We start from the raw sequence: 142,949 nt of genomic DNA, 5'->3' as shown, positions 1-142,949 counted from the left end.
CAAAGACATAACAAAAGAACTAAGGTCAGAACGTGACAAGAGAGCTGTAGTACGTGCAAAGAAAATGTGGTTTGGGATATTGAAACAAAACCACTCACTCAAATTAAATGAATTATGAATAATTTAATTTAAGACTGAATATGTTTTAGTCCTCTTCTGATTGATTCTATGTGTATTGTACTCTGTAAACGACATTGTTGTAAACAGACTTTCATATCACAAAACCGAACAGAATACAGTCATTCAGTTTCAGATTCCATACCATGTCAAAATCTACTCCTTGCATAATGAATTCATCATTGTTTCAGAGAGAAAGAGTGATGCAAGCAATTCAGACACATTTTTCATCACGTCATAAGTGGCTCTGGGAGAGAGTGGCATATAATAGCCTAGATACACTTCACTTACCTTTCTCCCTTCTCCTGGCTGAGACTATGCAAGTGTAGCGGATGGCTCTACCGCATTATCCTACTTTCAAAAAAGTGATAAGCACAATAATGAGTAATGAACCTCTCTCCTTGTGTCTCAGCAAACCTTACGTGTATCTAAAAAGTAAAGTAACTGTCCAGTGTTTCCAGATTTCCATGAAATGTGACCTATGATTAATTACAGTATGTGACTCGTTTCAGGAAACTAGGCACATGTCGCAGGTCACTACTTCACAGGAGAGCCATTTAAGCATAAACTTCTTTGTTTATCAAAATGCATTTTTTTGCAGAAATGCCTTCTGGAACATGTGAACTTTCATGTGCCTTAATAACAAACTTGTATACCATCTGTAATATGAATACAATTGTTAAATTACAAGCCTAGTTGGTTTAGCCACAGAACAAGACAGCAACCTTCCCTCTAGCCATGATTGGCTGAGATAATGAGTGGGCTGGACATGCCGAGAAATTAGTTCGGATTGGTCTGCCATGTAGCATGCTTCTGTCTATTTGAGCTGGTCAGTATGTGTAGGTAATCCTGTCGAACTCATCTTATATATATATATATTGTGTCGTAGAACTGCATAAGTGTTGCCCTCCACTTTCTGTAGTTCTGAAATCAGTGGAATTAAAGTTAACTAAGGAGATGGAACAAGAAACACGAGCATTCCGCTACACTCGCAATAACTGCTAACCACGTGTATGAGACCAATCAATTTTGATTTGATTTTATCTTCAAATTAGGGAAACCATGGCATCCATGACAGAGAGAAGCGTCCATTCATGATGTATAAGATAGTCTAGCTAGCTACATTTTCAGATATTACACATTTCTAATTTTGACAGAAAGTCAATTTCATTTCAAGTTAAAGTGTACTGTTAGCTAGCTAGCTAATGTTATCTGGCTGGCTTGCTAGCAAAAGTTACGTGTATGATCTTATTATTTGTATTTCAGAGCCATTTGCTTTGCTAGTTATAGCTTAATGTTAGCTAGATAACATTGAACCTGGTTGATAAGCTACATGCAGATTCATGCAGGGTAGTAACGTCATGAGTTGGGATTATGGTTACATTTTTTTGCTAGCTAGCTACATGTCTTAACAAAAGACTCCACTATGCATGTATTCATTTCAATAGGGCAAGTAAAATGGACAGTGAGCTGTTCTCTCATTTGTGTATGGAAGTAGCTAGCAAGCTATCCAACGTTAGCCAGTTAGCTTGCTGCTTGACTGCTGTTGTTGGGTCAGCTAGCTAACGTTACATGTATGATCTGTGTAGTAATATTATTTGTTTCTCAGAGCCATTTGCTTTGCTAGTTATAGCCTAATGTTAGCTAGCAAACATTGAACCTGGTTGGTTAGCTACAGTTGAAGTCAGAAGTTTACATACACTTAGGTTGGGGTCATTAAAACTCGTATTTCAACCACTCCACAAATTTCTTGTTAACAAACTATAATTCTGGTAAGTCAGTTAGTACATCTACTTTGTACATGACACACGTAATGTTCCTAATAATTGTTTACAGACATATAATTTCAATTAAAATATATATAATGTATACAATTTCAGTGAGTCCAAGTTTTGCATGCATTAAGTTGACTGTGCCTATAAATAGCTTGAAAAATTCCAGAAAATGATGTCATGGCTTAAGAAGCTTCTGATAGGCTAATTGACATCATTTGAGTCAATTGGAGGTGTACGTGTGGATGTATTTCAAGGCCTACCTTCAAACTCAATGCCTCTTTGCTTGACACCATGGGAAAACATATTAAAATCAGCCAAGACCTCAGAAAATAAATTGTAGACCTCCATAAGTCTGGTTCATCCTTGGGAGCAACTTCCAAACGCCTGAAGGTACCACGTTCATCTGTACAAACAATAGTACGCAAGTGTAAACACCATGGGACCACGCAGCCGCCATACCACTCAGGAAGGAGACGCGTTCTGTCTCCTAGAGATTAACGTACTTTGGTGCGAAAAGTGCCAATCAATCCCAGAACAACAGCAAAGGACCTTGTGAAGATGCTGGAGGAAACAGGTACAAAAGTATCTATATCCACAGTAAAAGGAGTCCTATATCGACATAACCTGAAGGCCGCTCAGCAAGTAAGAAGTCACTGTTCCAAAACCGCCATAGAAAACGCCAGCCTACGTTTTGCAACTGCACATGGGGACAAAGATCATATTTTTTTGAGAAATGTCCTCTGGTCTGATGAAACAAAAATAGAACTGTTTGGCCATAATGACCATCGTTATGTTTGGAGGGAAAAGGGGGATGTTTGCAAGCCGAAGAATACCGGGGGTGCACGTGGCGGTGCTTTGCTGCAGGAGAGACTGGTGCACTTCACAAAATAGATGACTTCATGAGGAATGGAAAATGATGTGGATATATTGAAGCAACATCTCAAGACATCAGTCAGGAAGTTAAAGCTTGGTCGCAAATGGGTCTTCCAAATGGACAATGACTCCAAGCATACTTCCAAAGTTGTGGCAAAATGACTTAAGGACAACAAAGTCAAGGTATTGGAGAGGCCATCACAAAGCCCTGACCTCAATCCTATAGAAAATGTGTGGGCAGAACTGAAAAAGCATGTGCGAGCAAGTAGGCCTACAAACCTGACTCAGTTACACCAGCTCTGTCAGGAGGAATGGGCCAAACATCTCCCAACTTATTGTGGGAAGCTTGTGGAAGGCTACCCGAAACATTTGACCCAAGTTATGTGATAAAATAAATAAAAGCTGAAATAAATCTTTCTCTCTACTATTATTCTGGCATTTACCATTCTTTTAAAAAAGTGGTGATCCAAACTAACCTAAGACAGAGAATTTTTACTAGGATTAAATGTCAGGGATTGTGAAAAAACTATTTGGCCCAGCTGTATGTAAACTTCCAACTTCAACTGTACCTGCAGATTCATGCAGGGTAGTAACATATTGAGTTGGGATGATGGCTCATTGTTTACCTAGCTACCATTTCAATAGAATGTCACTGCGACAACTGTTGATAGCTCTGGCTATCTATTCCGATTTCAGAGTACTCTCATCTGAGTGTGCCAGAGCGTAGAATAGGTGACGAATTTACAGTTGCAGCACAGTTGCAATCACCAACGCTGTGGATAACATAAAACAGCCTAACTAGCTCTGCTATGGGGAGTAGTAAAATGGTCAGTTAGCTGTTCTCTCATTTGTGTCTGGAAGTAGCTAGCAAGCTAACCAGCCAGTTAGCTTGGGTGCTTGACTGCTGTTGTTAGGACAGAATGCTAGCATCAACCTTTAGAGACGGGTGGGGCTAAAGCTTAAGAGGGTGTGAACAATGCTGAATGGGTGGAGACAAAGAAGAGCTGTCCAGTAGGTACCAAAACATTCAAAGGCCATTATCTCAAAAGTGAGGTTACAAGTTTATCAACTTTCAAAGCAGAATTACTTTCCCATTGTTCCTCAAATGCAGTGTATGATATACCATTCTGTAGCTCTGTGTCTCTGCTTTTATCTATTGTAAAAAACACTATTTCAAATGTTGTTACACAAGAGAGAATGAAGGCGGTCGGTCACTTGTGAGTGAAATCGTTTTCCTTCCAAAAAACGGTAATTAAACATGTTAAAAAGCTCCTTTTCTGCATTGGAATAGTGTGGGTGTATACTGGTCATAAAAAATATTCATGAGAGTAGACCGCTGATTGGCCAGCTCATTCTCCTCAGGAGTATGAGACCATATTCTACGAGGAAAGAGCAAGCATTTTTTTGCACATGTAACGGATGTGAAACGGCTAGCTTAGTTAGCGGTACGCGCTAAATAGCGTTTGAATCTGTGACGTCACTTGCTCTGAGACCTTGAAGTAGTGGTTCCCCTTGCTCTGCAAGGGCCGCGGCTTTTGTGGAGCGATGGGTAACGATGCTTCATGGGTGACTGTTGTTGATGTGTGTAGAGGGTCCCTGGTTTGCGCCCTGGTATGGGGGCGAGGGGGCGGTCTAAAGTTATACTGTTACACACAGTCTGTTTGAGATACAAGTTTGAGGTGTGTTTTCTCTCATTTAAGTGTTTTTTTCTATCAAATTTATGCTTTGGCCACCAATAGGAGTATAGGATGAGTCAACAACATTATTTGGGCATGACTTAACAAACTATTAACTTTTAAAAGGGAGATTTTCAGTGGACCGTTACTTTGAACAATACAAGAATATCCATATAATCAGTCTGTGGGCTATAGAATATGTTTCTGCTGGCTACACTGACTGATGTATTGCTTTTTTTACACAACTCATGATTAGTATAGAAGAACTGTAGCAACTTCTTGCCAGAATTGATCTTAGTACAGCTACTGCAGCAACTTGTACTTCTTGCCAGAATTGATCTTAGTACAGCTACTGCAGCAACTTCTACTTCTTGCCAGAATTGGTCTCCCCATTGGTTGTTGACATGTTCTGCCAAGGACCGACCATCTTTATTGCCAAGAGAGAGAAACACAAAATACCTCAACACAAATCCCTACAGGCTCCTGCTGGAAGATCTATTTCCTCCTTGTTTGTCACCTGGGACTTGGCAGTTGCCACTCTAAACCAAACTGAAAAAGATGAAAAATAACACAAGAAGCCCATGAGTATACAATATAAAACTTACAGCTGAAACAGTACAACTTTATCTGTTTACATCTGCTAACTAAGTATGAAATCAATGTTGGTGGTCAGGTCATTCAGAACACACAATATTGTTCAAATACAATTCTCCCATTTGGAGTTTTATTACAGAATCATATTTCATTTTAAATCCACACATTTTGAGATTTGAAACAATCCAGTAGTGTCCATCCTAGTCATATTGAAGAACTGACCAACCATTTTCTGCCATCTCCCACACCTGTAACACAACATATATTGATGTCATCAACATGCGCCACTCTCTGAGGGCGGTCTCCGTCTTAGCAGAAATACATCATCATGCTCCAAGACGTATGAAGGCATTTCACACATACAGTAATAACATTTTCAAATACAAAAACAATTCATGAAAAAAGAGGTTGGAGATAACCTCTGGTTAAGCATTAAGGATACACACAATAGCTTCCATATGAGGACCAAGAGAGCAACACCATAAAATCCCAAAGAACAAAAAGGCAAAATAATAGTAAAGAGACATGAAAGTTTAAGGCTGCATGAATTACTTGAGGACCAACATCATTAGGTATGTAAATTCCTTCTTTGAGTAGCCTTCTTGACTTGAGATGAGACAAATCTTTATCAAGGTGAGAACTAATAAGCTGCATTGCAAAAACAGTGACAGCGGAGAGAAAGAAAGAGGATAAATTAACTAGCATTGGTCCTCCAGGTCAACCCTCATCTTTAGCTGTATTGTCCTCCAGATCCTCATCGCTGTCTACATCACTGTAGACTGTCTTCTTGACCTTCATCTTTCTGCTCCGCTCTTCTTTCTTCATCCTCTGTTTCACCTGCTTTGTCACCGTTTTCACTGAAAAGAGAGGATTGAGAAAGGAACAACATATCGTATATCCTTTTTATAATGACAACCATATAATAGTTTGTTCTGTCATTGATCTTTGAGAAAATAAATCCTTTCAAGCTATTCAAAAAATCTAAATAATTATAATGCTTGATAAGACTCACAATGGTTTGGGTGTGTAAAAGTGAAAATGATCTTCTCATTGTTAACTGAACTGCATCATCTTGATCTTACTATTGGGGTTTTAAAAGAATGTGTCATTCAAACAGTTTATTTTGAGATCACAAAGGCCGGGTCTCTCACCTTCTGATGAACCAAACTGATTGTCTCGACCTCCATCGTCACAGATGGCAGTGCTGTCCTTTTTCTCCTCATCGTCAATGACGATCCTCTGTCGTGCACTCTCAAAAACAGACTTGAGAACGATTGAGTCCTCAAATATCTAAAGCAAACACACACATATAACATAACATGAACCAAATTAGCCACCGAATTAGCCTCTCACAATCAAGAGCTGGGGGCATCATGGCATGTGGATTTCATGTAGAAACGGTAGGCAGTGGTGTGAACTCCAGCAGGCCTAGATCACATCCCTGAGGCAAACCTGAGATCCCTCCAAGTTGAAGGTCTGGGCATTGTGACACAGCAGTATGATGTCCTTCTCCAGATCTCCCACACTCCGGTACTTGTGATTGCGCACACGCTCCTACAAAAAAACACACATGGACAGAAAACATGTACTCTCACATAAATACAATGCACATTATACTGAACAAAAATATAAATGCAACATGCAACAATTTCAAAGATGTTACTGTTCGTATAAGGAAATCAGTCAATTGAAATAAATGCATTAGGCCATAATCTACGGATTTCATATGACTGGGAATACAGATATGCATCTGTTAGTTACAGATACCTTTTATTTTTAAAGGTAGGGGCGTGGATCAGAATACCAGTCAGTATCTGGTGTGACCACCATTTGCATCATGCAGCGCAACATCTCCTTCACATAGAGTTGATCTGGCTGTTGATTGTGGCCTGTGGAATGGTGTCCCTCTCTTCTTCAGTGGCTGTGCGATGCTGCTGGATATTGTCGTACACGTCGATCCAGAGCGTCCCAAACATGCTCAGTGAGTGACATGTCTGGTGAGTATGCAGGCCATTTTCAGCTTCAAGGAATTGTGTACAGATACTTGCAACATGGGGGCCGTACATTATCATGCTGAAACATGAGGTGATGGTGGCGGATGAATGGCACGACAACGGGCCTCAGAATCTCGTCATGGTATCTCTTGCATTCAATTTGTCATTGATAACATGCAATTGTGTTCATTGTCTGTAGCTTATTCCTGCACATACCATAACCCCACCGCCACCATGGGGCACTCTGTTCACAACGTTGACATCAGCAAACCACTCGCCCACACAACTCTATACACTGGTCTACAGTAGTGAGGCCGGTTGGACGTACTACAAAATTCTCTAAAACGAGGTTGGAGGCAGCTTATGGTAGAGAAATGAACATGAAATTCTCTGGCAACAGCTCTGGTGGACATTCCTGCAGTTATTATGCCAATTGCATGCGGCATTGTGTACATTTTATAGTGGCCTTTTATAGTCTCAAGCACAAGGTGCACCTTCATAGTGATCGTGCTGTTTAATCAGCTTCTTGATATGCCACTCCTGTCTGATTATCTTGGAAAATGAGAACTGTTCACTAATAAGGAAATAAACACATTTGTGCACCACATTTGAGAGAAATAAGCTTTTTGTGAGTATGGAACATTTTTGGGATATTTTATATCAGCTCATGAAACATGGGACCAACACTTTACATGTTGCATTTATATTTTTGTTCAGTATAGTACCTGAACATCAACAGAAAGGTTTGCTCGGATGATGCTGGGAAATGCTGTATATTAATTTGTTAATGACAACCACAGGGTTGTGGAAGGACAGTTAGACAGATGAAAGGTTAGCGCTTTCATCTATGACTGCGTTAACAGGCCTTGGTCCAGTTGGTATGTGGGAAGATTTGGGGGAAGAGCAGATCAGTTGGTGGGTTAGTGGTGAGTCACCAGTAGGCTGAAAGGCTGAGAGTTGGTGCTGTGGGAAGATTTGGGTGGGTTGGTGCTGTGCCTATAGATGCAGTGTAGATGGTCCGCAGGGCCTACCCTGATCCTCCTGAAGTCCACAGGCTTGCGGATCAACTCGTAGTACTCTGGCACCTCCTTCCTAGAAGGCAGCTGGACAAAGCCTTTGCTAATCTGACGGCCCAACCTGGAATTAGTATGCACAGGCACTGTTACCAACCAACAATAGTATTTGTTTTATTTCAAATGCTTTGAGCGTTTGATTGAGACTCCCTGGAGAGGCAGATTGGCCAGATTTAGTTCCATTGTTCCAGGCAAGTCTAATCAAGTGCAACTAAAGAATTTGAAAGAAAACATGCTATTTTTGAAGTCAGGGCTGGTCCTCTCTGTCTCATCATTTCTGCAACACAATGCTCACACTGTGAAATAGAGGCACAAAATATAAGTCATTCATGTCTAACCATTCCCTACATGGTCTGACATCAAACACCATTGCCCTTCATATCTACACATCGCTAATAAGTAGTTAATTAATATTGTGTGGATATAATTGCATTACCCATTAATACATAATTACCACAGCGCCCCCAATTCTCCCTGGTAATCTCACCCGTCTTTGTAGTTGATAACCATGTCCACCAGTGTGTTAAGCTGCTTGGTGAGCTCGGGAGGGTTGGGGGGCAGTTTCTTTGCCGGAGGTCTACCTCTGCGTTTCTTGACCTTTTCACCTCCAGCCTCCTGGCCGGAGTCTCGGGACTCAGAGTCTTTGTCGCCATGGTGATCACCTTTTCGTTTCTTTAGGCTGATGTCCTCCTCCATGTCCTCCAAGGCCCCGTTCTCCTCCACATGGGGGGAGGTCAAGGAGGAGGAAGAAAAGAAGGGGAGAGGATTTGTTTGTTTATTTGGATCTCAATTAGCTGTTACTTAAGGAACATCTACACTTCCTGGGAACCACAGAAAACAAAGGATGGATATAGGAATGCACAAGCTGCTGGAAGTGGGTAAGGGGATACCTAGAAAGTTGCACAACTGAATGCATTTAACTGAAATGTTATTCCACATTTAACCCAAGCCGACTGAATCAAACCGGTGCAGTGTGTAGCCTTGATCGATGTCATTGGTGCCCGGGGAGCTGCTGTTGTTGGGGGTTAATTGCCTTGCTCGAGGGCAGAACAGCAGATTTCTCCACATTGCCGGCACAGGGATTTGAACCAATCAACCTTCCGGTTACTGGCCCAACGCTCTTAAGCGCTAGGCTACCTGCCGCCCGGAATATACCGATTAACAAATATTTGAGTGGAGAGAGAATTTACACACATTAATCAGAGTTGTGTACAAGTTATCTTCTTATTCAAGAGGAGAAAGATTGGCCCAATAAAATGTAAATGCAATAGGACCAAATTTGGATTTGGAAATAAGTTTGGGGATGGGATAAGAAACAACTGTGCTCTTGACAGTGATTTGACCCCTGTAACTCCTGTCAGCTACACTCCTGACAGTTTAGTGGTTCTTAAATAGCTGTTCAATTGATCTCCTCTCTGAAGAAAGTCTAGCAGTTAGATGACTTAACGATTTAGACAGTTTGACCTTGAAAAACAATTCAACAGCCTCTTCCAAAAACTATTTCAAAGAATGAACTAAATGTGCATAGATTATTGATTTCACTATTACATTATTCATTAACCTAGAGTTGATGTCTGCACCCCACAGAAATCACATTAGCATAATTGAAAAATCCCCATAGAACTCAATCTGTTTACGCTAGAGATATGTTTTTTTGCATGTGCTCTTCCCCTTCCGCATTTGCTGTGTTTATTATACCAGGAGACATCCCAAAAATCGGTCTTCTCGGAAATGTCTGCAGCCTCTGAACGGTTTGGCCTACAAACTAATATGACCCCTCTGGAAAGATAGGACCCTTACAAGTCATTACCGAAGATCTGCTCATTTCTGTCTGTAGCGTCCGAACAGTTTGGTCTATACACTAATATGACCCCACCATGGAAAGGTGGGACTCAAACGAACATGTACATGTTTTGCTCTAGGACACCCACAAGCCTCACAAGACTTGAAGGCAGCCTGGCACCAGTTTTAAAAAATGAATGTACGCATATATGGAAGTACTTTAGTGCCTAAAAAAAAGGGTTAAATACAGGTCAGTTTCTTTGTGAGAAGGTGTTAACTGTGGAAGGTGTAAACCCATGTTCGCAGTTAGCCAATGTTATGTAAATGCTGTTATGTAAATGCTGCCTTGGTCCCAAGTCAAAGCAGGTCCACTGAGGCTATGGCCCAGGAACCAGGCCGTGGAGGTGGAAACACTAAAGTCTGAGGCAAAACAATGGAGATGGAGATTCACCATGGTGGTGTCTATCTTATTTTAATCTCTCATAGCTGCAAATGTCTGCAGTAAGCAACTGCTGTATTTTACACAAAGGCAATTAAAGTAGACGTATGCATGCAGCATTACTTGTCCAGGCTGGCAGGGAGGGAGGGAGGGAGAGAAAGAGAGAGAGGAGAGAGAAAGAGAGAGAGAAGGAGGGAGAGAGGGAGAGGGAGGGAGGGAGAGAGGGAGAGAGGGAGGGAGAGAGGGAGAGAGGGAGGGAGAGAGGGAGGGGGAGAGAGGGTGTGAATATGTGTTCACATTCAGCAGAGACTGAGGAATGCACTCCAATCTGAACGGAATATTGATGTATGAACCATACAGAAATGCAGCCAAAATAGTGCACACCCACGTCATATTATATTGTATTAGAATGTGAAAATCTACAAGGAAACAGAGATGAAAGTGCATGCAACTGTATATTTAAATTAATATGTAATCTGTGCTTATGAATGCATATACGATCAGTCAACCCCCTCCCTCTCACCATAAACACAGACACACACAGACAAACACACCCTGGGGGACCATATCGAAAGTGGCCTAATGACCATCATCAATGACGAAGGATCTGTATGACATTACCAACGGTGGAATATGCATGTGCACTTCCACACACGTACACTTATAAACACTTGCGCACACACACACACACACACACACACAGTGAAAGCGAGAAAAGCATGAACAAAAGAGAATGCTCGAGCGCAAAAAGAACAGTAAAAAGGACAACAAAAGACATCATGCGGATAATCGGTCAGGTTATCATTTAAGGTTATCATTATAAAGCCTTCTCTACAGGGCTACAGTGGAATGCAATGGGATACAGAGTAATCCTAAAAGATGGATAAAACAGCTAAACACCCTGTGTGTGTGTGTGTGTGTGTGTGTGTGTGTGTGTGTGTGTGTGTGTGTGTGTGTGTGTGTGTGTGTGTGTGTGTGTGTGTGTGTGTGTGTGTGTGTGTGTGTGTGTGTGTGTGTGTGTGTGTGTGTGCGTGCGTGCATGTGTTGCTCTATGCTTGTACCATCATCACCAAACAAGCCTGCCTCTTCCTTCCCCTCCTCGACTGGCAGACGATACCCCCTCATCTGTTACAGCTCACACCTACACACTCACTTCCTCTCCCGCTCACACAGACACTGCAGACACTTACACAGACAGACAGACACTCACACACACGCTCTCTCTCTCTCTCCTGTCTCCCTCTCTCCCTCTGTGCCGGTCTGTGCGATGCAGCCTGGCTGAATCCTATCCTCAGAATAAATAGAGGAAGCGAGGGCGAATGAAGGAAGACAATGAAAGAAGGAAGGACAAATATTTACCTGGCTGCAGTCTGCAGTCTGACTCTGTGGATCAGAATGGGTTGTAGCTGGATGGGCTGCGGCTGCAGCTGGAGGGGAGAGAATTAGCAAGCCAGCATAGCGGCGAGCTGCTAGCCTCTTCATCAGCTGATCACTCGAAAAGCAGAAACCCAGAAGGGGGGCAAGCATGCAGGAGTAAAAGAAAAGCGCTAGGTTTTCATACACAAATCAACGGGTAGCTGAGCGGGGGAAAATAACGTGATAATAGTAGTAGTCATCTGTCTCTGACTCTGTGTGGCAGGCAGGCTGCAGTAGGCAGCTCTCCCTCTCCTCTCCCCTCTGCTGCAGTCTCATTCCTCTCAGTAAGGCCCCAAGCTCGTCTGCCTCTGCATGTTTTAATATCGACTGTTGCCAGACGCTTTTTTCCCCCCGATCCTGTTAAAGTTATCGGGTCCATTTTTTTTTCATGAACGATTTTTGCATTACGTTTCAGCATGTGGGGATTAGACTATATGTGGAGGCTGAGTGTGTGGTCGGGGGAGGGGTGGTCTATAATGTGCATGTTACACACACATGGCTCAGTCTGAACACAAATTATTCAAGCTCAGTGCTGCCACGATGATGTCATGCTGGTGGTAATTCAAGGTTTTAGGTCATGTAGTGTGTGTGTGTGTGTGTGTGTGTGTGTGTGTGTAGACACAATTCATTCCAGACATTCTGAAGCTCTGATTCAGGGACTCCACTAGGAAACCTGATGCCAACCAGAGATGGGCAGTATTCATGTTACATGTATTTGAATATGTATTTCAACTACTTCTGAGTATTTTGTAATTTGTAGTGCACTGGGCTGAACTACACTCCAATGTAGTTTCTAACAAGATACATTCGAGAGCTGTAATTTGTATTTTCAAAATACAAATTACTTTTCTAAAAAATATATATATTTTTTTATTTTAGAATATATATATATTTTGTGTGTTTCAGAATTTTGTGGCCCCTTTTCACCCTTTATTGGTATCAAAAGTCTACGGTGTGACACTATGGTGTGATAAGAGCATCTGCTTAATAAAATAATATAAATGTAAACTCAGCAAAAAAAGAAACGTCCGTTGTTCAGGACCCTGTCTTTTAAAGATAATTTGTAAAAATCCAAAAAACTTCACAGATCTTCATTGTAAAGGGTTTAAACACTGTTTCACATGCTTGTTCAATAAACCATAAACAATTAATGAACATGCACCTGTGGAACGGTCATTAAGACACTAACAGCTTACAGACGACAGGCAATTAAGGTCACAGTTATGAAAACTTAGGACATTAAAGAGGCCTTTCTACTGACTCTGAAAAAACCCAAAAGAAAGATGCCCAGGGTCTCTGCTCATCTGTGTGAACGTGCCTTAGGCATGCTGCAAGGAGGCATGAAGACTGCAGATGTGGCCAGGGCAATAAATTACAATGTCCGTACTGTGAGACGCCTAAGACCGCGCTACAGGGAGACAAGACAGACAGCTGATCGTCCTCGCAGTGGCACACCACTTGAAACAACACCTGCACAGGATCAGTACATCCGAACATTACACCTGTGGGACAGGTACAGGATGGCATCAACAACTTCCCGTGGTTACACCAGAAACGCACAATCGCTCCATCTGTTATGCTCGTTGATGGAAGTATCGGACCAAGGTGCAGCGTGGTAGGCATACATCTTAATTTTATTCAATGAACACCGAAAAAACAACAATTACAAACTAAACGTAAAGATTAGTAGGGCTAAACAGCACAGTACCAAACCAAGATCTCACAAACAACAGGTGGGAAAAGGCTGCCTAAATATGATCCCCAATCAGAGACAACGATAGACAGCTGCCTCTGATTGGGAACCATACCAGGCCAACATAGAAATACAAAAAACTAGAGTACCCACCCTAGTCACACCCTGACATAACCAAAATAGAGAATAAAAAGGCTCTCTAGCTCAGGGCGTGACACCATCAGTGCTCAGACTATCCACAATAGGCTGAGAGAGGCTGGACTGAGGGCCTCACCAGACATCACCGGCAACAACGTCACCTATGGGCACAAACCCACCGTCGCTGGATCAGACAGGACTGGCAAAAAGTGATCTTCACTGACGAGTCTCGGTTTTGTTTCACCTGGGGTGATGTTCGGATTCACGCTTTTTTGACGAAGGAATGAGCGTTACACCGAGGCCTGTACTCTGGAGCGGGATCAATTTAGAGGCGGAGGGTCCGTCATGGTCTGGGGCGGTGTGTCACAGCATCATCGGAATGAGCTTGTTGTAATTGCTGGCAATCTCAACGCTGTGCATTACTGTGAAGACATCCTCCTCCCTCATGTGGTACCCTTCCTGCAGGCTCATCCTGACATGACCCTCCAGCATGACAATGTCACCAGCCATACTGCTCGTTCTGTGCATGATTTCCTGCAAGACAGGAATGTTAGTGTTCTGCCATGGCCAGCGAAGAGCCTGGATCTCAATCCCATTGAGCACGTCTGGGACCTGTTGGATTGGAGGGTGAGGGCGAGGGCCATTCCCCCCAGAAATTTCCAGGAACTTGCAGGTGCCTTGGTGGAAGAGTGGAGTAACATCTCACAACAAGAACTGGCAAATCTGGTGCAGTCCATGAGGAGGAGATGCACTGCAGTACTTAATGCAGCTGGTGGCCACACCAGATACTGACTGTTACTTTTTATTTTGACACCCTTTTGTTCAGGGACTCATTATTCAATTTCTGTTAGTCACATGTCTGTGGAACTTGTTCAGTTTATGTCTCTGTTGTTGAATCTTATGTTCATACAAATATTTACACATGTTAAGTTTGCTGAAAATAATCACAGTTTACATTAGCTGAGTTTATAATTAAAAATGTACAGTTGCAAAGCATTCTGTGTATTATTGTAATGAGCTCTACCCCGTAACACGGCCAATTATAATACCCAGTGTGCTTTGTGGTTCATTTTGGTATGTTCACTTTCACATTTCGGTCATTTAGCAGACACTCTTATCCAGAATGACTTAGCTAAACAACAACATATCACAGTAATAACAAGTAAGAAGTTTTTGTAACCGTTGGTGAGAATGTTGTTTTTGTTCGGGCAGACTACTTGCAAATTCATTTCTGTATTTTAAAATGCAAGTACATGCATTTTGAAATGTATTTCATTAAAATAAAATGATTTTGTAGTTTATTTTTTAAACATTGATCTTTATGGTATTATTATATTGTAGGTTGTAATTTCAACAACCAAAAACAAAAACAAAAAAACTGGGGTTGGTGAACCATTTACATAAAACTGAAATTACCTTGCTCTCAAGGTAGTAGTTGATCAGAGGCTGTCCGAACAGAGGCTATGAAGCATTCTGAAAGACCTTGACCAGGGACCTGTTGATATGAATTCAGCAAAGTATGTCAGACATGTTCTAATGGAAATATTAATATTTGAATTGGACTTGTTTGATTACATTTGTACTTAAATTTTTCTGCATGATCTTCATCCTAGTCATTGTCCTCGAGTCTCCTGTCCCAGGAATTATCTGCTATTCCAGCCATGTTCAGGCATACTGTCTGTGTCTGTCCTGCATAGAACATGACATCATTCGGCCAATACGCCACTTCAGGCTAATGTTCTTATTATTGCTCCATCTTGAAATTACATTTTTTTGTGGTAATAATCCCTCATGGTCCTGCCCTCACCATGGCAACAGGGGCGATTAAATAGGAAAAAGAAAAACCTCTTGGTTGGACCTTTGATGTTAGCGAGACGATCGATATCAAATCAATGTTGTGAAGAGTTGATTTTATTTGTAAATATTGATTTGGATTTATGAGTAACAGTGTCTAGACATGTTCATTCCATTGAGACAGAAATATAATTTTATTTTCATCTCCCCCAAGAACGCTACTTGCTCAAAACATAATTTCTGCTGCTGCTTGTTACCATAGCAACAGCACATTTTGATGGTGGACCTCAGAGGCAGTTATGCTTCTGTATTCCATCACTGACTTGGGGAATCAGACAAAAAATCTAATCATCAAATCTAATTATATTTGTCACATGCGCCAAATACAACGGGTATAGACTTTACTGCTTGCTTACAAACCATTCCCAACGATGCAGAGTTTTTTTTTTTTTAAATCTAGTAAAAATAGCAACATGAGAGGAATAAAATACATAAGAATGGAGTTATATCCCAGTTGGCATACGATGTGATAAAGACGTATTTTACTGGTTGATATCTGGTCAGAACATTTTACAACCAGATTGTGGATTAAAGGATTAAAGATGGTGCCGGAGGGGATGGCTGCCATCTTATCGGCTTTTAACCAACTGTGCTATTTTGTTTGTTTTTTAGCATTGTTTGTAACTTGTTTTATACATAATGTTGCTGCTACTGTCTCTAATGACCGAAAACAGCTTCTGGGCATCAGAACTGCGATTGCTCACCTCAGATTAAACAAAAAGTTTTTCTTCAATGACTTGGACGAGAGGGATATACTACAGACACCCGACCAGACCCAGATCCCCGTCATTCGATGGAGAAGGAAACTGAGATTTCGCGGAAAAATGACAGGGTGCCTTGTTAGGATCAGGTGACGAGTGGCTAATCTGCCTTTGCCTTCCGTCCTGCTAGCTAACGTTCAATCGCTGTAAAATAAATGGGTCAAACTGAAAGCACCTATATCCTAACTACGGGACATTAAAAACTGTAAAATCTTAAGTTTAACCGAGTCGTGGCTGAATGATGACCCTAAGAACATCCAGCTGGCGGGTAATGCACTCTATTGGCAGGATAGAACAGCAGCCTCAGGTAAGACACAGGGCGGGGGCCTATGCATATATGTAAACAACAGCTGGTGCATGATATCTAGGAAGTCTTGAGGTTTTGCTCGCCTGAGTATCTCATGATAAGCTGTAGACCACACTATCTACCTAGAGAGTTTTCATCTGTATTTTTCGTAACTGTCTACATACCACCAAGGACCAATGCTGGCACTAAAACCACACTCAATGAGCTGTATACTGCCATAAGCAAACAGGAAAACACTCATCCAGAGGTGGCACTCCATGTGGCTGGGACTTTAATGCAAGGAAAGTTTAATCAGTTTTCCTAATTTCAATCAGAATGTTAATGTGCAACCAGAGGGAAAACAATTCTAGACCACCTTTACTCCACACACAGAAATATGTACAAAGCTCTTCCTCGCCCTCCATTTGGCAAATCTGACCATAATTCTATCCTTCTGATTCCTGCTTACATGCAAATATTAAAGCAGGAAGCACCAGTGACTCGGTCTATAAAAGATGGTCAGATGAATCTAATGCTAAACTATAGGACTGTTTTGCTAGTACAGACTGGATCTGAACTTCCGGCGCCGACAGAGATGGCCGCCTCGCTTCGCGTTCCTAGGAAACTATGCAGTTTTTTGTTTTTTTACGTGTTATTTCTTACATTAGTACCCCAGGTCATCTTAGGTTTCATCACATACAGTCGAGAAGAACTACTGAATATAAGAGCAGCGTCAACTCACCATCAGTACGACCAAGAATACGCTTTTCGCGACGCGGATCCTGTGCTCTGCCTTACAAACAGGACAACGGAGTGGATCCCATGCAGCGACCCAAAAAAACGACTCCGAAAAAGAGGGAAACGAGGCGGTCTTCTGGTCAGACTCCGGAGACGGGCACATCGTGCACCATTCCCTAGCATTCTTCTTGCCAATGTCCAGTCTCTTGACAACAAGGTTGATGAAATCCGAGCAAGGGTAGCATTCCAGAGGGACATCAGAGACTGTAACGTTCTTTGCTTCACGGAAACGTGGCTTACTGGAGAGACGCTATCCGAAGCGGTGCAGCCAACAGGTTTCTCCACGCATCGCGCAGACAGGAAAAAACATCTTTCTGGTAAAAAGAGGGGCGGGGGCGTATGCCTTATGACTAACGTGACATGGTGTGATGAAAGAAACATACAGGAACTCAAATCCTTCTGTTCACCTGATTTAGAATTCCTCACAATCAAATGTAGACCGCATTATCTACCAAGAGAATTCTCTTCGATTATAATCGCAGCCGTATATATCCCCCCCCAAGCAGACACATCGTTGGCTCTGAATGAACTTTATTTGACTCTTTGCAAACTGGAAACCATTTATCCGGAGGCTGCATTCATTGTAGCTGGGGATTTTAACAAGGCTAATCTGAAAACAAGACTCCCCAAATTTTATCAGCATATCGATTGCGCAACCAGGGGTGGAAAGACCTTGGATCATTGTTACTCTAACTTCCGCGACGCATATAAGGCCCTGCCCCGCCCCCCTTTCGGAAAAGCTGACCACGACTCCATTTTGTTGATCCCTGCCTACAGACAGAAACTAAAACAAGAGGCTCCCACGCTGAGGTCTGTCCAACGCTGGTCCGACCAAGCTGACTCCACACTCCAAGACTGCTTCCATCACGTGGACTGGGACATGTTTCTTATTGCGTCAGACAACAACATTGACGAATACGCTGATTCGGTGTGCGAGTTCATTAGAACGTGCGTTGAAGATGTCGTTCCCATAGCAACGATTAAAACATTCCCTAACCAGAAACCGTGGATTGATGGCAGCATTCGTGTGGAACTGAAAGCGCGAACCACTGCTTTTAATCAGGGCAAGGTGTCTGGTAACATGACCGAATACAAACAGTGCAGCTATTCCCTCCGCAAGGCTATCAAACAAGCTAAGCGTCAGTACAGAGACAAAGTAGAATCTCAATTTAACGGCTCAGACACAAGAGGCATGTGGCAGGGTCTACAGTCAATCACGGACTACAGGAAGAAATCCAGCCCAGTCACGGACCAGGATGTCCTGCTCCCAGGCAGACTAAATAACTTTTTTGCCCGCTTTGAGGACAATACAGTGCCACTGACACGGCCTGCAACGAGGGTCCTTCACTGCAGCCGAGGTGAGTAAGACATTTAAACGTGTTAACCCTCGCAAGGCTGCAGGCCCAGACGGCATCCCCAGCCGCGCCCTCAGAGCATGCGCAGACCAGCTGGCCGGTGTGTTTACGGACATATTCAATCAATCCCTATACCAGTCTGCTGTTCCCACATGCTTCAAGAGGGCCACCATTGTTCCTGTTCCCAAGAAAGCTAAGGTAACTGAGCTAAACGACTACCGCCCCGTAGCACTCACTTCCGTCATCATGAAGTGCTTTGAGAGACTAGTCAAGGACCATATCACCTCCACCCTACCTGACACCCTAGACCCACTCCAATTTGCTTACCGCCCAAATAGGTCCACAGACGATGCAATCTCAACCACACTGCACACTGCCCTAACCCATCTGGACAAGAGGAATACCTATGTGAGAATGCTGTTCATTGACTACAGCTCGGCATTCAACACCATAGTACCCTCCAAGCTCGTCATCAAGCTCGAGACCCTGGGTCTCGACCCCGCCCTGTGCAACTGGGTACTGGACTTCCTGACGGGCCGCCCCCAGGTGGTGAGGGTAGGCAACAACATCTCCTCCCCGCTGATCCTCAACACTGGGGCCCCACAAGGGTGCGTTCTGAGCCCTCTCCTGTACTCCCTGTTCACCCACGACTGCGTGGCCACGCACGCCTCCAACTCAATCATCAAGTTTGCGGACGACACAACAGTGGTAGGCTTGATTACCAACAACGACGAGACGGCCTACAGGGAGGAGGTGAGGGCCCTCGGAGTGTGGTGTCAGGAAAATAACCTCACACTCAACGTCAACAAAACTAAGGAGATGATTGTGGACTTCAGGAAACAGCAGAGGGAACACCCCCCTATCCACATCGATGGAACAGTAGTGGAGAGGGTAGCAAGTTTTAAGTTCCTCGGCATACACATCACAGACAAACTGAATTGGTCCACTCACACAGACAGCATTGTGAAGAAGGCGCAGCAGCGCCTCTTCAACCTCAGGAGGCTGAAGAAATTCGGCTTGTCACCAAAAGCACTCACAAACTTCTACAGATGCACAATCGAGAGCATCCTGGCGGGCTGTATCACCGCCTGGTACGGCAACTGCTCCGCCCTCAACCGTAAGGCTCTCCAGAGGGTAGTGAGGTCTGCACAACGCATCACCGGGGGCAAACTACCTGCCCTCCAGGACACCTACACCACCCGATGTCACAGGAAGGCCATAAAGATCATCAAGGACATCAACCACCCGAGCCACTGCCTGTTCACCCCGCTATCATCCAGAAGGCGAGGTCAGTACAGGTGCATCAAAGCTGGGACCGAGAGACTGAAAAACAGCTTCTATCTCAAGGCTATCAGACTGTTAAACAGCCACCACTAACATTGAGTGGCTGCTGCCAACACACTGACACTGACTCAACTCCAGCCACTTTAATAATGGGAATTGATGGGAAATGATGTAAATATATCACTAGCCACTTTAAACAATGCTACCTTATATAATGTTACTTACCCTACATTATTCATCTCATAGGCATACGTATATACTGTACTCTATATCATCGACTGTATCCTTATGTAATACATGTATCACTAGCCACTTTAACTATGCCACTTTGTTTACATACTCATCTCATATGTATATACTGTACTCGATACAATCTACTGTATCTGCCTATGCTGCTCTGTACCATCACTCATTCATATATCCTTATGTACATATTCTTTATCCCCTCACACTGTGTACAAGACAGTAGTTTTGGATTTGTTAGTTAGATTACTTGTTGGTTATTACTGCATTGTCGGAACTAGAAGCACAAGCATTTCGCTACACTCGCATTAACATCTGCTAACCATGTGTATGTGACAAATAAAATTTGATTTGATTTGATTTGATTTTGAATATGTTCTTCCGATGGCATTGAGGAGAACACCACATCAGTCACTGGCTTTATCAATAAGTGCATTGAGGGCTTCGTCCCCACAGTGACTGTACATACATACCCCAACCAGAAGCCATGGATTACAGGCAACATTCACACTGAGCTAAAGAGTAGAGCTGCCGCTTTCAAGGTGCGGGACTCTAACCCGGAAGCTTAAAAAAATCCTGCTATGCCCTCCGACGAACCATCAAACAGGTAAAGCGTCAATACAGAACTAAGATCGAATCGTACTACACCGGTTCCGATGTGGCAGGGCTTACAAACCATTACAGACTATAAAGGGAAGCACAGCCGAGAGCTGCCCATTGACACGAGCCTACCAGACAAGCTAGATAACTTCTATGCTCGCTTTGAGGCAAATAACACTGAAACATGCATGAGAGCATCAGCTGTTCCGGACGAATGCGTGATCACGCCCTCTGCAGCCGATGTCAAATCGAATCAAATCAAATGTATTTATATAGCCCTTCGTACATCAGCTGATATCTCAAAGTGCTGTACAGAAACCCAGCCTAAAACCCCAAACAGCAAGCAATGCAGGTGTAGAAGCACGGTGGCTAGGAAAAACTCCCTAGAAAGGCCAAAACCTAGGAAGAAACCTAGAGAGGAACCAGGCTATGTGGGGTGGCCAGTCCTCTTCTGGCTGTGCCAGGTGGAGATTATAACAGAACATGGCCAAGATGTTCAAATGTTCATAAATGACCAGCATGGTCAAATAATAATAATCACAGGCAGAGCAGTTGAAACTGGAGGTGGACTGGGGACAGCAAGGAGGCATCATGTCAGGTAGTCCTGAGGCATGGTCCTAGGGCTCAGGTCCTCCGAGAGAGAGAAAGAAAGAGAGAAAGAGAGAATTAGAGAGAGCATACTTAAATTCACACAGGACACCGGATAGGACAGGAGAAGTACTCCAGATATAACAAACTGACCCTAGCCCCCCGACACATAAACTACTGCAGCATAAATACTGGAGGCTGAGACAGGAGGGGTCAGGAGACACTGTGGCCCCATCCGATGACACCCCGGACAGGGCCAAACAGGATGGATGTGAGTAACACCTTTAAACAGGTCAACATTCACAAGGCCGCAGAGCCAGATGGATTATTAGGATGTGTACTCCGAGCATGCGCTGACCAACTGGCAAGTGTCTTCACTGACATTTTCAACCTCTTCCTGTCTGAGTCTGTAATACCAACATGTTTCAAGCAGACCACCATAGTCCCTGTGCCCAAGAAAGTGAAGGTAACCTGCCGAAATGACTACCGACCCATAGCACTCACATCTGTAGCCATGAAATGCTTTGAAAGGCTGGTCATGGATCACATCAATATCATTATCCCAGAAACCCTAGACCCACTCCAATTTGCATACCACACCAACAGATCCACATCTGTGGATCACAGATGATGCAGTCTCTATTGCACTCCACACTGCCCTTTCACAGCTGGACAAAAGGAACACCTATGTGAGAATGCTATTCATTGATTACAGTTCAGCGTTCAACACCATAGTGCCCTAAAAGCTCATCACTAAGCTAAGGACCCTGGGACTAAACACCTCCCTCTGCAGCTGTATCCTGGACTTCCTGACGGACCGCCCCCAGGTAGTAAGGCTAGGTAACAGCACATCCGCCACGCTGATCCTCAACACGGGGGGCCCTCAGGGGTGCGTGCTCAGTCCCCTCCTGTACTCGCTGTTCCCTCATGACTGCACGGCCAGGCACGACTCCAACACCATGATTAAGTTTGCTGATGGCACAATAGTGGTAGGCCTGATCACCGACAACGATGAAACAGCCTATAGGGAGGAGATCAGAGACCAGACCGTGTGGTGCAAGGACAACAACCTCTCCCTTAACGTGATCAAGACAAAGGAGATGATTGTGGAGTACAGGAAAAGGAGGACCGAGCACGCCCCCATTCTCATCGACGGGGCTGTAGTGGAGCAGGTTGAGCGCTTCAAGTTCCTTGGCGTCCACATCACCAACAAACTAACATGGTCCAAGCACACCAAGACAGTCATGAAGAGGGCATGACAAAACCTATTCCCCCTCAAGAGACTGAAAAGATTTGGCATGGGTCTTTAGATCCTCAAAAGGTTTTACAACTGCACCATCGAGAGCATCCTGGCGGGTTGCATCACTGCCTGGTGTGGTAACTGCTCGGCCTCCGACCGCAAGGCTCTACAGAGGGTAGTGCGTACGGCCCAGTACATCACTGGGTCCAAGCTTCCTGCCATTCAGGACCTCTATACCAGGTGGTGTCAGAGGAAGGCCCTAAAAATTGTCAACTCCAGCCACCCTAGTCATAGACTATTCTCTCTGCTACCGCATGGCAAGCGGTACCAGAGCGTCAAGTCTAGGTCCAAGAGGCTTCTAAACAGCGTCTACCCCCAAGCCATAAGACTCCTGAACATCTAATTAAATGGCTACACAGACTATTTGCAAAGCCCCCCCCCCCCCCCCCCTTCTACGCTGCTGCTACTCTCTGTTATTATCTATGCATATTTTCATTGCATGATGGCGTAGCAGTCGGACGTGTGTTTTCTCTCTTGTCTCGTCCTGTAAATATCGATTTCTTCCTTGTTTTTTAGTATATATTTTGTATATATTTTAATCTCACTTTCCATCTACGGACTGAATATACTCTCTCCTGCAACCCGCCTCACCCAATGTGGTACGGATCTGCTATTTTCATACTTTAGAACCAGAACCCCCATCAGAAGCTAGCCAGCAAACTAGCTACTAGCTAGTAGTCAGTTAACCACTGCTAGCGGTCTTCACCATTAACTCGGACACCAGCAAGCCTCAGCTCAGTCAATACCTGCCAGTCTGCACAGCGCGATATCAACCCAGAGCATATCGGACTGCTTTTTCTCTTCCACATCTCTGGATTCCTAACGCAACCTCTGAACCTTTACACCGGATCATCACAGCTAGCTAGCTGCAATCCGAGTGGCTACTCCTGGCTAATGTCTCTGTCCAGAAGAAAGCATTAGTTAGCCTTGAGCTAGCCTCGAGCTAGGCCCATCTCCCGGCTAGCCGAAGAGGTCCACCAGCCAATTATTGGGCTACAATACCTCTTTTGCCAATTGGCCTGAACCCTTTACTGCAGACACGGAGCCCCGCCGCTCCATCACGACTGGTCTGTCGACGTAATCGTCCGAGGTGGTTTCAACAGGCTCTTCCGTTGCGACGTTCCCAGAGGCCCATCTGCTAGCACCAGCCCGCTAGCTGTTTGAATCGCCGTGTCTCCAGCTCGCCTAGTGTAGTAGTGACTACTGAATCGGCTCCCTGACTCATCTATTGCTACTCATTGGACCCTATGATCACTCGGCTACACATGCCTCTTCCTAATGTCAATATGCCTTGTCTATTGCTGTTTTGGTTAGTGATCATTGTCTTATCTCACTGTCGAGCCCCCAGCCCTGCCCAATATGCCTTAGATAGCCCTTTTGTTCCACCACCCACACATGCGCTGACCTCACCTGGCTTAAACTGGTGCCTCTAGAGACAAAACCTCTCTCATCGTCACTCAATGCCTAGGTTTACCTCCACTGTACTCACATCCTACCATACACTTGTCTGTACATTATGCCTTGAATCTATTCTTCCAAGCCCAGAAATCTGATCCTTTTACTCTCTGTTCCGAATGCAATAGACAACCAGTTCTTATAACCTTTAGCCGTACCCTTATCCTACTCATCCTCTGTTCCTCTGGTGATGTATAGGTTAACCCCTGCAGCCCCAGCACCACTCCCATTCCCCAGCCACTCTCATTTGTTGACTTCTGTAACCGTAAAAGCCTTGGTTTCATGCATGTTAACATTAGAAGCCTCCTCCCTAAGTGTGTTTTATTCACTGCATTAGCACACTCTGCCAACCCGGATGTCTTAGCCGTGTATGAATCCTATTTTAGGAAGGCCACCAAAAATCAAGAAATTTTCATCCCCAGCTGCAACATTTTCCGACAAGATAGAACTGCCAAAGGGGTTGGAGTTGCAATCTACTGCAGAGATAGCATGCAGAGTTCTGTCATACTATCCAGGTTTGTGCCCAAACAATTTGAGCTTCTACTTTTAATAATCAACCTTTCCAGAAACAAGTATCTCACCGTTGCAGCTTGTTATAGTCCCCCCTCAGCCCCTGTTAGGTTGACCTACACTGGGTTATGCTTAATTAACACACCGCCGTTCTACAATCTAAACTAGATGCCCTCAATCTCACACAAATTATCAAGGAATCTACCAGGTACAACCCTAAATCAGTAACCTTGGGCTGACCAACTTGCCCTCTAAATACACATCTGCTGTATTCAACCAGGATTTCAGCGATCACTGCCTCATTGCCTGCGTCTGTAATGGGTCCGTGGTCAAACAACCACCCCTCATCACTGTCAAACGCTCCCTAAAACACTTTAGCAAGCAGGCCAATCTAATCAACCTGGCCCGGGTATCCTGGAAGGATATTGACCTTTTACCGTCAGTAGAGGATGCCTGGTTGCTGTTTAAAAGTGCTTTCCTCACCATCTTAAATAAGCATGCCTCATTCAAAAATGTTAGAACTAAGAACAGATATAGCCCTTGGTTCACCCCAGACTTGACTACCCTTGAACAGCACAAAAACATCCTGTGGCGTTCTGCATTAGCATGGAATAGCCCCGCGATATGCAACTTCTCAGGGAAGTCAGGAACCAATAGACACAGTCAGTTAGGAAAGCTAAAAATAGCTTTTTCAAACAGAAATTTGCATCCTGTAGCACTAATTCCAAAACGTTTTGGGACACTAAAGTCCATGGAGAATAAGAGCACCTCCTCCCAGCTGCCCACTGAGGCTAGGAAATACTGTCACCACCAGTAAATAAATCTATGATAATCAATAATTTCAATAAGCATTTTTTTTACGGCTGGCCATGCCTTCCACCTGGCTACCTCTACCCAAGCCAACACCTCTGCACCCCCTGCAGCAACTTGCCCAAGCCCCCCCCCCCCCCCCCCCCCCCCCCCCCCCCGCTTCTCCTTCACCCAAATCCAGACAGCTGATGTTCTGAAAGAGCTGCAAAATCTGGATCCCTACAAATCAGCTGGGCTAGACAATCTGGACCCTCTCTTTCTAAAATTATCCACTGAAATTGTTGCAACCCCTATTACTAGCCTGTTCAACCTCTCTTTCGTATCGTCTGAGATCCCCAAAGATTGGAAAGCTGCCGCAGTCATCCCCCTCTTCAAAGGGGGAGACACTCTAGACCCAAACTGTTATAGACCTCTATCCATCCTGCCCTGCCTAATCTAAAATCTTCGATAGCCAAGTTAACAGATCACCAACCATTTCGAATCACACCGTTCCTTCTCCACTATGCAATCTGGTTTCCGAGCTGGTTATGGGTGCACCTCAGCCACGCTCAAGGTCCTAAACGATATCATAACCGCCATCGATAAAAGACAATACTGTGCAGCCGTATTCATCAACCTGGCCAAGGCTTTCGACTCTGTCAATCACCGCATTCTTATCGGCAGACTAAATAGCCTTGGCTTCTCAAATGACTGCCTCGCCTGGTTCATCAACGACTTCTCAGATAGAGTTCAGTGTGTCAAATCGGAGGGCCTGTTGTCTGGACCTCTGGCAGTCTCTATGAGGGTTCAATTCTCGGGCCGACACTTTTCTCTGTATATATCAATGATGTCGCTCTTGCTGCTGGTGATTCTCCGATCCACCTCTATGCAGACGACACCATTCTGTATACATCTGGCACTTCTTTGGACACTGTGTTAACAAACCTCCAAACGAGCTTCAATGCCATACAAAACTCCTTCCGTGGCCTCCAACTGCTTTTAAATGCTAGTAAAACTAAATGCATGCTCTTGCTGCCCACACCCGCCAGTATATGTAGACAACTACAAATACCTAGGTGTCTGGTTAGACTGTAAACTCTCCTTCCAGACTCACATTAAGCATCTCCAATCCAAAATTAAATCTAGAATCTGCTTCCTATTTCGCAACAAAGCCTCCTTCACTCATGCTGCCAAACATACCCTCGTAAAACTGACTATCCTACCGATCCTTGACTTCGGAGATGCCATTTACAAAATAGCCTCCAACACTCTACTCAGAAAATTGGATGTAGTCTATCACAGTGCCATCCTTTTTGTCACCAAAGCCCCATATACTACCCACCACTGCAACCTGTATGCTCTCATTTGCTGGCCCTTGCTACAGATTCGTCGCCAAACCCACTGGCTCCAGGTCATCTATAAGTCTTTGCTAGGTAAAGCCCCACCTTATCTCAGCTCACTGGTCACCATAGCAGCACCCACCCGTAGCATGCTCCAGCAGGTATATTTCACTGGTCATCCCCAAAGCCAACACTCCCTTTGGCCACATTTCCTTCCAGTTCTCTGCTTCCAATGACTGGAACGGATTGCAAAAATCACTCAAGCTGGAGTCTCTAACTTTAAGCATCAGCTGTCAGAGCAGTTTACTGTACCTGTACACAGCCAATCTGTAAACAGCACACCCAACTACCTCATCCCCAAATTGTTATTTATTTTATTGCTCTTTTGCACCCCGGTATCTCTACTTGCACATCATCATCTGCAAATCTATCACTAGAGTGTTAATGATAAATTGTAATTATTTCACCTCTTTGGCCTATTTATTGCTTTACCTCCCTACTCTTCTACATTTGCCCAGACTGTACATAGATTTTTTTATATTGTGTTAATGACTGTACGTTTATTTACGTGTAACTCTGTGTTTTTGTTTTTGTCGCACTGCTTTGCTTTATCTTGGCCAGGTCGCAGTTGTAAATGAGAACTTGTTCTCAACTGGCTTACCTGGTTAAATAAAGGTGAAGCAAATAAAAATACAAATAGTCACTTTAATAACTCTACCTACATGTACCTCAATTACCTCGACACCGGTGCCCCCGCACATTGACTCGGTACAGGTACCCCCTGTATATAGCCTCCACATTGGCTCTGTACCATAACACCCTGTATATAGCCTCCACATTGACTCTGTACCGTAACACCCTGTATATATAGCCTCCACATTGACTCTGTACCGGTACCCCCTGTATATAGACTCCACATTGACTCTGTACCGGTACCCCCTGTATATAGCCTCAACATTGACTCAGTACCGTAACACCCTGTATATAGCCTCCACATTGACTCAGTACCGTAACATCCTGTATATAGCCTCCACATTGACTCAGTACCGTAACACCCTGTATATAGCCCCGCTATTGTTTTTTTTATGCTGCTCTTTAATTATTTGTTATTCTTATCCCTTGCTTTAAAAAAAAAATAAACTGCATTGTTGGTTAAGGGCTTGTTAGTAAGAATTTCACTGTAAGGTCTACACCTGTCTACACATGTAGTAGGCACATGTGACAATTTGATTTGTACAATTTGATTTGAATAAAATACTTATTTTTCATGAAGTATTTTGGGTTGACATCTAGTTTTTGGTTTAAATCTGATTGAACTACTGACCAGTTATCGAAATGCTACTCAATTAATAAACATAAATCTATATAAACATGCGCATAGTGTTTGTGGGCATCATTACAGTTATTCAAATTGGAGTAATATTATTTTTTCATCAGGTTTTGCCTGGTTCAGCTTAGCACTCTTGGCAAACAACAGCTGGCAGAGTGCACCAAAGCGGCTTTGGGTCTCGTGGCATACTGTACCCAGTCAACACGCTGGGCTCGGGCCTATTCCGTTTGAGACTCGGGGGACTCAGCATGGACTCGGACTCAGAGTAGCTTAATGCCGGCCGAGCTCTTCCCAAGTCCGGCAGATCATATTACTATGGGCTATGGCTAATGGTACTCGGGCTGAGTCAACTTCAGCTTATCTATCCCGATTAAAATTTTCAGGAGTAGGGTCATTTGAGGTTTTTATTCGGCAGGTGATGTAATACCAAAGAAATTTGATATATTTCACTTCCTAGTCATCAAATTTGCTAGATCATTAAAAGCAAAAATGTGTGACAGTCTCTGCAGTCCTATAGCTATCAAAGATGGTCCCTAATTTAGAGAATCTCTGATGCTATAAATGCTTTCACTTTTACTACATCTTGCTGTGTGTGTTGGCTGCACATTTTGTATGTTGCACTGAATGTTGTTTCGATGTTTGATTATGACCAACTCAATTATGACTAACTAAATAACACGTAGGCCTGTCTTTCATTTCAAAATCATACTATAATCCACCAGGATTTACAAAACCCAATTTTTATCGCATTTATTTCCATCAATAATATGTCCAAAATTATAGCACCTGAATTTGATCCTGAAAATATGACTATTATATTTTCCTTTAAAGATTTTAAGCAATTAACATAAAGTGTGCAGTAATCTAATTTTAATTTCAGTATCTAAATAAGGAGGTAGGCATATCAGTTCCAGATAAAACTAGGATTTGAATATGTGCTTCACACTCAGCAATAGATCTCTGTGCACAGGCAGTCTGCTTGCTCGAGCGCATCAGTCAACAGTCCATACTGCAGTTGGGACAGAGCGGTCAACAGTCCATACTGCAGTTGGGACAGAGCAGTCAACACTCCATACTGCAGTTGGGACAGAGCGGTCAACACTCCATACTGCAGTTGGGACAGAGCAGTCAACACTCTATACTGCGGTTGGGACAGAGCACTGGGGATGCTACCCAAAAACAGAGCTGGAAAATGTCAGTTTCTCAAAATTTACACAAAACATTTGAAAAGATTTGACTGCTAAGTGGTAGTCAGTGTTCTCCTGCACTGTTTTACTTTTGTAAGTAAAGCAGTGGTTTGTTCGGTAGAAGAATGTCAAGGAAATATTTGCTAGCTAGCTAATGTTAGCTCTATGGCTAATCCTCCATGGACATTGTAAATTCTCATTTTTACCTGTTGTAGCCATTGGTTTTAGCTAGGTAGCTAACGTTTTGACATTTTGATATCTGTTTAATTAATGACAGTAAATGTGTGTGAGAGAGAGAGATGATACCTTTAGAAAACATTGTAATGTCAACATTGTCATGCTAGCTGTATGTGTGCATTCTGTGTGAGAGAGAGAGGGGGGAGAAATTATCAATCATTTATAGGAAGATTGTCATCATGTCAACATGCTAGCTGTGTGTGTGTGAGAGAGAGAGAAAGAGATTGAGAGAGAGATGGTTGATAAATACACATATAGGAAACATTAATATTGTTTGTGCGTGTGTGTGTGTAAGAGAGACATTGTGAGCTAGCCTAATTCTTGAAATGTGGAACCCCCCCCAACATGGGTGTGAATTTGTTCCTGATTCATCAGGGATCGTTGTATTTTTGTGTATCTTGTATTTGACAGTACAACACATTTTGTCTGTCCCTGCTCCCCCTCAACACTAATTCTAACGTTACAACTCTCAACTGCCTTACTCAATTCTTGATTCTCTTCTTTTGCAGGAATCTTCTAACTTGGATGGAAGGAAGGAGGATGGAACAAAAGGGAAGGAGAAGTTATCCAGCCTGCTGACTAAGAAATGGAAATAGGCTCTCTATCTTTCTGTCTATGTTTTGCTATCTCTCTCTGTATGTCTGCAGAGTCAACATAGTCAATGACAAGTTTTTCATATTCTAGAGAAAACAGACCATTTCCAATGCGTTTCGTTTTGTGGATTGGCACGTATTTCAGACATACACAGAGTGAACAAAACATTAAGAACACCTGCTCTTTCCATGACAAAGACAGACCAGGTGAGAGCGATGATCCCTTATTGATGTCACTTGTTAAATCCACACTCCATGCCCCGACGAATTCAGGCTGTTCAGATGTTTGGTATACTCAGTGTATATGATATTGGATTACTCCGAATATCACACATGGACATTTCCTATGGCCGGATATGGACTCATTCGATATCCTAAGACATCCTATTTTCTCTCTTCATGTTGACAAATACTGACTGTTTACAACATCGCATATCTGTGTTTTCTCAGTATTCAATATGTTAAGCTATATTAATTCCAGATAGGCCTATGTTGTCTTGGCTGAGGTCCATATCAGGATCTTGATATACTTTTTGATATGGTGAAAATAAGGACGATATCAGATGCATTTGAGTTTTCCGCACATGATCAATAACTCGACAAATATGAAATACATATTTATTTGATGTAAAAATCTTTCCCTCAGGATATCATACATGATATGGCCGGATATTGACTCATTAGATATCCTGAGATAGGCCTATGTGGACATCTTATTTTCTCTATGATGAAAAATACAGTTGGCCTATATAGTGTATTTTCTCAGCACATACAATTCATATGCTCTTGCCTGAGGTCCATATCAGGATCTTGATTTGCTTTTTGATATGCTAAATAAGGACAGTTTCTGATGCTTATTGAGGACATGCTCAATAATTTGACAAATATTAAATCCATGTCATTCTTTCATACACTAGCTATAATTTTTGTATTCACTCTGCATAAAGGTGCACACAAACTAAAATCACTGTAACTGGTAGCCTAGCAACAATAATCAAGTATTTTCTGCGGTTGAGTTCCATCAGTCATTTTTTAATTTGGGGCGCCACAATGAGTGTGTAAATGGTGTGTGATCAAACTGACAACTGGAGTAACAAAGTGTGAAGCTGTTCAAAAACTACCTGAAGGAAGTTTATAGTAAGTAGCTATAACATTTGAGATGTTATATTTAACTCAGTAACTAGAATCAAGAACGTTAGCTAATCAAAAATATGAAATAACATATGGAATCATGTAGTAACCAAAAAAGTGTTTAACAAATATATTTGATATTCTTCAAAATAGCCACCCTTTGCCTTGACAGCATATTTTCAAGCATGGTGGTAGCTGCATCATTTTATGTGTATGCTTGTCATCGGCAAGGACTATGGAGTTTTTTAGGATTTAAATAAAATGTAATACAGCTAAGCACAGTTAAAATCCTACAGGAAAACCTGGTTCATTCTACTTGTCAACAAACACTGGGAGACAAATTCACCTTTCAGCAGGACAATAAACCTAAATCACAAGACCAAATATACACTGGAGTTGCTAACCAAGACGACATTGAATGTCGATGACAGCATGTGTTTCCTTGCAGGTAACCATGGTTGACAGAGGAAGAACAATGATTCCAAGCACCACCCTCCTTTTGAGGCTTCCAGTCTGTTATTCAAACTCAATCAGCATGACAGAGTGATTTCCAGTCTTGTCCTTGTCAACACTCACGCCTGTGTTAACGAGAGAGTCACTGACATGTCAGCTGGTCCTTTTGTGGCAGGGCTGAAATGCAGTGGAAATGTTTTTGGGGGATTCAGTTAATTTGCATGGCAAAGAGGGACTTTGCAATTAATCGGATCACTCTTCATAACATTCTGGAGTATATGCAAATTGCCATCATACAAATTGAGGCAGCAGACTTTGTGAAAATGTATATTTGTGCCATTCTCAAAACTTTTGGCCACGACTGTATAGGGAGGAGGTTAGAGACCTGGCAGTGTGGTGCCAGGACAACAACCTCTCCCTCAACATGAGCAAAATAAAAGAACAAGCCCGTGGACTACAGGAAAAGGAGGGTCAAACACTCCCCAATTCACCAACAATCTCATGGTCCAAACACACCAAGAAAGTAATTAGGAGGGCATGACAACGCCTTTTCCCCCTCGGGACACTGAAGAGATTTGGCATGGGTCCCCAGATCCTCAAAAGGTTTGACAGCTACTCCATCAAGAGCATCCTAACCGGTTGCATCACCGCCTGGTGTGGCAACTTATGGCATCAGACCATAAGGCATCACTGGGGCCAAGCTTCCTGCCATCCAGGACCAAATACTATGCAGAGTCAGAGGAAGACCCAAAATAATTGTCTAAGAGTCCAGTCACCCAAGTTATAGACTGTTCTCTTTGCTACCGCAAGCCAAACGGTACCGGAGTGCCAAGTCTAGGTCCCAAGGTTCCTTAACTGCTTCTTCACCAAAGCCATAAGACTGCTGAACAATTAATCAAATGACCACCCGGACTATTTGCATTGACCCCCCCCAACCCCCCCTCTGTTTTTACACTGCTGCTACTCGCTGTTTATTATCAAAGCATAGTCACTTTACCCCTACCTACATGTACAAATTACCTCAACTAACCTGTACCACCACACATCGACTCAGTACCAGTACCCCTGTATATAGCCTGACTAACCTGTACCACCACACATCGACTCAGTACCAGTACCCCTGTATATAGCCTGACTAACCTGTACCACCACACATCGACTCAGTACCAGTACCCCTGTATATAGCCTGACTAACCTGTACCACCACACATCGACTCAGTACCAGTACCCCTGTATATAGCCTGACTAACCTGTACCACCACACATCGACTCAGTACCAGTACCCCTGTATATAGCCTGACTAACCTGTACCACCACACATCGACTCAGTACCAGTACCCCTGTATATAGCCTGACTAACCTGTACCACCACACATCGACTCAGTACCAGTACCCCTGTATATAGCCTGACTAACCTGTACCACCACACATCGACTCAGTACCAGTACCCCTGTATATAGCCTGACTAACCTGTACCACCACACATCGACTCAGTACCAGTACCCCTGTATATAGCCTGACTAACCTGTACCACCACACATCGACTCAGTACCAGTACCCCTGTATATAGCCTGACTAACCTGTACCACCACACATCGACTCAGTACCAGTACCCCTGTATATAGCCTGACTAACCTGTACCACCACACATCGACTCAGTACCAGTACCCCTGTATATAGCCTGACTAACCTGTACCACCACACATCGACTCAGTACCAGTACCCCTGTATATAGCCTGACTAACCTGTACCACCACACATCGACTCAGTACCAGTACCCCTGTATATAGCCTGACTAACCTGTACCACCACACATCGACTCAGTACCAGTACCCCTGTATATAGCCTGACTAACCTGTACCACCACACATCGACTCAGTACCAGTACCCCTGTATATAGCCTGACTAACCTGTACCACCACACATCGACTCAGTACCAGTACCCCTGTATATAGCCTGACTAACCTGTACCACCACACATCGACTCAGTACCAGTACCCCTGTATATAGCCTGACTAACCTGTACCACCACACATCGACTCAGTACCAGTACCCCTGTATATAGCCTGACTAACCTGTACCACCACACATCGACTCAGTACCAGTACCCCTGTATATAGCCTGACTAACCTGTACCACCACACATCGACTCAGTACCAGTACCCCTGTATATAGCCTGACTAACCTGTACCACCACACATCGACTCAGTACCAGTACCCCTGTATATAGCCTGACTAACCTGTACCACCACACATCGACTCAGTACCAGTACCCCTGTATATAGCCTGACTAACCTGTACCACCACACATCGACTCAGTACCAGTACCCCTGTATATAGCCTGACTAACCTGTACCACCACACATCGACTCAGTACCAGTACCCCTGTATATAGCCTGACTAACCTGTACCACCACACATCGACTCAGTACCAGTACCCCTGTATATAGCCTGACTAACCTGTACCACCACACATCGACTCAGTACCAGTACCCCTGTATATAGCCTCGTTATTGTTTATTTATTGTGTTACTTTTCTTTTTTTACTGTAGTTAATTTCCTAATTATTTTCTTAACCAACAATGCAGGTTTACAAAAAAATAAAGTTAAGGGCTTGTAAGTTACCTTGAAATGCTAAGGTCTGACAAATACAATTTGATCAAGGTGTGCAAAGCTCTTTGAGACTTACCCAAAAAGACTCCAAGCTGTAATCGCTGCCAAAGGTGTTTCTAACATGTATCAACTCGCTAATCAAGACATTAGTGTTTTATTTTTCATTCATTTTTAATTCTCACATTTTTCTTTGACAGAGTATTTTGTGTAGATGGATGACAATTTACAATTAAATCCATTTTAATCCCACTTTATAACACAAAATGTGGCAAAAGTCAAGGGGTGTGAATACTCACTGAAGGCACTGTACGTACATGAAGACATGGTAAAGTAACTAGGCATCAGAATATAATAACAGTGCTACAATAAAGAACAGTAGCAACAACATATGATTAGTGTACAAGTGTGTGTTTGTGTCGGTATGTGTTTGAGCATATGAATGTGAAGATGGAATTGAGGGACATGCTCAAGCACGCTCTCTCAAACACACACAAATGTAGTGCATTTCTTTTGACCAGAAAGCTATGGGCTATATAGTTTCCTACTCTAAAGGGAATAGGATGCCATTTGGGACACAACCTAGGATGGAGATGAATGAGGGGAAGTATCTGCTTCATCTCATTTAATCCCTCAGTTTTAACGAGGGGAAACTGCTAATCACCTTCACTCGCTTCCAAATACTCAGACATTTCACTGTTAAGGTGACACATTTCTCAGCATTTGGAGAACAGTAAGAACAGAACATAAGTTCTAATGGGGGCAGGCTGTCAATTCTGGAGGTGGGAGGGAGGGAGATGGGGTTTGCGCTAAAGTTAGACTTGCATCCTCTTACCTCAAAGTAAAATTTCTACAATCAGAGTTTCCCTCGCTCTCTGTTAGCTTCTGAAGGAAATCAAACGAACCAGACAACGACCATTTAGAGGTGAGGGCCGCAGAAGAATGGTTTGTTGCAGACAATACTGCTGTAACTATTGGAAAACTTCTGTGAGGCCCTACTGAGTGAGTCAGAGAAATACTGTGATGACATTCACAAATGAATCCTGTTGCTAGCACTACTTCTTCGCCCTCGGACCACGGTGAACAGAAGAGCAAACAGAAGATAATAAAATATGCAGCCTCTCTAGGACAAAGGAAGCAGAATTTGAGAAGGCTTTTGTATTGCTAAAACTAAACCTTTCCGGCATGTAGAATTCACCTGATACTCCCCGGCATCAGCGGTATGTGTTGGTTTTTAACAATGTAGAAATATTTTCCTGTTGCGTTATATCATAACCATTCACCACAGCACCACCAGGAGGAAACATTACCGAGTTCTGTTTCTCACACAGTGATGTTCTGAAGCTGTTCAACCAGAAAGTCCCAGCAGGTGGCACCAAGTACAAATATCAACTGTCTTTCCTGTTGTTTATTTAGAAAGGGTAAAAATCACATGGAAGATATTGAGGTACTTCAGTTTATTGTATTAATTAAAAGCATAAGGCACAGAGCATTATACTAACAATGAAACATTTAACACTAATATACTAACTGTAAATGCATAACTGTACTTCCAATGGGCTTAAATATATGATATATACAATGACAATCACATCAAAAATATATGCAAATATATTGTTTGAGGGCATAGAATGAAATTATCTGCGTGTATATGCAATGTATTCAATCTAGAGACTAAAATGTCAGAAATTAAACTCCTACAAAGAAAGGCCACGGGTCGTGGGGATATAATTACTGTAGGAGAGTGATTTGCCTAGCAACCTCTAAGTTTCAAGCTGTCAGCCTGGACAAGAGAAGAGGCAGTCCATATAGGCTACATCATTCGTTCGTTTCATTAGGCTAACATTTACAATTGTGGTCTCAGATCGCTTGTTGAGTGCTTGGATACGAGGGCATCAACTTTAAAACGAACATAAACTTTGAAGCCTTCATAAACCCTATATAAGGGCCACATAGAACCTTCACAAATGATTCCATACACTAAGCATACGTCTATGTGTAGCAGCAAGGGTGGAGGTTTGAGGGGCTTGCGGGTAGTTTCATTCAAAGACGGCTCTTCCAGCGGAACTGGGGGGTGTATTTCTACCGAGACGAGGGGTTCCCTATGGAAAGAGGGTGGATGCACACACACCATATGCACACGATTAGTTGGTATGGAACAGATGTACATCATTTTATAGAATAGGTATATAAAAACGAACCGATCTATAGATATTGCGTGTTACCAACCCCGGCCTGGCATTTGGAGAAGTTGACATGGGCATAGAGCAGCACTGCTATGTCTTTATGTCCAGCCTCAAGAGCTATGGACAGGGCCGTGCTCTCATCCTGCATACACACAGACAAACAGGGCACAAACAGTGAATCAGACAAACAAAGACACTAACACAGTGATAGTCTGCTACGGTGAGTGACAAACACACACACAGTAACTCACGCTGTCACTCAAGGTGGCGTTACAGCCTGGCTTGGCCAGGAGCAGCCTGACTATCTCAGCGTGGCCGTGTTCGCTGGCACACATTAGAGCTGTAGAGCCCTCATCATCCTGAAGGTTGACCTCTGCCCCCTTGGCCAGCAGGGCCCGCACCATGTCCATCCTGCCATGGCTCACTGCCAGCATCAGGGCTGTCTGACCAGCCTGGGGGTCAAGGGTTAGAGGTCAGCAGTAAGAGGTCAGAGACAAAAAGATGGACTCAAAGAGATGGCCACTCGGGAGCTTGAAGTCGACACACTCAGCCAGTGACCAGACAAGCTCGGACTTAACTTGTCAAAGCTTAAACCCCCCCTCCCCCGCATACCTCTGGCCCTCCACATACCTGGCTGGCCTTGGCATTAACATCTCCTTTAATGAAGAGCTCCTCCACCACCTCCATGTCCTCTGGGGCCTCCACAGCAGCCAGGGCAGCCAGCATGATGGGGGTATATCCTGCTTTGTTCTGCTTGTTCACGTTACACACATCTTGAATGGAAGCCAAAGAAGAAAGGTGACAAAACAATGGCACAGAATTAAAAATAACACTACGGGTAGCTCAGTTAAAACTCTGACCAGATTGCGGGGATACTCTGAAAGAAGTATAGAACAAGAAGGCCCGCACACTGTTAAAGCTCCCAATTCACTGCTTTGTCAGGTCAACCAAACAAACTGAGTACTCACATCCCAGAATATACACATTTCACCTCACATGACCACCACAAACTTTTATATACTTTGAAAGAACACATTTTAGATTAATGTACTCAACAGAACATCATATGAGTGAGAGGTTTAAATGGAAGTCAGGTTCAGGTCTGAGTCAGAATCAGTACCTGCCAGCAGCATCCTCTTTACGACGGTGAAGTTGGAGTGGGACACGCTGTAGTGGAGTGCTGTGTTACCGTTACCGTCTGCCAAGTTGGCTACGTGTCTCTGCACGGCTGGAGAAACTGACCGGAACGCCGTTAAATAGTCCCCCACCACAGCCGGAGCAGCTGACTTCTGACTGGACACACGGAACCACTCGTGCTGCAGCATGTTCAGGCAGGACCGCTGAGGGTGGGACACAGGATAATACATTCTAAGCAGGACGTCAACCAACATGTATGGGCACACAAACATTTATGACATACACACACTCCTTGTAGAGACCTACATTGGGTGAATTTGTTCTAGCTCGCCTGGACAGGCAGAGATTTCACTTCAGAACCAATGGCATGGTCTAAATGTCCAAACCCTGCAAACCAGGGTGAGCTAAAACAAATGCAGCCAAACAAAGACACACTGTCAAGCCTTCGTGTTTTTAATTCGGAAAAAGCACAAACAGGCGTTGTTGTCTGTCAGGACGAACACGCAGTACTGTAATTTAGCAACCCTCCATCATGCAGTGTGTGCAGAGAATTTTGAACAGTGAATTACCAAAGACATATTGTAATTATAGGGACATTACTGAATGAAAATAAACATAATCAGCCAATACTTCAGTTCCTTTGACCTCACCAAACCCTCTTCCTTAGGGGGAAGACTGACTGACTGCCGATGGCAGTTACAGATCATCCACGACTTCCCTCTCACCACAAAAATAACTATTACAGGGGACTAGTGCCCAGGGCATTTTGAGTGGTCTTCAGAACATTAGGTATGGTTAGGACTAGGAACAGTGGTGAAGGGTATCACATGGTTGGTCTAGCACAGGGCAGTTCAATGTCAGTCCTGGAGGGCCGAAACACTTCTGGATATCATCCTGTTCTTGTAATATGGGAATAATTCTGACCTCAGTCTCTCTATCCCTGCTCTTCTTTCTCCCCTGGGGTGTATTCATTATACCAACTGTTGCAAAACGTTACTTACAGAAGCAACCAGAACAAAATGGGGGGAGGGACCTACAGTACCTGAATTTGTCAAGTAGAAATTTTAGTTGCAAAACGTTCCATTTTGAAAATGTTTGGACTAATCACTACATCTCTGCTCTTCTTTCTCCTTCTGTTTTCTATCACTCAACCAGTCACTATGACAAGATAAAAAGCAGATGATGTGGAACACATATGGTGGCGTCAGAGTTAGTTTGGTTTCAAGAGGCATAAAGGACGTAAACCAAGACAGAGCTAGATGTTGTTGTCTGGGTGGAACACAGAGAGAGAGGGTGTCTATGTAACTCATACACAACCAGGCCTTGAAGTCCCTGCCCAGAAACACTACCAGACGGCAGAAAATTACAGGAGTCGGCACATTCCTCAGTTATACATGTCACAAATGAAATATTTTTTCCTCTAGTTTAGATTCCAAGACATCGAGTTGACCTCGTGCCAACATTTTATATGGTTTCATAAATTCTTGTATGATGAAGCAAAGGGACACAGGCAATTAGATAGCTCCTAAAGTCACAATTGTAGTCATTAACCAGTAATGTTCATGACCATTCCCATACATTCTTGTTAACAGACAAACAAAAACACATTCATACATACGCACTTCCATTCAGTCTACTTGTGCCACTGGCCTCTGTTTAGCAGTACTCACCAGTTCTCTGCTGGATAAAATCTGGTCGTCACTCAGATGGGTCTTCAGTGCATGGCAAGCAGACAGCATCTTCTCACTCAACTGAAAACTGTAGGGATAGGACCTAGTTATTTGATACACTAATTGCACAATAACTATATGCCTTGAACAAGCTGGAGAATAATTCCCAGAGTGCGATGCAAACTTATTGATGGCTGATGCTCCCTGAGGGGATTAGTGAAGTACATTCCCTAAAACCACTACCATATTCACCTCTCCTGTATCTCCGTCCTCCCATGGCCACTACATTCTCTGTTGGCCACCCCTTTGTTCCCGCCCGTTCGGCTCCGATCCTGGAGGCCACAGACCTCCCTCCACCTCCCGTTCCCGTTCTTCTCTTCTTCTTCAGAGCTGGATGGTTCACTAGTTGACATGGACTCACACCTGCAGCCAATACCCTCAGTTATTTCAAACTTTCCTCTACTAGGCCATAGCTTACACAAACTAAATATGTTTAATCCATAATATGTAGACTTGAACCTGCAGCCAACACACAGAACTGAGATGATTTTAACCAGTGAAACATATCAGTCTGATCAGAATAAAACGAATATATATATATATATATATATATATATATATATATATATATATATATATATATATATATATATATATATATATATATATATATATATATATATATATATATATATATATATATATATATATATATATATATATATATATATATATATATATATATATATATATATATATATATACATACACACAGTACCAGCCAAAAGTTTGGACACCTGCTTATTCAAGGGTTTTTCTTTATTTTCACAATTTTCTACATTATGGAATAATAGTGAAGACATCAACACTATGAAATAACACATTGAATCATGTAATAACCAGAAAGTGTTAAACAAATCAAAATATATGCAAGATGTTTGATTCTTCAAATAAGCCAATAACACATTCTCTCAACCAGCTTCATGGGGTAGTCACCTGGAATGCATTTGAATTAACAGGTGTGCCTTGTTAAAAGTTCATTTGTGGAATTTCTTTCCTTCTTAATGTGTTTGAGCCAATCAGTTGTGTTGTGACAAGGTAGGGTTGTTATACAAAAGATAGGGCTATTTGGCAAAAGACAAAGTCCATATTATGGCAAGAACAGATCAAATAAGCAAAGATAAATGACAGTCCATCATTATTTCAAGACATGAAAGTCAGTCAATACGGAATATTTCAAGTTTCTTAAAGTGCAGTCGCTAAAACCATCAAGTGCTATAATGAAACTGGCTCTCATGAGGACCGCCACAGGAAAGGAAGACCTAGAGTTCTCTGCTGCAGAGGATAAGTTCATTAGAGTTAACTGCACCTCCAAAATTGCAGCCCAAAATAATGCTTCACAGAGTTTAAGTAACAAACACATCTCAACATCAACTGTTCAGAGGAGACTGCGTGAAACAAGCCTTCGTGGTTAAATTGCTGCAAAGAAACCACTATTAAAGCACACCAATAAGAAGAGGAGACTCCGTGAATCAGGCCTTTATGCTTGAATTGCTGCAAAGAAACCACTACTAAAGCACACCAATAAGAAGAGACTTGCTTGGGCCAAGAAACACAAGCAATGGACATTAGACTGGTGGAAATCTGTCCTTTGGTCTGATAAGTCCAAATTTGAGATTTTTGGTTCCAACCGCCGTGTCTTTGTGAGACACAGAGTAGGTGAACGGATTACCTCTGCATGTGTGGTTTCCACCGTGAAGCATGGAGGTGGTGGTGTTATGGTGCTTTGCTGGTAACACTATTGTTGATTTACTTAGAATTCAAGGCACACTTAACCAGCATGGCTACCACAGCATTCTGCAGCGATATGCCAGTCCATCTGGTTTGCGCTTAATGGGACTATCATTTATTTTTCAAAAGGACAATGACCCATAACACACCTCCAGGCTGTGTAAGGGCTATTTGACCAAGAAGGAGAGTGATGAAGTGCTGCATCAGATGACCTGGACTCCACAATCACCTGACCTCAACCCAATTGAGATGGTTTGGGTTGGACCGCAGAGTGAAGGAAAAGCCAAGTGCTCAGCATATGTGGGAACTCATTCAAGATTGTTGGAAATTCCAGGTGAAGTTGGTTGAGATAATCCCAAGTGTGTGCAAAGCTGTCAAGGCAAAGGGTGGCTACTTTGAAGAATCTAAAATATATTAATTTTATTTAACAATTTTTTGGTTACTACATGATTCCATATGTGTTATTTCATAGTTTTGATGTCTTCACTATTATTCTACAATATAGAATAGTCTAAATAAAAAAATAAAAAATCCTTGAATAAGTAGGTGTGTCCAAACTTTTGACTGGTACTGTTTTATCAGACCCTCACCCTGTGGTCACGCCCACAAACTTCAGGCTCTTCCTGGTTCCAGTGTAGCCTCCGTCACCATCTTGTTTCTTCATGATGGACCTCAGCATGTTGGCGGTCGTGGGCTGACCTGGAGGGTTAATGTTTCCCAATGAATTCTAATTTGATTGTTGTGAACCACTTGTTGTGAAGTTCTGAGAATTTGTTTAACTTATTGAATGTCTACTTCACCTAGTACTTTCTACAGAGAGTACAAACTCTCTCAAATATACAAACACTCATACATAGACATACAATTTCAGCTCCAGCCTGTCAGCCACAGAACGCTGTGTAGTGAGAGATGTGTGCTTTCCAAAACTCAGCATCCACCCAAATATTTCAATAGTAGGTCTTCCAGAGCCAATGCCAAACCAGAGAAAGAGCTATTTCCTCCTCCATGGTTCTACTGGTTCAAAGGAGGCCAGGCTTCTTCTAGGGAGCGGTCTGCCAGCAGAATGCTCCTTTAGTTTCTATTTTTCTCCCGCTCTCAACCCATCAACATTATGGAACTATTTAAAGGCACCACTGGGATACAACTGAATTCAGCCCCTTACATGCACACACAAACAAACTGACACATACCAACAAAACAAAAAAACACACCGTGCAATGCAGAGGATGTTTGGTGTTCTATGCGTAGTATCTTTTGCTTGACCTCTGACTCCTTAGTGACACACTGGCTGACCCCTGACCTTTCTGTGTTTCTCTTAGGTGAGGTGTTAGTGAACTGGCCGGGCCCTGCAATGGACTGGAACTGTACACAATCTGTACAAGGGAGACAGAGAGAAGGGAGAGAGGAAGAAATCACCCACTGAATTATTGTGTATAAAGAAAAATGTCCATGATACAAAACAATTATCCCTAGTAAATACCCAGCGCAGATGCAAACTGAGTGTAAAGACTAGACACACTATATCCATACCTGTGGATTGTGAGGGTATTGGCCTGTCCTCCGTGCCTCCCTGTATCATGGCAGAGTTGACGGGTGACATGATGAGGGTGGTGTTGTCTGACGCCGGCTGGATGAACACCTCTCCCAGCTCACTATAGCTCTCAGTCAGCAGGCCCTGCTGCTCCCTCAGCAGACACTGCATCTTCTCTATGTAGTGGTCCAGACCAGGCTCTAACTGGGATTGGCCCTGGGCCTGGTGAGAATGGGATGTCTGTGTCAGTGATGGTGGTCCTGCAAGGTCCCGTATGCGCCCCTCACCCACCCCAATCCCAATACTCCTGGTCTTGGTGGGGTCGGGGAGACAGGAAGGACCACAGGCGATGTTCCGGGTCTTCAGTCCAACCAGGAAGTTGTCGTTCACGTTGGTCATCCCGACCCCAGCGTCTCTGGTCGTTGCCTTGGTGACGGCAGCATTGGTTTGGGTTGGTTGTTCTGCGTTTCCTCCCCATGGCACGGTCGTTTCAATGCCAACGGAGCGGGTCTTAGCAACGGTCTGGATTAGCTCTAGGACCCTGCTGTTGCCAACAGCGATGTTCCGGGTGACGGTGTGCACGGTGTTGGTGTGTTTCTCCTGGGTGTTGAGCACGGTGTTGGTGCTGGAGGTGGTGTTGAACAAGCGGCAGGTGTTTGTGAAACGGGAGACCGAGCTGAGTGTTGGTGATGTGTTGGTGCGTTGGGAGGCCGTCTGAGGTGACACCATGACACCTGAATCCACCCCTCTGACTGGAGGGTCGGTTGCCATGCCGACCTCCTTTACAGCACTCATCACGTCGTCGACCGTACAGTCCCCGCTCCCCACCGACACCAACTGACACTCCCCCATCCCCCATCTTCTCGCTGCAGCCAAACTCTCCATGGTCAGATCTGTGTTGACACCTGCCTCACACACCCTCACCCCTGTTCCCACACCTTGGGTGACCATCACCACCTGTCTCCCAACACATTGGTCCTGGGTCTCCACTCTCTCTCTGACCACCCACCAAGTCATCGGTACCTCTGGTCCTGAGCTCACACTCTTCAGCTCCGGCCTACAGGACACTCCAACACTACAGCCCCACCCCTCCACCTCCAGCCTACCTCCAGCAGAGGCGTCCTGGACCTCTGTGTGGTTGCCCACCCCCAGGCTCCTGGTCTGGGCCTTGGGCCTGGCCTCCGGGGCCTCCGTGGCTGTGGAGGTGCTGTGGGTGGATGGCCTGGCGGTGGAGCCTTTATCAGCCTTGTTCCTGGCCCCGGCAGCCTGTAGCTCCAGCTTCAGCCTGCCCATCTCCGTCTGCAGGGTGGACTCCTTTACCTCTGCCTCCAACTGACACACCCTCTCCTTCAGGGCTTCTATGATTCTCTGCTGGGCATCTAGCTCCGACCCCTTATCCGCGGTGACAACGAGGTGGGCCTCAGTTACACCCGTTGCTATGCATCGTGTGTCTGTGGGCTTGGTCTTCAAGGCGATGTCCCTGTGTTGTTTTGAGGACCTGACATCTAAGATGGCATCTAAGTCTTCATCAATGCCGATGGCTACTGATTTGTGAGCTCTGCAGTTGCTGCGTAATGTGTTCTGGTTGAGGCCATGCCGTGCTTGCAAGCGACCACCCTTGATGGTCCTCTCCAAAGCCTCCATCTCAGCAGTCAGCTGCTGGAACTCCTTCAGGCCAGAGGAGGCACTGTTGTGCTCTGCCTTGTTCTCCAGCCCATCTTCAGGTTTCCCTAGAAGTTCAGAGCCCTTCCCAACCCGGAACCGACCGGCGCTGCCCGTGCTGTGGGCTCTCTTCCGGAACACGTCACTCAGCTCTTCTTGGTCCTGGTTCTTCATCCGAGAGACCAGCTGTCTCTTCTCCTCCTGGAGGACAGAGATCTTCACCTGTAGAACAGGGATGCTCCTCACCTGCGTAAAGATACATTAAAATCAGCTAATTAAAACTGACTAGCTAGCTAACTAACAGTGTGCAAACAAATCTACAAAATCATTATACTGATGTTTTTTAAACATAAATTAATACTGGGATTGAAACACACAATATCTTTTATACTTTATTTTACCACATTAAGTCAGTTTCTAGAATGAAAGATTCCCTGACCAAGATGGCTAACATTTTACACCTGATGCCAATGTCCATTCTAGTGTTCTATTTAATTCAATGCTGACCTGTTCCTCCAGCTCCTTCAGCCTCTGGATGGCCATCACCATCTGGTCCCTGACATGCTGCAGGTGCAGGGGGCTGAGGCCCGTGACTGGGGTATCCCTGCCAGAGCTCTGGGGGCTGGGTCTCAGGGACCCTCCGCTGCCCAGGGAAGAGCTGTGGTGGAGGGATAGGGGCAGGGAAAGCTCACCTTCAGCATGGGGCTTGTTGACATTTCCGCTGTTGTTCTGGTTGTAGGAACCCCAGCCGGTGAAGGCGGACAGGGAGCCACTGGAGCCCACTCCCCCGAAGCTGGCTAGGCGCCGGCGGGGATGGGGCTCAGGGTAGGGCTGGGCTGGGGTGGTGCTGGAGGTTTTCTCCTGCTCTAAGCGCCTACGGGTCTCCACCAGGGTCTTCTCCACTAGAGGGTTGAACCTGGGGGTGTACAGGGAGCGGACGGCCAGAGCAGGCTTCCCCTCTTGGGGTTTCAGAGGGACGGAGGACCCCTCCTGACTAGACGGGGTGGTGTTGCTGGTGGTAGAGGCACTGTGGGGTGGAGGAAGAGGGGGTCTCCCTCGGTTACCGGTCGACATGGCAGACTGACTCACCCGCGTGTCACCACTACTCGCCGAGGACAGGGATTCCGATGAGGTCCATGATTGGCTGGGTGTGGTGCCACTTTGCGCTTCTGCCCTGCTGTTGGTCGCCCTGAGGGGCTTCTTCCTCAGCCTATTAATGGTGGAGCCGTTCTGAATGTCGTCCACGTACTTGAGGAAGTCCAGGTCCAGCTGGTAGCCGTAAGGCGTCTCCAGATAGTAGGGGGTGGTCTCCTCAGTAGCACTGACTGACCTTCCCCTGTTACCTGGTAGAAGAGAGTTAAAGAAAATTACTATTGTTCAATTGTACATGTCCTACCATCAGGACCAGAGGAGAAGAAAGCAGGAAGTTATGTTATGGCTCTTGAATTCATGAAGAAATATTAAACAAAACATTGGGTTGGTTGATATGAGGAAATGAAAGACAGCAGGCAGGAATGTGGAAATTATCAGATTCCTGAGAGCTTTCCCTGGTATCAAACATAGGGTAGAAATCATGATTCAGTTAAATGTAGAAGACAAAGTTGTCAAACTGTATCATGTAGAACTACTGTTAGTTTGCAATAAAGATTTTGAATGCAATAGGCCTAGACATACCAGTATTTGATTTGTCATCCGATGACCTAGAACTAAAAGCATTCAATTTGAATCAATTTATTTATTAATTAATTAATTGTCTGAAGCAAGATTCTTTAGAGATATTTCTTTAGAATATAGATTAAGACATATTTGGCTAACTCTAACCAAGAATATTTGCACGTATGTTTCTTAAATTTGTAAGGCGAATAAAGGAAGATACAAGTTCAAGTAACGACAAAGTATTTTTTCAAATTTAACAGTACTGAGTGGCATCAGCCTTACCTAAATGTTGAACATAATTTTCAATCCAGTAGGCCTACATGGTATTGTTGTCCTTGGTTCTCTCCTCCCTGTATTAAGATTGTTGCCTCTCCTAACTTTTCTGACAATACCCTATCCTCTCCAGTCTTTCCAATGAGGCAAAATGAGACCGGCCAAGAGTAGACTATACCAACACAGAATGGAACGTCATTGGCTGACAGAACCCTCCAATCAGTAAGCCTCTCTACTTAGACTGGACCAACTGAACTCTATAATTACTGTGCAAGTAATTATATTGCCCAACCATTTTCTTGGCATTCATTCTATAAACTCGCTCCTTTTACAAATATTTTAGCTGCTCACTTACATAAGGATATTGACTAACTATGCATATCAGAATTCGGGTTATCAGTAGTTTACTGTCCTTCACAGCGTTACAACTCCTTCACAACCTCAGTGAATGACTAGGACACCACTTAGGTAAGGACAGAAACAACAATTGTACAATACCTTGGCCATTTCTGTAAATGTGTGTGTCTTGAGCCATTGGTACAGTTGATCCTTATGGCAAAGAAATGGTTCTGAGTCCATCCATGTGTGAAGTCCAGCTCAAGGCCTAATGTGCATCTTGGAAGACTGTCGAATAGACAGAAATATGCTTTATATTCTTCCAAGATATTATAAGATATCTTCTCCTTTTCTCACACACACAGTCAATAACAGATAAACAGTGCTTACACATATGTAACTAACAGTGCACTACTTTTGACCAGAGTAGTACACTACATATAGGGAATAGGGTGCCATTTGGGACACACAACAAGAGTTCTGTCCTATGAACCTGCTCTTTCTCACACCTTTCTAATCCAGCCAATTCCTACTGTCAACTTCTGACACTGTCCAGGTACATATGTAGTGCTGCAGTAGTGTCAACTCAATACATAATGGTGTTCAAATTCTATTTCTATGGCTGGACTCTGAAAAAACACTGGCTTAGGACCGTGAGGAATGCATGCAGCCTAGCACTTAATCAGCACATGCCAATCTGAAGCAGGTAAGGAGGGACATGTTTGGCATTGGGACTACACTTCACAACTCTAAAATTAAAAGTATGTCGAAGTCCTTATGATCCCATTCAAATCACTGCATAGTTTATGTATGGGGTGAAGCTGGCAGGGAGGGTTGATTTTGGTTGGAAACGCTCCGCTCTGCCCCATAAAAAGCTCTCTATTTGAGGACTCTGGTTAGGTCTGTTAGGTGGTGGTGAGAAGCCACCATTGGCTCCAGCTCAGAGCCAAGGCAGAACAGATGCAGCAGCAGCCTGCCTCGACCCAACCTAACCCTGCACTGCCATCTGTAGGGCTTGGAGAATAACATGTTTGGTAAGAGCTGAGCAGAATTGGCAACATTTGATTTGGCCAATCATGAAAATTAGAAAAAAAACATTCAAGCCCAAGTCACACTATTTTGTCACACAGAGTAGACAGATATGGAGATGAGTCCATGATGCAGGGCCAAACTGAGAACATCCAGGACAGTCAGAGACTGCCCCTGAGCCAAGCCAACCCTTATTGACCAAGTCCAAGACACCTGCATCAGGGCCAGGTGGCCTGAAGAACACACTCATCAACAGCTTATATTATATTTAGAAGTTCACAGGTCCTGCCATTGTTGGGTGAGGAGGCAGAATTTGGATATATGGCTGTTTGTACTGGTCCATTTCTTAAAGACATCCTCTTGGATGAAGTCAGTGAATGCAATTTGGTTCAGATTTTCCTCGGCAGACAACTGGGAGTTTAGGACATTTAACACTAAGTAGCCACAGAAAAACTCACAAGCATGCCAGAGGTCAATTATGGATTTGTCTGCTTGTGTGAGAAGGAAGCTGGCTGTGTAACTTCAGGAGAGAAGAAAAAACAAACTTGGTGTTCTATACTTGAAGTATAAACTGAGTAGTTTGGGTCTTGGATGCTGATTGCTATTACAGCATTTCAGCCGTGTGTCAAATCAAAATCAAATTTTATTTGTCACGTGCCGAATACAACAGGTGCAGACCTCAACATGAAATGGTTACTTACAAGCCCTTATCCAACAATGCAGTTAAAAAAATAGAGTTAAGAAAATATTTACAAAACAAACTAAAGTAAAAAATAAAATAATAATAAGGCTAAATACAGGGGGTACCGGTACTGAGTCAATGTGCTGGGGTAAAGGTTAGTCGAGGTTATTTGTACATGTAGGTAGGGGCAAAATGACTATGCATAGATAATAAACAGCGAGTAGCGGATTAAAGGCTCCGATACCGCTTGCCGTGCGGTAGCAGAGAGAACAGTCTATGACTTGGGTGACTGGAGTCTTTGACAATGTTTTGGGCCTTCCTCTGACATCGCCTAGTATATTAGGTACTGGATGAAAGGAAGCTTGGCCCCAGTGGTGTACTGGGCCGTACGCACTAGCCTCTGTAGCGCCTTACGTTCGGATGCTGAGCAGTTGCCATACCAGGTGGTGTTGCAACCGGTCAGGATGCTCTCGATGGTGAAGCTATATAACTTTGAGGATCTGGGGAACAATGCCAAATCTTTTCAGTCTCCTGAGGGGGAAAATGTGTTGTCCTGCCTTATTCAAGACTGTCTTGGTGTGTTTGGACAATGATAGTTCGTTGGTGATGTGGACATCAAGGAACTGGAAATCTCGACCTGCTCCACTACAGCCCCGTCGATGTTAATAGGGGCCTGTTCGGCCCTCCTTTTCTTGTCGTCCACAATTATCTCCTTTGTCTTGCTTATGTTGAGGGAGAGGTTGTTGTCCTGGCACCATAGTGCCAGGTCTCTGGCCTCCTCCCTATAGGCTGTCTCATTGTCGGTGATCAGGCCTACCACTGTTGTGATGTCCACAAACTTAATGATGGTGTTGGAGTTGTGCTTGGCCACGCAGTCGTGGGTGAACAGGGAGTACAGGAGGGGACTAAGCACGCATCCCCTGAGGGGCCCCAGTGCTGAGGATCAGCGCGGCAGATGTTGCCTAGCCTTACCACCTGGGGGCGGCATGTCAGTAAGTCCAGAATCCAGTTGCAGAGGGATGTGTTTAGTCCTAGGGTCCTCAGCTTAGTAATGAGCTTTGTGGGAAATATGGTGTTGAAAGCTGAGCATTTTATTAGTCGTATGTACGGGATACACTGTCCAACGAAATGCTCACTTGCAGGTTCCTTCAACAATGGAACAATAAGAAATAATAAAACATAAGAATACGAATTTAAGTAAATGGTTCAGTAGAATGCAATATATCTCACACACATACACACACAGTACCAGTCAAACGTTTGGACACACCTACTGATTCAAGGGGTTTTATTTATTTTTACTATTTTCTACATTGTAGAATAGTGAAGACATCAAAACTATGAAATAACAAAAGGAATCATGTAGTAATGAAAAAAAGTTACATTTTAGATTCTTGAAAGAAGCCACCCGTTGCCTTGATGACAGCTTTGCACAAACTTGGCAATATCTCAACCAGCTTCACCTGGAATGCTTTTTCAACAGTCTCGAAGGAGTTCCCACATATGCTGAGCACTTGTTGGCTGATTTTCCTTCACTCTGCAGTCCAACTCATCCCAAACCATCTCAATTGGATTGAGTTCGGGTGAGGCCAGGTCATCTGATGCAGCACTTCACCACTCTCCTTGGTCAAATAGCCCTTACACAGCCTGTTGGTGTGCTGGGTCATTGTCCTGTTGAAAAACAAATGATAGTCTCACTAAGCGCAAACCAGATGGGATAATCCATTAGAACCAAAAATAATCTCACATTTGGACTCATCAGACCAAAGGACAGATTTCCACTGGTCTAGTGTCCATTGCTCGTGTTTCTTGGTCCAAGCAAGTCTCTTCTTATCATTGGTTTCTTTGCAGCAATTCGACCACGAAGGCCTGATTCACGCAGTCTCCTCTGAACAGTTGATGTTGAGGGGTGTCTGTTACTTGATCTCTGTGAAGCATTTATTTGGCCTGCAATCTCAGGTGCAGTTAACTCTAATGAACTTATCCTCTGCAGCAGAGGAAACTCTGGGTCTTCCTTTCCTGTGGTGGTCCTCATGAGCCAGTTTCATTATAGTGCACAATGGTTTTTGCGACTGCTCTTGAAGAAACTTTCAAAGTTCTTGAAATGTTTCGTATTGACTGACCTTCATGTCTTAAAGTAATGATGGACTGTCATTTCTCTTTGGTCTTTTACGAAATAGGGCTATCATCTGTATACCACCCCTATCTTGTCACAACACAACTGATTGGCTCAAAAGCATTAAGAAGGAAAGAAATTCCACAAATTCACTTTTAAACAAGCCCCACCTGCTAATTGAAATGCATTCCAGGTGACTACCTCATGAAGCTGGTTGAGAGAATACCAAGAGTGTGCAAAGCTGTCATCAACGCAAAAGGTGGCTACTTAGTGTTAAACATATACTTTGATTTGTTTAACCCTTTCTCGGTTACTACATGATTCCATGTGTTATTTCAGGTAGAATGTCGCCGGAGGGGATGGCTTACGTTTTACGTGCTCCAACTGTGCTATTTTGTTATTTTATTTCACATTGTTTGTAACTTATTTTGAACAGAATGTTGCTGTTACCGTCTCTTCTGACCGTAAATAACTTCTGGACATCAGAACAGCGATTACTCACCTCGAACTGGAAGAGTCCAACGCGAAGGATATACTGCTTTCTTGGGAACGTGCCCAAATCCCTGTCATTTGCATTGTTGGGTTCTGAGAATATGAAATGTACTTATTCATGTCACTGAGGGAGAGCAGGTAATGTAGAACGTTTACATTATGTCAGGATATGTTATTGTTAGCCATCAGGGATCCTATGGGAGGGATCTTCTGGGTGGAGAAGAGACACAGTCTGGTACCAGGCACCATGACAGCCGTGAGTTGGGGAGGAGTGAGCACTTTGGGCTAGAGGTCAGGTCAGATGACGTGAGGAAGAACAGATATCATTAAGGTTCTGTCTAGCAACAGAAATGCATTGGCTGTTCAGATGTGTAGGAGGGGACTCAGGAAGAAATGTTAAATATCCGTGCTTGTGTGAAAATGTCTTTGTCTAATGCAGCTGTATTGATCCTCTTGGAAGAATAAACTTGGTTAAGCTTTCATAGTGTCCATTGAGTTTTTTTACTCTGAGAATTAGAACATAACAGCGTGAAGAAAAGATGGAGAAAATGGGGCAGAGATCTGGCTGCCTTCTGAGAATTCGTAGGCGAGTGAGTAAACCCCCACTGCCATCCGTTCTATTGGCCAACGTGCAATCATTGGAAAATAAAATGAATGACCTACGATCAAGATTATACTACGAACGGGACATTAAAAACTGTAATATCTTATGTTTCACCAAATCGTAGCAGAAAGACGACATGGATAATATAGAGCTGGCGGGATTTTCCATGCACCGGCAGGACAGAAGAGCTACGTCTGGTAAGACGAGGGGCGGGGGTGTGTATCTATTTGTCAATAACAGCTGGTGCACATTGTTTAATATTAATGAAGTCTTGAAGTATTGCTTCCCTGTGGTAGAGTACCTTATGATAAGCTGTAGACCACACTACCAAGAGAGTTCTCAGCGATATTATTTGCAGCCGTCTATTTACCGCCACAAACCGATGCTGGCACTAAGACCACACTCAACCAGCTGTATAAGGCCATAAGCAAACAAAAAAAATGCTCATCCAGAAGCAGAGCTTCTGGGACATTAAATCAATTTTTCCCTAATTTCTACCTGCATGTCACATGTGCAACCAGAGGGGGAAAAACACTCTAGACCACCTTTACGCCACACACAGAGATGCATACAAAGCTCTCTGCCGCTGTCCATTTGGCAAATCTGACCTTAATTCTATCCTACTGATTCCTGCTTACAAGAAAAAACTAAAGCAGGAAGTACCAGTGACTCACTCAATACGGAAGTGGTCAGAAGATGTGGATGCTACTCTATAGGAATGTTTTGATAGCACAGACTGGAATAATATTCCTGGATTCATCAAATCGCATTGAGGAATATACCACCTCAATCATCGGCTTCATCAATAAGTGCATCAACAACGTCGTCCCCACAGTGACCGTACATACATATCCCAACCAAAAGCCATGGATTATAGGCAACATCCACATCGAGCTAAAGGCTAGAGCTGGCGCATTCAAGGAGTGAGACACTAATCGGGACGTTATAAGAAATCCTGCTATGCCCTCAGACAAACCATCAAACAAGCAGGACTTGAAAACTATTACGGACTACAAAGGGAAACCCAGCCGCGAGCTGCCCAGTGACACGAGCCTACCAGATGAGCAAAATGCCTTTTATGCTCGCGTCGAGGCAAGAAACACTGAAGCATGCATGAGAGCACCAGCTGTTCTGGACGACTGTGTGATCACACTTTCCGTAGCCGATGTGAGCAAGTTCTTTAAATAGGTCAACATTCACAATGCTGCGGGACCAGGACGTGTACTCAAAGCATGCGTGGACCAACTGGCAAGTGTCTTCACTGACATTTTCAACCTCTCCCTGACCGAGTCTACAATACCTACATATTTCAAGCAGACCACCAAAGTCCCTGTGCCCAAGAAAGCGAAGGTAACCTGCCTATATGATTACCTCCCCGTAGCACTCACATCGGTAGCCAGGGCCATTAACTGGAAGGTTGCTGGATCAAATCCCCGAGCTGACAAGGTACAAATCTGTCGTTCTGTCCCTGTTCCCCGAAGGTAGCCCCCGCACCTCTATGATTCAGAGGGGTTGGGTTAAATGCTGAAGACACATTTAAGTTGGACAACTGACTAGGCATCTCCCTTTCCCATGAAGTGCTTTGAAAGGCTGGTCATGACTCACATCAACAGCATCCTCCCATATACGCCTAGACCCACTCCAATTCGCATACCACCCCAACAGATGACGCAATATCAAATTGAACACCATACTGCCCTTTCCCATCGGGGAAAGAGGAACACCTATGTGAGAATGCTGTTCATTGACTACAGCTCAGCATTCAACACCATAGTGCCCACAAAGCTCATCACTAAGCTAAGGACCCTGGGACTAAACACATCCCTCCGCAACTGGATCCTGGACTTCCTGACGGCCTGCCCGCAGATGGTAATGGTAGGCAACAACAACTGCCACACTGATCCTCAACACTGGGGCCCCTCAGGGGTGTGTGCTTAGTGCCCTGGTTTACTCCCTCTTCAACTCCAACACCATCATTAAGTTTGCTGACGACAACAGTGGTAGGCCTGATCACCAACAACGATGAGACGGCCTATAGAGGAGGTCAGCGACCTGTCAGTGTGATACCAGGAAAACAACCTCTCCATCAATGTGAGCAAGACTAAAGAGCTGATCGTGGACTACAGCAAAATGCGGGCCGAACATCAACGGTGCTGTAGCAGGTCGAGAGTTCCAGTTCCTTGGTGTCCACATCAACAATGAACTATCATCGTCCAAACACACCAAGACAGTCATGAAGGCAGCAGCAAAACACCTTTTCGCCCTCAGGAGACAAAAGATTTGGCATGGGTCCCCAGATCCTCAAAAGGTTCTACAGCTGCACCATCGAGAGCATCCTGACTGGTTGCATCACCGCCTGGTATGGTAACTGCTCGGCATCTGACCGTAAGGCCCTACAGAGGGTAGTGCGTACGGCCCAGTACATCACAGGGGCCAAGCTTCCTGCCATCCAGGACCTATATACACTAGGCGGTGTTAGAGGAAGGCCCAAAAAATTGTCAAAGACTCCAGTCACCCATGTCATAGACTGTTCTATCCGCTACCGCACGACAAGCGGTTTCGGAGCGCTAGGTCTAGGACCTAAAGGCTCCTTAACTGCTTCTAACCCCAAGCAATAAGACTGCTGAACAATTAATCAAATGGCCACCGGAATATTTACATCGACAACGCCCCCATTTAAAAAAATAAATACATTTACACTTCTGCTACAGGCCGTTTATTATCTATTTACTTCACCCATACCTGCATGTACAAATTACCTCAACAAACCTGTACTTCCGTACCGGTACTCCCTGTATATAGCCTCGTTATTGTTATTGAGTTAGTTTATTTGGTAAATATTTTAACTTTCTCTTGAACTGCAGTGTTAAGGGCTTGTAAGTAAGCATTTCACAGTAATGTCTACACATGTTGTATTCGACGCATGTGACAAAGTTCGATTTTTTTCATAGTTATCATGTCTTCGCTATTATTCTAGAATGTAGAAAATAGTAAAAAAATTAAGAAAAACCCTTGAATGTGTAGGTGTGTCCAAACTTCTGACTGGTACTGTATGTGTGTCTGCGTGCGGTAAGGTCCGGAGAGTCAGAGGAGGTGGTCAGTCCAGTTCGTCTTCAGCAGTCTAATGGCTTGTAGATAGAAACGGTCTCTGAACCTGTTGGTATCAGACCTCATGTTCCGATAGCGTCTGCCTGATGTTAAGGGAGTGAACAGCTCGTGGCTGGTTTGTGTGGGTTCCTTGATGTTGCTGTGGGACTTCCTCAAGCACCGTTTCCAGTAGATGTCCTGGAGGGGTGAGAGCACTGTCCCAGTGATGTACTGGGCCATCTTCACCACCCGCTGGGGGGGCTTGAGGTCGTGGATGGAGCAATTCTCGCACCAGGCCATGATGCTCATGATCGTGCAGCAGTATTATTTGGAGAGAATTTATTCAGTTGCCTTAGGAAGAAGACGCTGTTGCGTCCTCTTGACAATAGTGGTGGTGTTGTTCGTCCATGTCAAGTCCTCAGTGATGTGGACGCAGATTAACTCAAAACTGCTGACTCTCTCTACTGCAGTCCTGTTGATGTTCGCTCCTCTGCAACAATCAACTCTTTTGTTTTTCTGACGTTGAGGACAAAGTTGTTGTCCTGGCATCTAAATGCAAGTTCACTTACCTCCTCCCTATAGGCTGATTCGTTGTTGTTGGTTATCAGGCCTACAACCTTGGTGTTATCAGCTAACTTGATGATCGAGTGGGTTTTGTTCAAAGCCACGCAGTCGTGTGTGAACAGGAAGCACAGCAGAGGGCAGAGGACACACCCCTGTGGGGTGTTAAGAGTCAGTGTGGATGAGGTGTTGTTGCTAATCCTCACAGCCTGTGGTCTGCCCGTCAGAAAGTCCAGGATCCAGTTGTTGCAGAGGGTGGTGTCCAGACCCAGGCTCTGAGCTTGGTGGGAACAATACTGTTGAATGCTGAACTGTGGGTCGATGAACAGCATTCTCACATAGATGTTTCTCTTGTCCATATGCGTTACGGCTGTGTGAATAGCAGTGGGAATTTTCCATGGATCTGTTGGAGCGGTAGTCAAATTGGAGTTGTCCAGTGTGCCTGCCATGCAAGCCTTGATGTGGGCCATGACCAGCCTCTCGAAGCACTTCATGATGTCCGGGTCATTTGGGCACGTCACCTTGTTTTTCTTGGGCACTGTGACGATGGTCTCCTTAAAGCAGGTGAGAACTACAGCCTGGGACAGGTTGAAGATCTCAAAGAAGATGTCAGAACACTGAGGACACGGCCAGGGATACCATCTGGACCGGCGGCTTTGTGAGTATTCACTTTTGGAGAGTTTCTCACGTCAGCCTTGGAGAGCGAAAGAATCTGGTCGTGCGGAGCAGCAAGAGTCTTCCTGGATGGCTTGTCTGCCTCAACGCATGCATAGAATGTGCTGGGAGGGAGGCTTGGGAGGGCACCACACAGCTGGAACATGAATTCAAGTTTGAGTCTTGACAATATATCACTGGTATGATGTATAGATACTTGTTTATTGTTCTATTAATGTTGTCAACCAGTTTATAATAGCCAATATACCACTGCTAAGGGCTGTATCCAGGCACTCCACTTCTTGTCGTGCAGAAGAACAGCCCTTAGCCATGATACATTTAAGCAATAAGGTCTGAGGTGGTGTGGTATATTTGCCAATATAGCACAGCTAAGGGCTGTTCTTAGGTACGAGGCGAAACGAAGTTGAAAAGAAGTTATAGGGAATGGGATGAAAAGAAGAACGAGCAAACTGAAGGAGAGAGGGACAAATGACAGAGGAAAGAGGGGGAGGAAATGGAAGAGAACAAGGCTTCATGCTGATATTGTCCTGAGAAAAGACCTCCAGCACCTATTTTATCTTGCTCTCCCTCAGCGAGGATGTTCCCATTCAGCACACTGGTTGACACAGAAGCCCTGTTGCCAAGGTGATCCTTCCCTGGCCCAGTCTCTGCTGTGAGGGCAGAAACCTGAGAGGGCCTTTCTCTGAGAGGGCCTTTATAACAGACACTGAGCTGAGGAGGCTGAACAACCAACACCACACACACACCAAGCCTTTAGAACTCTACACAACACTCTAGGACAGTGGATCCTGAATGTTTCTGAGCTGTGACCCATCTCCAAGTCCTTTTCATTTCCTTGTGACTGAAACCATGTTGAAACTTCCTCACTACAGTCTAATATTTCACTGTGATCCGAAATGAACAAGCTCCTGACACAGATGGGAGACACTAAGGGAGACCTGATTGTCAGAAAGCGTGTAACTATAAACCATGCATATGGTGACTGGATGTCAAAGTCCCAGCCCTGGAAGTAATCCCACTTAAACCTTGCTGAATGCAAAGAGGAATGTTTTCATATTGTTAAAAAAAAAAAAAAATTCTCAAGACTAAATATCCAATAAAAGTCCTACAAAATACTTCTACCCTATGGTTTCTCAGAAATCTCTAACCAGACCAGTGCATGAATGCTTTGATGTGTGAGATTATCTCTACTTGGTACAAATTACAACCAGGAACAATTTTGCCAGATCTATGGATTACCTGGATTTGGGGGACTGGTACAGAATAGTACTATTTCTTAACTTCTCCATCCATCCTTCGATCAAACCTTTTTAGACCATAATAGCCCATCACATCCATCATTTTCAGCCGCTCAGTCCAAACACTAAATGAATATGCATGGTTTGCAGTGGTGTAGATTGAGGCAGGATTCATTGGTCCAATAAAAAACAAAAATAGGAGAATAGCATAATTTGGGAAGAACACATTTGTAAAGTTTCAGGCCTAAGTAAAAACAAAAATGATTGGTTTGATATTCAGAGATTACGTCGACAGGTCCTAGGATGATATAAACGTAGCAAAAAGGACACAGTCTTTCAAAGATAATTCATAAAAATCCAAATAACTTCACAGACCTTCACTGTAAAGGGTTTAAACACGGTTTCCCATGCTTGTCCGATGAACCATAAACAATTAATGAACATGCACCTGTGGAACGGTCTCGAAGACACTAACAGCTTTCAACAGTAGGCAATTAAGGTCACAGTTATGAAAACTTAGGACACTAGAGGCCTTTCTACTGACTCTGAAAAACACCAAAAGAAAGATGCCCAGGGTCCCTGCTCATTTGCATGAACATGCCTTAGGCATGCTGCAAGGAGGCATGAGGACTGCTAATGTGGCTAGGGCAATAAATTGCAATGTCCGTACTGTGAGACGCCTAAGACAGCGCTACAGGGAGACAGGACGGACAGCTGATCGTCCTCGCTGTGGAAGACCACGTGGAACAACACCTGCACAGGATCGGTACATCCAAACATCACACCTGCGGGACAGGTACAGGATGGCAACAACAACTGCCCGAGTTACACCAGGAACGCACAATCCCTCCATCAGTGCTCAGACTGTCCACAATAGGCTGAGAGAAGCTGGACTGAGGGCTTGTAGGCCTGTTGTAAGGCAGGTCCTCACCAGACATCACCGGCAACAACGCCGCCTATGGGCACAAACCCACCATCGCTGGAAGAGACAGGACTGGCAAAAAGTGCTCTTCACTGACGAGTCGCGGTTTTGTCTCACAGGGGTGATGGTCGGATTCTCGTTTATCGTCGAAGCAATGAGCGTTACACCGAGGCCGTCATGGTCTGGGGCGGTGTGTTACAGCATCATCGGACTGAGCTTGTTGTCATTGCAGGCAATCTCAACGCTGTACGTTTCAGGGAAGACATCATCCTCCTCCCTCATGTGGTACCCTTCCTGCAGGAAAATAAAGTTGGCAGTTGACATTGAGAGGATGTCTTTTTTTGCTGAGTTTACCTAGAATCAGATAACGATAAAGAGCAAAGTACAGACGTTTCCCTCCCTTCCCCATGTTTTCAAAAAGTGACTTTAGTTGGTTTCAATGGGTGCAATTATGCACTCCACGCTAAGGGACCGTCTTAAAAGTGCAATCAGCTAAACATTTTTACTTCTAACTATTCAAATTATCTAGAGATCTTAAACTAATTATGTCTTCTCCCACAACAATTACATGTTAAAATGTGATCGTTTAATTTTAAAGGATTTTATGTAAAAATATAGCTAAAAAAAACAGGCCTATGATATTTATGACTCACCATTTGGATTCGGTCTTATGTAGCAAAATTTTATTTTTTTACATTAGATAAAAGTAGAGACTCAGAGCTACAAAATGGTATATCATACACTGCATGTGAGGAACAATGGGAAAGTAATTCTGCTTTGAAAGTTGATCAACTGGTAAATTCACTTTTGAGAAAATCATCTTTGAAAGTTTTGCTATCTAGTGAGGAGCTCTTCTTTGGCTATATCCATTCAGCATTGTTCACACCCTCTTAAGCTTTAGCCCTACCCATCTTGTTTTGCTCTCAAAGCGCACACTTGACGCTCTGGCTGATGATTTGGTTACCCCTGGATGACATGAAAACAGCCTAACCAGCTCTGCTGGCAACAATTTAATTTAGCTTTTTTGCAGATGTTTACTGACACTGGCCATATTCAACGGGTGTTGTACACACGTCACTTTAGCTAACAAGCCAGCCAGCTAACTTTAGCTAGTTAAACAACAATGAACAGTGCCAACAAGGCCATAGTGCTGGCAGCTAACCAACCATGTTTAATGTTAGCTAGCTAACATTAGGCTCTAACTAGAACAGCAAACGGCTCTGGGAAACAAATAATAATGTTAGCTAGGGAGCCAGCCAGCTAACGTTAGCTAGCTAACAGTACACTTCAGCTTGAAATGAAACAACTTTCTATATATATATATATATATATATATATATATATATATATATATATATATATATATATATATATATATATATATATATATATATATATATATATATATATATATATATATATATATATATATTTATACACACATCATCGTGCATGGACACGTCTCACTGTCAGGAATGCCATGCCACAGTTTCCCTTAGTTTGAATATGTAATCCGGAGACAGGTGTATTCTCCATCTCTTTAGCTATCATACATACTCATCTCAGCCAATCATAGCTAGTGGGAAGGTTGCTAACTTTTTCTGTGACTTAACCAACAAGGCTCACAATTGAACAATTTTACTCATATTTACAGATGGCATACAAATTTGTTATTAAGGCACATGAACGTTCACATGTTCGAGAAGGCATTTCTGACAAAAACCGCATTTGATAAATAAATATTTTTTACATTCAAAATGGCTCTCCTGTGAAGTCGTGACTTGCGACATATGCCTAGTTTCCTGAATTGGGTCACATTTCTAACTCATACACAAGCTACTGTAGCCTACTTGCATGACCTAGATAGCTCAAATCACTTGTAGCAAAGTGACTGATGTCCCTAATCCATGATACCCCCATTAGAATTCACATTTTAAAGTAATATGATTATAAGTAATTATAATGGCTTCCGATCCACAGACAAATAAATGTGTGTTCCCTGACCTTTATTATGAAAGCATTTTTTTCTTAGATTTTCTAGAAACATTTCCCCTATTCATAGGTTGCACCTCCATCACTTGGTCGCGTCATGCCATTGTTATGAACGTTCTCAAGCCGCCCTCTATCGCCAGCACCGTTGTGGTGCCCTAAAGTGGTGATAAGCCCAGTCATATCCAAACTGAAAACAAGTATGCTTCCCTGTTTAGTCTAAATATGAAGGAGGTCAGTGAGTGGAGGTGACCTAGCATCAAGTTGTTTTAGGTGTACATGTCATTTGGACTGGAAGCTATTGAACATTTGATCTGTATGTCATTTTATTAACCACAGCTGTAATAGGATAAATATTTGTAGAAAATCAAAGGTGGGGAAATATGAAAAAAATAAAAGGTGTACCTTTAATTTGAGATGTCAAGGAACACACTGCACCAGACCTACCCATCATAAGAAATATGCCTATAAAAATCAGGTAACTGGTGAACTGGAATTCTAATGAATGTTCTGTAGCATGGATGAGCGATGTCAGTGACTTCATATTATGTGGTTTTATCCATCTCACATGGATAGGAAGCTTTTGAAAAGTATCCTTGTAAATGGGTAAAATGTAGCACAGTAGTTAGAGGTTACTAATAAAAATGTTAGTCCATTCAGTGACTGGAAGCAGTGTGTGTAATATTCATGTAGGGCTACCCCAGGATGAGAATGAGAATTTTTTTTTGCTTTCGTGCAAACGCCGGTATTGCACCTTTACGACGGTCCCTAAAACACCTGAGCGCTAGAACACAGTATATTACCTCCTTCGGCTCTGTTATTAAGGTAATAGTCCTACTATAGGTAAATACAAAGGGTGTACCTTGCCCTCTAGAGTCATCTTATACTAGATATATCACTCATCATCCTAGTACTTCCCGCCGGAGAGCTATTGACGACCGAACTCAGAATATCGAAAGTAAAAACAAATGTACAGCGGTACGTTACCCTGAGTGTAGTGGTCGGTTGGGTGCAATAAAACGTCCACAGCATGTTGACATAGGTCTATATCGAAATCCTTTTCCTACAATACGTTTATGTGGCAGACAATTGTTTATATATACAGACAAGAGGTAAAAGTTACTACGAACATTTAAGAAAAAAAGTCACAATAATGCATTAACGTTTAAATAATTAGCTAATTAATTCGACTCACCTGGATCAGAGAGTTGTGCAAACGTTTAGCATGCCATTGTTGAATAAGTGTTTAAAGTAAAAAATAAAATGTAAAAATCGTGCATACAACTCGTTTTACAACTTCTCGTGAACATTCACGCTACATAATTTACTTTTCATCCAATTTCACTTCCTTTGGCCTTCAGTTTGGTGCGCCACTCATTTATTCTGTCCGATCCAATGTTTCACTATCCACCGGCCCTTTCACTGCCCATGCGCAGAAATTTGTCAACAAAGCACCACCGAGAGCTGAGCGACGCTCGTGAACGTGCTTCTGTTGATGGTGAGAATGGGTTGATTCCATATGGATGAAATATTGATGAAGCTTTTTCAAACGCTGACTCAAACCGCTGGTGACTGGTTCTGAAATGCAAAATAGCCTACATCCTTTTGGTGTCTATTTACAGATGCGTGACACAATGTGGAACTGTGAGTGAGTTAGGACAACATAGTCTATCATTGTAGGGCAGCTGCACCTAGACACACACACATCATTTAAACACAGGGTTTATCTTGTTTTCTAGATGTTACAACTATTCTACTTGACAACTTTTAACTTTTTTTGTTTGAGTAGGTTTGTGATGCTATACAGAGTATCAAAACCTCACAGGTTAAGAATGTATTGATTCACATTGATTCATTAATCTGGCTTGCAAATTAGTCAAGAGGCTGAGACAAATCATTTGGAGAGGGACAAGATTTAAACATTCCAAATAATGTTGGCTGTTCTGCTCTGTCATTTTCATACCATGTGACACTGTTTCATGTGAATTAATTTCCTTATAGCATTTTTCTTTGTGCCTGTACTGTAAGTATGCTCAAGTATCAGTGTTTGTTTCCGCTGTATTCATGTAGCAGAGGTGCTGCGAGAAGTATTTTTCCTCAGCCAACAAGACGATTAAGGAACAGCAAAATCAGACAACCCCAAATGAAAATAGTTTAGTTCAGCTTGTGTTATATGCAAGAGAAGAAAAAAAAACATTAATAAGTGCTGTTTGAATAGAAATAGTGCTACATAACATAGAAGTTTTGAGCAATATGGTTCTAACTTTTTTTTGTTTTTCCACAACACTCTAGAATTTTTTGTTGTTGTTGCATCCATATGGATAGCAAAGAACCCTCTCCAAGAAAAGGGTTATTTGTTTGAGTAGAACTAATGCTATATACCAAGAATGGAGTCAATTCCATTTAAATTCCAGTCAATTCAGGAAATAAATATCCTAATTTTCTTCAAAGCTTTTCATTTAGGTAGATTTGGAATAGGTATTTGTTTACTTCCTGAATTTAAACGGAATTGACCCCAACCCAACTATAGAACACAGGTGGTTGGTGGTACCTTAATTGGGGAGGACGGGCTTCGTGGTAATGACTGTAGAGGAAGCGGTGGAATGGTATCAAATACATCAAACACATGGTTTCCATGTGTTTGATGCCATTCCATTCGCTACGTTCCAACCATTATTATGAGCCATCCTCCCCTCAGCAGCCTCCATTGCCATAGAACCATTAATCACTTCAAAGAGCCTCTCAAGAACCCTTTTTTAAAGTGTATCCCAATCTCCAAGTCCTACAGCCAAAGTTGCTTCATTACCTTAACAATTTCTATATTTACACTCTTATAGGATAATGTGGAGCACTTTATTGAAATAATATCAGGCTACCCTCATTAATAAAGTGGACAAATGTAGGCCAATAGAAATGTCCCTTTTTCAGGACCCTGTCTTTCAAAGATAATTTGTAAAAATCCAAATAACTTCACAGATCTTCATTGTAAAGGGTTTAAACACTGTTTTCCATGTTTGTTCAATGAACCATAAACAATTAATGAACATGCACCTGTGGAACAGTCTCTAAGACACTAACAGCTTACAGACAGTAGGCAATTAAGGTCACAGTTATGAAAACTTAGGACACTAAAGAGGCCTTTCTACTGACTCTGAATAACACCAAAAGAAAGATGCCCAGGGTCCCTGCTCATCTGCGTGAACGTGCCTTAGGCATGCTGCAAGGAGGCATGAGGACTGGAGATGTGGCCAGGGCAATAAATTGCATAATAAATGTCCGTACTATGAGACGCCTAAGACGGCACTACAGGGAGACAGGACGGACAGCTGATCGTTCTCGCAGTAGACGACCACGTGTAACAACACCTGCACAGGATCGGTACATCCGAACATCACACCTGCGGGACAGGTACAGGATGGCAACAACAACTACCTGAGTTACACCAGGAACGCACAATCCCTCCATCAGTGCTCAGACTGTCCACAATAGGCTGAGAGAAGCTGGACTGAGGGCTTGTAGGCCTGTTGTAAGGCAGGTCCTCACCAGACATCACTGGCAACAACGTTGCCTATGGGCACAAACCCACCGTTGCTGGACCAGACAGGACTGGCAAAAAGTGCTCTTCACTGACGAGTCGCGGTTTTGTCTCACCAGGGGTGATGGTCGGATTCACGTTTATCGTCGAAGGAATGAGCGTTACACCGAGGCCTGTACTCTGGAGCGGGATCGATTTGGAGGTGGAGGGTCTGCCATGGTCTGGGGCGGTGTGTTACAGCATCATCGGACTGAGCTTGTTGTCATTTCCGTCAATCTCAACGCTGTGCGTTACAGGGAAGACATTCTCCTCCCTCATGTGGTACCCTTCCTGCAGGCTCATCCTGACATGACACTCCAGCATGACAATGCCACCAGCCATACTGCTCGTTCTGTGCGTGATTTCCTGCAAGACAGGGATGTCAGTGTTCTGCCATGGCCAGCGAAGAGCCCAGATCTCAATAGCATTGAGCACGTGTGGGACCTGTTGGATCGGAGGGTGAGGGCTAGGGCCATTCCCCACAGAAACATTTGCACATGTTAAGTTTGCTGAAAATAAACGCAGTTGACATTGAGAGAATGTTTGATTTTTTTACTTTAGCTAGTATGCCAAAAGTTCCTGGATGTCATACTAAATTCGCCAAAATACGAAATATACATGAAGTGGACACTATTTCCGTGCTTTTAGGGCCCATGATGCCTTTCTTCAGAAAATGGGCGTGCCTTCACAACATTTTCAGATTTGAAGAAAATGGCGGAAAGAATGCAGCCAAAGTCTGACGAAAGCGGATATAAATTCTTTGCTTTAACTAATTATGAAAAATGATGAAGAAAATGTCGAGCAATGTAATAAAGTGTTAGGGTTTCAAGTAAGATACGTTACACATTATGTTGGCTGACAATTTGTTAGCTACGCTATCCTTACGAATCGCATAGCATTACAGCAGTAGCTAGCTACCTAACGTTAGCTGGCTACTAATACATTGAATTTGCCAGGCAGTATTATTAACTATCTGCTATCTAACTAACTACCCAAAGTTTATTGACTTGATTATTCACATTATTCTTAGCTAAATGGTATAGTTGTGGTGCGTTTCAATAGACATGGTTCATTCTGGCTATCTACTCCAATTTCAGAGCGCTCTCGCGCAGAACAACTGATGAATTTACGAATGCTCAACACCTGTTGAATATGGCCTGTGTAAGTAAATGTAAAATGTAATTCAATTGTTGCAAGCAGCACATTTACAGTCACCAACGCTCTGGATAACATAATGATAACATAATGATAACATAATGTCATTAGTGTCTGGAAGTAGCTAGCCAATGTTAGCCAGTTAGTTTTTCAGTTTAAGGCTCGGATCAACCCTACTCCTCAGGCAAGTGTCCAGTGCTCTCTGAATGCTCAGAATTTATGAATGGACAATCTGACAATGCTCTGGATTTACAAGCGCACTCTGGCACTCCAGATTGAATTAAGGAACACAACCGAAATCCTAAAATGTTTAGCTAGTAATTTGTTATGCTAACAAAATAGCAAAAGGTTGCATAGCAACATCAACTTCCGGTAGACAGGCGAAGCTCTAGTACGATACAGTTCATTTACAGTATACTAAAATGAACTAATAGTATGTAGTATACAGTATGTTAGTATGGGTATTCGAACACAGCGATGGTTAAAATGGTATGCACATGTTTAGTGCGTGATATTGGAAGTATGTCTGTAAAATGTATTATGTGAGAAAAGGCGCTGGAAATGCATTTATGTGCAAATATATTGATATAATAACCATCATATTAAAGTAAACTTGGAGTCATGTGAAGATATGGTGTTGGTGTGTGGTCGCCCCACTACAACTTGGGAAACCATGCAGTTTATTAGGCTACAGATGAAATAAATTATGATGAATATCACATGGTGGTGAAAGTGCACAGTGATGAGCTTGATGCTCCTTTCCAGTAAGTATTGTGGGTCATGGTGACATGACGATTGACACTTGACTGCCATTTGACATATACAAATATTCTTGCTCTTATCCAAAATAATCTCATAATGTAGATTAGCCTACCCGCACTATATTTGGGCTCCCGAGTGACGCAGCGGTCTAAGGCACTGCATCTCAGTGCTAGAGGCATCACTACAGACCCTGGTTCAATTCCAGGCTGTGTCACAACCGGCCGTGATTGGGAGTCCCATAGGGCGGCACACAATTGGCCCAGTGTCGTCCGGGTTAGGGTTTGGCCGGGGTAGGCTGTCATTGTAATTAAGAATTTGTTCTTAACTGACTTGCCTACTTAAATAAAGGTTAAAAAATATATATGTAACTGTGAACTTTTGGCTAGAGTGCATGTGACAAGACCAGAGTAGGCACATTTAATGCAACAGTTTTTTTAACAAAACTATCCATATGCTTTAAAATGCGATGGAAACACATTGGACTTTATATTTTTGGGGGGTAAATGAAACCTGAAGTGAAAGTACATGTGCACTGTAATCATGCAATGATTTCTGAGAGAACCAATCAAAGCTCAAGCCAATTGTTGCTGGATTATAGCACCAACAAACTGACTCCTGTCCAGATTAGTGAGTTACAACTCCCCCTCAAGGTGTACCACGTGAGTCGCATAAGCCCGGCTACCGGTCTTGGCCCAGGGACCTCAATCCTCACCTGAGGCCAATGGAGATGCTTGACTTCATAAATTATTCCCAAATAAACTCTACTCCTCTGCCTAGTTTCAGTCTTAACAATACAGTAGGTGTTTACTGTGAATTCAGAAAGTATTCAGACCCCTTTACTTTTTCCAAATTTTGTTACATTAGTCTTATTCTAAAATGTATTTTAAAAATAAAAATTTTAATCAATGTATGCACATTTTTGCAAATGTATTAAAAATAAACTGAAATGTCAAAAAAAAAAATCACCTTTATTTAACCAGGTAGGCCATTTGAGAACAAGTTCTCATTTACAACTGCGACCTGGCCAAGATAAAGCAAAGCAGTGCGACAAAAACAACAACACAGAGTTACAGATAAATAAACGTACAGTCATTAACACAAAATAAAAAATCTATGTACCGTGTGTGCAAATCTAAAATAATTATGGAGGTAGGCAATAAATAGACCCTAGAGGTGAAAATAATTACAATTTAGCATTAATACTGGAGTGATAGATGTGCAGATGATGATGATGTGCAAGTAGAGATACTGCGATGCAAAAGAGCAAGAGGGTAAGTAGGAATATGGGGATGAGGTAGTCAGGTGTGCTATTTACAGATTGGCTGTGTACAGGTACAGTGATCGGTAAGCTGCTCAGACAGCTGATGCTTAAAGTTAGAGAGGAAGATATAAGACTTCAGCTTCAGAGATTTTTGCAATTCGTTCCAGTCATTGGCAGCCGAGAATTGGTAGGAAAGGCGGACAAAGGAAGTGTTGGCTTTGGGGATGATCAGTGCAATATACCTGCTGGAGCGTGTGCTATGGTGACCAGTGAGCTGAGATAAGGTGGGGCTTTACCTAGCAAAGACTTATAGATGACCTGGAGCCAGTGGGTTTGGCGATGAATATGTAGTGAGGGCCAGCCAACGAGAGCATACAGGTCGCAGTGGTGGGTAGTATATGGGGCTTTGGTGACTAAACGGATGGCACTGTGATAAGCTATTTTGTAAATGACATCGCCGAAGTCAAGGATCGGTAGGATAGTCAGTTTTACGAGGGTATGTTTGGTGGTATGAGTGAAGGAGACTTTGTTGCAAAATAGGAAGCTGATGTAATTTTGGATTGGAGATGCTTAATGTGAGTCTGGAAGGAGAGTTTAGTCTAATTTGTAGTTGTTCACATATTCTAGGTCAAAACCGTCCAGTGTAGTGATGCTAGTCGGGCAGGAGGGTGCGGGCAGCAATCGGTTGAAGAGCATGCACTTAGTTTTACTAGCATTTAAAAGCAGTTGGAGGCCACGAAAGGAGTGTTTTGTATGTTGTTGAAGCTCGTTTAGAGGTTTGTTAGCACGGTGTCCAAAGAAGGGCCAAATGTATACAGAATGGTGTCGTCTGCGTAGAGGTGGATCAGAGAATCACCAGCAGCAAGAGCGACATCATTGATATCTACAGAGAAAAGAGTCGGCCCGAAAATTGAACCCTGTGGTACCCCCATAGAGACTGCCAGAGGTCCAGACAACAGGCCCTCCGATTTGACACACTGAACTCTATCTGAGAAATAGTTGGTGAACCAGGCGAGGCAGTCATTTGAGAAACCAAGGCTATTGAGTCTGCCAATAAGAATGCAGTGATTGATTGAGTCGAAATCCTTGGCCAGGTCCGTGAAGACGGCTGCACAGTACTGTCTTTTATCGATGGTGGTTATGATATCTTTTATGACCTTGAGCGTTGCTGAGGTGCATGACCAGCTCTGAAACCAGGTTGCATAGTGGAGAAGGTACGGTGAGATTCAAAATGGTCAGTTATCTGTTAATAACTTTAGAATATTTTAGAAAGACAGGGCAGGATGGATATAGGTCTATAACAGTTTGGGTCTAGAGTGTCTCCCCCTTTGAAGAGGGGGATGACCGCGCCAGCCTTCCAATCTTTGGGGATCTCAGACGATATTAAAAAGAGGTTGAATGGGCTAGTAATAGGGGTTGTAGGGATCCAGATTTTGCAGCTCTTTCAGAACATCAGCTGTCTGGATTTGGGTAAAGGAGAAGCGGGGGGGTTTGGACAAGTTTCTGCAGTGGGTGCTGAGATGTTGACCGGGGTAGGGGTAGCCAGGTGGAAAGCATGGCCAGTCGTGGAAGATTGCTTATTGAAATGATCGATTATCGTAGATTTATTGGTGGTGACAGTGTTTCCTATCCTCAGTGCAGTTGGCAGCTGGGAGGAGGTGTTCTTATCCTCCATGGACTTTACAGTGTCATTTATTAAGTATTCAGACCCTTTACTCTACTTTGAAGAAACACCTTTGGTAGCGATTACAGCCTTGAGTCTTCTTGGGTATGAATCTGGGTTATGGCTGGGCTACTCAAGGACATTCATAAGCCACTGCGTTGTCTTGGCTCTGTGCTTAGGCTAGTTTTCCTGTTGGAATGAGAACCTTCGCCCCAGTCCGAGGTCCTGAGCACTCTCGAGCAGGTTTTCATCAAGGATCTCTCTGTACTTTGCTCCGATCATCTTTCCCTCAATCCTGACTAGTCTCCCTGCAGCAGAAAAATATCCCCACAGTATGATGCTGCCACCACCATGCTTCACCGTATGGTGAAGGTTTGCCAGGTTTGGTGCCAGGTTTCCTCCAGACATGACGCTTGGCATTATGGCCCTTTGGTTCAATCTTGGTTTCATCAGACCAGAGAATCTTGTTTCTCATGGCTTAAGCCTGATGAATTTACTGTGTTAAATGAGGCCTCCCCTCCTGGTTACACTATTAACCACGCAAAGGTGGAGGTGTTGCTAACATTTACGATAGAAAATTTCAATTTACCAACAAAAAAAACGATGTTTTCGTCTTTTGAGCTTCTAGTCATGAAATCTATGCAGCCTACTCAATCACTACTCAATCACTTTTTATAGCTGCTGTTTACAGGACTCCTGGGCCATATACAGCATTCCTCACTGAGTTCACTGAATATCTATCAGACCTAGCAGATAATATTCAAATATTTGGTGACTTTAAAATTCACATGGAAAATGTCCACAGACCCACTCCAAAAGGCTTTCGGAGCTATCATCGACTCAGTGGGTTTTGTCCAACATGTCTCCGGACCTACTCACTGCCAAAGTCATACTCTGGACCTATGGAATAAATGTTGTGGATGTTAATGTTTTCCCTCATAATCCTGGACTATCGGACCACCGTTTTATTACGTTTGCAATCGCAACAAATAATCTGCTCAGACGCCAACCAAGGATCATCCAAAGTCGTGCTATAGATTTTCAGACAACCCAAAGATTCCTTGATGCCCTTCCAGACTCCTTCTGCCTACCCAAGGATGTCAGAGGACAAAATCAGTTAACCACCTAACTGAGGAACTCAATTTAACCTTGTGCAAGGTTAGAATTTCTAAGCAAACAGCTGGAGGCAGGGCTTTCTCCTATAGAGCTCCATTTTTATGGAATGGTCTGCTTACCCATGTGAGAGACACAGCCTCGATCTCAACCTTTAAGTCTCTATTGAAGACTCATCTCTTCGGTAGGTCCTATGATTGAGTGTAGTCTGACCCAGGAGTGTGAAGGTGAACAGAAAGGCACTGGAGCAACGGACCGCCCTTGCTGTCTCTGCCTGGCCGGTTCCCCTATCTCCACTGGGATTCTCTGCCTCTAAACCCTATTACAGGGGCTGAGTCACTGGCTTACTGGTGATCTTCCATGCCGTCCCTAGGAGGGGTGCGTCATTTGAATGGGTTGAGTCACTGACGTGGTCTTCCTGTCTGGGTTGGCGCCCCTTGGGTTGTGCCGTGGCGGAGATCTTTGTGGGCTATACTCGGCCTCGTTTTAGGATGGTAAGTTGGTGTTTGAAGATATCTCTCTAGTGGTGTGGGGGCTGTGCTTTGGCAAAGTGGGTGGGTATCCTGCCTGTTTGGCCCTGTCCAGGGGTATCATCGGATGGGGCCACAGTGTCTCCTGACCCCTCCTGTCTCAGCCTCCAGTATTTATGCTGCAGTAGTTTATGTGTCGGGGGGCTAGGGTCAGTTTGTTATATCTGGAGTACTTCTCCTGTCCTATTCGGTGTCCTGTGTGAATCTAAGTGTGCGTTCTCTAATTCTCTCCTTCTCTCTTTCTCTCTCTCGGAGGACGTGAGCCCTAGGACCATGCCCCAGGACTACCTGACATGATGACTCCTTGCTGTCCCCAGTCCACCTGGCTGTGCTGCTGCTCCAGTTTCAACTGACCTGAGCCATAGGACCATGCCCCAGGAATACCTGACATGATGACTCCTTGCTGTCCCCAGTCCACCTGACTGTGCTGCTGCTCCAGTTTCAACTATTCTGCCTTATTATAATTCGACCATGCTGGTCATTTATGAACATTTGAACATGTTGACCATGTTTTGTTATAATCTCCACCCGGCACAGCCAGAAGAGGACTGGCCACCCCACATAGCCTGGTTCCTCTCTAGGTTTCTTCCTAGGTTTTGGCCTTTCTAGGGAGTTTTTCCTAGCCACCGTGCTTCTACACCTGCATTGCTTGCTGTTTGGGGTTTTAGGCTGGGTTTCTGTACAGCACTTTGAGATATCAGCTGATGTACGAAGGGCTATATAAATAAATTTGATTTGATTTGATTTGATTCACCAGACGTGCTACCTGTCCCAGACCTGCTTTTTTCAACTCTCTAGGGACAGCAGGAGCGGTAGAGATACTCTCAATGATCGGCTATGAAAAGCCAACTGACATTTACTCCTGAGGTTGCACCCCCGACAACCACTGTGATTATTATTATTTGACCATGCTGGTCATTTATGAACATTTGAACATCTTGGCCATGTTCTATTATAATCTCCACCTGGCACAGCCAGAAGAGGACTGGCCACCCCTCATAGGCTGGTTCCTCTCTAGGTTTCTTCCTAGGTTCTGGCCTTTCTAGGGAGTTTTTCCTAGCCACCGTGCTTCTACACCTGCATTGCTTGCTGTTTGGGATTTTAGCCTGGGTTTCTGTACAACACTTTGAGATATCAGCTGATGTCAGAAGGGCTATATAAATATTTTTTATTTGAGAGTTTTTAGGTGCCTTTTGGCAAACTCCAAGCGGGCTGGTATGTGCATTTTACTGAGAAGTGGCTTCCGTCTAGCCACTCTACCATAAAGGCCTGATTGGTTGTGTGCTGCAGAGATGGTTGTCCTTGTGGATGACCCTCACATCTCCACAGAGGAACTCTAGAGCTATGTCAGAATGACCATTGGGTTGTTGGTCACCTCCCTGACCAAGGCCCTTTTCCCTTGATTGCCCAGTGTGGCCGGGTAGCCAGCTCTAGGAAGAGTCTTGGTGGTTCCAGACTTCTTCCATTTAAGAATGATTGAGGCCACCGTCATCTTGGGGACCTTCAATGCTGAAGAAATGTTTTGGTACCCTTCCCCAGATCTGTGCCTCAACACAATCCTCTCGGAACTCTACGGACAATTCCTTAAACCGTATGGCTTAGTTTTTGCTCTGAAATGCACTGTCAACTGTGGGACCTTATATAGACAGGTGTGTGCCTTTCCAAATCATGTCCAATCAATTGAATTTACCACAGGTGGACTCCAATCAATTTGTAGAAGCAAGGATGATCAATCAAAACAGGATACATCTGATCTCAATTTCGAGTCTCATAGCAAAGGGTCTGAATACTTATGTAAATAAGGTATTTCTGTTTTAGTTTTTTGTAAATTTGCCCAAAAAAATCTAAAAACATGTTTTCCTTTTGTTATTATGGGTTATTGTGTGTAGATTAGTGAAGATTTTGTTTTATTTAATCAATTTTAGATTAATGTAAAAAAAAGAAGGAAAAAGTCAAGGGGTCTGAATACTTTCCGAATACACTGTATATATTTGAAATTCATGTTGATTCTTTAATGTTATCGACTAGAGAATTTGAAATTACAAATGTAACAAGTTTTTTTTATTGCTTATCAGCCTTACTGTAAGAACAGAGTCCATGTGTTTCTCAAGAATTTCATCGACCAGTCTCTCAGTTCATGTGGCCAAATTTGTTTTTATTTGACCACGTTGTTGTATATTTAGAGAAGTAAGGAAACAAGGATGTTGACCTGTTAACCTAGTATTATTGACCATGTGGCACAGGCATACGGTAGCCACACTACAGCATGGCAAGCGGTACCGGAGTGCCAAGTCTAGAACAAAAAGGCTTCTCAACAGTTTTTACTCCCAAGCCATAAGACTCCTGAACAGGTAATCAAATGGCTACCCGGACTATTTGCATTATGTGCACCCAACCCCACTTTTTATGCTGCTGCTACTCTCTGTTTATCATATATGCATCGTCACTTTAACTATACATTCATGTACATGCTACCTCAATTGGGCCGAACAACCAGTGCTCCCGCACAGTGGCTAACCGGGATATCTGCATTGTGTCGCACCACCCACCAACCCCTCTTTTACGCTATTGCTACTCTCTGTTCATCATATATGCATTGTCACTTTAACCATATCTACATGTACATACTACCTCAATCAGCCTGACTAACCGGTGTCTGTATGTAGCCTCGCTACTTTTATAGCCTCGCAACTGTATATAGCCTGTTTTTACTGTTGTTTTATTTCTTTACTTACCTATTGTTCACCTAATACCCTTTTTGCACTATCGGTTAGAGCTTGTAAGTAAGCATTTCACTGTAAGGTCTACTACACCTGTTGTATTCAGCGCACGTGACAAATAAACTTTGATTTGATTCATAAAGTCTGCTAATACATAAAATAAACAACAAATGTTTAAAGGCCTAATGCAGCTGTTTTTATCACAATATCAAATCATTTATGGGTAATAATTAAGTACCTTACTGGGATTGTTTTCAATTAAAATGGTCAAAAATAAACATAAATCAATTCTTAGCAAAGAAAAATTTATCCAACAAAAATGTTGCTAGGACTGTCTGGGAGTGGTCTGAGTGGGGAGGGGAAACTGAAAACTAGGATGTAATTGGCAGACTACTTCTTATTGGTCTATTAACACACCACCTAACAGGTCACAAGGCAGACCAAAACTCCATCCTACCAAAACAGGCTGAAATTCCAGGCAGTGTTTTCAAACAGTTCCTACAATAAAACGGCATTATCATAATTTTCACAATTTCACAGTATTTTCCAACCTCATAGTGTGGAAATATATATAAAAATAATAATAAATAAAAATCACATTTTTGACTGCAAAAAGCAAAAACATCATAGTATTAGGAATTTCATAGTAAGTCATGTCAATGAGTCAGCGAAATTTGTTTTGTTTAATAAGTCAATAATAAATCATAATCACGACCTAAAAAAAATCCATTCACCGTTCTGTTTATACCGGAGTCCAGAGATGTTATTGTTCAGGTCACATGTACAGGAAAACACCTGACCGGCCTTAACCAAATATGGTGGTAAATTTCTCATCTCTATACTGTAATTATGTTAAACTCTTTGGGAATCTGCTATTGAAAGTGTTAAGAAGGAAAGCCCACCACACTGGGGTAGTAATAAACCGGAGGTGATTTAGAATAATTCTGGATTCTGATCCCTGATTAGCTGCTTGGAAGGAAAGTCTCCCAAATGCAGGGTAAAGGTAAGGAGAGAAGGTGGTGAGAGACAGGGGAGATAATGTAGCCAAACAAGGGACAGGGAGAGGACAGGGGACAGGGAGAGGGGAGAGGACAGTGAGGGGAGAGGACAGTGAGGGGAGAGGACAGCGAGAGGGGAGAGGACAGTGAGAGGGGAGAGGACAGCGAGAGGGGAGTGGACAGCGAGAGGGGGAAAGAGAATGGCATGAGAGTGGAGAGAGAGGGAAAGCAGGGCATATAATTGAATAAGATTCCTAGAAGATCTGAACGGGTGAGTAGGCTACTAGTCCCTGAGCTGCTGATTTAAACAGGACACTCAGAAGAGTAGTGGGACGCTGAGTTAATGGATCTTTCTTGAGGCGTTGAATACTTACGGTAATTGGATTTATTTTGTTCAAAGAGTCTCTGAGTTGATTGTGAGAATAATTAGATTACATGTTATTTTCCTATATGCAGGGTATCGCAAATAAAAACAAATCCAACCAAATTGCTGGATTTCTAGGTTTTCTGTATTCACTCATGGATTGGCTTTAAAGATGATTTTTGTCAGATCCTTGACTAACTCAGAGTTGGTGAGAATGCATGTTACTGTATGAACCGATAATATAATAATTATATCATAATTGGGCTGTTTTATGTGTTTTACCTCTAGATTATCGTAGGGTGTGCGTTGGGGAGAACTATTTCCATTTCCTATTGTTGTGTAATGAATGAATAAGTTAGTTAAACTATGTGTGTTTATGTGCTGAATAACCTTACTGTACCTTACATACTGGAACAGGAGGGGTTGGTTTCATTGAGGAGGGGTTAACATAATGATTCTTTCAATTTGGCTTTGAGTTCAGTAATACTGGCTAAGTAATAATTGCTAAGTCATGCCCCCCTTTTAAAGCTTTGCCACACTAGGATATTGCTTGTGGAAAGTGTTTTTCACTGTACATATGTTTTTATGTGCAAAGCATTTGATAATGCAACTTATAGTAAATTGGGCAGTATTAGTTATGGGCACCAGACGGAGTGGGAACGGGGTCAAACCTCTGATTTAACCTTTGACTGAGGACCTAAAAATAATTATGCTAATTTAAGATCCAGCAGGAATAAAACTGACCTCGACGTGGAATAACAGGACATAGCTGTGTATGTGTGTGTGTGTGTGTGTGTGTGTGTGTGTTAGGTGGTGTGTTTTTTTATTTTTCAATTGTGAATAGCAGAGGGGAGGAGTTGTTGACACACGACTGTCTCTAAAGTAAACTACGGATATTACAGGCGTCGCTGTTCATGGAGATCTGGACACTTCTATTCCTGGCTCATATATCACAGGTAACAACTGATTTATAATTAAATATAACATACCCATAACTAGTATGTATGTCAGAGTTTTCCAAACTCAATCCTGGGAACCCCAAGGGGTGCACATTTTTGTTTTTGCCCTAGAACTACACAGCTGATGCAAATGGTCAACTCATCATTAAGCTTTGATTTGTTTGAATCACCTGTGTCGTGCTAGGACAAAAACATTACAAAGTTTGGGAAACGCTGCTGTATGTGGAGTTTTTTTAATGTGTTTACTATTTTCTGTCTAACTAGCTAATCTAGTTTATGGAGTTCATGGGACTTTTCAAAACGTAATTTGCTTTTACATATATGGAATGCTGATTCTAATAAGTCTTTTGACGGTAATAGAGTTGAGAGAGATATTTTGTGTAACTTGTGTCATGATCAATGCATCTGGTAAATGCTATGTTAAAAGGTTTGCCCATCTAGATCAAAGACTCCTCATCTTATGGAAACATAGAACACGGCTGGCCAACTCTTGACTAGATTGTACCATGATTCGTTGCTTATTTGACTTGGGTGTGTTAGTTCAGGGTTTCACATTCCTGACCCTGAATGTAGTTTATGGACCTAGAGAGCCAATGACCCAAACTGTGGATTTGAAGTATCTATTGAATAGCATTCGCTAGCATTGTTGAAGTCAGGCAGTGGGAGTGGTAGGTAGGACCCCTGTTAACATGCTTCAGATATCCAGCCAAAACCAAATAATTTACTGCAAACCAGATGGCATAGCAGCACAGTATCTTAAAAACATTTCTGTCCAAAGGTATCACATTGCAATTTTTTGTAGTTTAGCTTTTATCACTCCACTGTGGAGTTAGTAAATCAACAATATGGTAATGACAGCATATCCAGATAACTTATAACATTGTTTTGGAACATTCTGAACCTCAGTCTGGGCCTAGGCCAGATACTGAAATGATACATTTAATTATTGAATGTTATCTACTGTGTATTATTATAGCTGCCCTGCAGGAATTGAAGCCACTAATGACCCCAGCGATGGAGAAGGAGGCGAGGTCTGTAGAGAAAGGGGCTACTCTTACATCCCATCGCTCCAGAGCACTCAATCTGCTTACTGGGGACATGCGTGTGTATGGAGAATGGATAAAAAGTAAGACATGTTCAATATATGATAAAGTAAATATATAAAAATCCGGGCCTTAAAGTCCCCTGCACTGCTGGGTCATGCTAAGTAAGGCACACTGTAGAAAAAACTTTTGCTGAGGGAAATGTAAATCTGTGTTCTTATTAGACACGTTTAGGTAGTCCCTGTTTTACGTTGTTTCCAACATTTACTCCTCACTGAACGTGAGCCAGGTTTTCATCCTTAACCTCTAATCAGAGACTGATTCAGAGATTGGATATAATGGTCAATCAATGACTGCCTGTCTGTCTTTCTCTGTTGCTCTGCTGCAGGGCAGATTGTGGTGGTTCAGGTGGTGGACTGGGTCCTACGTGGGGTGGCCCAGGTCATGTTTGTCAACAACCCCCTTAGTGGGCTGCTCATCACGTTTGGCCTGGTGCTGCAGAACCCCTGGTGGGGCCTGAACGGACTGCTAGGATCCCTCGCTTCCACACTGTCTGCACTCCTGATTAGACAAAACATGTAAGTCAATGGCAAGACCAGTAATCTACTTCCAATTAGGCCGAATATAAATATCCCTGGCAAAAGTCTCACACAGCCAGAGGGGTATGCTGCAAAGCAGGATCAATTAGTTAGTCTTTTGCTTTTTTAGAAGGATAAGCTTGAAATGGGCATGGTCTAATAAGCACAACAGCCAACAAATATCTAAGTATAGATTTCTTAATGAACCAGATGTTTATCAAAGTTAGCTTGCTAACTCAGAGATCCTGGTTTGTAGTATACCCCTCAGGAGTTGTAATCTTGAATATGCTCTGCAAACTGAGGTTGGCGTGGGGAAGTCTGCTTGTCTCAGTCTGAAACTCACACCAGATGTATCATTTCTCGCAATACCTTGCTTTCCCTTCCACTCACTTAGTCTTTTTTGCACCTAACATTTCTCAATATCATTGTATTTCTTTATAGCTGTGTCTTTTCTGATTTGTTTGTTTTCTGTGCTTCAGGGGTGCCATATCTGCTGGTTTATATGGCTACAATGGGACCCTGGTTGGAATGCTGATGTGTGTATTCTCGGCCAAAGGGGACTGGTACTGGTGGCTTCTGCTCCCTAATATGTTCATGTCCATGTTATGGTATGTTACAGTAAGAATGTCCTCAGTATTTTGATCAATGTAGGGGAGAGTGGGGTAAGTTGAGACATTTAAAAATATATATATAAAAAAAATATTCAGCATCACTCCGTCAAGGGAAATATAGTATTCTAACAAAGATATCTACATATATTTCCGGTGTTGTTTATCCCTGGAAATAATCCGAATTCATGTAAACATTCCAGTTTTGAAAATGCAGCTTGTGCCAGGAGCCCACTTTTTTTTGGACAACTTACCCTGGGTATGGGACAGGGTAAGTCAAGCCGCCTACACATATCTGTACTGAATTAAATATTACCACTACTTTTTTTTAAACCATGTCTATTTTTATTTACCAAACACAATTTAACACTATATAGAGATATATAGATAGATAAAACATCACAAATCACCTCCACAAATAAATCTTAAATCAATACTTTAAATTTCCTGAATGACACCAGAAAATCAAGGTGAAATGTATGTAGAATTTTGTTCCAGCAATATGGTGCATTTTAAAATTAAATGCAGGGCCTCCCGAGTGGCGCAGTGGTCTAAGACACTGCATCACAGTGCTAGCTGTGCCACTAGAGATCCTGGTACGAGTCCAGGCTCTGTCAGGTTAGAGGAGGGTTTGGCCCTGCCGGGATGTCCTTGTCCCATCGCGCTCTAGCAACTCCTGTGGCTGGCTGGGCGCATGCATGCTGACACGGTTGCTAGGTGTACGGTGTTTCCTCCGACACATTGGTGCAGCTGGCTTCCGGGTTAAGCGGGCATTGTGTCAAGAAGCAGTGCTGGGTCGTGTTTTGGAGGATGCACGGCTCCCAACCTTCGCCTCTCCCGAGTCCGTATGGGTGTTGCAGCGATGGGACAAGACTAACTACCAATTGAGGAGGAGAAAGTGGTAAAAATAAATAACAAAAAAACGAAATGCAGATTTACTTAGCTCGGTGGAGACCCTAGAGTTAACCAATCCTGTGAACGGGTTAGGCAACTCGGGTGTCTACACTTCAACAGCAAAGTTAGATAAGACGGAAGTTAATGAAGTAGTGCCAAAAAGGGAGTAATGTAGAGCTCTACAGGTCTTGAGCGAAGTCCAGCGAAGTTTTGATACAGTGATGAGTATAAAAACTGTCACCTGTAACAAAATGAAGGGAACTATGGTAGATGGCATCCAAAGGTTTAAGAGTAGTAGCAGCATAAATAATATCAAAATAATCAAGCACAGACATAAAGGTTGACTGAATAATTTACTTCCCACTGCTTAGAGAAAGGCACCATCTGTTTCTGTAGAAAAATACAACTTTCAATCTTGGCTTCTTAACCAGCTCATCGATGTTTTTTAAAAGTCACATTTTTAACAGATTGACCAATGATGTTGATATAAATAGTGAAGAGAACAGGTCGCTAAATTGATCCCTGTGGTACACCTTCATGTACTTCAAAAAATTCCGACAACCCCATCAATCACCATGGCCTGAGTTCTGGCACTAATATAATCATGAAACCATGAACAGTCAGAGTTCAGGCCTTTCGTAGACGACTTATTCAATACAATAACATGAGCAACAGTATCAAACGCTTTAGACAGGTCCACAAACAAAGCTGCACATTTAATTTGAGTGTCTAAAGCATTGACAAGATCATTAACAACTAAAGTTGTAGCTCTAATAGCACTATGCCCAGGCCTAAACCGAGATTGGTTTACATTCAAAATATATTTCTCAGATAAATAAAGAGTAAATGTATACATTTACCAAGGATTCAGAAATCTTAGCTAGAAAAGGAAGCCTTGAAATGGTGTGATGATTAAGATCATGTTTAATAAATGTGGGTTATTGAGCCAACAATGATGGGCGCTGCAAGGTTAAGTAGGCAGGATCCAATTGGTCAGCCCCTGTTGATTTCTTGTCTATTGCTAGCAAAGCATCCATGACTTATTTTTCTGTAAATAGCCTAAAAGAAAAGCTTTGACTGTCATTTCTCTGATCATTCAGCAAGTTTCTCCAATCAGCATCCTGACCAATATCATTGTGAATAGGCTTAGAAGTTATTTCAAAGAGCCTGCTGAAATAAAATGGTGATTAAATGCATCAATGATGTAATTTGTTTCCTGTAATGAGGCCAGTGTCTGAAGTAATTTGTTGTGGCAGAGAGGAGGAAGTAGTGGCGCAGTGGTCTAAGACACTGCATCTCAGGCAAGATGCTGGTACAAGATACTGAAAGCCTGTGTTCCTGGCCTTGACCTAAGCATCATCTTTTTTAATGAATGACTTCTGATAATTCCGGAGTGTACCAGGCATTAACTACCTTTAACCCTTAATGTTTTGAAGGGAGCATGATTATTGAAGACATCTGCTAAATGTCTCATAGCTAATTCAGGTTCAAAGATAGCTGAAATACAAATCAAGGTCAATAAAATAGAGATGTAAAAAAAATATTTAAAAAAGAGCCTGTTCACTAAAGTTTTTCAAGTTCCTCTTTGTGATGAAATGAGGCTTCAGATTTTTGTATTCTCACATCTTTAACACAAACAACTGGGCAATGGTCACTAATGTCTTGAGCAAAGACACCCAGGATAATAACTTCTGATTTAATAAAATAAGACTAAAGACAGTAGACCCCTATAACAGTTACAGATACATTTTTCCCCACTCAAAGCCTTAAAGATGGTAGCTAACATTTTTGGGCAAGGAAAATGGTTTTCAGTTAGGAGACAAATAAATAATTTTTCATAAGAATGGCCACTCCACCGACTCTACCCTGTCTGTCATCTCTGAACACAAACTCCCCATAGATCCAAGTTTCAGCCAATACCAGAATGTCTGGATTTATCTGCATAGCCCAGATCATGATGTTGTCCAGTTTATGAAGTAAGCTGCTAATTTTTTTTGTCTCTCTATCGGGCCGTAGGCAGCTATGCTATCGTAAATACAGAATCTTATGCATTCTAAATAAACTGCCATTTTAAAAAGGAAAATGCAATAAATATTTACTCTGAGCTGCGCTTTGGTAGATTGGTCGTAGATAGAAGTTGTCCAGCATGGATCTCTTGTCCTCTGACGAATGTCTAGTAGTTAACTGGAGCGTGGTAGAATGGATACTCTGTCTGTCCTCTCCTAGCCCATGTTTAGAGCTGCGGTTGCTAACGCATTGGCTTGGAGGTATCACTTCTTTAGTGAATAAGAGTTCAAAGTTCATACCAAGTTGCCATACTTTAAGCTCATGCTATATTCTGGCTGGTATAGTCGAAATTCATCCTTTCGGTGTGTTGATCGTCATCTTCACGTTGAAATTCGATGCTAATTTTGTTAGGTTCTTGTCGTTCAACCAGGTTGGCTTGGTTCTGTTGGTGATCTTGTCCTTTTAACACAGGGACCGCAAGTCCTCACTTCCTTTGAACAGAAAGTTAAATTTTTGTAAAGGGGCTTATATAGGGTTGGGAGAGAGGGCCGTGTTTCATAGTTTACAACCAATGTCTGTTCACATGGGCGGGGCCACTGAATTGAGCATAGTTCACTCATGAAAACCAATTCTCTCATTTAGAAGCTAAAATTACATTTAATATTTTCACAAATAGTTTCATATTTAAACATTTAAATTGCACAATTCCATGTGAATATGATGATAACTAGAATGTGTAGACGTTCCAAGATACAGTTTGTCGTCCTATCATCAGTAATAATGTCTCAGACACCAACTGATCTGACATCATATTCATTAAGTACCAACGCATATTTTCAACTGGTTGGATTACCAAAATACGGTTCCGTTTCCCACCTTTTGATGTTCCCAGACTCTCTATGTTAACAAAGCGATTATCAATAGTCACATCGGTAGAGTAGAGAGAGGAAAAAGGGAAAAGGTATTTATGGGGGTCATAAACCTCCCCCAAAAGGCCAACGTCATGACAGCAGGGCAGTCCTGGTCAGTCAATCGGAGAGTGGCGACACGGTGGCGAGGCAGTGGCACAACGACTAGGCTGAGGAGTAGAAAAGGTCTTTAGTGGAACCTATCCAGAATACACTGCAATGTTTGTTTACTCTGGATGCCCAGCTCATACATATTCCTCAATAAGCTGACAGTTATCACATTGGGAATTTGCCTGGTCAATATTATCCCAGAACAGTGTAAAATAGGTGAAGCTCCTACATGAGATGAAACGATCAATGTAGTCTCTGAAGGTGGTAGCCGCCAATCTGGGAAAAAGTCAGTTTCCCCAAATGGCGGAAAGTGGTTGATGCCATTTTGAAAAAGTCAGTTAAAATACACACAAATAAAATAGGTTGGCGAAGAATCAGTCAATCCACACAGTGTAATAGTAAGATTGAATCACACAGTTTGTAGGATCACCAAAGTTATAGGCAGTAAGCCAGAACCCAACCACAGACTAGAAACCATCCAGCACTAGCACCCACAATAAATACAACCAAGGCACAAAACTGGCCAGCATTACAACAGTAAGGAGAGAGCAGTAACTTAGTGCCTTGCAAAAGTATTAATCCCCCTTGGCGTTTTTCCTATTTTGTTGCATTACAACCTGTAATTTACATTTATTTTGGGGGGGATTTCATGTAATGGACATACACAAAATAGTCCAAATTGGTGAAGTGAAATGAAAAAAATGACTTGGAGCTGCAAAGCTCCACAGCGGAGATTGGAGTATCTGTCCATAGGACCGCTTTAAGCTGTACACTCCACAGAGCTGGGCTTTATGAAAGAGTGGCCAGAAAAAAGCCATTGCTTAAAGAAAAAAATAAGCAAACACGTTTGGTGTTCGCCAAAAGGCATGTGGGAGACTCCCCAAACATATGGAAGAATGTACACTGGTCAGACGAAACAAAAATGTTGCTTTTTGGCAATCAAGGAAAATGCTATGTCTGGGGCAAACCCAACACCTCTCCTCACCCGAGAACACAATATCCACAGTGAAGCATGGTGGTGGCAGCTTCATGCTGTGGGGATGTTTTTCATCGGCAGGGACTGGGAAACTGTTCAGAATTGAAGAAATGATGGATGGCGCTAAATACAGGGACATTTCTGAGGGAAACCTGTTTCAGGCTTCCAGAGATTTTAGACTGGGACGGAGGTTCACCTTCCAGCAGGACAAGGACCCTAAGCATACTGCTAAAGCAACACTTGAGTGGTTTAAAAGGAAACATATTTTTAAATGCCTAATAATGGCCTAGTCAAAGCCCAGACCTCAATCCATTTGAGAATCTGTGGTATGACTTAAAGATCGCTCTACACCAGCGGAACCCATCCAGCTTGAAGGAGCTGGAGCAGTTTTGCCTTGAAGAATGGGCAAAAATCCCAGTGGCTAGATGTGCCAAGCTTATCGAGACCTACCCCAAGAGACTTGCAGCTGTAATTTCTGCAGAAGGTGGCTCAACAAAGTATTGACTTTGGGGGGTGAATAGTTATGCAAGCACAAGTATTCTGTTTTTTTGTCTTATTTCTTGTTTGTTTCAAAATGAAAAATACTTTGCATCTTCAAAGTGGTAGGCATGTTGTGTAAATCAAATGATACACACCCCCAAAAAATAAATTTTAATTCCAGATTGTAAGGCAACAAAATAGGAAAAATGCCAAGGGGTTGAAAACTTTCGCAAGCCCCTGTACTCAATGCCATTAAATGCTGGGGCCAATCAAAACAGTAACGCAACGGAGGCCATGTTACCAGTATGATAGCCAGGAGAGAAGCACATTGGGGGGGATGGACAGTCATGGCCAAAAGTTTTGAGAATGACACAAATATTAAGTTTGCTGCCTCAGTGTCTTTAGATGTTTTTGTCAGATGTTACTATGGAATACTGAAGTATAATTACAAGCATTTCATAAGTGTCAAAGGCTTTTACTGACATTTACATGAAGTTGATGCAAAGAGTCAATATTTGCAGTGTTGACCCTTCTTTTTCAAGACCTCTGCAATCCACCCTGGTATGCTGTTAACTAACTTCTGGGCCACATCCTGACTGATGGCAGCTCGTTCTTGCATAATCAATGCTTGTAGTTTGTCAGAATTTGTGGGTTTTTGTTTGTCCACCCGCCTCTTGAGGATTGACCACAAGTTCTCAATGGGATTAAGGTCTGGGGAGTTTCCTGGCCATGGACCCAAAATATCAATGTTTTGTTCCCCGAGCCACTTAGTTATCACTTTTGCCTTATGGCAAGGTGCTCCATCATGCTGGAAAAAACTGTTCCTGGATGGTTGGGAGAAGTTGCTCTCTGAGGATGTGTTTATACCATTCTTTATTCATGGCTGTGTTCTTAGGCAAAATTGTGAGTGAGCCCACTCCCTTAGCTGAGAAGCAACCCCACACATGAATGGTCTCAGGATGCTTTCCTGTTGGCATGACACAGGACTGATGGTAGCGCTCACCTTGTCTTCTCCGGACAAGCTTTTTTCCGGATGCCCCAAACAATCGAAAAGGGGATTCATCAGGGAAAATGACTTGACCCCAGTCCTCAGCAGTCCAATCCCTGTACCTTTTGCAGAAAGGAGAGAAGGGGCTTCTTTGCTGCCCTTCTTGACACCAGGCCATCCTCCAAAAGTCTTTGCCTCACTGTGCGTGCAGATGCACTCACTCCTGCCTGCTGCCATTCCTGAGCAAGCTCTGTACTGGTGGTGCCCCGTTCCCGCAGCTGAATAATCTTTAGGAAACGGTGCTGGCACTTGCTGGACTTTCTTGGGTGCCCTGAAGCCTTCTTCACAACAATTGAACTTCTCTCCTTGAAGTTCTTGATGATCCGATAAATGGTTGATTTATGTGAAATCTTACTGGCAGCAATATCCATGCCTGTGAAGCCCTTTTTGTGCAAAGCAATGATGACGGCACACGTTTCCTTGCAGGTAACCATGGTTGACAGAGGAAGAACAATGATTCCAAGCACCACCTTCCTTTTGAAGCTTCCAGTCTGTTATTCGAACTCAGCATGACAGAGTGATCTCCAGCCTTGTCCTCGTCAACACTCACACCTGTTTTAACGATAGAATCACTGACATGTCAGCTGGTCCTTTTGTGGCAGGGCTGAAATGCAGTGGACATGTTTTTGGGGGATTCAGTTCATTTGCATGGCAAAGAGGGACTTTGCAATTAATTGCAATTCATCTGATCACTCTTCATAACATTCTGGAATATATGTAAATTGCCATCATACAAACTGAGGCAGCAGACTTCGTGAAAATGTATATTTGTGTTTTTCTCAACTTTTGGCCACGACTGTAGTTTAAAGTACAGGCCAGTGGAAGATGGGAGGGAGGCAAGCGCTTACACCGGGCCACGGTAGAGTCAAAGAGAGTTAATCCAAGTAGGCTAAACCAAGTGGAGTTAAAGTTTAGCAGTAGTCTAAAAACATCCAAGACACAATGTCAAGTGGAAGTATGAAAGCAGCAGTAGGCAGGTGTCTGCTCAGATAATGCCCCAGTGCAGGCTCCAGTGCAGAGTATGGTAGCCAGGTATATCCATGTAGGCCTCAAAGGTTTCAGCAGACCTGTTTTGTCTCCTTAAAAACACTGTATGCACTATTGTCCAATGTGTTCACAGCCAGCTGAAACAACCCTAACTTCTAAATAATGATCCAACCCTCCATTTCCTTTTTTCCTCTACCTGATTATTATCATATTTCAAGCTTCTTGTTGTGTGTTCTTCACTTCCTGTTCCTGTGCAGTCCCATAGTCTCCAGTGCCCTGGGCTCAGTGTTCAGCAAATGGGACCTCCCTGTGTTCACTCTACCATTCAACATCCTTGTGTGTTTGCACATGGCTGCCATGGGGTCTAACCACCCCTACTTTCCAGAGGTAGGCCCAAAATATACTCACGTACACACAGAGATACACTACCGTTCAAAAGTTTGGGGTCACTTACAAATGTCCTTGTTTTGAAAGAAAATCAAAAAAGATTTGTCCATTACAATAACATAAAATTGATCAGAAATACAGTGTAGACATTGTTAATGTTGTAAATGACTATTGTAGCTGAAAACGGCAGATTTATAAAAATAAAAAAAATGGAATATCTACATAGGCGTTAGCTAATCCAAAATTATCATTTAAAAAGGCTAATTGATCATCTGAAACTCGTCAGTCTATTCTTGTTCTGAGAAATGAAGGCTATTCCATGCGAAAAATTGCCAAGAAACTGAAGATCTCGTACGACTTCCACAGAAAAGCACAAACTGTCTCTAACCAGAATAGAAAGAGTGGGAGGCCCCGGTGCACCACTGAGCAAGAGGACAAGTACATTAGAGCGTCTAGTTTGAGAAACAGATGCCTCATCCTCAACTGGCACTTTTATTAAATAGTACCTGCAAAACACCCGTCTCAATGTCAACAGTGAAGAGGCGACTCCAGGATGTTAGCTTTCTAGGCAGAGTTGCAAAAAAGCCATATCTCAGACTGGCCAATAAAAAGAAAAGATTAAGATGGGCAGAAGAACACAGACACTGGACAGAGGAACTCTGCCTTGAAGGCCAGCATCCTGGAGTCGCCTCTTCACTGTTGACGTTGAGACGGGTGTTTTGCGGGTACTATTTAATGAAGCTGCCAGTTGAGGACTTGTGAGGCGTTTGTTTCTCAAACTAGACACTCCAATGTACTTGTCCTCTTGCTCAGTTCTGCACCGGGGCCTCCCACTCTTTCTATTCTGGTTAGAGACAGTTTGCGCAGTTCTGTGAAGGGAGTAGTACACAGCGTTGTACAAGATCTTCAGTTTCTTGACAATTTCTCGCATGGAATAGCCTTCATTTCTCAGAACAAGAATAGACTGACGAGTTTCAGAAGAAAGGACTTTGTTTCTAGCCATTTTGAGTCTGTAATCGAACCCACAAATGCTGATGCTCCAGATAAGTCTAAAGAAGGCCAGTTTTATGGCTTCTTTAATCAGGACAACAGTTTTCAGCTGTGCTAACATAATTTCAAAAGGATTTTCTAATGATCAATTAGCCTTTATAAATGTATAAACTTGGATTAGCTAACACAATGTGCAATTGGAACACAGGAGTGATGGTTGCTGATAATGGGCCTCTGTATGCCTGTGTAGATATTCCATTAAAAAAAAATCTGCCGTTTCCAGCTACAATAGTAATTTACAACATTAACAATGTCTACACTGCATTTCTGATCAATTTTGTTATTTTAATGGACAATATTCTTTTTGATTTTCTTTCAAAAACAAGGACATTTGTAAATGAGCCCACACTTTTGAACGGTAGTGTACATATGCACTCACACACTCTTACACACACACACACCTCCCAATATCCGAATACCCTCAGTTTCTGCTTTCCCCAGGTGCTAGTGCAGCCAAAGTCCTCCCTCCATCTGAACACCACCTTGGCAGAACGAAGCATACCTCAGGTAGGACAGTACCCTGTACGGTGTCCATATTAGGACAGCCTCTGAGTCACAACACTGTAACCTTGTGTGTTTCTAAACAACCTCTCCAACATATTCTAGATGATTCTGTCACTTCAACAACTAAGAAACAAAAATAGGTCAAACACATAATCCTCACAGATATAGTCCAAAGAAACAATTTCACTGAACTTTCCAAGAGCAGGAAATTAGATTTCTAACAAAAGTGTATTGAGTGGATGTAGGATTATGGTAGCTTGTGGTGTTAGCTACCATGAGGTAGAAGTGACAGATCTAGGATCTAGGAACAGATTACCTTACACCCAATCCTAACCCAAAGTGAGGAAGGGAAAAAGATCTTACCCAGGATCAGTGGTTGGTGATAGCCTGCTTGTTGGTTACTTCCTGGTGCAGCTCTTGATGGCGGTGCCAGTTGGCGTGGGTCAGGTGTACGGCTGTGACTGCCCCTGGACAGGAGGAATCTTCATCATAGCCCTGCTGCTTTCCTCCCCAACCATCTGCATGCACGCTGTACTGGGCTCTATTGTTGGTGTAGTGTCCGGTAAGAGACTTTCTCTCAGAGAATTGTGTACACCTGACCTCTAATCCCAGCACATACTGTGGAAATACTGATTGGGATACAAAACACGTTTGGTTTTAATGGCTATACTCATTAACAATACCAAAGGACATGCTCTTTAGAGATATAACCGAGAGTGGTATAAATTGCATCACAGAACACAACAGGAGCTGTACTTCTTTAAAAAACTGTCTTAAGTGTGCGTCTCAATGATAAACTGGGGAGCATAACAGTTGTGAACATGACTTTTTTTATGTACACCGAATTAGAAACATCGGAAGTATGCTATTGTTTTCGTGTTCATTAGTCAATTTTGAAATTAAATTCAACATACCCCAAGCTGATTTGTTGTGCATCATCGTGAAGCAAAATAATGTAGATGTAAGCCATATATTGGCAATTCTTTATTCACAGGCTATAATTGGGGCCAGGAGTTGAACTAGGTACTAGGGCCCAGAGCTTTTCATGGTCAAATCACATGGGCAGGGAAATCTGGACCTAGCTCTATTGTATGTCCTGTTCGATGTAGGTCTTGTTCTGGCTGCTCCTCATGAGGACATCTACTCAGGACTGTGGGGCTACAACAGTTGTCTGTCCTGCATCGCTATTGGAGGGGTGTTCTATGCACTGACATGGCAGAGTCATCTACTGGCTATTACCTGTGGTAGGTTCAGAAACAACACCTTCACCTTACTCAATGCTGTCAGACAAGCAGTCTACTTCATGAACACCCATTCAATGAAGCCAGTTTTTCTACTTTCAGCCTTTTTCTGTGCGTACATGGGTTTGGCCATTTCAAATCTGATGTCCATAGTAAGTACTTACATTTTTATTTCATTCTTGGTCAACATCTAATGTACTGCTGCCACTAATTTGAATGTGCTGTACTTGTCTAATAAGTCAAACAAAAATGAATTTCAGCCTATAAAGAGTGAATATTTTTGATTGGTTAGTCTTCCGATTCCTGTTATGTTGAGAGCTTTTGGTTACATAATGCAGTACAAGCAGCCGACCCTATACCATAATTAGCTGCAGTACTTCTGAATTCATGTATGAAACATTCTTACCTAACCAGGGCAATTTTCTGAAGTGTCAGTGAGTCTGTTACATCACCCAGTAGACAATCAACAATACCTAGGGTCGTACGTATCAAGCATCTCAGAGTAGGAGTGCCAGGTAAAAGACAGAAATGATAGGTAAATAAGAAACATTATTCTGAGATGCTTGATACAATCTCTTAACTCTACTTCTACCATATCACCTGTTGTTTTCAGTTTGGGCTACCAGCATGCACCTGGCCTTTCTGCCTGTCTGCCCTCACCTTCCTCCTCATCACCACTGAATCCAGAGCCATACACAGACTGCCTCTGTCGGCCGTGACGTACCCTGAGGAGAACAGGCGCTACAACAAAGAGGGGTCACCAGAAAGTCACCAGGAGGTTCAGCAGAACATCAGTAAAGAGGAGAAACTGCTGGAGAAAAGAGAAGAGATAAAGCCTCATATCAGCCTGTCAGTAGAGTAGTGTGTCTTCTGAGGACACGAAGTGAATAGCTCATCTCTCCGTGAATGCTGGTAGCCCATGGAAAAATTATAGGAAAATGTTAGCAAATTATAGTAAAGTCAACGCTGGAGTTAGAGACATTGAAAACATATTGGCTAAGATATCAATAGCTATTGTCTTACAGTCAAAGAAACCTTTGATTTAATTTCATCTTCCTCTACTGTTTTGAAAAGCACAGTTTTTCTATCCTGGAATCCACACTGAATATGATTCCGGGCTGGAGTTTCACTATATTCTACAAATACTTTTGCAATGAGCCTAATAGTCTCTGGACTACAACAATCCTTACATTGGACTCAATATTTGATTGTAGAATTTATAGTTGTGTTTTGCAAGTACACCTTTTTACGTATGGGCTTTGATTCAGGCTGTACCACTAATTTGTAATAACTTTATTGCTCAGTAGAGGGCAGCACTCACCAAAGGAAGCCGATGCTACTGCTGTGTCTGAAGGAGTCATTTTTGGAATCTCAAAATAAGCACTGTTTATATGAAACAATTTCTGTTACAAGTTTACTTATTCTATTTATTAGATTAGTAGAGAGGTGAACAGAAATACATTTCCTCTCTTTGGATGTAGAGAGGAATTTACAGTGCAGTAGATCATCACAGCAGTTCAGCCAGTGAGTTGTTAAAGGGCGCTCTCATTAAGTTCTCTTCCAGAAAAACCAGGCTATTTTCAGACCGGTACTGTACATCACGACCTCGCCTCGTCTGCACTCCGAGGTAGTCATATTATTGGAGAGGACAGTGATGGATGTGAAGAAGACACATTTGTGAGAGATATTCTCTGAAACGTGTCCACGATCTTCTTTGTTTCACCAGTCCACTCCCAACATCAGGTGGGAAGTAACTGCATAAACTATACTGTGTGTGTGTTTGCATGGGTACATATGTATATCTGTATATATTTTCTTGGTGTGTCTGTGTTAAACCGTGACACACGTTCACACGATCCAGCTGCAGTGACAGTCACACTCCCAGACACGTGAGAGTAAAAGCAGACAGGAGAGAGGGAGGGGAATGGAGCAGAAACAAGATGAGGGGTTGGGCGAGGAGATTGAAAAAAAGGATTACTCAACTAAAAATGAACTGAATCACGTTCTTGATAGTCCACTTCCTCACATCCTCCACTCTCATTAAAACCACAGCCACATAGTCATAATCATGGCTAAACTCGCCTATTTCTACAATTTCTCTTCTTAAAATCTGATTTTAAATCTAACCTTAACCACACTGCTAACCTTATGCCTAACCTTAAATTAAGACCAAAAAACGAGGCCATTTTTTCTCATGAATTTCTACTACAGTGCCTTTGGAAAGTATTCAGACCCCATGACTGTTTTCCACATTTTGTTAAGTTACAGACATTCTAAAATGGATCAAATATATTTTTTTTCCTCAGCAATCTACACACAATACCCCATGATGACAAAGCCAAAAAGTTTTTTTAGAAAAAACAGAAATACATTATTTACATAAGTATTCAGACCCTTTGTGATGAGACTTGATATTGAGCTCAGGTGCATCCTGTTTCCATTGATCATCCTTGTGATGTTTCTACAACTTGATTGGAGTCCACCGATTTAGAATTTGAGGCTGTGGTAACTAGTGACAACCCTGGGGACTATTCCAAACACACCATCACTCTAGCGATGGGTGATTCTGATCGAATTCCTCAGGGATTCCTGCTTTAACTTCTCACACGTGTGCCAACCTCAGCGACTGATTTAGATTCGGAAAACCAGACAAACTCTCTGCACTCAATCTACAAATCAAATGTATTTTAGAAAGCCCTTTTATTTAAATGTTTTACATGAGCAGTTGTCACAAAGTGCTTTACAGGTAATCTGTAAAGCACTTTGTGACAACTGCTCATGTAAAACATTTAGAGAGGCTAGGATAAACAAACCCAGTGAAATTAACTGATGAACAGGTACTTCAGGATTAGAGTTGTCTAACCCTGCTCTATTCAGATCAACACACTACTGATCTACACTAAATTACACTGGGCTCTGTAACCTTTCAGTGACTGAATAGACTGTGACAGGCAGTGTGTGAGTGGGACGAAGAGGGATGAGGTGGGTTAGTGTCACTTACTTTGGGAATGCACTGTCCTTTGTGAATGCTGAGAGCACAATGTGACTCAGCAGCACCTACTACTCCCACATAGGGGAAGGTGGTGGACTGGACTGTGAAGGATCGCACTTACCACACACCATAATCTGTTAATCTGTCATAGGTCAAACACTTTGATCAGAGGAAGAAAGATTAACTCATGGGATATTGTCATTCATATTCATGCTTTCAGTTTCTCATTAGCCATGGGTCATGATATACAGTGCCTTCAGAAAGTATTCAGAACCCTTGACTTTTTCCACATTGTTACATTACAGCCTTATTCTAAAATGTATTTTAAAAATGAAATCCTCAGCAATCTATACCACATAATGACAAAGCGAAAACAGTTTATTTTTTATTTTTAGAAAATGTATTTAAAATAAAAACCGGTGGTTATTAAAAATAAACACCTGTGGTGAATTCAAATGATTGGACATGATTTGGAAAGGCACACACCTGTCTATATAATGTCCCACAGTTGACAGGAATTGAGCGCTACAGGAGTTGTCTGTAGCGCTCTGAGACAGGATTGTGTCGAGGCACAGGTCTGGGGAAGGGTACCAAAAAATGTGTGCAGCATTGAAGATGCTGAACAATCAGGTGAGAAGGGCCTTGGTCAGGGAGGTGACCAAGAACCTGATGGTGACTCTGACAGAGCTCTAGAGTTCCTCTGTGGAGATGGGAGAAGCTTCCAGAAGGACAAGCATCTCTGCAGCACTCCACCAATCAGGCCTTTATGGTAGAGTGGTCAGGCAGAAGCCACTCATCAGTAAAAGACACATGACAGCCCACTTGGAGTTTGCCAAAGGCACCTAAACACTCTCAGACGATGAGAAACAAGATTCTCTGGTCTGATGAAACCAAGATTGAACACTTTTGCCTGAATGCCAAGCCTCACGTCTGGAGGAAACCTGGCACCATCCCTGCGGTGAGGCATGATGGTGGCAGCATCATACTGTGGGGATGTTTTTCAGTGGGAGGGACTGGGAGACTAGTCAGGATCAGGGCAAAGATGAACAGAGCTAAGTACAGAGAGATACTTGATGAAAGCCTGCTCCAGAGCGCTCATCTGAGATTTCAGCACCACAGTGGTCAAGTCAAGTGAAGCTGAAATCACTGGGGAAAAACATTTATGCAAGAGGAGGCCTACACAGGAAGCAAAAACCCTGAAGAGCATCAACCCAATGCTTGACTATTTAGTCATATTGATTACAATTGTTAAACATTTTGAACTGTAAATATAAGAGACTGAATCTGAAAATAGTGATTCTTTGAAACTGCTCACAGGTGCCTTGCCTCAGTAGTATTTGAACACAATATACACCACATGGTGTATATTGTGTTCAAATACTACTGAGTCAAGGCAGTAGTAAAGTATGTAGACAGCTGCTTGTCGAACATTTCATTCCAAACTCATTGGCATTAATAGGGAGTTGGTCCCCACTTTTCTGCTATAACAGCCTCCACTCTTCTGGGAAGGCTTTCCACTAGATGCTGTAACATTGCTGCCGGGGACTTACTTCCATTCAGACAAGAACATTAGTGAGGTTGGGCACTGATGTTGGGAGATTAGGCCTGGCTCACAGTCGGTGTTCCAATTCATCCCAAATGTTTCGATGGGGTTGAGGTGAGGGCTCTGTGCAGGCCAGTCAAGTTCTTCCACACCGATCTCGACAAACCATTTCTTTATGGACCTCATTTGTGCACAGGGGCATTGTCATGCTGAAACAGGAAAGGGCCTTCCCCAAACTGTTGCCACAAAGTTGGAAGCACAGAATTGTCTAGAATGTCATTGTCTGCTGTAGCGTTAAGATTTCCCATCTCTGGAACTAAGGGTACTATCCCAAACCATGAAAAACAGCCCCAGACTATTATTCCTCCTCCACTAAACTTTACAGTTGGCACTATGCATTCAGGCAGGTAGCATTTTCCTGGCATCCTCCAAACTCAGATTCGTCTGTCTGACTGCCAGATGGTGAAGCATGATTCATCACTCCAGAGAACGCGTTTCCACTGCTCTAGAGTCCAAAGGCGGTGAGCTTTACACCACTCCAGCCAATGCTTGGCATTGTGCATGGTGATCTTAGGCTTGTGTGCGACTGCTCGGCCATGGAAACCCATTTCATGAAGCTCCCAACAAACATTTATTGTGCTGATGTTGATCCAGAGGCAGTTTGGAACTCGATAGTGTTGCAACCGAGGAGAGACAATTTTTAGGATCTTCAGCGCTCAGCGGTCCCATTCTCTGAGCTTGTGTGGCCTACCACTTCGCGACTGAGCCGTTGTTGCTCCTAGAGGTTTACACTTCACAATAACAGCACTTACAGTTGACCGTGGCAACTTTAGCATGGCAGAAATGTGACCAACTGACTTGTTGGAAAGGTAGCATTCCTATGTCTGTGCCAAGTTGAAAGTCACTGAGCTCTTCAGTAAGGCTATTCTACAGCCAATGTTTGTTTATGGAAATTGTATAGCTGTATGCTCAATTTTCTACTCCTGTCAGCAACGGGTGTGGCTGAAATAGCAGAATCCACTAATTTTAATGGTTGTCCACATACTTTTGGACATGTAGTGTATCAGCCCTCAGGCAAATCACATAGACAAATCAAATCAAATCAAATTTATTTTATTTTTTATATATAGCCCTTCGTACATCAGCTGATATCTCAAAGTGCTGTACAGAAACCCAGCCTAAAACCCCAAACAGCAAGCAATGCAGGTGTAGAAGCACGGTGGCTAGGAAAAACTCCCTAGAAAGGCCAAAACCTAGGAAGAAACCTAGAGAGGAACCAGGCTATGTGGGGTGGCCAGTCCTCTTCTGACTGTGCCGGGTGGAGATTATAACAGAACATGGTCAAGATGTTCAAATGTTCATAAATGACCAGCATGGTCGAATAATAATAAGGCAGAACAGTTGAAACTGGAGCAGCAGCACAGTCAGGTGAACTGGTGACAGCAAGGAGTCATCATGTCAGGTATTCCTGGGGCATGGTCCTAGGGCTCAGGTCCTCCGAGAGAGAGAAAGAAAGAGAGAATTAGAGAAAGCATATGTGGGATGGCCAGTCCTCTTCTGGCTGTGCCGGGTGGAGATTATAACAGAACATGGCCAAGATGTTCAAATGTTCATAAATGACCAGCATGGTCGAATAATAATAAGGCAGAACAGTTGAAAGAAACTGGAGCAGCAGCACGGCCAGGTGGACTGGTGACAGCAAGGAGTCATCATGTCAGGTAGTCCTGGGGCATGGTCCTAGGGCTCAGGTCCTCCGAGAGAGAGAAAGAGAGAATTAGAGAACGCACACTTAAATTCACACAGGACACCGAATAGGACAGGAGAAGTACTCCAGATATAACAAACTGACCCTAGCCCCCCGACACATAAACTACTGCAGCATAAATACTGGAGGCTGAGACAGGAGGGGTCAGGAGACACTGTGGCCCCATCCGAGGACACCCCCGGACAGGGCCAAACAGGAAGGATATAACCCCACCCACTTTGCCAAAGCACAGCCCCCACACCACTAGAGGGATATCTTCAACCACCAACTTACCATCCTGAGACAAGGCTGAGTATAGCCCACAAAGACCTCCGCCACGGCACAACCCAAGGGGGGGGGGGGGGGGGGGGGGGGCGCCAACCCAGACAGGATGACCACATCAGTGAATCAACCCACTCAGGTGACGCACCCCCTCCAGGGACAGCATGAGAGAGCCCCAGTAAGCCAGTGACTCAGCCCCTGTAATAGGGTTAGAGGCAGAGAATCCCAGTGGAAAGAGGGGAACCGGCCAGGCAGAGACAGCAAGGGTGGTTCGTTGCTCCAGAGCCTTTCCGTTCACCCTCCCACTCCTGGGCCAGACTACACTCAATCATATGACCCACTGAAGAGATGAGTCTTCAGTAGAGACTTAAAGGTTGAGACCGAGTTTGCGTCTCTGACATGGGTAGGCAGACAGTTCCATAAAAATGGAGCTCTATAGGAGAAAGCCCTGCCTCCAGCTGTTTGCTTAGAAATTCTGGGGACAATTAGGAGGCCTGCGTCTTGTGACCGTAGCGTACGTGTAGGTATGTACGGCAGGACCAAATCAGAGAGATAGGTAGGAGCAAGCCCATGTAATGCTTTGTAGGTTAGCAGTAAAACCTTGAAATCAGCCCTTGCTTTGACAGGAAGCCAGTGTAGAGAGGCTAGCACTGGAGTAATATGATCAAATTTGTTGGTTCTAGTCAGGATTCTAGCAGCCATATTTAGCACTAACTGAAGTTTATTTAGTGCTTTATCCGGGTAGCCGGAAAGTAGAGCATTGCAGTAGTCTAACCTAGAAGTGACAAAAGCATGGATTAATTTTTCTGCATCATTTTTGGACAGAAAGTTTCTGATTTTTGCAATGTTACGTAGATGGAAAAAAGCTGTCCTTGAAATGGTCTTGATATGTTCTTCAAAAGAGAGATCAGGGTCCAGAGTAACGCCGAGGTCCTTCACAGTTTTATTTGAGACGACTGTACAACCATTAAGATTAATTGTCAGATTCAACAGAAGATCTCTTTGTTTCTTGGGACCTAGAACAAGCATCTCTGTTTTGTCCGAGTTTAAAAGTAGAAAGTTTGCAGCCATCCACTTCCTTATGTCTGAAACACATTCTTCTAGCAAGGGCAATTTTGGGGCTTCACCATGTTTCATTGAAATGTACAGCTGTGTGTCATCCGCATAGCAGTGAAAGTTAACATTATGTTTTCGAATAACATCCCCAAGAGGTAAAATATATAGTGAAAACAATAGTGGTCCTAAAACGGAACCTTGAGGAACACCGAAATTTACAGTTGATTTGTCAGAGGACAAACCATTCACAGAGACAAACTGATATCTTTCCGACAGATAAGATCTAAACCAGGCCAGAACTTGTCCATGTAGACCAATTTGGGTTTCCAATCTCTCCAAAAGAATGTGGTGATCGATGGTATCAAAAGCAGCACTAAGGTCTAGGAGCACGAGGACAGATGCAGAGCCTCGGTCCGATGCCATTAAAATGTCATTTACCACCTTCACAAGTGCCGTCTCAGTGCTATGATGGGGTCTAAAACCAGACTGAAGCATTTCGTATACATTGTTTGTCTTCAGGAAGGCAGTGAGTTGTTGCGCAACAGCCTTTTCTAAAATTTTTGAGAGGAATGGAAGATTCGATATAGGCCGATAGTTTTTTATATTTTCTGGGTCAAGGTTTGGCTTTTTCAAGAGAGGCTTTATTACTGCCACTTTTAGTGAGTTTGGTACACATCCGGTGGATAGAGAGCCGTTTATTATGTTCAACATAGGAGGGCCAAGCACAGGAAGCAGCTCTTTCAGTAGTTTAGTTGGAATAGGGTCAGCTTGAAGGTTTAGAGGCCATGATTATTTTCATCATTGTGTCAAGAGATATAGTACTAAAACACTTGAGCGTCTCTCTTGATCCTAGGTCCTGGCAGAGTTGTGCAGACTCAGGACAACTGAGCTTTGAAGGAATACGCAGATTTAAGGAGGAGTCCGAAATTTGCTTTCTAATAATCATAATCTTTTCCTCAAAGAAGTTCATGAATTTATCACTGCTAAAGTGAAAGTCATCCTCTCTTGGGGAATGCTGCTTTTTAGTTAGCTTTGCGACAGTATCAAAAAGGAATTTCGGATTGTTCTTATTTTCCTCAATTAAGTTAGAAAAATAGGATGATCGAGCAGCAGTAAGGGCTCTTCGGTACTGCACAGTACTGTCTTTCCAAGCTAGTCGGAAGACTTCCAGTTTGGTGTGGCGCCATTTCCGTTCCAATTTTCTGGAAGCTTGCTTCAGAGCTCTGGTATTTTCTGTGTACCAGGGAGCTAGTTTCTTATGAGAAATGTTTTTTGTTTTTAGGGGTGCAACTGCATCTAGGGTATTGCGCAAGGTTAAATTGAGTTCCTCAGTTAGGTGGTTAACTGATTTTTGTCCTCTGGCGTCCTTGGGTAGACAGAGGGAATCTGGAAGGACATCAAGGAATCTTTGTGCTGTCTGTGAATTTATAGTACGACTTTTGATGATCCTTGGTTGGGGTCTGAGCAGATTATTTGTTGCAATTGCAAACGTAATAAAATGGTGGTCCGATAGTCCAGGATTATGAGGAAAAACATTAAGATCCACAACATTTATTCCATGGGACAAAACTAGGTCCAGCGTATGACTGTGACAGTGAGTGGGTCCAGAGACATGTTGGACAAAACCCACTGAGTCGATGATGGCTCCGAAAGCCTTTTGGAGTGGGTCTGTGGACTTTTCCATGTGAATATTAAAGTCACCAAAGATTAGAATATTATCCGCTATGACTACAAGGTCCGATAGGAATTCAGGGAACTCAGTGAGGAACGCTGTATATGGCCCAGGAGGCCTGTAAACAGTAGCTATAAAAAGTGATTGAGTAGGCTGCATAGATTTCATGACTAGAAGCTCAAAAGACGAAAACATCATTTTTTTTTTTTTTGTAAATTGAAATTTGCTATCGTAAATGTTAAATAAAGGTGTACAACAATTCTGTATTGTACAACTATGTATTTTTGTGTGTGATAGCTTTTGTAGTCGGCTCCATAGTCCATAAATAGACCAGTGACAATACAGCCCCTAGCATGTGACAATGACAATGCTTAATTAGATTCAAATAAAGTACTGAAGTGTGACCGACCGCATGCGAGTGCACCCATTCTGCATGCTTGTCTGTGTGTATTATTGGTACACTTTGGCACGTGAGCCGTCCCCCCTGCCGCCCCCTCCAGCCATAGTCTCAGTGTGACACGACACATTAATAACTGTGATTTCCTATTCGAGGAGAGAAAAAAAGGCGAGAGAGACAGCGAGCTCTGATTTCCACCAGTCCCAATGTTCCCGTGGGCAGATGGGAGAGTGAGAATACTGTGAATAGAACAGAATGTCCTAATTCGTTGCATTCTAGAACCATCCCTCTCTCTGCTGTAGAAGAGCCCCACTCCAGCCAGAGCCAGTGACGCTCCTGACTCCCCATGTTCTGACCAAATTTGTCTCCATTTCCTGTTGGAGTAAATGGGAGACTCCACTGAAAGATGGAGAATCCATCTCTCCCATTGGCTGTGGTGTGCATCATAGAAGAGGAAACATGGCCATGTATGTCCACTTTTTGTTCCATAACCATAAACTGCTGTACACAACAACACAGGTCCTTACTTCAACTGTACTGGATGTCCACTTATACAATTCATACTGCTAGACAAAACAACACCAAATAAGTCTTGCAGGATACTCAAATGTTTTTTTTGAATCTATCATCAGTCCATTTCTATTCTATACTTTGTTCATATGAAGCACATCTAATCTAACCAGATATCTAACAACCAGATGAGCATCCTACAGAACCTAAAATAAACACTTTGTTGTTATGAAGTAGATTGAGAATGCATGATGTCACCATACTGGGATCGTATGTCCTTATCTGTTCCCCTATTAAATATAATAATATAAACCAGTAAGCAGACACTTTTATCTTAATGGATTTACAGTCATGCATGCACACATTTTAAATAAGGGGGGTCCTGGGAATCGAACCCACTATCCTGGCGTTGCAAGCGCAATCCTCTACCAACTGAGCTTCAGAGTATATATAGTCATATAAATTAGTACTTGACTAGAAAACAATAACGATTAATTTCTCTGATCACATAGCCTCAAGGGATTGTTTAATCCAATGGTCCATGTCAGGGGGATTAAATAGCCTCTAGGGATGTCTATCTGTCAGTCAGTCTTCAGTCGACAACCCTCGACAGCTCTGAGGATTCACCTCACTGGTCGTGACTGTTCCATGAGCTTCTGCTCAGAATTCCGGAAACGAGCCTCAAGAAGGAGAAGGAGGCTGTTACATCCGCGTGATAATGCTGCGAACACCAATGGTCTCTAGGAGAAATCGGTAGGCACGGTATTCCCTCTTGTGCGTATGAAAATGGGCGGGTTTTGGGAAAGCTCAGTCACGCTGCGTGGGTGGTGAGTGTATAGTAAAGGGCTGCGGCGGCGGTATATAGCACAGTCTGCAGTCAGCGGTTCAGTCAACCAACAGCTCAAGCACAGCTAAAACAGCTAAGAAACGTTCAGCACCACAGAACAGCGGACAGCTCCTCAATAAGAGAACACTATGGTTCTGATCTGGACACAGTTTGGAGTGAAAACCAAAAATGTCAAGTGCAAGGTCCGCGTTATGAACAGGAATGACAGCTCGGGCTCTTCATCAGGGGTAAGTTATATTTTTACAATTGTATTAATTTCAGTAATGTACTGATTGTAATGAATTACATCAATGCTCATTTTACGCATATAGTCATTAATTGTGCCTTATGGTTGTGTCGTTAAAAAGACTGAGTTCAAAGATTTTGCTCATTGCTGAGAATAGTCTTTGAGATTAAGCATAGTGATTTATGTCAAATATTGAATGTTCTTTTCGAACTATAGCCTGTTCAACTTGTATGGGAGCAATGGGTTCCCCAGTATCCTGCAGACAGTGTAGCCTAGTTGAGACAATCAGGGTGCATTCAGGATCTGTGGTAGGAGCTGCAATCTGCTTCACCATGCTCATACACACGAGCTCCCCCCATATTCACATTATCTGTATTATAGGTGAGCAGATAAATATCTGAATTTTAGTTGGTAAAACTGAAATGGACATAATTGCATTTGCCATGGGCTAGTTTTAACATAACACTGTTTTCATTGGCTGAATGCAATATTGAATAATACATTGTAATTGTGGTCATTTGTATTCATAACACTGACATTTCCAAGTATGCATCTTCTGATATTGGTACAAACTAGCACAGTAGGCTTTCCTGATAATCATTGGTGACTCTGTGCTATTTGTCTTGGTCATTCTCAATCAACTGTTGAATGTCACACCTGCTGGGTGTCATAAAGGTGACGGATGCTTAGCAATGCATTATCATGGGCATGGCAACGAGAGCACTATAAGGACGGTTTAGAACCCACAGGCCAGGGAATTAGTTATCTTTCTACCACATCTTATCCAACTCTGGTTTCATATCTTTTCATTGAGGCACAGTTCAAATCTGACTTTTAGACAAAGGACAAAGTGAATCTATTGGTGGGCGTAATTCAGTCAGGCATTTGTCCTTTTATAAGGGGGTTGACATCTGTAGGCTATACAGATCTAATGTGTTTCTTCTCTCATCCTGTTTCTCCAGGAGAACCAAAAGGACCAAGAGGTGCCTGTTATGTCCATCAAGCCTATGGGGAAGGATTTCTACAAGGTCCTGGGCGTGGAGACAGACTCCAACGAAGATGAGATCAAGAAGGGATACAGGAAGATGGCCCTAAAGTTTCACCCCGACAAGAACAGCGCCGCTGACGCCGCAGACAAGTTCAAGGAGATCGCAGAAGCTTACGAGATTCTGACCGACCCCAAGAAGAGAGTCATCTATGATCAGTTTGGAGAAGAAGGTGAGAGCCTTTCCTTCCTTCCCTTGTCATTTAACCAGCAGTAGCCTAGTAGGGCTCTTTGCCTTTGTCAGTTGAGTAAAAGTAGTTACTATAGCACAGGCAGATGCATTGTTGAATGGTTGATGGTAAGCAGCAGTACCTTTGCCAATTGCTGTTGCATCTAGCAAAAAATCTGCAGAACCTGGTCCACCAGACACCCAGCCCAACATGTGTGGTGGAGACAACTGCAGGCTGATAAATTATTCAGCCATCCACCAAGAAAATGTTTCTGCAAACTTAAAAAATTGCCAAATGTACATTTTTTAAGCTCTCTAGAAGTGTTAAACCAAATATACATGAGTAAGAACTTTGTCTCAGAGTGATAAGTAGAATAGAAGATTGGACAAGATGGAAGATCACACATCTTCTGCCTGAGTAAACTGTACTAACTGTCTTTTTTCCTTTTGTGTCTCAGGTCTTAAGAACGGAGGCGGAGTGTCCATGGCAGGCAAGGAGAACAACACCCATCAGTACAGTTACCACGGTGACGCCCATGCCACATTCTCCTCCTTCTTCCAAGGCTCCGACCACTTCGACATCTTCTTCGGGCCCGACGGCGAGGAGGAGCTCTTCAACCCCTTCAGCCGCTTCACCTTCAGCCACGTTGGTGGTTACCACAGTAACTATGGCCCCACTGGCGAGAAGCTTCGGCGCGGACGTCGGCGTCTGCAAGGCATGGCGGTGGTGCACGACCTCCTGGTGACCCTGGAAGAGGTGTTCCATGGCTGCACCAAGCACATGAAGATCACTCGGCGCCGTCTCAACCCGGACGGCCGCAGCCTGCGCACCGAGGACAAGGTCCTGAACGTGGTGGTAAAGAAGGGGTGGAAGGAAGGTACCAAGATCACCTTCCCCAGAGAGGGCGACGAGACGCCCAACAACATACCCGCCGACGTGGCCTTCGTTCTCAAGGACAAGAAACACCCCCACTACAAGAGGGATGGGTCCCACATTGTGTATACAGCCAAGATCACCCTCAAAGAAGTAAGTTTGTGTGTCAACCCTACATTTATTTGGGTGTATAACACAGTAAGTGTTATTAGAATTACAGCACTGCCATACTTTTAGTTTAGGTAGGATTACATGAAGATTCAAGGCACGGCTGAAGTGTGCCACTTCCATACTTTGGACAATGGCTCAAATTGGTGGCTGTAGAATAGATAAAACACTGTTCTATTCAGAGCCCCCCTCAGCTAACCCACCACTGCTCCAACCTTGTCCTTAGCTCAGCTCACAGACCCCCACGAACACACAGTGCAGTGCACCCTGCAGAGAGCAGCAGCTGTAGCTAAATATAGCCTCTGTGTCGGCCGCCCCCTCACACTTCTTTCACTTCGCTCCCTCACTGACTCCTCTGCCAGCCTTTAGCTTCCTCTCGCCCTCTCTCTCTGGCTCGCAGTCACTCACTCCCACGTCCTACGCTCCTCAGATTAGTATGAGAGTGTTCACAGACATGGCAGCCTCTTCAAAGAGCTCCTCTCCATCTTCCCATGGCCCCACTCAGTCACTCTGTTGAGTACCGACACCCACACGCACAGCCAGAATACAGAGAAGATTACCGGTATGATATTTGTAACACTTATCATTGCATAACAGAGCAAAGCATTGTCTTTAGGGGGTAAATGCTCTACATTCAATTCTGTGATATAACACATTCACTTGGAAAATTGCCATGGTTAGGTAAGAGTTTCATACATTCATTCAGAAGTTCCAACTGCAGCTAATTTTGGTATGGCGTCTGCTGCATGTACTGTATTATGTAACCAAAGGCTCTCAACATAAAACAAGGAACCGGAAAACTAACAAATTCGATCTTCCTCTCTGTTTCCTTCCAGGCTCTATGTGGATGCACAGTCAACGTCCCCACCCTGGACAACAGGACGATGCCGCTGCCGTGCAGTGATGTCATCAAGCCCGGCGGCATCCGGCGGCTGAGGGGCGAGGGCCTGCCCCACGCCAAGACCCCGTCCACACGTGGCGACCTGGTGGTGGAATTCCAGGTGGCCTTCCCTGACAGGATCCCTCCCCAGTCCAAAGAGATCATCAAACACAGCCTCGCTGGGTGCTAATGGGCTAACGTCCTAGCATGCTATTGTGCTAACGACCTACTGTTTGAGCCAATAAAATCACAGCCTTGCCAGGTGCTGTGACAATCCAGCACAGCTTCTCCCTGTGCTCGGTTTAGAGACAATGGCAGAGGGCACCGGAGAGGGTCAGATGGAAGATTTTTTGATTATAGGCACTTTTCATAAGCATATTTAACAGATACAATGCCACAAGTAGAAAGGTTTACAGTTTAACTGGCAAATGGCCTCCTGAGTGTCTGGGCACATCTACTGACTTTCTCTTGAATGAAAAGGGAATAGGTACTGTTACTGTGTATACTGCTTGCCTATATCAGGAACTTGGTATTCCAATCGAGTCATTTGACTTATTACAGAAACCTGAGGTAGTTGATAGTCACGTGACAAAATGATTCTACCACTTGTAGGCTAAGGTTGTATGGTTTTCATATGACTGCACCTTTACATTGATTTATTACAATAACAAATATGTACTTGTGTACAAGTGTACTTGTGTACAAAAATATTTATAACTTTGTCTCTAAAAGAGATTCCTCTGTCAAATGTTCAACTGAATCATTTGAAATGTTTGTGTATATATGTGCTTTAACTTATACCAGATGTTAATGTATTATTCGAAATTGACAAATGGACACAAAGAAAAGCATGTTAAATAAATGAAAATAGCAGAATTTTAACTCATGGTGTTGGTGTTTGATTATCGTATAAAATGTGCAGCAGCGGTCATGAATGACAATTCATGCAGAGCGTGTCCATATTGCCACAGGCAATGCTGAACACAAACAATCTGAATATGGATGCAGAAGTTGGAGCAAGACAAAGTCTCCTCCCACAAAATCATGGAAGACCAATGAGGCCTGAGCGCTACCTGACTACATCCAAGTGCAGATCAAGCGGTTGACCCAAAAATAAAAAGTGAATTAATTAATGAAATTTCATTTTCGTGTTAAATCACCAATTGGCAATCCATCCCTTATGGGATTAACTGACACAAACAAACATTACAATAATTCACTGTGGTAATTAAATGTCAATTCTTCATCCAGTGTTCTCTGCATTGCGCATTGCATAGAGTGAAGAAATGTAAGTTAAAAATCTATACATAATAGTAAATAAAGGTTATCCAAACAATAATTATATCCCTAGAGCAGTAAAAGGATATACATACATACATACATACAGATAAAAACAGAAAAAAATAAACAGAAGGCATTTGAACCCAGTCTGGAACAAAGAGAAGATTCATATGGGAGACAAGCCTATACACCATCTATATACACACGTGCCATTTACCACAAAGAAGATTCATATGGGAGACAAGCCTATACACCATCTATATACACATGTGCCATTTACCACAAAGAAGATTCATATGGGAGACAAGCCTATACACCATCTATATACACACGTGCCATTTACCACATAGAAGCTAAATATGGGAGACAAGCCTATACACCATCTATATACACACGTGCCATTTACCACATAGAAGCTAAATATTTGTACAATTTAATTATAGGTAGCCCTTTTTATTTTATTCCAGGCTTTATCTAAATATTCTGCAAAAAACATTTGTTTCTCCTCATCGCTCAGCCACATAATGCCAGGGTATATCTGGTGTGCTTTCTGGGATAAGTGTATATCGTGCTAGAAAGGATTACTGTGGTAAACTGTTGCAGATCCTCAGTGGTTGCAGTAGGTTTTGAGCAGTACTGTACTGCAAAACTTCACAATGTTTATCGATAAAATTGAATCAAATGTATTTTTTAGGAACTCAGTCTCAACTTACTGAGAGTAAGAATAGTAAAATACAACCGGTGTGATTTTAGTAATGTGGATGTGCATCAGCAGTTCCTCTCTTGTTAGGGAGGTCACTCAATTAGCTAACAATTAACCATATATATATTTTAATTGTAGTTAGTCTAGCCATGGCTGAATACCGACCAGTTGGCCCAGCATCGTCAGGGTTAGGCCGGCAGGGATGCCCTTGTCTCATTAAAAATGTGAAATAAACTATTGTACACACCTAGTAAGTCAAGGGTTTTTCTTGATTTTTAGTATTTTCTACATTGTAGAATAGTGAAGACATGAAAACGAATAAATAACACATGGAATCATGTAATAACCAAAAGTGTTAAACAAATCAAAATATATTTTAGATTCTTCAAAGTAGCCACCCTTTGCCTTGATGGCAGCTTTGCACACACTTGGCATTCACTCAACCAGCTTCACCTGGAATCAATCGATTTATTTATAAAGCCCTTTTTACATCAGCCAATGTCATAAAGTGCTGTACGGAAACCGGGCCTAAAACCTCAAACAGCACAGTGGCTAGAAAAAACTCCCTAGAAAGTCTGGAACCTAGGAAGAAACCTAGAGAGGAACCAGGCTCTGAGGGGTGGCCAGACCTCTTCTGGCTGTGCCAGGTGGAGATAATAACAATACACGGCCAAGATGTTCAAACGTTCATAGACGACCAGCAGGGTCAGATAATAATAAGTTGAAACTGGAGCAGCAGCACGACCAGGTGGACTTGAAGACAGCAAGGGGACTGAGGACAGCAATGAGTCATCAGGCCAGGTAGTTTTGAGGCATGGTCCTAGGGCTCAGGTCCTCCGAGAGAAAGAGAAAAAAATAGAAGATTAGAGAATAGAGAATTAGAAAGAGCATACTTAAAATTCACACAGGACACTGGATAAGACAGGATAAATACTCCATATATAACAGACTGACCCTAGCCCCCCAACACAAACTATTGCAGCATAAATACTGGAGGCTGAGACATGATGGGTTGGGAGACACTGTGGCCCCATCCGACGATACCCCCGGACAGGGCCAAACAGGCAGGATATAACCCCACCCACTTTGCCAAAGAACATCCCCCACACCACTAGAGGGATATCTTCAACTACCAACTTACTACCCTGAGACAAGGCCGAGTATAGCCCATGAAGATCTCCCCCATGGCATGAACCAGAGGTGGGCGCCAACCCGGACAGGAAGATCACATCAGTGACTCAACCCACTCAAGTGACACACCCCTCCTAGGGATGGCATGGAAGAGCACCAGTAAGCCAGCGACTCAGCCCCCGTAATAGGGTTTCCAAAAGTCTTGGAGGAGTTCTCACATATGCTGAGCACTTGTTGGCTGCTTTTCCTTCACTCTAATGTCCAACTCATCCCAACTCATCTCAAATGGGTTGAGGTCGGGTGATTGTGGAGGCCAGGTCATCTGATGCAGCACCATCACTCTCCTTGGTCAAATAGTCCCTACACAGCCTGGAGGTGTGATGGGTCATTGTCCTGTTGAAAAACAAATGATAGTCTCACTAAGCGCAAACCAGATGGGATGGCGTATTGCTGCAGAATGCTGTGGTAGTCATGCTGGTTAAGTGTGCCTTGAATTTTAAATAAATCACTGACAGTGTTACCACACCTCTTCCCCCATGCTTCACAGTGCAAACCACACATGCAAATATCACTCTACTCTGCATCTCAGAAAGACACAGCAGTTGGAACCAAAAATCTCAAATTTGGACTCATCAGGCCAAAGGACAGATTTCCACTGGTCTAATGTCCATTGTTCATATTTCTTGGCCCAAGCAAGTCCCTTCTTATTGGTGTCCTTAAGTAGTGGTTTCTTTCCAGCAATTCAACCATGAAGGACTGATTTGCACAGTCTCCTCTGAACAGTTGATGGTGAGATGTGTCTGTTACTTGAACTCTGAAGCATTTATTTGGGCTGCAATTTCTCAGGCTGGTAACGAATGATGAGTTAACTCTGGGTCTTCTTTTCCTGTGGCGGTCCTCATAAGACCCAGTTTCATCATAGTGCTTCATGGTTTCTGAAACTGCACTGGAAGAAACTTTAAAAGTTCTTTCAATTTTCATAATTGACTGACCTTCATGTCTTAAAGTAATGATGGGCTGTTGTTTCTCTTTGCTTATTTCAGCTGTTCTTTCCATAATATGAACTTGGTCTTTTACCAAATGGACTATATTCTGTATACCACCTTGTCACAACACAACTGATTGTCTCAAACATTTTCGAGTAGGCCTCCATTCGGTTGTCTATATGTATAGACTATATGTATATATATTGTCTATATGTCTATATATTTGACTGTGGGCAAATGGTTAATTTTGGGAGTAAAATATGCTCATTTAAATGCAGAGATGTATTGTGGTGACAAACAAATTGGATAGATCTTGAAGCAGAAAATCTAAGAGACCATGGACACAGGGTTTGCCAAGCACAAAATCCAAGCACTCATTGTGCAGAGTTCAAACGCAGGATAGTGAAATTGATTGGTGCCACAAAACACCTGCGTGCTCACAGAAAATAACCAATTAGGATAAGTAATTTTGAACAAACTCACAAATCTTGTGTTCTGGAATTGGATCCTATAAACTATTTGTTATGAAATGTCGCAAATAGGCCCATCAACACCACCCTCAAATCGGAGTGATGGTTTGCCAATTACCAGTTTAACGCTACTTATTATTCTACTCTTACCGTGTGTGGTTCTTCTGTTGTTGTTGAACTGTTTGTTTCTGGGTTACAAGTTACACATTTGTTCAAAGAAGAACAGAAAAAGACAACGAGAGGACTACGATAGTATGTTACAGTCTACTCTGTCGATGCGCCAGAGAATGACCAGAATATCCGAGACGCCATTGTTGCCAAATCAATATGGGAAAAGGGCTTACATCTCGGTTGCAGAGACAATTCGGACACAGCCCTCGAACTCTTCAAGAACTTCGTCAAAGGAGAGGGCAGCAGTGGACCAGAGAATCCGATTCATCCGGCCGGACGGGGCCACAGGCGGTGGCTTGGAGTCTCTGAGGACGCAGAGCACCATATTGGCCACCTCCAGGGTCGACCAGACGCGTAGGTCACGAATGTACAGCAGGAACAAAATGAACTGGCGCAGAAGCGCCCCTGTCCTACCGCAGTCAAGTGATTCAGAGGTAGAACGGCCTAACCTTGTACCACCCAACTCGCCTACGCTAAATAATCCACACTCAACGGTTAGTTCGTGGTTTCTAGCCTAAAATTAGTTTGTAACCCTTGAAGTCTGTCTTGGATACATGTGATGAATGACTGTTTTTACGCACGCAGGTAACATCTGACCAGAGGCCCATGCGTCGGTGCAGCACCATGGAGCTATTGAACAACATAGAACACCAGTTTGATATGGTTGACTTCGAATGTGAATATACCAGTAGCATACCTCAAGAGATGTCATGCTTTGTTGTATCTGACAACTATTCCACCATGGGCCCTGGATTGGACAGCGACTTTGGAGCAAGCGCCGGTGAGCCATCATTAGGCCTACTAGAACATAGCGGTTTTACATTTACATGAAGTATGAATATCAAATGTTCTCCACCATTAGGCTGTGTCTATCTACAGTGGTGTACAAATACTTTAAAGTGCTACTTAAGTCGTTTTTGGGGCTATTTGACTTGTACTTCACTACATTTCTAAATAAGTGTACTTTTTACTCCATACATTTTCCCTGACACCCAAAAGTAGGCTACTCCTTACATTTTGAACGCTTAACACGACACGAAGATGGTCCAATTCACGCACTTAATGTATCAAGAGAACATCCCTGTCATCCCTGCCTCAGACGGACTCGCTAAACACGTTTCGTTTGTAAATTATGTCTGAGTGTTGGTGTGCCCCTTGCTATCCCTGTAATAAGGGGGGGAAAGTGCCACCCGGTTTGCATAATTTTAAAGCATTTTAAATGATTTATACTTTTGACGCTTAAGTATATTTAAAACCAAATACTTTTACTCAAGTATTTTACTTGGTGTCTTTTACTAGTCATTTTCTATTAAGGTATCATTACTTTTACTCATGTATGACAATTGGATACTTTTTCCATCACTGCCAAGCTAATTACGCAAACGCTTCTCCAGGTGTCTCGCTCCGGATTTTATCCGCGGACAGCGACGGTCTCAACAACGGTGTGTGGGACTCCGGAATGGAATGGGACTATTACGACCCGTGCTATGTGAGGGAGAAAAACATACCCAAACAGAAACATCACATGCCTGCATTGCATACCAAGCATTATTGGGTATGATGCCAGAGAACATTAAATATTTTAATATTTATTTATTATTAGGCTACATTTTTCTCAAATATTTAATTCTAAAAAGCGCACTAACACAGATTATCACTTTTTCCAATTAGCCAAAAGTAACGCCCCCCCCCCCACCACACACACACCAGTTTTGTAAAAAACTGCACTCACTTTTGTAAATCACACATTTATTCTCATTAAACTATGTATATTCATTGTCCAAGACACTTCTACTATTCACATTGTTTGTTACACTTGAATATGCACATTTATTATATGCACTAAAATTGCTTAAATTTTTATTTCATCCACTACTAAAGTTGTCAATAAAGATTGTATTGCAAGCATACATATTTCCCCAAAATAATTGATTGGTTTCATGGTTGAAGTTTATTCCTTTTCAAAGATCTGTACAAATTGCAAACTGACACCCACTATTCACCAGTTAATTTATTGTTTTAATTTCGTACAATTCAATTTAAATGTTTTAAACCCTATATATTCATACATTACAAGTCATAAGCAATTCCCCTCCCTCTATAACAGGCTAGTTTTATATCCTTCATTAGTTGCACATATGAAGTCAGAAGTACTCACAGGCTTCTGCCCCCCCTCCTTAAATCCATACAAGATTTGAAAAAGTCCTGCAGTGCCAGAACACAGACAAGCTGCAACATGCTGTCTAACTATTAAAGGGGGATGAGAAAGGTTGGTAAATAATGGGATTTTTTTGTGTATATTGTGCGGCATTGTACAGATTTGCCAGAATGTATATGAGGAAACTTTGGTCCACAGAGTGGTTGTGTTTTGGTCCACTGTGGGTCATGGTGTGGTTTAACCATAGAGGTCGTCGTCGTTGTCCTCGTTGAAGACTGTGCCACCGCTGCCACCAGCAGAGCCCTGGCTGGGCCCGGCCCCTGGCGCAGAGTTAGTGGGGAACCTGAGACGAGGACAGGAATTGTTTTGCTCATTACAGTAAATATCAGGGGGAGCCAGCTTGGCATTGTCAGTACATTCCTTATGTAAAACACATGGCTTGTTAGCTGTACATGGAATAGATGTATTTTGTAAGAAAAGTTGAATGAAAATCCCCAGTGGTGGTGTATCTAGGATATATGGGAGCGGAGATAGGTAACAGTATTATTCAACACCATCATCCGCTATGTATTATGTGCGTTTTGCTTACCGGAAACTTCCGAAGCCTCTGCTCTGCTGTAACGTCTGGGCGAACATCTCGTATTTGCGGATGTCGTTGTCACTGACGGAGCGGCGGGCGAAACGCATGGCCTCCTCAAAGTGGTCCTTACGGATCTCTGGGACAGGGTCGTCCTCCTCCACCTCCTGTGGGGGCAAGAGGGATAGAAAGAGGTGAAGGGGGGGTTAAAGAACTTATCTATAAAATACAATCACGCCTTCTCTTCCTCCGGTATGTGTGTAAATCAGTTTAAGGTTAAATGCATCATCCCTTCTCCCTTGTAAAATAAATACTTTCTGTGTATACATAATGAATAGAAATCAAATAAATGTCCCAGTTGATTTACTCAGTCATTTAATATTGAATACAGAAATGTTGTTTTGTGTCTTCCTGAAATTAAATCTGCTGGTGATTTGCCCAGATCCTACACTATCCAGGCTTCACATGCACAAAGTTAGCTATAGTCTAGACTGCGTCATTGAACAAATACAGATTCATTAGTGACTAAACTCACCATGGCTGAGGGGTTGGTCTGCCTCTCCCTTTCCCTCCTGATCTCGTTCTCGATGGACTCCCTGATGGCCATCTTACAGGCCCTCTGGCAGATCTCTGTCAGGTCAGCTCCAGAGAAACCATTGGTCATCTTGGCCAAGAAATCCAGGTCCACATCCTTTAATCATACAGGGGTAGAGGGAGTACTTCCAGACAAAGATCAAACAGTAAATGGGATTATAAAATACATTTGTTTCAAACACAGCAATTTACATATGAACAACTTTTCCCACAAATCCATTTTCTACCCATTACATGTAGCCCAGCCTGGAATGAAGACATTTAATGAGCCCCAACCCCTCAAATCAGAACATGCTGACCGAGGTGGGAAAAACAGTTCAGTCAGCACAATGTCAGCGCATGGTCAGATACACATAAATAGATAGAGGCTTGCCTTGGCGATGGGTGACTTCCTGAGGTTGGCTCCGAGGATGTTGATGCGGGACTTCTCATCTGGCAGGGGGATGTAGATGAGCTGGTCCAGTCTGCCGGGCCTCAGGATGGCCGGGTCGATGATATCAGGCCTAGTACGGCACACAGTTTAGTCATTTAGCTTAACCTACATTTCTATCTCATTTTACAGTACCTTATTGTCCACCTAAGAACAAAGTGAAATCAACTGAGGTCGGGAAGACTACCACATATCATCATTGCAAGTAAAACCATAAAATATTGTGTAGAGCAGCAAGCCTAGTGCTAGAAATGTTTTTTAAACTCAAATTAACAGTGAAGCAGAGTGCTCTTCTTTGAGGTGATGATGGCCAACCTGTTGGTGGCGCCGATGATGAAGACGTTCTTCTTGCTGGACATGCCGTCCATCTCCGTCAGGATCTGGTTGATGACACGGTCAGCTGCTCCACCACCATCACCCGCGTTGCCGCCACGCGCCTTGGCGATGGAGTCCAGCTCGTCAAAGAAGAGCACGCAGGGGGCGGCCTGGCGAGCCTGGAAGATCGAGGGTTTAGGAGGGTACGATATAGGTTCATTGGGGCACACAACAGAAAACGTTTTGCAATGGAAAAAGAGAATAAGTGTCTCACATTTATTAACCATCTTTTGTGCATGTGTAACACACAAATTAGATGTCATACAATTGATTAAAAAAAATATACAACTACAACATAAAATACAGGTAAATATGAGGTTAGAGGGATCTCGATAAATCGGTTTAGCCTTACCTTGTCAAAGATCTCTCGGACATTGGCCTCAGACTCGCCGAACCACATGGTGAGCAACTCGGGCCCTTTGATGGAGATGAAGTTGGCCTGGCACTCGTTGGCGATGGCCTTGGCCAGCAGGGTCTTACCGCAACCTGGGGGTCCGTAGAACAGCACGCCCTTGGATGGGGTCATGCCGAACTTCAAGAACTTGTCTGGGTGCTCCACTGGGTACTGAAGAGAAGAAGATCGTGAAGGTTAGACAAACCATTAATTAAGCTTTTCATGTGAGTTCCAAATAATCTCTAACAGTCTCCCCGGCAGGAGTTGTTTTATGCACGTGATGTCAGAATGCACTCACTGTTCCAAAATGGGATTGTTTGGCAACAGGACAGTTAACACGCGCTGCCTGCTAATTATCTGAAGGCTATTTTTCCCCTTGACAATTTAAAACTATTTCTAACAAGTAATATTTTTTTAACAACAGTTTGAATTGAGGTCTGTTCCACCTCCTCATTAATTCACATAGAAGTAACACATTTCAGTGTTGAGGACAATTTATGTCTGAGGCTTTACTGACCAAGACAAACTTCTCTCTTCGAGGAGAGCCCAAGCACTTCACCAATGTTTCTGCAGATCAAGTATGCAGACATTTGTGCAGACTTGCACAAATTGGGAAATTCTGTTTGGTGCTTGCATTGCCTTGCTTGTTGTTTTCCTTACAAATAATAACTTTAGATGTGTGCGTTCCTATCAAAGTTAGTGCCTTATATCCTGTATATCGTGTTGTCGTTTCTACTGTAGCATACAGTAGGTATGTATGGAGCATAATGTATTTACAGTTTTATTCACATGTTTTCAAGTACTGGTGATAAATAATGCATTCTGATTATTGCATAGATTGTAGTGGATACCTATGATGTGTGTAAAATACTTTTTGAATGTTCTACTGATTATAATGAGCTAATGCTAAGCTATTTGCCAGCTATGTGTGGAGCCATGTTTGTTGACATCATACAATGCATTCTGGGTGTCAAGTAAATGTCTGTCAGACAAAAGATGTTATGAAGTGAAGGGTAAACTTCCAGAAGTGAATGAAGGGAAGTGAATTATCGTAGACGACACACCCTCTTCATGATGCATACTGTAAACAGACCAAACTCCTCGTATCTTTGGTTGACGAGAAAAAACAAACATGGCGGCGCGCACAAACTACCCATGGTCTGATTACTTACGATTTCTAGAAAGTGATTTACTCAATTATTTAGATCAATCGTGAGCTCACCCGTGATGTGATGAATTATGAATAGTATTGAATCATATTGTGGTTTCCTCAGTCTTTTCCTCAGTTAGCACTAGGACTAATGTAGGCTACATTTTCCAGTTTGGATTATTGTGTATGCTATCGCTACTTCTGTAAATGTCTGAAAATTACAATAAACTGGTCACGTTCAGGACATAACTTTTTAAGGACTGTTTGTGACAAATGTTTCTGTGAGGGAAAAAAAGTGTGGCTAGCTCAAATGCTGACTGTTGCGTCATCAAAACTGGACGTTCTAAATAAGCGTTCTAATCACAGGTTTGAACGTACGCTGCAGGGACCACTGTAAAATGATAACACCTGTAAAGGGATTCATCATTCAGACTCCTCACTCTTTCAATGAATGATACACAATCAACAAATGACATTAGATTTTGTGGTATATAAATCTGCATCTCATCAGTAACATACCCCACGACTAGAACATGGCCTACCTGTACAAGCTCCTGGAGTTCCCTCTTGACATCCTCCAGACCACCGATGTCCTCCCAGCTGATGTTGGGCACCTCCACCACAGTCTCTCTCAGGGCAGATGGGTTGCTCTGGCTCAGAGCCCACTGAAACACAACCCACATACAACTGGTTAGTGCAGCTGGCTTAACGATTCTCTGCTACGACTGGTTCTAATGCTCAATAGTTACAGCTGTCCTCAGACCATTAGCAAAAAGACAAATACTGGATGCTGCAGATTTGCATAGTGATGAAAAACCGAAGGGTGAATAAAGTTCTCAGTGCAGTAGAAGCTACTTTGAGTGCTGTGTGTGTTGGAGAAAATAATCCAGTTCATTACTCTGAAGTCGTCCATGGTGACGGCAAGGGAGTTCATGACCTCTGCGTCGATGGTCTCGTCCTCAAGGTCGATGAGATCCATCTTCTTCCTGATGGCCTGCAGGGCGGCTTCAGAGCACAGAGCAGCCAGGTCAGCACCCACGTGGCCGTGAGTCTGATTGGCAACCTGGAGGACACAGACAGACATGGTCACACATACAGTATCAACATGGCAGGGACTTCACTTAAACCCACTCTCAACTTTTCATTCTACCTTACATACACAAAATGTTTCATTGACAACTGATATAATAGAAATTCATGTGATTGATATGTTTAAGGTAATGGTAAGTAACTAAATGATTTATATGTATAAGGTAATGTTAAGATAATGACTAAAAGTATTCTACCCTGTCACTGTATAATGGAGTGAAATGTATTTGAATCATAAGACTAGAATTATTTAATGTGTGTGTATAGGACAAGTTAAGACTTTACCATTTAGAAGTATAGGCGAGACAGTGTGTGCCTAAGAAAATACCGAGAACAATTCAGCTGTGTTTGACCCGACCTGGCTAGAACTCTGAGAAACTTATGATAGGACAGGGAGTCCTTCTCAAGGTTCCTCTAATCTCGGGGGAATGGAACTGTTGGCTGGGTAGTGATAAACAGTGGTGAGAAAAGGATACAACTCACCTACTGTTCGCGTGTATGTATGTGCGTAGGATATCTACTGTTTGTGTGGACGTATGTGCGTAAGTTATAAAATGGATGTCTTTGTGTATAATGGACTTCAGAGCGCTCTCGTGAGTAAACATTCTGACTATTGCAAGCTGGGACTCTGTCTGTTTCATTCAACCAGAATCTTACAAACTCTGGGTTGCAGACTGAGTAGTTTAATTGAAGTTCAGTTTAAGAACATTGAGAACAAAATTCTCGTAACAACAACCTCACTCTGTAAATTACAGTAGTGTTATATACACACACACACACCTGCTCGAGGTCGACATCGTCGGACAGTTTCATGTTCTTGGTATGGATCTGAAGGATCTCCAGTCTGCCTGTTGCGTCAGGAATCCCAATGTCCACCTCCCTGTCAAAACGCCCTGAGGAGAAACATCACACAGTTAAGGTCAGCCTCACTAACCAGCATATAAATAGATTCAATTCCAATTTATTTCTATGTTACCACCAACCCTGCTGATACACAAGCAGTAATGACAAAGAATTTTAAAAAAGGATGAAGATATTAGTCAAATACAAGAGACCTCTGGCAAAACTAAGAACTTGATTTAAGAAGCGAACCTGTTACATCCTAGGTCTACAAGTGCACTGGGGGATCTTACCAAATCGCCTGAGGGCGGCGTCAATGCTGTTGGGTCTGTTGGTGGCTGCCATGACGATGACGTGAGCACGCTGCTTAAGGCCGTCCATGAGTGTGAGGAGCTGGGACACGATACGCCTCTCCACCTCACCGTGTGTCTACACAGGACAATACAGAGGGTTAATTACTTTTTCTGTTGACCCCAAGGAGGTCAAGTTTATGGTAGAGGGTATAAGAGTTTCATCTTATAGAGAATTTACTGTAGTGTCATTCAACCCTGGTCCTAGAGACCCATGTTTTAAGTTGTATTAGTTGCATGTACAGGACACACATGATGTACACCGTCCAACAAAATGCTGACTTGCAGGTAGGGCTGGGAATTGATAGGGACCTTATGATACAATATCACGATACTTAGGTGCCGATACAATATGCACTGCGATTCCCGCGATTCTATATGTATTACAATTCGATGTTATAAACCTCCAATGCATTCAGAAAGTATTCAGACCCCTTCGTTACGTTACAGCCATATTCCAAAATAGATTAAACCGTTTTCCCCTCAATCGACACACAATACCCCATAATGACAAAGCAAAAACAGGTTCATTTAAATTTTTTACTAAAAAATGAAGTAAACTGATCACATTTACCTAAGTATTACAACCTAAAGTCTTCTTAGGTATGACACTACAAGCTTGGCACACCTGTATTTGGGGGAGTTTCTCCCATTCTTCTCTGCAGATCCTCTCAAGCTCTGTCAGATTGGCTGGGGAGTGTCGCTGCACAACTATTTTCAGGTCTCTTCAGAGATGTTCAAGTCCGGGCTCTGGCTGGGCCACTCAAGGACATTCAGACTCCTGCGTTGTCTTGGCTGTGTGCTTAGGGTCGTTATCCTGTTGGAAGGTGAACCTTCGTCCCAGTTTGAGGACTTGAGCACCCTGGAGCAGGTTTTCATCGAGGATCTCTGTACTTTGCTCCGTTCATCTTTGCCTCAATCTTGACTAGTCTCCCAATCCCTGTCGCTGAAAAACATCCTCTTTCTGGAAGGTTCTCCCATCCCCATAGAGGAACTCTGGAGCTCTGTCAGAGTGCCCATCGTGTTCCTGACCAAGGCCCTTCTCTCCCAATTGCTAAGTTTTGCCAGGCGGCCAGCTCTTGGAAGTCTTGGTGGTTCCAAACTTCTTCCATGTAAGGATTATGGAGGCCACTGTGTTCTTGGGGACCTTGCTGCTGTAGACATTTTTTTGCTACCCTTCCCCAGATCTGTACCTCGACACAATCTGGTCTCGGAGCGATACGGACAACTCTTTCGATCTCATGGCTTGGTTTTTGCTCTGACATACACGGTCAACTGTGGGACCTTATTTAGACAGGTGTGCGCCGTTCCAAATCATGTCCAATCAATTGAATTTACCACAGGTGGATTCCAATCCAGTTGTAGAAACATCAAGGATGACCAATGGAAACAGGATGCACCGGAGTTCAATTTCGAGTCTTGTAGCAAAGAGTCTCAATATTAGAATGTGTTGTCACTTAAGCATCCTACGTTTAATATTTTTTTTGTGGTCCACCAGTTATTTTTCCTATTGCCTTTTCCGTTTTTTTTCCATGTAAATTTTATATCCTGAGATCTTAGAATATTCTGAGAATATTTTTAACAAGGAGGCATTGAGTTTAATATTATTCAGGTCTATCAGGAGATTGTCGTCAAATAAGTTTAGTTTATACTCATGTTTACTAATACCTGTTATGTTTAGGTCCTGTTTATTTTTGCAAGCGGTTCCATTGCCAGTCCAAAACAGGAGGGTGGAGACAGTACTGTCTCGTACCCCTTTCTACAGCAATTTCATCAGATAATGTATCATTTGTATATATTTTTGCGAAATGTACGATCAGCTGGAAAGTTGAATGCTTCAAAAAGTTAATAGAAAAGGCCATTCAAGACCGTCGAAAGCCTTTTCGGCATCAATAGTCATTATTGATGAATCGCCATCTTGTTTCTTAGCACATTGTATTATACTAAAACATGTTTTTGTTTGTAAGTGTCTATTTTTAAACAAACCCTGTTTGTGTGTCAAGTCTGGTAATACTTCTGCCATACCGTTGTTTAAGAATTTTTTTATTTTACAGACTCAAGATTTTCCTGGTTTTAATATAACTGAAATAACAGTTTGATACATGGAACTCAGAAGCACTGAATTTAGTGATGCGTGTTGTCATTTGAATAATTAGGGGTGCTACTTTGTCCCAGAATATCAAATAAAATGTTATAGGAAAGCCATCCATCCCTGGTGCTTTTCTCCGTGAATGTTTTAATTGTCTAATATATTTATTGCTGGTTGATTTCCATTTTTAGTCATTTTTTTCTGCTGATGGTTGTGTGAAGGTTGTTGAGTCTAAGGCGGCTATATAGGATCAGTCCAAAGGTTATTTTAATAAAGCTTTTAAAATTATTAATAGCATTGTTTCTGATTTTAAAGCGTTTGTATCCTTATCCTTTTTTAAACTAACTGGTTTTGCGTATTAATTTTGTGAGGGCTGCGAGGTGTTTACCAGGTTTGTTTCCCATTAAATAGTATGCTTTGAGTTTAACCTGTAGTTTTGGCTTTCTTCAAGGAGTAAATTCCTGCTTAAAATTCAGAAATCGTATTTCCTTCTTTACCTTGTAAAAAAAAATAAAAAATATGGGCTTTTTCAAAGATTTATTTCTTTAATTTACATTTCTAACTCAAGATTTTACTTTTGCAGAGTATGAGATTAGGAGATTGATAATTAGGAGATTGATAATGTACACCTTAAAAACATCCCAAATGATGTTGGGGGTCTGCTTTTCTTTGTCCACATTTGTAAAGGTCTTCATTTTTTGTTTACATATATAATAAAATGTAGGGTCTTGAAGATGCGCTGTTCGTTCTCCATATTCTGTCACTAAGTGTATTTTCTGTTGGTGTATTTTCTGTTGGTGTAAAAGCATGATACAGGAGAATGATCCGATATCACTATATTATCGATTTTAGCTCCCAGTATAATGTTGAGTGCATTTCTTGAAAAAGCTATTCGAGCTTTTGTTATTTTTTTTGTCTTTTGTAGTTGGGAATAATAATCTCCAGGTGTCCTGTAGAGATTGTTTTTCAGCCTCTTTGGAAGTTCCTTGAATGCCTTTTTATTTGTTTTTATTTCCATGTCTGTCTCACTAGCTGAATGCATGATTTAGGTTACCTGCTAAAATAGTTCCTGTGAGTTTGATTATTACTGAACAAAAAATAAACACAACATGCAATAATTTCAAAGATTTTACTGAGTTACAGTTCATGTAAAGGAAATCAGTCAATTGAAATTCATTGGGAAATCTATGGATGACTGGTAATATAGACATGCATCTGTTGGTCACAGATACCTCAAAAAACAGGTAGGGGCGTGGATGAGAAAACCAGTCCGTATCTGGTGTGAGCACCATTTGCTTCATGCAGCGTGACGCATCTCCTTCGCATAGAGTTGGCTTTTATTTTTTTTTAAATTTTACCCCTTTTTCTCCCCAATTTCGTAGTATCCAATTGTTGTAGTAGCTACTATCTTGTCTCATCGCTACAACTCCCGTACGGGCTCGGGAGAGACGAAGGTTGAAAGTCATGCATCCTCCGATACACAAGAAGCCGCTGCTTCTTTAACACAGCGCACATCCAACCCGGAAGCCAGCCGCACCAATGCGCCGGAGGAAACACCGTGCACCTGGCCACCTTGGCTAGCGTACACTGCGCCCAGCCCGCCACAGGAGTCGCTGGTGCGCGATGAGACAAGGACACCCCTACCGACCAAGCCCTCCCTAACCCGGGCGACGCTAGGCCAATTGTGCGTCGCCCCACGGACCTCCCGGTCGCGGCCGGTTACGACAGAGCCTGGGCGCGAACCCAGGACTCTGATGGCACAGCTGTCGCTGCGTACAGCGCCCTTAACCACTGCGCCACCCGGGAGGCCTAATAGAGTTGGCTTTTGATTGTGACCTGTGGAATGTTGTCCCTCTCCTCTTCAATGGCTGTGCGAAGTTGCTGGATATTGGCGGGTTCTGGAACATGCTGTCATGCACATCGATCCAGAGCATCCCACACATGCTTAATGGGTGACATGTCTGGTGAGTATGCAGGCCATGGGAGAACTGGGACAATTTCAGCTTCCAGGAATTGTGTACAGATCCTTGTGACATGGGTGTGTATTATCATGCTGAAGCGGGTGAATGGCACAACAGTGGGCCTCAGAATCTCATCCTTGTATCTCTGGGCATTCAAATTACCATCGATAAAAGACAATTGTGTTCGTTGCTTGTAGCTTATGCCTGCCCATACCATAACACCACACAGTGCACTCTTCACAACATTGACATCAGCAAACCGCTTGCCCACACGACACCATACTGCGGTTGTGAAGCCGGTTGGACTTACTGCCAAATTCTCTAAATTGATGTTTGGAGACGGCTTATGGTAAAGAAATGAACATTAAATTCTCTGCCAACCGCTCTGGAGGTCATACCTGCAGTCAGCATGTCAATTGCACGTTCCCTCAAAACTTGAGATATCTGTGGCATTGTGTTGTGTGAGAACTTCACATTTTAGTGGGATTTTATTGTCCCCAGTACAAGGTGCACCTGTGTAAAAATCATGGTTTATCTTGGCAAAGAAGAAATGCTCACTAACATGGATGTAAACACATTTGTGGACCAAATTTGAGAAGCTTTTTGTGCGTATGGAACATGAGACCAACACTTTACATGTTGCGTTGATGTTTTTGTTTATATGCACAGGCAAACATCCACCCACCCACAGAATAGTTATTGACATACATGCTATATTTCCTTTTTTGTATTTTCTTTTCAGTGTCCATGTAACCCATTGGCATCAGCTACTGCTATCGTTACTTCCTAGAGAACAGCAGTTACTTGAGCAAAGCATAATATGGTATTGGGGGAGGGGGAAAGAATATTGTATGTGACGCCCAAGACCAGGTATGTAGCCTAGTGTGCTTATCACTTTTTCCTGATCCTTCCTCTCCTCAGGGCAGGTGGCTCTCCTTCAACGGGAAAGGTTTCTTGTAGCTTGTTTAGGACTTCATCAGTGCTTGTGAATTCCATCCTTTGCGTTCTCTTCCATACCCATAGCACTGCCGGGAAGCTAAATTGAGATTTGATTCCAATTTCTTCCAGTGATTGATGGGAATGTAATCCGTGCAGGTTTTCTCAGCCTAGCAGACAGGTCCTGGATGAATCGAATGGACTGGCCATGGATTTTGATCTCCTTTCACCCCTGTGCAGCCAGCATGTTGACTTTGGTCTGATGTTGACTTTGGTTCCACAGCTTGACGATTACCATGCGAGGGTATTTAGCGTTCTTCTGTTTCACGCCATCCTATGCTATCGTTCCAGATCCTCTGGTGATATATTCACGTCAAGTTCCTTTTATCAATTTGACCAGGTAGCTGGAAACGTCTCCCTTTTCCTCGTCTTCCGGCAGGACAATATTCTCCTGTTGTTTGGTCTCATTCTGATTTCTTGCTGATCCAATTAATCTAAAGTTTGCAACTTTGTTACCAGAAGGCTAATTTTGTGGTCTTGTTCATTCATGCACACGCCTTGTATGTGCATGTATGACATGATAGACTACTTTTTTAACAACAGCTTGTAGCAGTTTGTTTGTTTTGATGGGCATTGAGAGCATTTTAGCTATGTTTTCCTGGATATCCTTTAGCTGTTTATTACCATTGTTTGCATCTCCAAGTTGCTCCTTGTCTTTTCCTCTGGGGGAAGCCATGGCTTGTTCAATTAGTGCCGTCGCGTTCGCTTAACCAACTGATTGGGTCGCTGTTGTACATAACTGACTTCTCACTCTCTCCCAGTTGCTTGGGGATATATTGATCTATCGATTTTTAGAGGCTTGATTTAAAAACTTTGTTGTCTGGCTTCTACATATAACCAGTTTTATCGGTACAAAACGGAGCTACTCACACCCCATGCATCCTATCGGTACGCACATGCGACTCTCCACTACTACTTGCAGGTTCCTTCTCAACAATGCAACATTGGCCTCCCGGGTACTGCAGCGCCAGCTGTGCCATCAGAGTCCCTGGGTTCGCGCTCAGGCTCTGTCGTAACCGGCCGCGACCGGGAGGTCCGTGGGGCGACGCACAATTGGCCTAGCGTCGTCCGGGTTAGGGAGGGCTTGGTCGGTAGGGATGTCCTTGTCTCATCGCGCACCAGCGACTCCTGTGGCGGGCCGGGCGCAGTGCGCGCTAACCAAGGTTGCCAGGTGCACGGTGTAGCCTCCGACACATTGGTGCGGCTGGCTTCCGGGTTGGATGCGCGCTGTGTTAAGAAGCAGAGCGGCTGGTTGGGTTGTGTATCGGAGGACGCATGACTTTCAACCTTCGTCTCTCCCGAGCCCGTACGGGAGTTGTAGCGATGAGGCAAGATAGTAGCTACTACAACAATTGGATACCACGAAATTGGGGAGAAAAAGGGGTAAAAATTCAACGACAACATTTTTTTTTAAATTAAAAAAACAATGCAACGTTCAGAAATAATAAAAGATACGAATACGAACACAGTAAATGGCTCAGGAGAATAAACATTTTAGCATAAGTATCACAAACTGGGCGTGCAGGCTTTTGTTCTAGCCCTGTGCTACCACACCTGATTCAACTTTTTTTTTAAAGTGTTTGAGCTGGGCTTGAAAAAAAGCCTGCACACCCTGTGAGCCTCCAGGGTTGTGTTCAGTAGGACACATTGTAGCAAAACTTGAGTTCAGGTAGTACCTTCCCGTTTCACTCAGTTTCAAAACTTTCTCCCTAACGAACATGACTTGGGACAGGTTTGAAGAACATTGGTCTATTGAATGAGAAGGAAACTGTATCAGAAGATGTGAACCCACCTTTTCTCTTTTTGGTGCAATGGCGTCCAGCTCATCAATGAAGATGATGGCAGGGGCATTCTTCTCAGCCTCCTCGAAGGCCTTCCTCAGGTTACTCTCAGACTCTCCGGCCAGTTTACTCATGATCTCAGGCCCTGAAACATTTAGCAGGCACAAGTTCAACTACTAGGAAACGTCCTGACAACAAACACACTGAATGTGTAATTCTGACCATCAATGAACAACAGATTTAGGGTCAATCAATTAAAAATTCAGTCAGTTACATTGAAATTCCAACTAAAAACATTTAAGTATTTTTAATGGAATTTCAATCCACTTCATGCATTGACTGAATTGAAATGGAATTTAACGAAATGCTGATGAAAAATAACAAAAGCTTTTGTCCTTCAGTCTCTCACCATTGATAAGGAAAAAGAAGGCTCCAGTCTCATTCGCCACAGCACGGGCGATCAGAGTCTTTCCTGTTCCAGGGGGTCCGTACAGCAGGATTCCCCTTGGAGGCTGAATGAAAATTAGAAGTGATAAAAAATGTTTTACATGAAAATGTAATTCAACAGCAAGTCATTCACCTGCATAAACAAACCAAATCAAAATGTATGGTTAAAACAAGAAACCAGTTTTAGGCATGTATCTAATAATTGTACACAAGGTTTGACGTGAAGGATGAGAGGTGTATTTAGCTCACCTTGACGCCGATGGCCTTGAACAGTGCTGGGTGTCTCAGGGGCAGCTCCACCATCTCCTTAATCTGGGCCAGCTGCTTCCTCACACCACCAATGTCATCATAGCCAACCTCATTCAGAGACTCCTCTTCATCCTGAACACAGAAATAGATGTGGTTAGTAAAGCATAAGAAACTAGGGCAAAAGGCTACAGATAGCATTCAAATGTAAGAAATTGTTTTCTACGATCAGAAAAATCCGGAATTCCTGAATAATCAAGAAAAATCCCATCTCTGAAAACTCCAGCTTTGATGTTAACTTGCTCTCATGCACAAGATCCAACTGAAGATGTAGTAACAGAGACTTGCTGCTCTATAGAAATCTGCAGCAGTGCTGGTACTGAATATAGCCGTACCTCTCGTTTGATGGGCTCCCCCTCACAGTGGATGACTGTGTCTGGGGCCACAATGCAGTAGGGGTTGGGGTCTGTCTCCACTACCTTGAACTCCACAGCTCGCATGCCTCCCCTCACCAGGAAGATGTCCCCTACAAACAGAGATTAAGCATTGACCCACATGCCTAATCCTCTGTCCTTGGCGTTTTTCATAATCATATTGTGAGACACACTGGCTGTGCCAGCAAACAAGGGTTGTTCGTACACAAATCGAAAGAACACTCTGAATCGATGTGAAACAGGGAGGGACCATCTGTACTTATCAAATAAAAAAATACTTGTTTTCCATTAAGAAATCATGCCTTAATGAACATGACCCTGAACATATTCTGGAGTACAGGGTCATGTTCAAGTGGAGGAAGTACCTCCTCAGTTTCAAAACATTTAATCCCATATGGTGCCTGCCTTAACACACCCCAGGTTGTCCTTTGGATCACAGTTTCCCAAACTCGGTCCTGGGCCCATCCTGGTTGTATGTTTTGGTTTTTGCCCTAGCTCTACATAGCTGATTAAAATACCCAACTGATCATCAAGCTTTGATTATTTAAATTAGCTGTGTGGTGCTAGGACAAAAAACAAAACATGCAGGGGGGGCCACAGGACCGAGTTTGGATCACTGTTACCTTTCCTGATGGGCCTGTAGGCCTCCAGGAAGTAGGGCTTGAGGTAGACCTCAAACAGGTTCCCTGTGATCCCCTCCACAGTGTCATCAATGGGCAGAACGTGGATCCGCTTCCCGTACTTCACGTCTGGGCATGGCTGAATACTGTGGGACCACCAAAATAATGAATTATGTCAGGGCTTTACTGTACATTGAAGGAGGAGCAGAGGTCTGGTTTTACACATGATGCTTCATTGATGCCAAAGTTATCCAGTTCCATCTCACCTGATAACATCTCCCAGGCGGACTCTTAGGTTGTTGCGGACCACTCTGTTCATGCGGACCTTCTCGTCGGAGCAGGTGTCATCAGAGAGCACGATGCAGACCGTCTCCCGTCTCTTCTTTCCTTTCATCAGCACTGTGTCTCCCCTGAACAGCTGCAACTCGTCCATCTTGGCCTAGGGCGGGACGGAGGAATCAGTCAGACACTAAATCCTATTGATTTAACATAGAACCTCCCACAGTGAAGATGTAACAGTCTAACACAGCCCGCAAAACTGGAATGAATGAGTTACTGGTGAAACAAATATGTATCACTCAGTGCAGACTGGGGGTTCACTAAAATGTCCCAGCCCCATTCATTCATCCCACCAATGCCTCACCTGAGACAGCGAGACCACACTGTTGTCCTCATTGAGAGATTCATCCACAACCAACCGGTTAGGCCTGGTCTTTTGCTTTAAAATCGCTGTGGATAGATCATCATTTTTCGATCTGAGGGAAAATCAAAGAGATGCTAAATATATCAGCTGGCAAGATGTAACATACTTGATCATTAAACCTGGGAGTACATACTGACAAGCTAGTTGAATGTAGGAAAGTTATGCTAAGCGATAAAAGGGTTTCCTTTAACCCTTAGTGTGATGTAATGAGCTTATTATATCAAATCAACTGTAGTCTCTTTGGGTGAAAAGTAAAGTGTCCCTACTAACTAGAGATAGAAACTTAGAATAACTATTGGCCAGTTGCTTTCAGTTTCTAATTATACAGTAGTGAAACTAACTACTAGAATGGGCATTCTATTTTGATGGGTTTTGAAATGTAATCTGCCACACTGTTAGCTAGTTAGCAGAATTAACAGGAAAGAAGAGTATTATTATTTTTATGAAAAACAAAACAAATAGAAAAACAGAAATATACAAACAGTAAACAAACAGACAGGGCTATTAAATGTCGAGATACATTTTGACAAATTGAAAATGTATTATGGTACGTATTGCTTTTTTGATTTTAAACTTACTGATCATTTCAAACTAATGTTTCAATTCTATCTTAAACAATGTGAAGACGGGTTTGTTCTCCGCCCACTTCATTTTATGGATAAAGAATCTTCCATGAAAAATAAACATTAACAATGAAAGTTCAAATCGGGGTCCATATAATTTGGATCAAAATAAAAGTATTTCAAATGTACATTAATAGTAGTTTATTTTAATAGAAAATCTTCTAACTCACTACAATCTTCTGAAATAAGAACGGTCCCAAAAGAGTCTCTGGGACAACTAAAAAAATTCACATTTGTTATCAATAGCCATTTTTAATCTGTGTACAATAAAAGGTCTTAGATTCTATGAATGAGTTTGTATGATACTTCTTTCACCTTATTAGATATACAATATTTCCCAGACAACAACAAGACTTTGTTCCAGTTCACTTATCCTAGGGCTACATTCCAGTATATTCCAGCAGAGGGAATAGTAACATCTTAACAGAGATTTCATTACACAGTGCCTTCGGAAAGTATTCAGACCCTTTGACATTTTGTTATGTTAAAAAAATATTTTCCCTCATCTACACACAATACCCCATAATGACAAAGTGAAAACAGGTTTGGACATTTTTGGAAATGTATTAACAATAAAACATACCTTATTTAATTAAGTATTCAAACCATTTGCTATGAGACTCGAACTTGAACTCAGGTACATCCTGTTTCCATTGATCATCCTTGAGATGTTTCTACAACTTGATTGGAGTCCACCTGTGGTCAATTCAATTGACTGGACATGATTTGGAAAGGCATACCTGTCTATATAAAAAGGACCCACAGTTGACAATGCAGGTCAGAGCAAAAACCAAGCCATGAGGTTGAAGGAATTGTCAGTAGCGCTCCGAGACAGGATTGTGTCAAGGCACAGATCAGGGGAAGGGTACCAAACAATTTCTGTAGCATTGAAGGTCACCAAGAACACAGTGGCCTCCATCATTCTGAAATGGAAGAAGTTTGGAACCACCAAGACTCTTCCTAGAGCTGGCCGCCCGGCCAAACTGAGCAATCGGGGGAGAAGGGCCTTGGTCAGGAACTCAATGGTCACTCTGACAGAGCTCCAGAGTTCCTCTGTGGGGATGGGAGAACCTTCCAGAAAGACAACCATCAGGCCTTTATGGTAGAGTGGCCAGATGGGAAGACACTCCTCAGTAAAAGGCACATGAGAGCCCGATTGGAGTTTGCCAAAAAGCACCTAAAGGACTCTGACCATGAGAAACAAGATTCTCTCGTCTGATGAAACCAAGATTGAACTATTTGGCCTGAATGCTAAGCGTCACGTCTAGAGGAAACCTGGCACCATCCCTACAGTGAAGAATGGTTGTGGCAGCATCATCCTGTGGGGATGTTTTTCAGCAGCAGGGACTGGGAGACTAGGCAGGATCGAGGGAAAGATAGTGCAAAGTTCAGAGAGATCCTTGATGAATACTTGCACCAGAGCACTCAGGACCTCAGACTGGGGAGAAGGTTCGCCTTCCAACAGGACAACGACCCTAAGCACACAGCCTAGACAACTCAGGAGCAGCTTCGGGACAAGTCTCTGAATGTCCTTGAGTGGCCCAGTCAGAACCCGGACTTGAACCCAATCTAACATCTCTGGAGAGACCTGAAAATAGCTGTGCAGCGATGCTCCCCATCCAACCTGACAGCCGTTGAGTCATACCCAACAAGACTCGAGTCAGTAATCTCTGCCAAAGGTGCTTCAACAAAGTACTGAGTAAAGGGTCTGAATACTTATGTAAATGTTTTTTTTTATTTTCAATACATTTACAAACATTTCTAAAAACATGTTTTTGCTTTGTTATTATGGGGTGTAGATTGAGGGAAAAAACAATTAAATCCATTTTAGAATCAGGCTGTAATGTACCAATGTGGAAAAAGTGAAGGTGGCTGAATATTTTCCGAATGCACTGTGTGTGTGTGTGTGTGTGTGTGTGTGTGTGGAAAATGTAAATTCCTTCTAGCTGAATTGAGGCTACAAAATCCTCAGCAGTTGCACTTTGAGTATTGTTATATTCTCCTGAAAGAAGAACAGCACCTTAACTATTTGAAACTCCTCAGGAGTGAATGTAACAATGTGTGTGCTCATGAATTCTGGATAATAATATGGTAGTCCATCATTATTTGATAACTGTTTAACCCAGATAATGTGGTTGTCAAACTAGTTCTGGAAAAAGAAAGACTTGCTTTTGTATGTCTTTATTATCACAGCTTGTGGGGAAAAGTTATTTGTACATAAGGTTTCAAGTTAGAAGTACTTGTTTATGAAAGTTAGCAAGCTTAATAGGGATCTTAGCCACATCAAAGGTGCATTTGAGTAAGAACTCTAGACCACCAATCTGTTGTAATATTAAATTAGGGATTATATTCCAAATGCAATCCTTATTTCTTAGATTGTTTTGTATGCATTTGATCTTAAAGATTATATTTGAAGTTTTAAAATCCTGAGCAGTCAACCCTCCCTCACTTTGGGTGCTACATATTACAGCTTTTCTTAATAAGGTTAATTCCTCCATATGAAGTTGAAGAATTTAGGATCAACCATTTTAGTTACTGACAGACGAACATCCAAGGCAAGGGAGGTATAAACTAATTTGGACAGACCTTCAGATTTTGACAAAAGTAAACATCTAGATAAAGATCACTTAACCAGGAGTTAAATATTTTTCAAATTTTCTCTACAATAGGAGAGACATTTAAGTTGGCCCTTTCTGATCTTTGCAAACTTTAATACCAAGATATGTGATCACATCTTTTACATGGATATTACAGAGTTTAAGTCACATGTTTTCAATGCAAATAATTCACATTTCCTAATATTCAGAGATAAACCAGATACATGTGAGAAGGCAATTAATACACTCAATCGCTGTCCTGACTTCATTATGATCTTATTTGACAAAAAAAGTGGTGTCCTGAAACAATTGTTAACATTCTCTTTATCTTGTATCTGAATACCCCTAAAACTATCCTTATTGATATTAAGTGCAATAACTTGTGACCAATACAAATAAGGAGAAATTGGGCATCCTTATTTAATTCTGCTTCTAATATCAAATCGCAGAGGTTCCATGGGATAATTTAAGAGCTGTTACTATTACTATAAAGTGTCACATTGAAAACATTGACCAAAACCCCAAAAAATAATCTCAAAAATAAGTGTTCAACTGTATCAAAAGCCTTGTAAATTCTACAAATAAAATAAAGCCATAAGGTGCTCATTGTAATCTATCAAGTCCAAAACTAGTCGGATATTATTACATATGTCTGCCCTTCATAAAACCAGACTGGGTATCATCAATGATTTGATCAATACCCTTTTTAAGTATTTCTGCAAAGATGGATGCAAGTAGTTTTCCATCATTGTTCATTAATGTGATTGGTCTCCAATTTTCTATAATTATAGGATCTTTGTTTGGTTTGTGGATTACAGAAATTAGGCCTGGTCATAGAAATGGGCAGGACCCCTAAATCAATTGCCTCCTTAAAGACATTAAATATAAATTCAGCAATATCCTACAGGAGAGGAGTAGTAGCTATTAGGTACCATATAACTAACTACATAAGATGTATATTTACTCTTGAACGGAAAAAAGGGGAGCATCACTGATGTTTACTGTACAAAATGCTAATATTTTGCTAAACGTTTACATCATTCAGCTGTGCATCTAGCTAGCTAACAGTGTTGTGCAGGCCCCACATGACACAGCAAGAAAAACTGCAAAAGCTAGTGGACAGTCATTAGCACGAGTTTGCTCATTTAGGTAGCTAGTTGACTACCTAATTGTATCAAATTCACTGTCAAATTAGCTATATACATACACATCACTTAGCAAATGTTGGCACAACATGACAAACACAAATTCATGTCGCTGTCTGTTAGCTACGTAGCTAGCTAACGTTATCTACCTAAGCTGCTAGCTAACAGTTTGGTAGATGGCTGGCTTTTATCTTTGACATGGCTAGCTAAGGTTAGCTTGCTAACCGACACTGGTATAATCTTGCGGCCATATAACTCTGTAGAACAATATTATTTGCATGTATTCTCTGTTCTCTTCTACTAGTTATATGCCTAGCTACATCCATAGAAAACGCATACCGATATTAGCTATAAGGTAGCTAGCTAGTTATTTGTACTAAAACCCGAAAGCTAGCAAACTTTAGCCAGCTAACAAAGCGAACATTTTTGGTTACCGGATTCTATCTAGGAAAAGATCAAACCAACATTAGTTAGCAACACCAACTTACTCTCCTCCTGAAGCCATGGTGCTCCGCTTGGTATGTCCAACAAATAAAACCTGATTTCTTCCTCTTCTCGTGTGTTTCTCTTCAGTGAGTGCAACACCAACAGCTAACTCTGGGTGCGTTCGTAAATTCACTCTGGAGAGCCAGCGAGCGCTAAGTGTGTTCGTAAATTCATCAGTTATTCTGCGCTCTGGCACACAGACGAGTGCTCTGAAATCGGAGTAGATAGCCAGAGTGAATTTACGAACGCACCCTCTGATTGGCGCTGCGGTTGACATTATGCCATAGGTGACATAGTTCCAAATTCAGATGAGACTTCAAAGTTATTGTTGATAATGCTTTGTGATTGTGAAGCACAACCCAGATAGAGATTCTTATTAAAAACACTAGTATATGACTATCCATCATTGATGTCTGGGAAACAAACATTTGCTTTTTCTGGCCAAAGGTTGTTTTTTAAAATAATGCTTTTGAGGGCCTTTCAGTCAGCAGGCCAACTTGGGAAAAAGTGAGTCAGTGCAATATCCAGCATTTTGCAGTAAAAAGTGAAAGTGAACACTTAATTTGTGCTCAACTCATTTGAAGAAGTGTTTACTGGATTATCTTGGTACGTGACCCTCATCTTGTCTGGCTGACACCAGCTCTGTGTAGTCACGTGGGCCACATCAGCCAGGCTACTCTTCATCACCTTTCCAGGTTGAATGCACTGATTGTAAGTCACTTTGGACACGGTAAGTCTGCTAAATGGCCAAAATGTACTTTTGGAAGAGAGAGGACGAGAGCCAGTCGAAAAAAGATCCATGGGTCCTGGAGTAGAAAGACTTTATTCTCTGTTAGGAGACATCTGTACAGTAATATCAAATGGCACTTTATTTTAAGATTTGTTTTTAAAGTTTAACATCCGCACTATGCAAACATTGACAAAATAGTTGACCAAAAATAAGACTACTCAAAGCTTGCCAGGAAGGTCAAGACGATCTGCTTAAGCTGGGCATCTGCGGTTTCTGAGATTTTGCCATCAGCTCTGCAAGCAGAAACAAAAGGTGTTAAAATATGTTCACGCCATGGTATGATAATGTACAAAAGGAGTCCAATAACAATACTGAACATAAAGCGAAAGCTGGCAAAAACGTGGTGGTAGTTGATTTCATTTACCTAATTTGTGCTAGGAGGTCCTGGTGCTGGCTGAGAACATGTTGAAGAAAAGCCTTCTCAAACTTTGTGATCTTAGTTGGGTCCATTTTGTCCAAGTGTCCCCTCACACCAGCATAGATGACTGTAACCTGCTCCTCAATGGCCATGGGGCCTGCAGGTCAAAAAGAATCCAGTCAGTCACATAGGCAAGGGACTAAATGAAGCACAGCAGTAAACAGAGCAAACTTTACCAAGGATGACCAGCTGGAGCTCAGTTTCATCTACACAAGCCATTTATTTAACAGGGACCGTGCACACATTAATCAACATTTCAGTTGAGTAAAATCATACAAATGTGACTAGAACATCACATCCTATGAGATACTCACAGTACTGCCCCTGCTTGAGGAGCTCAGTAAGGCGAACACCACGGTTCAGAAGCTGCTGGGTGGCAGCGTCCAAGTCGGAACCAAACTGTGCGAAGGCAGCCACCTCACGGTACTGGGCCAGCTCCAGCTTCATGGTACCAGCCACCTTACCAGGGAGGAAACAGGATCAGTCATTTTTTTATTTAACTAGGCAAGTCAGTAAAGAACAAGTTCTTATTTACAATGACGGCCTACCCCGGCCAAACCTGGACGACACTGGGCCAATTGTGCGCCGCACTATGGGACTCCCAATCACAGCCGGATATGATACAGCCTGGATTCAAACCAGTGACTGTATTGACGCCTCTTGCACTGAGATGCAGTGCCTTAGACTGCTACGCCACTCGGAAGTCAAAAGTGGGACGCTTTCCCCTTCGTGTGAGTTTCTAAGGCAGGTGCCTAAAGCCAAATGACAAATACTGGGGAAAGAAATTAGTGGCCCACCTGCTTCATGGCTTTGGTCTGGGCGGCAGAGCCGACACGTGACACAGACAGACCTACGTTGATGGCTGGTCGAATACCTTTGTAGAACAACTCAGTCTCCAAGAATATCTGAGAGAGGAAAGAAGCATGAGTGGAGTCATGGGTTCAGTGTTTCAATAGAGTAAACACTGAAACAGTCAATCAATCCTAAAATGACAAAGTGCCATTACCAAAAATGGCAAATCAGGAATAAATGCGAGGATAGGTTTGAGGTAGCTCCATTTAAATCAGATCGTTAGAGTTATATTTTCAGCTCCTGATTAATTATGAAATCTATCTTTTAGCACACCTGTCCGTCTGTGATGGAGATGACATTGGTTGGAATGTAGGCGGAAACATCACCGGCCTGGGTCTCAATGACGGGCAGGGCGGTGAGGGAGCCGCCTCCGAAGTTTTCGTTCATCTTGGCTGCTCTCTCTAGCAAACGAGAATGGAGGTAGAACACATCCCCGGGGTAGGCCTCACGACCGGGGGGACGACGTAGCAGCAGGGACATCTGACGATAAGCCACAGCCTGTGACAGGTGGGAAGCAAGGTTTGCGTCACATGAAGGTTGAGCATAGAATAAAGTGCCACCCTATACCCCATCATGTTTTACTGCATTGTCAGAGCCACATAGGGCTGCTGGAAGTAGTGTATTAACTGAGGAATAGAGTTATTTAAGATCAACCTTAATCACATTTCGACCTCCGAGCCCCATCGCTTGAACTGACCTGCTTGGACAAATCGTCGTAGATGATGAGCGCGTGCTTGCCATTGTCTCTGAAGAACTCTCCCATGGAGCAGCCAGAGTAAGGGGCCAGGTACTGCAGGGGAGCGGCATCGGAGGCTGTGGCGGACACCACAATGGTGTACCTCATGGCGTCGGCGTCAGTCAGCCTCTTCACTAGCTGGGCCACGGTGGATCTCTTCTGACCAATGGCGACGTAGATGCAGTACAGCTTCTTCTTCTCATCAGTGCCATCGTTGAAGCGCTTCTGGTTGATAATGGTGTCGATGGCAATGGCGGTTTTGCTACGAAGGAAAGACACTGGAATGAAGATTGTATAATTTATAAAAACTCAAGTGAATGACAAAACATGCATGTGTAACAGCAGTGCATTCTGTTCTGCTCCAAGTGGGGAACGAACAAGCAACCTTCTGCACAACACACACAACTCAAAGCCAACCGTCTTAGCCAACACACCAAGTGACAAGTCTGTCACTCTGAGCGACACTTGCCTTTAGATCTTAGGGAAGGTGTGAGGTCACCGATGTACTCCAGCCAATTTGCTACAGGTGATTTCCGCATCCACTACACATGTAAGTCGACATATGACATGTCTACCATGAAAAACACAAGGAGCTGATTAACAGGTCTTTACTTGACCATTGTCCTCAATAACAACATGAACTGCTGGTTTAGGAATAAGACATAAGTGCATAAGACAGACATTCCTTAATTTTTCCCCTCCAATTTTTATCAATTGGCAACTAATACAACTCAAGTTCACATGGTCTAGGAATTGAATACCGAGCCTAGCCAGTCACTAAACTATTCACACCTGTAGGGCTATAGACTTACCCAGTCTGCCTGTCACCGATGATCAGCTCACGCTGACCTCGGCCAATGGGCACCAGGCTGTCCACGGCCTTGATGCCAGTCTGCATGGGCTCTCTCACAGAAATACGGGGGATAATGCCAGGGGCCTTAAGACCCACACGCCTACGGATGCTGGACCCAAGGGGACCCTACAAAGAAGCAGTAGCAAAGAAAATATTACTTTACACCCATCACTATCAGTTAACTAGGCCAGCGGTTTCCTTTCCAGGTACCACCAAATCACTGTCAAAAGTTTGAGGACCACCATTCGCGGAGTTGCAGATATCTTTTTTTTTACTTAAAATATCTTAGCGGTCAGATTTGGAATACATTTAATCAGCAACTAACAGATTAAAGGCCTATTATTACATATGGATTTTTGCTAAACATATGCATTGTGATAAGTAATATAAACATTTTAACATTATAGTCCCAATTTATTTATAAAAATAAATAAAACATTCGAACTGCAGTACCCCCGCGGGCCACCAGATGTCAGCAGACAATAGGTTGAAAAACACTGATCTAGGCCCAGAATATTCTCAAAAGTAGACGCAGTAATGCACAACATAAACTGCAGTATAGTGCTGACATCAACAAAGAGCAAGAAGCAAGAGGCTAATCTTCTCTGCAGTCATCACACAGCATAGCAGGAGTGAGAAGCATACGCATGCACATGTGCTGATCCTATGCGAGTGCATCATCATGCATTGCACTCATCTGCAATGCCTTTGGTTCACCCTGCTGGTCATGGCAACCTCATAACACTGAGGCTCAGTTTAACGCTGTAAATCCTATTGCTTATCATAACCTACGAGTAGACCTCAGGGCAAATCCTGACCTTGCCGTCGATGGCATTTCCCAGAGCGTCCACCACACGACCCAGCAGCTGTTCACCGACGGGCACGTCCACGATGGCTCCGGTTCTCTTGACAATATCGCCCTCCTTGATGAGCTTGTCATTACCGAACACCACAACACCGACATTGTCAGGCTCCAAGTTCAGAGACATGCCCTGGATGAGATTAGAGAACACTGTTACTCAAGAGTTCAGAGTTTTGGTAGAATAGACCAGCAGACAACAACACGTCGCTGGATAGCGTTATGCGAGAATAGTAGAAAGAAATAAACAGAATGGAAAACTCTCAGCTATCCACCTCAGGGATTTACTTTTCATTCAATAATCTACTAGGCATGTTGACAGAAATCACTGTTGAGCATGGCACTTGCTCAATGGTACAACTGCAGTATATATATCACCCCCCGCAAAGACTTGTTATGTCATCATCAGCTTGCAAGTCATCACACCCCACTGACGGCCTCACCTTAAGCCCAGAGGAGAACTCCACCATCTCCTCAGCCTGCACGTTCCTGAGACCATACACTCTGGCAATACCATCACCGATGGACAGCACGCGACCAGTCTCCTCCAGGTCAGCGCTAGTGTCAGCCCCCAGGATCTTCTCCTCCAGAATGGACGAGACCTCTGCTGTTCCTGCAGTACACATGCATGACATTTGAGAGTTAACCAAGTAATCAGACTTCGGGGAAACTGAGAAGATGCCATGAAGATAAAGATGCTACTTTTACCGAAAATACATTTTGAATGGCAACATGGGCTGCTCAAGACAATAACGGTTGTTCCTACCCCCAAGCTATAAAAAATGTCTTAGTACAATCCACTTTCTCAAGGGACTTTGCTACTACAAAGTTTGGCAACATGTATCAGTCAAGAACTCTGACCCGTCTTGGCCATCCATGGCTTTGTGGTGTGCAGGTGCCTGGCTCCTACACATGCAGCAGCATAAACATTTTTGGAAACCTGCAAGGACAGTGGTTGAGATCATGTTACAATTGAAATCCTTTAAATGCAAAATAGTGACCCTCAAATCTGCATCATATATTCATATTTTGAATAGAGTAATGATACAGTGTTACTAGTTTACCATACATGTTTAAAATTACCCTGCCATTAAACTGTGCCTCCTATTTCTCTTGCTTCTTCTCACTGTCAACTGTCAGTGGATGAGTTGCGATGTTGATAGGAATCATTAATTCGCAAACGATCAACCAAATGCACTGAGCATGTATAACAAACAATTAAGTTGTGCCACTTGGCTGACAAGATACATAACATTACAACATTAACTATAGTGTAACGCCTTTGGGTGAACTACTGTCATTTTGATCTGGTCATCGGAGGTAAAAAAATAAAAATAAATTGGGTGCTTTAAAGAAAAGTGGGGACTCCGGAAAAGGGTAAAAACATGACATCAGTGATCTTAAGGCCGGGGCTCTAGAAAGATTCCGACTTGGAATTCCGAGTTGGATGACTGTTCAAAAATATTTGTCACAATTAGAGCTCGTTTACTAACCCCACCTCGTCATAAGGAATGACGTGTGTAACCTTTATTTAATTTGGCAAGTCAGTTAAAAACAAATTATTATTTACAATTAACGTTGCGGCCAAACCCTGACGTCGCTGGGACAAATGTGCGCAGCCCTATGAGACATCCATACAGTCACTTGACTGGTTGATTGATCACACAGCTATATCAATGTGTCAAAACTACAAATACCACTACCGGTATAGACTTTTACAATTATATGTATCTAACGTTAGGTGGAGATAGCTTGTGTAAACAGTCCAAGATGGCCGTCTGCACGCACGGACTCGTAATTTCCCTATTTTCGAACACATGACGTGTTCACTTGCTAATCGGAACTAGGAAACTCGGAAATGTCCGATTTGTTAATTTGTCCATGCAATCCGGGATCCTTGGGACGTCCATACCCCATTGAAGTTACCATTTTAAAAAAGGGTAAGGTTTACGATTAGGGTTAAGGTAGGACCCCGGATAGCACTAACCCTTGCTGATTCGTTGAATGTGTATAACTACATCCGGTTATTACGTCTGACATTTCAGAGTTTTCCAGTTTCCGACTAGAACATGAACGCGGGAATAACTATTTCAAAAAGTATAAAAACACAACTCAGACAACACAAAAAAATCTTACAAATCCAGCCGGGGGAAGGGTGCGGACAAGGGCCGCGGCAACGCGAACTGACAGCATAGCTATTAATGTTTCTACACGGATTTGTCCAACTACACCTACTGGTTAAATCACGTAAAGAAGATGGAGGACAGGGTAAAAAATGATACTGTGAACCGGAAATATTTGCAAAATCATATGAAATAATTGTTTAATTAATGCTATCAACTGCATTTATTAGTAGATTAGATTATTGGATATGAATATTGTCATCATAAACTCGGATACAATCTTGTTTATGTCAATCTATTTGAACACTCATGGGCGGACCAAACACTACTTCCGTTTTAAATAAAGAGGGGTTTTTTTCTCATTGGCTGGTCTATTTCAAACATCCAATCAAATACATCTCAAACCGGAAGCTGTTGAATGAACGGTGCGCGGGAAACGTTTCGGTTCAGTCAGGATTCCCATTACTTTCAGAAAGCTACTCTCAGCCGAGAGTCAGTCTTTTACTGTATTGTTTGTCTGGGCTGCCCGTTGATATGTGTGAAAAGAACAAGAAGGTAGTGTTAATAGCAGAGATGTTGATTGTGCTCTTATTTTGATACATTTCTGTTTTTTTAAACCATCTCTCAGGGCTGTAAATCTATGCTAACAAGCTAGTGAGTTAGCTGTAAACTTGGTGTTTGTTTACACTTTTCAGGTGAGCAAGTGGCTCAGCACAGTCTTTGGAGATCAAACTATTCCAGAATATGAAGTTAACACACGGACTGTCGACATACTGTACCAGCTTGCAGAAGCAAGTGAAGTTCGATGCAATGAGACTTCCCTGCTTATTGAGGATCAGAAACAGAAAACTTCTGAGTATCAGGCTGATGGTAAAGTGAACATTGCATGTACTGTTAAATGAATCTTAAGTGGTAACCTGAATGATTGAGACACTTGGGGAATATTATGTGTCACTGTTTCAACTTCAAGCCCCACTCTGGCTGACATGTCAATACAGTAATGTTGTCTAGACACACAGCTGTGCACAGGGTCTTTCTTTTTTGCACTGTAATGTTGTTCCTTTGATTTAAAATCAATCTTTCTAGGTGTTCATCTCCAGAATGTTGTTTTACAAGGAGTGGGCTTATCCTCTGGAAGCTTGTCAAAACCTGCATCAGACTACCTGTCAGCATTGGTGGCAAACGCTAAGGTACTTGGTGTCCGAGACACCTCTCTGAGCAGGTAATGCACTGATGTACAATGCTGCCTATTGAAAGAAGTACACACAATGGCACTCACAGAAAGCCATACAAGATGGATTCTCATGATGAATTTGCAAGAATATAATCTTACATCCATGCTGTTTGTTTAGCTTTGTGCCAGCAGTGAATAACTTGACCAATGAGCTTCTGGAATCTGAAAAGACGGATAGGAGACTTGATAGGGAGCTTAATGCCCTCAGAACTAAACTTGGGTCCGTTCTTGTTCTACGGAAAACCTTCCAAGAGTAAGAGGATCACACAGTCATGAACCTGAAATGTTAAATTATTTTAAATGCTCACATCTGTAAAGCTCTAGAGTTAATTAATCTACGTAATCATCTGATTACAGGGACATCAAGAAAACAATGAAAGCTCAAGAGGTGGAGAGTGCCAAAGCAGAAGAAAGACTGCTGAATATGGACTTTGTCAAAGCAAAATCCAAAGACCTCTCATACCGAAACAAGAAGGCAGAGGTCAGTGCCTTTGACTTCTGTCATCTTATGTGCTGTTAATGTTTACTCTCTTTTTCTTCACAGGTCAAGATATCCTTTCTGGTTTGCTTCTGGTTTTGAGATGTTGGATTGGGGTAGCTTTTGATTTATTGAGCTGGGAAGTCAAAAGTCAACCTTGGAAACATTGTCAGGTGGTTAGGGCTTTTTGACTGGTAGAAATGCATTTATGTTAATCTTTTGTCATAAGCAATGCATTTTCATTCTCTCATCCTCAGGACCAGCTAACATCCAGACACATGGAGAATCGAATCTCCCACCAAGCTCTGATGGAGCTATGTGAGGTATCCTCATGTTATGATGGAAGTGTTGGCTGTTCTGCTTTGCTGTGAAATGTATTGCAATGAGTTTCTGATCTTCCCTTTGCAGCAAGTCTACATGTTGAAACAAGAAATTCTACCTTTGTCAAAGAAACTCGAACCCTACAGAGATTTGAGCCCAGTTAAGAAATGTTTTATTTTTTAACTGACATTTAATTTTAATTTTCCTTTTATTTTGGTGATATGCTCTGCTTAATGATATTGTTGTTCCCTAGAGTCCATCTCTTGCTCAAGTGAAAATTGAAGAGGCAAAGCGAGAATTGGTGAGTTTTGCCATTCTACAATACAACAGGAATATTGTGATGTTACTGTAAATTGTCAATTATATTTGAATTGAACCGTTTTCTCCTTGTTTAAGGCTGCAGTTGATGCTGAACTGGAGATGAAGGTGGACTTCATGAATTCCTCCTTGCCTAAAGGGCGGCCTTTAAAATGACACATGAATTTGGGGGATTGTAATTGTAGAAAGTATATGTAATGATAATAAATGTCAATGAAAATCGTAATGTTTTTCATCCAACTTGTCATGGGCTGCTTGGGCTATATATTTTTTCAAAATGTGTTAACTAAACGGGGAACTTATTTGTCTTACGAGATCTATAATGTGGTTGGAGGCTCCGTTTTGGAGGGTGTGATGCAATCACAGAGCTTCCGGGGGCATGCAGGGTCCAAATTGAGCTCCATATCACTGCGCATCCCAAATGTTGTAACAATGCGTAGAGCTCCATATATCTCTGCATTTACATGATTGTTTGACAGTAGGTGGGGGCAGGAGGTCCTGTATAAATGCAAACTCAATTCCTTGACAACAGCTCTACACCACTGCTCTGTGAAGTGCAAGTTGTATGAATGCCATGACGTCTGCAAAGGCCGTATCACCGTAAATGCTGCACGGCAGATGACGGATTGACCATACCGTGCCTTTTCCACTGTACAAAACATTAGGTGCACAGTGCCTTTTACATTGAGTTTGCTAAACATTAGGAGCACCCATTTTTGCCTTCAGAATAGCCTTCAATTAGTCAGGGCATGGCTCTACAAAGTGTCAAAAGCGTTCCACAGGGATGCTGACCCATGTTGACTCCATTGCTTCCCACAGTTGTTTCAAGTTGGCTGGATGACCTTTGGGCGGTGGACCATTCCTGATACACACAGGAAACTAATAAGTGTGAAAAACTCAGCAGTGTTGCAGTTCTTGACACTCTCAAACAGGTGCGCCTGGCACCTACTACCATACCCTGCTTTTTATTTAACCTTTAACTGCAAGTCATTTAGGAACACATTCTTATTTGCAATGCCCATTCACCCTCTGAATGGCATACACATTTCGCAAGGCTTAAACATTTTTATTTAACCTTTCATCTACACCGAATGACGTGGATTTAAGTTACCATCATAAGGGATCGCTTTCACCTGCATTTACCTGGTCAGTTTGTTATGGAAAGAGCAGGTATTCTTAATGTTTTGTACACTCAGTGTAGTTTTCTTAAATTAGTGATATGTTTAAACCAAAATACAGTGTGCATCATAGATGGTGTTAGCTATACACTAAAACGGAAATAGTGAATTCTTCCATTGAGGCCGTTATACCTAAAGTTGCAGATTGTTCGCCAAAAAAAACAAAATATTCATAGTGAGAAATGCCTCTTGGATGTGTGTAGATCTTTGTTTTGGTCGCACTGTGTGGGGCCTGTTGCACAAAACTAGGATAAGGGATTAAGCCAGGATATCTTGGTGATCCTGGCTCAATTGATCCGTAATCCGGTTGCACTAAAGATGGATAGGGGGCAGGAGGATATGTTATGGTATAAATTACCATGGAGATTTATTCTGTGGAGCTAGCCTGCTCCAGACCAGGCTAAATTCCAGGATCTATTTAATCTCATCCCTAATGTCAGTCAGCAGTCACCACAAATGGAAACCAATAGTTATTTCACTGCTCACTATACATTGTTATCACATATAACTAGACCCACTGTTATTTAAACGTTTGTGATCATTAATTTCAATGATTTTGGATAAAAAATGATTTTTAGATGATGTTGCTATCATTAGATAATTTACAGTTTCCCATAGACTATAAGGCTATATATAAAATGCTAGAATATTAGGGCCACAGAGGGGAAAAAAAACACAAGTCATAATATTGTAACCAGTTGTTTTAAAGGAGGACAGTTGTTAAAATGACAGATGTGGGGCATTTCGTGAAATTGTACTTCAGTATGGTTTCATAAACAAAGACATGCTGATGTGCCAGAATATTAAGTATCACATTGTCATAAGTATCAAAACTGTAAAAACAATATGTAGCTTTTCTGCAGAAAGAACCAGCCTCATAAATTTATGACTTTATCCTTTTTCTTCAGTGTGGCCCTAGTACTCTGTCATATAAACAAATACACATTCCATATGAATATAAAAACACAATGTGTAACATTATGTTCCTTTATTGAATAAGGACAAAACAAAGCAGGTAAACCATCAGCTCCTTTCAAAACTGAAGTCACAGTGACTCTACAAGATGGAAAGCACAGAATCTAAGCATATTATACAAAATGATACATATACAGACCTTTGAATGTGTATAACACACCCTGCATGTCTGCACACTAAAATAAATGCAGGACAAATCCATACACATCAACTGAACAGACAAATGAATGGATGCAGTAGCCTCCCTGCAGCCTTGTATTACACACAGTATACCGCACAAACATCATAAGAGGCCAAATTCGTCAAAAAACGAACCCAAAAAAAACCAAATTCCTCTGCCACCGCAGGACATATTTAACCAAAATTGAAAGCACACATACTAACTAAAATAATTCAACACATATTGGTCCCTCAGCAGCCGACCACTGTCGTCATCAGGGAAGATTGCCGGATTGTCCCAGTCCATGGCTGGTGGCACTCTGGGGGCCCTCTCCTTCCTCAGGCAGGCCACATTGTGAAGGACAGCACAAGCCACAGTAATATCACATGCCCTAACAGGGCTGACCCTTAATTTGTGAAGGCAGTGAAAGCGTGCCTTCAGGAGGCCAAAGGTCATTTCAACTCTGGCCCTGGTCCTGGCATGGGCATGGTTGTAGGCCTGCTGTGCTTCCTGGGGGTCTGTGAAAGGTGTCAGGAGAAAAGGCTGGCAGCCATACCCCCTGTCTCCCAGCAACACACCAGAGAATTCACCTGTCAACACAAAATCTCATCATTACTACCTCATAAACACAGTGATATTCTTGACACAGCCATGATGGTTATAAATAGGGGTTGTGTGGCTTACCTTGTGATAGGCACTGATAGATTTCAGAGGCCCGAAAGATTCTGGAGTCATGGACTGAGCCAGGCCATTTTGCCACAACATTGCTGATCACACAGTCAGCATTGCAGACCATCTGAAATCATAAGATGAGGAATATTACACCAATCAATGCACATCACTGGCAATGCAGAGTGTTCGTCAATGGACAATATCAAAAAGTTATGTTCACCTGAACATTAATGCTGTGAAAGGATTTCCTATTCACAAAATCGGCCTCATGGGCACCTGAGGGGGCTTTTATCCTTATGTGTGTGCAGTCCACTGCACCAATGACATTTGGGAAACCTGTCACACAAAGTAATGAGTATCCTACTATGTGTTAACAGTTGTCCTGTAATTTGTAGATCCTCTTACCTGCAATCCTATAGAACTCCTCTTTGATGTCACAGAGTCTTCTGTGGCCAGGGAAGGAGATGAAGACATCTGCTAATGCTTTGATAGCCAGACACACACTCCTTATTGTGCGGCAAATTGTGGCCTTGTTCAGCTGTTCTGCATCCCCCACTGAGTACAGGAAGGCTCCACTAGCAAAAAAGCGCAAGGCCACACAAACCATTTGCTCCACACTCAGTGCATGGCTCCGTGCAGTGCGGTGCTTAATCCTGGGACCCAGTAGTCTGCATAGATACCTGATGCCATCTGCAGAAAACCTGTATCTTTCATATAGATGGTCATCAGGGAAGGCCAGTGGGTCCAACCGGTCCCTGAAGACCCTTTCTCACCTGAAGGCTCTCCTCAGCACAAGTGCTTCTTCATCCACCACATCTCGCACGAATGGGCATGCCATTGTCAGAGCAGAAAGGAACACACAATTTTGGGCCTTCATATAGGCTAGTGGCCACACCTGGTGCTGGGGGGGGTGGGCAAAAGAGGGCGATGCCTTATAACGATGACTTGGTTGTACTGATTGCTGGGAAAATAAAAAAAACCTTAGAAAGATGCCACCGTCCTGTGTGCTCACAATAAGAGCTCATATGTCATGGCTCACTTGACTTTACGAGAATATACCTAATTTTTATTTTGAGCTGTGTCATCTTCTTGGAGCTGGGGGAGGAAAGAAAAATAATGATTAATACATTTGTGTTACAGTTAGCATACAGTGTACATTGAAGGCATATCTCACCTCCCTCTCAAGTTTTTTTATTTCAAGGTCCAGTTTCCTAATTGTCCTCTTTTTTATTTCGAACTCCAGTGCAAGATTTTCCATCTTTTTCTTCTTGTACTGAATGTCTATGTCTGCCAGTTCTATTTGGCACCGGAGGTGGTTGCCATACAACTTTCTGATAGCTTGTGAGCTCTGTGAACACAATACAATTAGCGCAGCTGGAATTTGGCAGGATGTGGTGTCCTTTTATTAATACGCACTATGTTGCCAGGCTGGTTTTCCCACTGTATAGCATCTGGGTCCTGTAAAAGAAATTAGATTTTTTGATTTTGATGAGGACTCCTCACCATTGTAGAGTAAATAGTACTTTCACAGTCTTAACATGATACCTCATGCCTTCTGGAATCCAGAGAGATGGTCTCCTCCTCATCATCGTCTCCATCATGTGCTGTTGCTGCTGCACTGGGGCCTTCACCCTATCACATTTAATCGGATTCATATTGAAGCTAGTAGACAAGACATGCCAGGCCTACAGTATGCCTTTGATGGAGTACTCACTGGATCAGCATCGTCTGGTGCTTGTGCTGGTGGCTCTAACAGGAACACAGTGCTGCCAGACACTGCAAGGCAATAGGTAAACCAAAGTCAGACAGTCCAAATTGATTCAATATGAATGTGGTTGTATCCCGTGTAGAGATGGAAGGACATACCTTGAATGAAGCGGGTGGCATCTTGGGAGGAACCTATGCTCGTCTCTTTCCC

General features: G+C 42.9%; 8 protein-coding genes across 14 annotated transcripts; 4 read left to right on the top strand and 4 right to left on the bottom strand.

Annotated features, from left to right (window-relative positions):
• Positions 1-5,158: 5,158 nt before the first annotated feature.
• On the bottom strand, positions 5,159-11,971 carry LOC139409874 (probable global transcription activator SNF2L2). The gene is made up of 6 exons (XM_071155267.1): positions 11,683-11,971; positions 8,590-8,819; positions 8,061-8,166; positions 6,488-6,589; positions 6,187-6,325; positions 5,159-5,892 (listed from the first exon to the last, which is right to left on the bottom strand). Exons 1-6 carry the CDS (start codon positions 11,848-11,850, stop codon positions 5,753-5,755), a joined length of 885 nt encoding a protein of 294 aa, XP_071011368.1. The 5' UTR covers positions 11,851-11,971; the 3' UTR covers positions 5,159-5,752.
• Positions 11,972-35,716: 23,745 nt separating this feature from the next.
• On the bottom strand, positions 35,717-46,804 carry LOC139409873 (KN motif and ankyrin repeat domain-containing protein 1-like). 2 transcript variants are annotated; one of them, XM_071155264.1, is made up of 12 exons: positions 46,679-46,804; positions 44,759-45,594; positions 42,589-44,497; positions 42,270-42,431; positions 41,649-41,757; positions 39,520-39,690; positions 39,268-39,355; positions 37,581-37,800; positions 37,091-37,233; positions 36,712-36,912; positions 36,504-36,602; positions 35,717-36,376 (listed from the first exon to the last, which is right to left on the bottom strand). In XM_071155264.1, the coding sequence occupies exons 1-12, from the start codon at positions 46,713-46,715 to the stop codon at positions 36,314-36,316; spliced, it is 4,038 nt and encodes a 1,345-aa protein (XP_071011365.1). In that variant the 5' UTR covers positions 46,716-46,804; the 3' UTR covers positions 35,717-36,313. The 2 variants fall into 2 exon arrangements, with proteins under 2 accessions (XP_071011365.1, XP_071011367.1); XM_071155266.1 differs by lacking the exon at positions 46,679-46,804 and adding an exon at positions 46,190-46,328.
• A 27,110-nt stretch (positions 46,805-73,914) lies between these two features.
• Positions 73,915-91,250, top strand: LOC139409872 (urea transporter 2-like). 3 transcript variants are annotated; one of them, XM_071155262.1, is made up of 10 exons: positions 73,915-74,062; positions 74,954-75,007; positions 75,987-76,136; positions 76,442-76,631; positions 77,111-77,239; positions 84,908-85,037; positions 86,529-86,594; positions 87,006-87,153; positions 87,701-87,984; positions 88,446-88,880. In XM_071155262.1, the coding sequence occupies exons 3-10, from the start codon at positions 76,013-76,015 to the stop codon at positions 88,692-88,694; spliced, it is 1,320 nt and encodes a 439-aa protein (XP_071011363.1). In that variant the 5' UTR covers positions 73,915-74,062; positions 74,954-75,007; positions 75,987-76,012; the 3' UTR covers positions 88,695-88,880. The 3 variants fall into 3 exon arrangements, with proteins under 3 accessions (XP_071011363.1, XP_071011364.1, XP_071011362.1); XM_071155263.1 differs by lacking the exon at positions 73,915-74,062 and having other exon boundaries at positions 74,927-75,007; positions 87,701-87,835; positions 87,935-87,984; positions 88,446-91,250; XM_071155261.1 differs by lacking the exon at positions 73,915-74,062 and having other exon boundaries at positions 74,927-75,007.
• Positions 91,251-98,904: 7,654 nt separating this feature from the next.
• LOC139409871 (dnaJ homolog subfamily B member 5-like) lies at positions 98,905-103,105 on the top strand. Its single transcript, XM_071155260.1, has 4 exons — positions 98,905-99,102; positions 100,064-100,319; positions 100,774-101,342; positions 102,194-103,105. The coding sequence occupies exons 1-4, from the start codon at positions 99,004-99,006 to the stop codon at positions 102,425-102,427; spliced, it is 1,158 nt and encodes a 385-aa protein (XP_071011361.1). The 5' UTR covers positions 98,905-99,003; the 3' UTR covers positions 102,428-103,105.
• A 3,762-nt stretch (positions 103,106-106,867) lies between these two features.
• On the top strand, positions 106,868-108,540 carry LOC139408463 (huluwa). The gene is made up of 3 exons (XM_071152387.1): positions 106,868-107,473; positions 107,565-107,760; positions 108,374-108,540. The coding sequence occupies exons 1-3, from the start codon at positions 106,868-106,870 to the stop codon at positions 108,538-108,540; spliced, it is 969 nt and encodes a 322-aa protein (XP_071008488.1).
• Positions 108,541-108,975: 435 nt separating this feature from the next.
• Positions 108,976-129,255, bottom strand: LOC139408461 (transitional endoplasmic reticulum ATPase-like). Its single transcript, XM_071152385.1, has 18 exons — positions 129,067-129,255; positions 124,154-124,265; positions 123,777-123,949; positions 123,514-123,656; positions 122,852-122,982; positions 122,460-122,591; positions 122,173-122,275; positions 121,775-121,908; positions 114,880-115,015; positions 114,527-114,639; positions 113,556-113,720; positions 113,200-113,322; positions 111,466-111,678; positions 111,054-111,232; positions 110,682-110,811; positions 110,250-110,405; positions 109,727-109,881; positions 108,976-109,480 (listed from the first exon to the last, which is right to left on the bottom strand). Exons 1-18 carry the CDS (start codon positions 129,081-129,083, stop codon positions 109,375-109,377), a joined length of 2,421 nt encoding a protein of 806 aa, XP_071008486.1. The 5' UTR covers positions 129,084-129,255; the 3' UTR covers positions 108,976-109,374.
• Positions 129,256-129,868: 613 nt separating this feature from the next.
• Positions 129,869-135,857, bottom strand: LOC139408460 (ATP synthase F1 subunit alpha). Of its 3 annotated transcripts, none has more exons than XM_071152382.1 (11): positions 135,709-135,857; positions 134,434-134,512; positions 134,016-134,185; positions 133,532-133,705; positions 132,673-132,839; positions 131,822-132,122; positions 131,398-131,622; positions 131,070-131,177; positions 130,587-130,731; positions 130,219-130,369; positions 129,869-130,087 (listed from the first exon to the last, which is right to left on the bottom strand). In XM_071152382.1, the coding sequence occupies exons 1-11, from the start codon at positions 135,763-135,765 to the stop codon at positions 130,009-130,011; spliced, it is 1,656 nt and encodes a 551-aa protein (XP_071008483.1). In that variant the 5' UTR covers positions 135,766-135,857; the 3' UTR covers positions 129,869-130,008. The 3 variants fall into 3 exon arrangements, with proteins under 3 accessions (XP_071008483.1, XP_071008484.1, XP_071008485.1); XM_071152383.1 differs by lacking the exon at positions 135,709-135,857 and adding an exon at positions 135,365-135,430; XM_071152384.1 differs by lacking the exon at positions 135,709-135,857 and adding an exon at positions 134,656-135,345.
• A 292-nt stretch (positions 135,858-136,149) lies between these two features.
• Positions 136,150-138,272, top strand: LOC139408459 (HAUS augmin-like complex, subunit 1). Of its 2 annotated transcripts, none has more exons than XM_071152380.1 (9): positions 136,150-136,250; positions 136,391-136,565; positions 136,782-136,917; positions 137,048-137,182; positions 137,287-137,410; positions 137,665-137,730; positions 137,816-137,887; positions 137,982-138,029; positions 138,125-138,272. In XM_071152380.1, exons 1-9 carry the CDS (start codon positions 136,230-136,232, stop codon positions 138,200-138,202), a joined length of 855 nt encoding a protein of 284 aa, XP_071008481.1. In that variant the 5' UTR covers positions 136,150-136,229; the 3' UTR covers positions 138,203-138,272. The 2 variants fall into 2 exon arrangements, with proteins under 2 accessions (XP_071008481.1, XP_071008482.1); XM_071152381.1 differs by having other exon boundaries at positions 136,161-136,250; positions 136,812-136,917; positions 138,125-138,260.
• The last annotated feature ends 4,677 nt before the right edge of the window (positions 138,273-142,949 follow it).

The sequence above is a fragment of the Oncorhynchus clarkii genome, chromosome 5 (assembly GCF_045791955.1).
Source record: "Oncorhynchus clarkii lewisi isolate Uvic-CL-2024 chromosome 5, UVic_Ocla_1.0, whole genome shotgun sequence".
NCBI lineage: Eukaryota > Metazoa > Chordata > Actinopteri > Salmoniformes > Salmonidae > Oncorhynchus > Oncorhynchus clarkii.
Note: the sequence above shows the minus strand (reverse complement) of the source record. Positions and strands in the feature narration are given on the sequence as shown.

What these genes read in the sequence shown, in the direction of transcription:
- LOC139409872 (XM_071155262.1), top strand. Translation starts at nt 76,013, where the DNA reads ATGACCCCAGCGATGGAGAAGGAGGCGAGGTCTGTAGAGAAAGGGGCT. An exon ending in ATGTTCATGTCCATGTTATG is followed by an intron (nt 77,240 to 84,907) that starts GTATGTTACAGT and finishes GTTCCTGTGCAG; the next exon opens with TCCCATAGTCTCCAGTGCCC. An exon ending in TTTCAAATCTGATGTCCATA is followed by an intron (nt 87,985 to 88,445) that starts GTAAGTACTTAC and finishes TGTTGTTTTCAG; the next exon opens with TTTGGGCTACCAGCATGCAC.
- LOC139408463 (XM_071152387.1), top strand. Translation starts at nt 106,868, where the DNA reads ATGTCGCAAATAGGCCCATCAACACCACCCTCAAATCGGAGTGATGGT. An exon ending in TAAATAATCCACACTCAACG is followed by an intron (nt 107,474 to 107,564) that starts GTTAGTTCGTGG and finishes TTACGCACGCAG; the next exon opens with GTAACATCTGACCAGAGGCC. An exon ending in CGACTTTGGAGCAAGCGCCG is followed by an intron (nt 107,761 to 108,373) that starts GTGAGCCATCAT and finishes ACGCTTCTCCAG; the next exon opens with GTGTCTCGCTCCGGATTTTA.
- LOC139409871 (XM_071155260.1), top strand. Translation starts at nt 99,004, where the DNA reads ATGGTTCTGATCTGGACACAGTTTGGAGTGAAAACCAAAAATGTCAAG. An exon ending in TGATCAGTTTGGAGAAGAAG is followed by an intron (nt 100,320 to 100,773) that starts GTGAGAGCCTTT and finishes TTTGTGTCTCAG; the next exon opens with GTCTTAAGAACGGAGGCGGA. An exon ending in CCAAGATCACCCTCAAAGAA is followed by an intron (nt 101,343 to 102,193) that starts GTAAGTTTGTGT and finishes GTTTCCTTCCAG; the next exon opens with GCTCTATGTGGATGCACAGT.
- LOC139409874 (XM_071155267.1), bottom strand. Translation starts at nt 11,850, where the DNA reads ATGCTTGCCCCCCTTCTGGGTTTCTGCTTTTCGAGTGATCAGCTGATG. An exon ending in TGGACTTCAGGAGGATCAGG is followed by an intron (nt 6,590 to 8,060) that starts GTAGGCCCTGCG and finishes GTTTTTTTGTAG; the next exon opens with GAGCGTGTGCGCAATCACAA. An exon ending in TCAACTTGGAGGGATCTCAG is followed by an intron (nt 6,326 to 6,487) that starts GTTTGCCTCAGG and finishes TGTTTGCTTTAG; the next exon opens with ATATTTGAGGACTCAATCGT.
- LOC139408459 (XM_071152380.1), top strand. Translation starts at nt 136,230, where the DNA reads ATGTGTGAAAAGAACAAGAAG. An exon ending in CTCTGATGGAGCTATGTGAG is followed by an intron (nt 137,731 to 137,815) that starts GTATCCTCATGT and finishes TTCCCTTTGCAG; the next exon opens with CAAGTCTACATGTTGAAACA. An exon ending in CCTACAGAGATTTGAGCCCA is followed by an intron (nt 137,888 to 137,981) that starts GTTAAGAAATGT and finishes GTTGTTCCCTAG; the next exon opens with AGTCCATCTCTTGCTCAAGT.
- LOC139408460 (XM_071152382.1), bottom strand. Translation starts at nt 135,765, where the DNA reads ATGCTGTCAGTTCGCGTTGCCGCGGCCCTTGTCCGCACCCTTCCCCCG. An exon ending in GAAATGCCATCGACGGCAAG is followed by an intron (nt 132,840 to 133,531) that starts GTCAGGATTTGC and finishes GCTTCTTTGTAG; the next exon opens with GGTCCCCTTGGGTCCAGCAT. An exon ending in ATCGGTGACAGGCAGACTGG is followed by an intron (nt 132,123 to 132,672) that starts GTAAGTCTATAG and finishes TTTCCTTCGTAG; the next exon opens with CAAAACCGCCATTGCCATCG.
- LOC139409873 (XM_071155264.1), bottom strand. Translation starts at nt 46,715, where the DNA reads ATGGCTCAAGACACACACATTTACAGAAATGGCCAAG. An exon ending in TGAAGGAGCTGGAGGAACAG is followed by an intron (nt 44,498 to 44,758) that starts GTCAGCATTGAA and finishes ATCTTTACGCAG; the next exon opens with GTGAGGAGCATCCCTGTTCT. An exon ending in TTAATGCCAAGGCCAGCCAG is followed by an intron (nt 36,913 to 37,090) that starts GTATGTGGAGGG and finishes CTTGACCCCCAG; the next exon opens with GCTGGTCAGACAGCCCTGAT.
- LOC139408461 (XM_071152385.1), bottom strand. An exon ending in GTGTGGTCTCGCTGTCTCAG is followed by an intron (nt 123,950 to 124,153) that starts GTGAGGCATTGG and finishes GTCCCGCCCTAG; the next exon opens with GCCAAGATGGACGAGTTGCA. An exon ending in GGAAGTCACCCATCGCCAAG is followed by an intron (nt 110,406 to 110,681) that starts GCAAGCCTCTAT and finishes GTATGATTAAAG; the next exon opens with GATGTGGACCTGGATTTCTT.